General features: G+C 42.3%; 2 protein-coding genes across 11 annotated transcripts in view; one reads left to right on the forward strand and one right to left on the reverse strand.

The window, feature by feature from the left end:
• FYB2 (FYN binding protein 2) overlaps positions 1 to 14,984 on the reverse strand; it is a 106,626-nt gene extending 91,642 nt beyond the window's left edge. For all 10 annotated transcript variants that reach the window (XR_010341190.1, XR_010341191.1, XM_012442796.2 and 7 more), the window contains exon 1: positions 14,582 to 14,984. Coding sequence is in view for 7 of the 10 variants with exons in the window: in XM_012442794.2 (XP_012298217.2) it covers positions 14,582 to 14,590 (9 nt within the window). In the remaining 3 variants the exon portion in view is untranslated. The remainder of the gene's footprint in view (positions 1 to 14,581) is intronic.
• Positions 14,985 to 50,501: 35,517 nt separating this feature from the next.
• C8A (complement C8 alpha chain) lies at positions 50,502 to 113,957 on the forward strand. Its single transcript, XM_012442817.3, has 11 exons — positions 50,502 to 50,714; positions 63,692 to 63,785; positions 71,695 to 71,839; positions 72,809 to 72,956; positions 78,423 to 78,612; positions 80,538 to 80,738; positions 82,559 to 82,799; positions 102,438 to 102,572; positions 103,708 to 103,865; positions 108,129 to 108,351; positions 113,285 to 113,957. Exons 1-11 carry the CDS (start codon positions 50,638 to 50,640, stop codon positions 113,434 to 113,436), a joined length of 1,764 nt encoding a protein of 587 aa, XP_012298240.2. The 5' UTR covers positions 50,502 to 50,637; the 3' UTR covers positions 113,437 to 113,957.
• Positions 113,958 to 117,704: the final 3,747 nt, after the last annotated feature.

The raw sequence follows: 117,704 nt of genomic DNA on the forward strand, positions 1-117,704 counted from the left end.
GAAGCCCACCCAGAACCGCACATCCTCATGGAAATTGAACAACTTTCTCCTGAATGTTGACTGGATAAACACTGAAATGAAGGCAGAAATAAAGATGTTCTTCGAAACCAACGAGAATGAAGACACCACATACCAGAATCTCTGGGACACATTTAAAGCAGTCTCTAGAGGAAAATATATAGCAATAAGTGCCCACATGAGAAGAAAGGAGAGAACTAAAATTGACACCCTATCATCAAAATTGAAAGAGCTAGAGGAGCAAGATCAAAAAAACTCAAAACCTAGCAGAAGACGAGAAATAACTAAGATCAAAGCAGAAATGAAGGAGATAGAGACACGAAAAACCCTACAAAAAATCAATAAATCCAGGAGCTGGTTTTTTGAAAAGATCAACAAAATAGACAGACCACTAGCCAAACTAATAAAAAAGAAAAGAGAGAATAACCAAATAGATGCAATAAAAAATGATAAAGGGGATATCACCACAGATGCCACAGAAATTCAAACCATCATCAGAGATTATTACAAACAACTCTATGCACATAAATTAGAAAACCTGGAAGAAATGGATAAATTCCTGGACAGTAGTCTCCTCCCATGCCTAAACCAGGAAGAAGTCGAAACCCTGAATAGACCAATAACAAGGTCTGAAGTCGAGGCAGCAATTAAGAGCCTACCACCCAAAAAAAGCCCAGGCCCAGATGGTCTCACAGCCGAATTCTACCAAACATACAAAGAGGAACTGGTACCATTCCTACTGAAACTATTCCAAATAATCCAAAAAGAGGGAATCCTTCCCAAATCATTTTATGAGACCAACATCATCCTAATACCAAAACCCGGCAGAGACTCAACAAGAAAAGAAAACTACAGGCCAATATCCATGATGAACATAGATGCAAAAATCTTCAATAAAATACTGGCAAGCCGATTACAACAGCACATCAAAAAGCTTATCCACCATGATCAAGTAGGATTCATCCCGGGGATGCAAGGCTGGTTCAATATACGCAAGTCTATAAATGTAATTCACCACATAAACAGAACCAAAGACAAAAACCACATGATTATCTCAATTGATGCAGAGAAGGCCTTCGACAAAATTCAACAGCCCTTTATGCTAAAAACCCTCAATAAACTAGGTATCGATGGAACGTATCTCAAAATAATAAAAGCTATTTATGACAAACCGACAGCCAATATCATACTGAATGGGCAAAAACTGGAAGCATTCCCTTTGAAATCCGGCACTAGACAAGGATGCCCTCTCTCACCACTCCTATTCAATATAGTACTGGAAGTTCTAGCCAGAGCAATCAGGCAAGAAAAAGAAATAAAGGGTATTCAATTAGGAAAGGAGGAAGTCAAATTGTCTCTATTTGCAGACGACATGATTGTATATCTAGAAGACCCTATCACCTCAGCCCAAAATCTCCTGAAACTGATAAGCAACTTCAGCAAAGTCTCAGGATACAAAATCAATGTGCAAAAATCACAAGCATTCCTATACACCAATAACAGACTTAAAGAGAGCCAAATCAGGAACGAACTGCCATTCACAATTGCTACAAAGAGAATAAAATACCTAGGAATACAACTAACAAGGAACGTAAAGGACCTCTTCAAGGAGAACTACAAATCACTGCTCAACGAAATAAGAGAGGACACAAACAGATGGAGAAACATTCCATGTTCATGGTTAGGAAGAATTAATATCGTGAAAATGGCCATACTGCCCAAAGTAATTTACAGATTCAACGCTATCCCCATCAAGCTACCAATGACCTTCCTCACAGAACTGGAAAAAATCACCTTAAACTTCATATGGAACCAAAAGAGAGCCCGCATAGCCAAGTCAATTCTAAGCAAAAAGAACAAAGCAGGAGGCATCACACTACCGGACTTCAAACTCTACTACAAGGCTACAGTAATCAAAACAGCATGGTACTGGTACCAAAACAGAGATATAGACCAATGGAACAGAACAGAGACGTCGGAGGCGACACAACATATCTACAACCACCTGATCTTTGACAAACCTGAAAAAAACAATCAATGGGGAAAGGATTCCATGTTCAATAAGTGGTGTTGGGAAAACTGGCTAGCCATATGCAGAAAGCAGAAACTCGACCCCTTCCTGACACCTTACACTAAAATTGACTCCAGATGGATTAAAGACTTAAACATAAGACGTAACACCATAAAAACACTAGAAGGAAACCTAGGCAAAACCATTCAGGACATAGGCGTAGGCAAGGACTTTATGACCAAAACACCAAAAGCATTGGCAACAAAAGCCAAAATAGACAAATGGGACCTAATCAAACTCCACAGCTTTTGCACGGCAAAAGAAACAGTCAATAGAGTGAATCGGCAACCAACAGAATGGGAAAAAATTTTTGCAGCCTACCCGTCTGACAAAGGGCTGATATCCAGAATTTACAATGAACTAAAAAAGATTTACAAGAAAAAAACAAACAAGCCCATTCAAAAATGGGCGAAGGATATGAACAGATACTTTACAAAAGAAGACATACATGAGGCCAACAAACATATGAAAAAATGCTCATCATCACTGGTCATTAGAGAAATGCAAATCAAAACTACATTGAGATACCATCTCACGCCAGTTAGAATGGCGATGATTAAAAAATCTGGAGAAAACAGATGCTGGAGAGGATGTGGAGAAATAGGAACACTTTTACACTGTTGGTGGGAGTGTAAATTAGTTCAACCACTGTGGAAAACAGTGTGGCGATTCCTCAAGGACCTAGAAATAGAAATTCCATTTGACCCAGCAATCCCATTACTGGGCATATATCCAAAGGATTATAAATCGTTCTACTATAAGGACACATGCACACGAATGTTCATTGCAGCACAGTTTACAATAGCAAAGACCTGGAACCAGCCCAAATGCCCATCGATGATAGACTGGACAGGAAAAATGTGGCACATATACACCATGGAATATTATGCAGCCATTAAAAAGGAGGAGTTCACATCCTTCGTAGGGACATGGATGAACCTGGAAAACATCATTCTCAGCAAACTGACACAAGAACACAAAATCAAACACCACATGTTCTCACTCATAGGCGGGTGTTGAACAAGGAGAACACATGGACACAGGGAGGGGAGCACTATACACGGGGGTCTGTTGGGGGGAGGGGGGATAGTGGGGGGGGTGGGGAGTTGGGGAGGGATAGCATGGGGAGAAATGCCAGATATAGGTGAAGGGGAGGGAGGCAGCAAATCATACTGCCAGGTGTGCACCTGTGCAACAACCTTGCATGTTCTTCACATGTACCCCAAAACCTAAAATGCAATAAAAAAAAAAAAAAAAAAAAAAAAAGATTGTTTTCCTGTACCACACTGAGTTAGGCCCTTTTTATACATTATTTTGTTTACTCTGCCACTATACAGCATTAGAGAAATAATGAACTGCATTTTACAGATGAAGAAATTAAAGCTGGAGGGGTCAAGTCAAGTTACTTGCCTAAGACTGAAGAGCTAGTAAATAGCAGAACTAGACCTTCTGACCTCGGTCCCCTAGCTCTTTCTAGCATACTATCACAACCTCAATTCTTGGCTGCAAGCAGTCAAGAAATGCAACCGAAGGGTGTTTGAAAGACCCTTTATTTGGGACAAAATTTTTTCAGCCAAAATTGATGCCTAACAGTCTTTCTGCTTTCTAACTATGTATTCTGCTAATCCACTCAGTAAACCTCAGGATCTTCTTTACTCCAAGAACTTGCAAAGCCAGACCTTCTTATGAGAGAGGTTTACAGCAGCAATTAGTTACACAGCAATACCTGACAAAGACTCCTGGCACCAGCTCCCAATTTCCCTCACCTTGGGAGGTTGCCAGCTCTGAGGGGCCCGCAACACATTCTGCAGCCCAGCTGGTTTCTTAGGAAAGAAGCATCCTTGGCCCTTTGGAGGAAACCATGCACTGATGGCTTTAAAGAGAAACTGTGTGCTGTAATAGAAAAGCATTAACTAGGAGAGCCCTGAGTAGATCTGTATTCTAAGGCAGTCACGTTATATTTCATCTCCATCTGTGAAATGGATATGACGGTTTACAGCAGAGATTTCACTAATGATCCCTGCGTGGAGAAGAAGCTGAATGATGGTAATCTCTGTCTAGATTTCCTGCCTGCCTTCTTCATCATTAGCTTATTTAATCAATAACTGTTCATCCTCTATGTTAGATGTGAACCCAAGCTACCAAGTTGTACATCTATTATGTTGTTACACACACACACACACACACACACGTATATATAGTTCTAGCATGTAATAGTTCTACTTCGCCATTCACACTGGCTACCATATGAACAGCACCTACAGGAGTTGTGCAACTCAGTGGCCGCACTGCAGACTGCACACTTCAGTGGTGATAGTGATGAAAAAATGTTCTCTGCTCTCACAGAACTTCTAGGCAAATGGGTAGCTTTAAAGATCTACAGAGATCATTCATTCAATTACTAGTTCAGTGCCGACTATGTCCAAGGTAGTGTTCTAGACATGTGAAAATGCACTGTAAATTGTAAAACATAATACAAGTATATTATTAACAGCTATTTTCCTCTTATCTCTCCCTCTGAATCCTTTTTTCCTCTACCTCCAGTCTTACCTCTTCTAGTTAATCCACTTCACTAGATTCACTCTTTTTTCTTTTACTCCCCCTTGGGTTTCCTAACATAGTGACCAGAGCAGAGAAGACACTGTGAATATTTGCTGAAGGAACAAATGCCTGCATGCTTTTGCACACATTTCCCTCTCTTCCCAGGATGCTCTTACCCATGTTTATTGTCCAAAAAATATTTGTTTTACGTGACTCACCTCGGCTGCAAGTCCCCGAGGAAACCTTCCATCAGGGTACAGTGAGAAGTGGCCACTCTCCTGTGCTCCTCGAGCTCCCGTCCCTCCTCTACTGCCGTGTTTATTACACTCTCATTGTTTTTTACATTTTTACCCCTTCCTCCCTAGACTAGGAGCAACTTCAAGTGCAGCAACAGGGTTAAGAACACAGGCTTTGGATTTTAAGTTGAAATCCTTGAATCCTCTACGACTTCTGGCTCTGTCACCTTTACAAAGCGATTTCAGTCTGTTTTCCTACTTCCTGGTGAGTGAAATGGGGATACAGCTTTTCACATCCCAGGACTGCCATAGACATTAACCTTTGCCTGTTGCCTAACACAAAGCAAACCCACAATAATGATATTTTCATGAAGATAGTTGTGATGTGGATAAAGAGAGAGGAGAGAAAGGAGGAGGGGGAAAGGGAGAAGGAAGAGAAAGGGGAGGGGGAAGAAGGAGAAAGAGGAAGACAATGATAATCTTGATGATCATGGTGATTTTTAGTGATGAAATGACTGTGGCAAAGTATATATGTTCAGTAAATATGTTCAGAATTAATTGACCTGATGGTCTCAGATGGAAAAGTAGTATCAGTTCTGTTAGGTGGCATTTTAGTTTCCAGTAATAGAAATGCTCCAATTTTGCCTCCTTCTTCTGCACTCATGGACATAAACTCACTCCATGAAATTTTCTTGGAGTTTTCCCTCCAATCTGAACCCTTTGGCTCTAGTCATTCTGCGAAATTACCCAATGAAGTTACCCTCTCCCCCACTCCCCTCTGTTTTCCACCCAGGCTAGCTAACAGTGCTAGTTCAGAACAAGGGGCATGGGACCTGCTCTACAAACATTTAGTTCTGCTCTGTTTAGACTTAGACTCAATTCACACACCCATTTTCCACTCCCTCCCAGAGGCTACCTTTTTCTCTCAGCAAATCTGAAAAATATCAAAGAGGACTTTAGCAAGACTCTTTTTAAAAAAAGGCCCGAGGAAACTAAATGGAGATGGACTCGAGTTGGTAGTATGAACACTGGGTCAGACTGTGTTACTTAGCTGAGAGATGCCAGTTTGATGTAAACAGACAGAATAATTAAAGGGCAGAAATGTATCAGGCACTGCTGCCTGGAACGCACAGCTTAATGGAACATTAATAGAGATTTTTCTTTGGATTGATTAACAAGAGGAAATAATAAGACTTTAATGTCAGGTGACGCTGTATTTTTCCCATTTTTTGGAAGGGAGTCCTATTTGGATGTTTCCACGATCCTTAATATTCTATGTGTTTCTCTATCACTGTATTTACCATGTTTTATTATAAGTATCTATTTACTTTTCTGTTTCTCAGTAGATGGTGAACTCCTTCGGTGGATATCATCATCAGCAACAGCAGCAACAGCTAACACTCACCGCGCACATGTGTGCACCGGGCATGATTCTAAGTGTTCTCTATGTATTGACTCATAGCAGCTCTAGGGGAGGAACCGTGTCATCAGGCAGGTAGCCACTCCCAGGGAGAATCAGAGACATCAAATGACTTGCCAAAATTCACACAGCCAAAAAGTGGTAGCTCTGGGATTCAAACCCGGAAGCTGAAGGTTTAAAGCACACATTCTATAAGAGTTCCTCTCTTTCAGAAACTCTAGAATCAAGATATTGTAATCAAGTAGTTTGGCCTCAAAATACATTTTAAAACTTTTTTTTCCCCTTTCTTTAAAACTTTTTTTTCCCCTTTCTTTAAAACTTCCTTTCCCTCCCTTCCCACCTGACACTCCCTTGCACTGGCTGCCAGCTTATCTAATTATGTGCTTACTTAGAAATTCCAGGGGCTAATCTTGAAACAAACCAGCCATGGCGACCCAGCTGTGAAATTCCAGAGATTACCACCAGGCTGTTCGTCACAACCCAGCCTTTGTTGAGATGATGCCAGCCCTCCCTCCAGGTGGACCCTGGCTCAGGACAGCCACCAGAACAAGACAGAAGAACCTTGCACCAGCACCACGCTCTCACACCTCCCATTCCAAGTTCCTTTTTTTAAACTTCTTTCCTACCCTAAACTTTCCAATAGTCTTTTTGTTTGTTTGTTTTTTAGATGGAAACTGAGAGTCATCAAGGCAAAATAATTTGCCTAAGGGCACACAGGCATGCGTGGCAAAGACCAAAGTCACACAGAGGTCTTGAGACTCCTCATCCAGTGCTCTTTTGTGCATACCACAACTTGGAGAAAAGGTTCTTGTAATGGACCAGAAAAAAAGCGCTGTTGTTAAAACAAACAAATAAACAAACAACAACAAAAAAAAAAACCCAGCAGCAACATACACTTCTGGATGATTTTTTTAAAGGGTGTGGAAGGTGGCTCTTCCCTGTTGATCTTTTAAAAATTTAAGTGATAATGCTGCTTTGTTTCTCTGTATTGACTTTTCAGTTGTTAAAAACCTTTCCTAACCATTTTTTTTTCTTTTTCTCTTTCTTGACTAAGATCACACTCTTGTCTTTGAGGTAAGCCATTGGCTAGCTCATCAAAAGTGGAGGACAGAGGGCTCAGAAAGTGGTTTGTATTCAAATGTCAGCTCTGCTACAAATTTTCAATTGGAGAACTTTGATTATATCAACAACTATGAATATTGGTCTAGGATTTTATTCTTTTCATCGTACTTTCAAATACGTTATTCTATATATATTTTTATAAACAAAATTATCAAATAGTTATTATTAGACACACTTAGAGATAGGACATCTGAAACTCAGAAGATAAGTGATTTGCTCAAGGTCACATTCCAAGTAGACTCAAATTCAGGTTTCTGGTTTAAAGATTTTTTAAAAAAACTTCTGTCCTATATGCCGTTCGCTGTCAGCATGGTAAAAAAGAACGAAACTGGTGGTTAGGAATGGGGACTCTGGAGGTACGCACATTTGAATTTGAATACTGATTCTACTCTCTGTAAAATGGGGAAGATGATTAACAGTAAAAATACTCTTCATAGTGAAGGGTAATAAGTAAAACCTCCACTTTTTTCCAGTATTATGATACAAAATTACTTATTATTTCCGAAGCACATTATTTGTAACTTCTCTGTATTTAATATGTCCTAACAAAATGTTTCATTATTTTGATTAATCTTTAAAACTCTCCTCGGGTTTTAGAGATGTGAAAAAGCTAAAACCCAGAAGTCAGTGATCAGGGAAAAATACTGGCCATGGTTACAGGATCATTTCTGTCCATTTTCCATGCCGAGAGGTAATAAATACTTCTCAGATTTCTTCTCTGAAGAGCTAAGCACAGCTGTCGTTTTGGGAAAGGTCAAAATAGCAACATGATATAAAACACCTCCCAGGCTAATGGGGGAAGAGTAGTGCACACAGTTATTTACATAAATTCTCTTACTTTATTTGCTGATATGGTTCATGTATTAGTTGCTAGGGTTGTCACGGTAAGTCCCACAGACTATGTGGCTTAAACAAGAGAAATGTATTGCCTTACACTTCTCGAGGCAAAAGTCCAAGATCAAGATGCTAGCAGTGTCGGTTCTTTCCTGAGGGTTGTGGGGGAAGGATCTGAACCAGACCTCTGTCCTCGGCTTGTAGATGGCTGTGTTCATGTTCACATGGTGTCTTGCCTGTATTTTCACATTGTCTCACCCCTGTGCATCTCTCCACCTTCAAATTCCCCCATTTTATAAGGACACCAGTCATACTGGATTAGAGCCTACTCATGACCTCACTATAACTTGATGTATTAGTCTGTTCTTACACTGCTAATAAAGACATACCTGAGACTGGGTAATTTATAAAGAAAAAGAGGTTTAATGGACTCCCAGTTCCACATGGCTGGGCAGGCCTCACAATCATGGTAGAAGGCAAAGGAGGAGGAGCAAAGGCATGTCTTACATGGCAGCAGGCAAGAGAGTGTGTTCAGGGAAACTGCCTTTTATAAAACCATCAGATCTCATGAGACCTATTCACCATCATGAGAACAGCACCAGGAAAAACCCACCCCCATGATTCAATTACCTCCTGTCGGGTCCCTCCCAGGACACATGGGGATTATGGGAACTACAATTCAAGATGATATTTGGGTGGGGACCCAGCCAAAACATATCACTTGATCACCTCTATAAAGACTCTGTCTTCAAATAAGGTCACATTCTGAGGTGCTGAGGGTTAGGACTTCAACATGAGTTTGGGAGGGGTGGGGTACACAATTTGACCCCAGCAGTCCTCCTGTTATTACTGTAAGTTTTGTTTATAGAATTAACTGCCTTTGAGTTCACTGAGCTGTTCTAAGCTCTTTAAATGAATTAATTTATTCAAACCTTGGTTGAATGTAAAGATGTAGGTATCATTTTTCCTTTATAAATGAGATAATTGGGACACAGAGAAATTAAGTTACTTGCTCAACACTGAACAGCTAGTAAATAGTAGAGTCAGATATTTAAACCAGTCACACTGGCTCAGAGTCTGTGCTTTTAAGCACCAGGCTTTGCTGCCTCTGTTAGCAAGACAAAATCTTTGCTCCCTGGGATCTCATAGTCTAGACCTGTCTGATCAAAGGGCCTGGGGTCTTGCAAGACCAGGAAAGACCAACTGTGGCCAGAGGGTAGGGGAGGCTTCTCACAAAGGTGATGTCAGAGCTGACTCATAAATGAAGTGATGTCCAGCGTTCTGGAGAGGAGAATGAGCATGTAGATGCAGCAGGCTATGAAACTGGAGCACGAGGGATGTGGTGTGGGTGAGGAGGCTAGAGCTGGAGGACACAGGGCAGGCACAGAGCTTGGATTCTACTCCATGGACAGTGGGGAACAACTGGAGGGAATTTGGCAGCAGACTGACATGATCAGATTTTCCTTTTAGGACCATTTCTACCCAGGGGAAATGTGGGTGTGCAGTTTAGAGAAGGGAAGATTTGACTCAATGGGAAAGTAATGACAGGCTAAATGCTGAGGTCAGCACTGCTGCATAAGACTGGTTGGCAAGGATATCAACCCTCCAGTAGTACAGATCACTTAACGTGTCACTGTCAAGGACTAAACACCACAATTCAAGAGGGCTCTGCAGTGCTGCGTCTCAGGAAAGATGGACAGGATACACCTAGTCTTTTGGACTTGTGACTAATTGTGTGATTTTCCTTTTTCCCCTTCTCAGAAATTCTCCCAGAACTCATCAAAATCCTCACCTTAAATGATCTGAGCTTAACCCAGACCCAGTCTACTCTCCCAAGAACAAGCCTGTTAACAACAGACCATTCTTATGGTACAGATACTCTCAGCAGGTCCTCTTGGGTAGATGTTACCCTATCTTGTGATTTATTCCTCAAAAATGGAATTGTTTATAAATAACCCTCTAAAATTGCTCTTGAAGCCTAAGTGGTGTTTCACAGACATTAAGACCTGCATTCCGTCAAATATAAGCCATGCATGACCTTGGGAACATACTGCCATCCCAGAATGTCAGAACATGACAAGACCTCAGTGCTACTTAGTTGGACCTCCCATTTTAGAGGTGAAGCCCCTCGGTGGCTCTTTTGGCTTACAGGATAAAGTATATATGGCTTTGAAGGCTGTTCCATATCCAGCTCCTATTTACTTATTGGGATTCCACTCTGGATACTCTGTTTTTAAACTTTCTGCTCTAGTAGCACCTTGCTGCTGAGTATCCCCAGCTATCACCCTGCCATATTACCCAGCTCTGCTGCTCCACCTCTGCTGCCCCCTCTGCCTTCTCCCCTTCCTTCCCTCGAGTGTTCCCTGATGAAAGGCCACTTCCTCTTCCTCTGACATTTAGCTAAGACACCAGATTCTCTAAGGAGCCCAGGATGAACCCCACCCCTGGTCAAGCATCCATTCCCAGTGCTTCCATCAAAGCTTGTGCCTTTCTCCATCAATATACTTTTCATGAAACATGAAAATTGTCTGTTTTCTTGATACTCTTACCTGCAAAGTTGAACAACTAGATGGAATCTAAGATAGGGCCCTTCTCAGAAATTCTAAGATAGGCCTGAGAGTAGAGTCTACTGAGGAGATCTGACTTAGAGTTTACCCTGAAATTGAAGAAGAACATTCATGGAGCAGCCACTATAAATGAGGCTCACTGGATAAGTCGTTATGAAGCGTGTTGGCACTTTCTGCCTCTGGGACTCAACTTTCCCTGTAAAATGGGAGTTTGTAGTCTGGTTGGCATTTGAGAACTTTCTCACCTCCTATATTTTATAATTCCATGACTTGTGCGAATCACTTATAAGAGGCAAAAGTAAACTTAAGTACACTTCAACTATAACTCCAACGCTCATTCATCCAAAATTCAAGCACCATTTTGTAGGCTCCCTGACTGGCCAGCTCTTCTAGCTCAAAAATGCTACAATTCTCTCTTGCAAGGACTGTGTAACTAAGTGAAAATCTACTTGGCTGAGGGCATGCACTAGACTATACCTCTATCTTAGAAAAAGAAAAACTCATCAACCTGTTTGGGTGTCTAAAGTATAGAACACAAGAAAATTCTGAAGGGTTCATTTGAGCCTTATGTCTATGAGGAGAGAAAGACTTTTGAAGTAACTACACAGAATGAAGGATATATCTAATAGTCCTGGTATCTGTTAATGAAAACAAACCACCCCAAAACTGAGTGGCCTAAAACAAAAAATAATTTTATGGGATAGGAATTTGGACAAGGCTCAGCTGAGTTCTTCCTCTGTTCCACAGGGCATTGATAAGAGTCATATGGCTGCATCTCACCAGTGGCTGGTCTGGTCTGGAAGGTACTGATTTTAGTCTTGCAGGAATGGCTAGAAGGCTAGGCTTAGCTGGAACTGTCAACCAGAGCATCTGCATAACGTGTCGCAGCAAGAAAGTATTGGGGTATAGACTACTCTCATGGGGGCTCAGTGCTGCAAGAGTAAGTGTTCCCATAAATGAGGTAGACGGAGCATGATCTTTTATGACACAGTCTCTGAAAGCAAAGTGTCACATGTGTCACACTGTATTGGTCAAAGTAGTAATGATTTTGACCAAGGGATGGGAACATGGGCACCACCTCTTTATGGGAAGATGTCAGAGAATGTGAGGCCAAGTTGTAAAATCCCCCATGTAACATACACTAAACCTCCACTACACACCCAATGCTATTCTAAATAAATAGATATATTATCAAGATGATATTTCCTGCCTGGGCCACTTCCTTGAACTCTAAACCTGCCTACACAGCCCCCTAAACATATTGCATCTAAAACCAGCTCCTAATCTCCTTTCAAACCTGCTCTGTGTTAAGTCGTCTCAGTAAACCTTGATTCCACTCCTCCAGATGTTCCAAGTTTACAATTTGGAGTCATCAACAATTTTCATTCTGTTTTTTGTCGAATCCATCAGTAAATCCTGCTGACCCTACCTTTAATCTATTTCCAGAGTCTGACCATTTCTAGCCACTTCATTGCTGAGACTGTTCTGAGCCACCAACCTCTCTTGCTTGAATTACTACAATAGTGTCCTACCTGGTCAGCAAGCTTCTGCTCTTTCTGTCCCTAGTATCTATTTTCAAAACAATAGTTAGAGGATCCTTTCAAAAGGTAAGTTGGATTGAGTCACTGCCCTGTCCACGATGCCCAGGTGGCTCTCCATCTTGCTCAGAGGAAATGCTCAAGTTTCAGTAATGGCCTCCAGAGCCCTGTATCACCTGACCCCACTCTCTCCTTCACCTCCTCCAGCTCCAGTCGTTCCTTGAACACACCAGTGAGCTTCTGCCTCAGGGCCTTTACATCTGCTATTACTTCTCTGCAGAATGTTCTTCTCTAAGATACCCTCACAGCCCACTAATTCCCATACCTTTTTCAAGCTTCTGCTCAAACGCTGCCTTCCATTGACATCTTTCTTGAAACGATCTCATTGAAAGTAGCAGCCCCTCTTCCTACCTGGCCATCCTTCTACCCTTCCCTGCTTTGTGTATGTACCTTGCACTTCTTGCCATTTGACCCATATGTTTATTTGTTTGTCTTCTCTCACTAGAATATGAGTCTTAGGAAGCCAGGTATTTTCAACTGGTTCACTGCTGCATCTGCAGCACCTGACGCAGGACCTGACCACACAAATGTGTGCTTAATAAATATATATTGAATAAGTGATTATTTTGTTAACTAAAAATAAAACAAAACAAAATCCTTCTTTCAAGATGAGAAACCACTCATTTGTCTTTTGATTTTTTTCTCTCTGAGCAGTGAACGTTATATAGTCGTATTAGCTTATCCCGTAAAAAATGTGATTAGCTAACAAACAGTCTGCTTTGTACATTTTTATCTAATTTGCTAACATTCTTCCTGCTGGCCTATTGTAATCCTTGCTAGCGATGCCTGGCTTATACTTGGCACTCAGCAGTTGTTACCGACACACGTAAGCTCATGTGCCAGCTCTGCTGCCAGCTGCGTGATGCTGAGCAAGTGATAACATTGTCGGTTACCTCACCTATAATAAAAATGGGGCAGTGGCACAGACCTCACTGTCTTGTCATCAGATAAACTGAAATAATGGATGCCAGTGTGGATCCTGGCCCATCAGAAATGGCAAAAATGTTAGTCAGTTTCCTTTTTTACAAGCACGCTAGATCTACTCAGCCTGCACTTTCCCATCAAGGAGTTTCTCAAAAGTTGCTAAGTAGAGGCGGCGGTGGTGGGGAGAACTCAGAGGAGGGAGATGAAGTCGTATCAACATGCCCCTGCTTACCCCTTTCCAAAACTCAGCTATTTGGACTGATCTGCCACAGAGAGAAAGATGCCCTGTGCCCTGAGACAAAGGAGAGCTTTTCCTGACCAGCAAAAGCTGAAATAGATCCTCTGTCCTGATTTAAAATCAAACGTGGGTGAGAAGCCACATGATTCATGGGAGAAAATGACTTGACTCCACATGGATAATATGGAAGTATAGAAGCAACACACACATATACACACACACACCACACACACACACACATATCAAAAGAAACTGACTTACTGAAGACGAGAATAGAGGACAGTGGAGAACTGGACAAGGAAAAAGGAAGATGTGATCAGTCAGGCGCGACGTCTCCAACTATGCCAACAGCACTCTGCCATCCGAGGGGCTGGGAATGCTGGCATGGGGCAGAGGATTTCCCCATAGGTCATCTCTATTTATACAAGCACCTCTGATAGTCTCACAAACTAATTATTGCACTAGTAATTCTCTTTCATGAGTCAGGGACCGGGGGCTCAGGATAACCAACACACTTGCCCCAGACTACACAGTTAATAAGGAGCAGAGTCCAGTCTAGAGCCACAAGCCACAAAAAGGCACTGCACAGCCAGCTTCCCAGCACCAAGCATTGCTCTCTGACCAGAAGGCTCTCTAATCACTGGAGAGGCCAGATACAGTCCACAAGGGCAAGTAAACAGAGAGAAGCCAGCGAGCGCTTCCACGGTGGATCTGGGAATAGGTCAGGAGTCCCGCTGGCCGGGTAGAGCTAGGCCACATGCTGTCATTCCTCAGTACCTCCTGTCTCCTCACACTCCAGGTGGCACAGGACATGGCACACCCCTCTTCCCTCCCACCAGCCCTGAGCAAAGCCAGTGTGAGCAGAACTGCACTGACTGACACCCGACATGTTTATTCCTGCCCAGGAGGCAGGACGCACAGGCAGTTTTTCCCCAGGGCTCTCAAACGCGAGAAACTTGACCTGCAAGAAAAGACACATAGAAAGCCAGCAACAAAACCGAGACAGCCTTACCTCTTCCATTGCTTTCCTCCAAGGCAGAGTTGGGGAGACGAGCCCAGCCTCCCAGAGCGGGTCCCCAGGACAACAGTGTGCTTTCCTCTGCCTCTGCCAGTCAAGTAGCAATCACTTCCTACATGACACACCTGAGCCCAGGCTCCCCACCTGCACCACCTGGGCAGAGGCTCCTCCTTTGCCTGGGGCTGGGCCAGGGCCGGCCTCCATCCTCCCAGCTTGTCTTAGGCCAGCCTGCAGGGGCTGGGGAGAGTCCGCTGTCTGCAGTCCTGCCAAGCCCACCTGTTCTCAGCAAGCAGCTTTTCCCATTGCTCCCCTCAGGCTGATCTGACAGTCACTCACTCTTCAGGGCTTTTCCCTTAGTGCCCGGGAGGAGGGAGCTGCAGGAATGAGGATGGCAGGCTTCTGTTAGTACAGACTGAGTGGACTGGACAGTGTAATCTCTGTTAGTAACAGCCTCCGCCAGCTCCGCCCCTGCAGACGGCTACTTAATTTCACAAACACTTTCTCATGGTCAGGGAAACCAAAGCCCAATGGGAACGCGTGCCTAAGCCCACAGGGGCATTTAGTGGAGGCCAGAAAGGGAGCTAATATAAAGGAGCACCTGTTTTTGCCTGATATTTATAAAATGGATTCCTATTTTAAAAGGTGAAGAATGGCTGGGTGTGGTGGCTTACACCTGTAATTCCAGCACTTTGGGAGGCTGAAGCAGGTGGATTACTTGAGGTCAGGAGTTTGAGACCAGCCTGGCCAACATGGTGAAACCCCATCCCTACCAAATATATAAAATATTAGCCAGGTGTGGTGGCATGTGCCTGAAATCCCAGCTACCTGTGAGGCTGAGGCAGGAGAATTACTTGAACCCGGGAGGTGGAGGTTACAGTGAGTCAAGATGATCGTGCCACTGCATTCCAGCCTGGGTGACAGAGTGAGACTCCATCTCAAAAAAAAAAAAAAAAAAGTGAGGAAACGGAGGCTGAGTGAGATGATAACACCTGCCCATGGTCACAGGTAGAAAGTAGAAGAACTAGGGTAGGAACCCAGATCTGGCTGATGCTAAAGTATTTTATTTTGCTGGGGTTAGTTTTGTTTGTTTTTGTGACAGAGCTGGAGATGGAAACCCAAGCCTCAGTTCCCAGTTTTGGGGTTTGCAGCTTTCCTGGGGTTGGGGATGGGCTGAGCGGGTGACCTGTGCTCTGCTTTATGTGTAACCGGTGTGACTTTCTTGCCTAGTCAAGTCCTTAAAAATCTTCTCCTGTCCCGACCAGGAAGAAGAGGTGGAGGGCAGGTGAGGAGACCCCACCTGAGGCCCATCTCCTCTAACAGGTGATTCCTAAACCTGGCTGATCATCAGAGCAGCCCAGGAATCTATCAAAAAATACAGGATTCAAGGCTCAAACAAGACACTGCATCAGTGCTTCTGGCCCAGGGACTGGTAGTTTGGATTTTATAAAAGTCTTTTTTAGGTCACAGACCTAAATGAATGAAAGGCAGTAAAAGGATGTGCCTTTTACATCCGTCCTCAACACACATACACATAGGCTAACATAAAAACTTCTCAAAGCAGTACTCACTATGTGTAATCGTGCAGATATTTTCCGTTCTGTTCTGAGCCATGATATACCATTGAACTAAATAAATGGTGGCACTTTGTTGACTTCAAGACTCTCAGTTTGGCCAACACTGCTGTGTAGACTGCTCCCACTCAGTTGAGGGGCCCCTTCCTGAAGCTAAAGGGGACTCAGGCCAAAGGTCATCTGTAACATTTCCTCAGCACTCTGGTTCAAGCTCCCTTGTGTATACGTTTGTAAATAAAACAATGGAGAAAGCTCTCCGGAGAACTTGGAGCCCTCCCCACAGCCCCAGATGATGATTGGGCTGTCAAATTCCGTTTGCTCCTAGTGCAAGGGCTCCCCCTAGTGGCTTCAAGCCAGCCTACACTGGCAGAGGGGGTGGAGTCAGGCAGCAGAACTGTTATCTCCCCATTCCTGGAAGGGCTGGGAGGTCTGTGCATTTTGCTTTGGTTCAGGGCCAGTTACAGTGCCAGGTCCTAGGCACTAATCATTGGTAGCTGTTAGAGGTGGGCACTGTTTTGCCAGTAGGCTTATGAGCTATGACTCTTGGAATGGCAGAGGATCCCTTGCTGTCTTATGATCCTCTAGGTGCTAAACTCAGTTTCCCCACTAGCTGTTGGTCCTGGGAAAGTCCACTCTGAGATGTATGTTCCTCATCTTTAAAAGTAAATAAGAGCCTTGCAGCGTTGGCTGAAGAACTCATGGCCGTGGGAAAATCTCCTGATAGAGTGCTTAGTAATGAGTAAACATGGATAATGCCAGTTCCTCTCTTTCTTTCCCCTCTCCTCCTCAGTTGTCGGTGGCTGTGTCATTATCAAAGTGCACATGTAGCACTTGGATGTACAATGAGGCAGCATTGTTTTATTTCCCTGTAATCATCCCTGTTTTCTCATGGGCCCCCATCCCATGAATGGCAGATCCTTGAGTTAAGTTGCCGTAAGGAGAACTCACACATGCCCACATGGGAGGGTGTAGGCAGAAGAGGTGGGTACAAAGTGCAGACATTGCGGGGAGAATTTTGGATGGGAAATTTGAGGGTGGACCTAAGTCGCAACAGATATCACTATACCTTATGAATAACTATTTCAATTCAGTAAAAATGTATGAAATCCTACTATATGCAAGGTGAGCTCCTGCTGGCTTTAAGCCAGGGTGAATCTTCCTAGCCTAAAGCCAGGCAGATTCACTTAATCTTGGAAAAAGAAATGACTGACCAAGCACCTACTGCCTGGTGGGATTAGCACCCCAGACCTTGCAAGCATCACTTTATTTAGTCCTTATTATGATCCTAATTTTCCAGCTGAGGAAACTGAGGCACATACAAGTTAAGTTACCTCTTCAGGTAACACAAACAGTCAAAGATCAGAGACTTCAATCCAGGAAGCCTGGCTTCAGCGCCCACGCTCACAGGCACTCTGTTTGCTTCTATTTAAATCTTTGCGAAATACAGAATCGTAAACTCACAAAATCTGCGAGCTTGAAGGTTCGTTGAAGCAGTTTTTCCAAACTCAATTTTGAAAGTAGTCTGTGAGAAAGCTTAGCAGATACTTAGGCTGAAGTTTGGCTCAAAATCTTCTAGATATTTCTAGTCTTTCAAGCCCCTAGCTCCAGTTTGCTCTTCTGCATTGCAGGGATGTCGTGCCATACTCTCCAAAAAGTGCCCGTCCATTCTTCGGGGTACTGAGCAGCAGAAATCAGTATTTCTAGCACATTCTTAATGTTTCCAAACCTTACTTTCAATCTCAGATTCTGCTTGGAGCTTTGCAGTATTTCCTATCATATCTCAGTCTTTCATTTCTTAGCAAACATATTACTTACACTTTGTACCATAAGCAATGGTGTGAAACAGAATACCCTGATGTAAAAAAAAGGAACATTTAAAACAGATCTGAAAATGGGAAATCATATGCACTCACCTCTTTCTAGGGCAAACTTTGAGCACTATACGTTATATGATGACAAAGCCAGATTGTACAATTGATTGTCAGAGTTAGGCTGGTGCTGCTAGAGTAACCTATTATTAATATTAAAATTCTTATTGGTTAGATTAATCATTTCTGAGGATTTCCAGCACAACATGTAATTTATTTATGTATAATTTATATCCCGACTGCTTTCAAAAGGGAGAGAAGGAAAGATGAAAGAAGTTAAATTTATTGAGAGTCTGTTGTGTAGCAGGCTACGCAGTTGCATATATTTCCTTCTATTTCTCATGACAATATTGTGAGATAAGAGATGCTATCTCTGGTTGATGAATGAAGAAAATGAGGCTCAGAAAGATTAGGCAGATGTCCTGGCCATGCAGAGAGTCCAGGTCTGTTTCTCCATCTGAACTCTGCCCTGCCCTAATTCCATTGCTCTGTCCTCCATTCCATGCTGGCTCCAAAAGGAGTTGAGGAAGTGGACCATGAAAAAAAACAGGTAAAAAGGATGATTTAAAATGGAGATAATAGCCATGCAGAAGACAGGGCAGGTGGGAAGCTAGGAAGGATGGGTAATCAGGACAGAAACACGGGACAATTAGTATCATATATACAATTATTTAAAGATAAAATATTTAAGGAGAAAATACCTAGAATTATCTTGGAGGTGTGTGTGGGTTCGAGAAAGGTCTTGCTTCCATTTTACCAGTTTGTGAAAAATGTTTAATCCAGCTGGTTTCCCTTTTGCCTTGAAGGAAGCTCATATCTCAATTTTGTGCTCATCTAAGTAAACATCTTGATAAGTATGTAATAATTTAGTAAGAGCTTTCTTGAAGGATGCTAAGCAAACATGACCAAGACAAGTTGCTCTTCTTTTAATAGTCTTTTAATAAGAATCTCAGCAGTGCTTTGAGCCAGGTGCTGTGCTTGGAGCTAGGATGTAGCCACCCTTTTGGTTCTTATAAAGAAACTGTCTTCCCCCACTAATGCCAGTTACATTATGTATGCATCACTCAGATGAATTATTAAGATGTTTTCTGATATGCTTGTCTTGTTGAGATCAAAGGAACACCATTCCTCTGTGAGACGAAGATGGGGCTTGCTTGGAAATAAGAAATCTTTTCCAGCGTCGACGACTCCCATGTTCCATCATCCAGAAAAGTGAGTCTTTGTACAGAAGATGCAAGCTGGGAAGCCCCATCTCTCTTTGGGTTTGTTTTTCTTGGGTCTGGACTTCAAGGCATAGTGATACCACATGAATGCAATATTCAGAGGCTCAGAGTACTAGGATGTACGAGTGGTAGGTCTCTGCACAAAATCCACAGTCTTAGTCTGTTTGTGCTGCTGCAACCAAATACCTTAACTAGGTAATTTGCAAACAGTATAAATTTATTGCTCACAGTTGAGGAGGCGGGATCAAGATGACTGCAGTTTTTGTGTCTAGTGAGGGCTCCACATCTGGTGAAGTCTTCGACTCTGCTTCCAAGATGTTGCCTTGAACACTGCATCCTCTAGAGAACACAAACACTGTGTCCCTACCTGGTGGAAGGCAGGGACTAAAAGTGCTAAAAAGGGCCTATTTCTCTCTGGCTCTTTTATAAGGCATGACTCTCTTGAGCTTCACAATGAATTCTGGAGGAGGCACAAGCATTCAAACCATAGCAATTGGTATGTGACTTATGGCTGATAATTTAGGTAGTGATTTCACATATGTTGGAAGGCTCCATCAAAGTCTAAGAGTTTGAACTGTTTCTCCTTATGCGGAGCTGGGAGGTGGAGCTTCTCCCCCACACTCTTGCACACTCCCATGCATGGACTTAAGGCATGTGTGTGCACATCCCAGTGTTGGCAAAGACATGGCCCCTACTCTCAGGAGTTGCTGTTTCTGACCATTTATCATCCTGAAAGCAGCCCTAGGGATAGTACCTCCTTTTCTGCTTCAATGTCTATTTTTCCTCCTCATGTAGCTACATTGCAGAGTGGCCAGCAGCCCAGGCTCACACTGCCAAGAGCTGGTGCAACAGCTTGTAGGGAGGTGGGATGTGGCAGGCCCCCCCACCTTGGTCCCATGTGACAGATCTCAGTTGGCTAGTTCTGAATGAGGATGCTGGATGAGACAGGCCATTTGGCCCTTGTTCAGATTGCAAGGTAAGAGTCCTTTGTCATAAAAATGAAGGGCTCCTGGGAAGGGAGGTGGCCTGTGTCAATGAGATCCTGTCTCCCACTGTCTCCTAGAGCAGAAGATGCTACTCAAGCCATAGGGGAACAATCTGCATGCACATCAGCCAGGCAGAACTGAGCATGGAGGTCAGTGTACTCATTCAAAGGCATCTATCTCTGTGGCAGTTAATCACCTATATAAATATTTGTAGAAGTGAATGACCTCATTTGATGCTCACAGCCAGCTAATAAAGAAGGCAGGGCACACAATAAGTCCCCATTTTACAGATGAGAGAACAGCAGCTCAGAGAAAGGATTTGATCAGGGCAGGATTTGGGGATTGTGGCATGTGGAGGAGGAGGAGGGAGCTGGGAGGTCTAGAGAAGAGTGTTACAAAAGAACCTGGAAGCTCCCTGCTTGAGGTAGTCACTCTTCTCACCTGCTCCTTTCCTTTCTCTTGGCTCCCACCTGCATCCCGCCCATGCCCACATCCATGACTCTTCATTCATTTAGGAAATGCTTACCTAATTTCCACTATGGGCCGGGTTAGACGAAGACACACAGTGGGGAACATAATTCGCACTCTTCTCACCCTGCGAAACCTGTAGTCTCGTTAGGGTGTAAGGCACTAAACCAACAGCTGAATCGTATGAGTACTCATACTCTCAAGTGCTATGAAAAAAAGTAGGGAATAAAATAACAAGGGCCCCCACTTTGTCAAAGACAGTCATGAAGTCCGGTCATTCCTGAATGCACTTATTCATTCATCCAACACATATTTATTCAACACCTACTCAGTGTGTTGAGCTAGGCTCTGTTCTATGGGTTGAGGACTCACCATGACCCACATAACCAATTACCTGCTGCATTTCTCCCTTGGATGTTTCATAGATAACTCAAACTAAACAAGGCCATAATGTAACCAATGATCTGACCCCTGAACCTGCTCTGAGAAGCATCAAGCTCATCCCCTTTCCCAAGCAGAACGCTTGGACTTTCCTGGCTCCCACTGATGCTTCAGTTCTCAAGTGAAGTGGACTACGCCTCACTCAACAACAGTCAGCAAGCATGCCTGCTCGGCACGCATTCCCACAGTGGGTGCCCGATGATCACTGGCATGAAGTAGGCACAATCTCTGCATCAAGGGAATTAGAGTCTAGCTTCACCTCGGGGGATGACTAGATCTTAGAAACATCTCTTCGGTCAATTTGGTTCTCTCTTTCCCCTCTATGGGGGGTTGTAGGTTTAGTTCTGGGAGGGGTACCCCTGCCTCCAATCTCCCGCCTCACACCAAATGAATCTTCTTAGTGTTACCTAACTGACCTTCACAAGACAAATCTGACCATGACACTCCACCATGGAAAACATCCTCTGAGTCTTTAATGCCTACAGGAGTAAGTCCAAACTCCTTCCCAGGACATACAAGGATCCTTAGACTCAGCCTGTTGGAGCTTCTCCAGCCCTGGCTTCCATCGCTGGGCTCCCTACACCTGCTAGACTGAATTTCTTCATTCCTGGGCTCTCCATGCTGCATCTGGCCTCTGGATGTTGGCCTATCCCATTTCCTCTACCTGGAATGTTGTCCCTTGCATACCTGTTACCCACTTGTGCCATCCTCTCTCACCTTCCAGAGCTAGTGCCAGTGATGCTCCTGCATTGAGCCTTTTCTGATAACAGCGGATAGGTAATTGATTCGTTCTGTATTTCCACAGTTCCTTCATCATTCATCACGTAACTGGTCTTGCAACTACAAAACTGGTTCTGTTTCTATCCATATGGTAGCTTCTATGAGTCCTTCATAAACTCCCCACCTTCTCAGTTATTTCTGAGAATCTTCAAAGGTGACTTCCTAAGGGCCCCCAGGTCCGACTGTCAGCTGGACCCATAATGAGTGGTATTTACCATGGTCTTTCTTTCCAGTTCCAATCCAGGGCCCACAAAGCTGTTGGAGGAACTGCACTACTATCGCCAGAGCCCATCCATCATGACAACACCAGTGTTATTTTTTTTAAAAATTATACTTTGAGTTCTGGGGTATATGTGCAGAACGTGCAGGTCTGTTACACAGTTATACACATGTCATGGTGGTTTGCAGCATCCATCACTCCGTCATCTACATTAGGTATTTCTCCCAGTGCTATCCCTCCCCCAGTTCCTCACCCCTGACAGGCCCCAAACACTTGTGTGGGCTTGGATCAGACTAGATGTGAAGAACTTCTCATGTATAAACTCATTTTATTTTCACAACAACTGTGAGTAGCACTTACCCCCCATTTCACAAATAAGAAATCCGAGACCCAGGAAAATGAGGGTCACACAGGTCAGGTTACGAGGCTGGTCAGTGGGAGGGCTGGGATTTGCCTTTGGTCAGCCCCATCCAGAACATGTATTCTTACCTGCTGTGTGTGGGTCATACGCGGAGCCTCTGGACTCCAGCTCAGCTCACGGCCCTGCCCTTGTTCCTCTGCCCCTGTGCCTGTCTCTGCCAAGTAGGCAGTGGGGTCTTCACGGACAGAAATTGGTTCTTACTCATTCTCTACTCAGCTCAGTGCTAAGCCTACAATAAATGTTCTCTTAGTAAATATGTTACCTTTCTGGTGAGATTTCATTCGGTGGGATTACTTTCCTTTTCTCATTTTAGGTCTAAGCTTCTTCTCAATAGCAGGTCAGCCTCATTTACAGCCAAGCCTTTAGAAGGACCAAAGTGATTTGAGAGATGGGTGGGTCAGAAGAAGGTAGAACCATCCTCCACTGTAGTGGGAGCGTTAACCTCTGGCCGTTCCCAGGTCCCCTTTAAATGCCTGGTTTCTATTCATTTGGCCTCCAGACCAATATGGAAATATAACAATGCTCTGGGCAGCGTTGAGGAGACCATGCGGCCATGTGCTGACCTCACGCGCAGGCGAGCATTTCCGCAGTCAGCCTGTTATCCAAGTCTTCCACTTTGGCCATGAATGTGCATCTTTTCGTCATCTGCAAATTGCACTGGGATCTAGGAATAACTGTAAATTGGCCTCACTCTGGCTAAAGTCACATATCAGAGCTGAAGAGCAGAAGGATAATGGCTCCTTTGCCATGGTCCTAAGGGCCCCTGCCAACACTCTCAGTTTTTCTGGATTCTCTAACTCTTCTGATCGTGATGATCTCACTCCATACCCAGTATCTCACCATCTGTCAGTGATCCGCAGATGCCATGTAGGACGTGAGTGGGGGTTAACTTGAACAAGAGGATTGGAGTTGGGGAACCCAGTTAGTAAAAGTGGATAAGCTTTCCCAACCAGGAGAAAAGCTATCTGGGGCCACAGAAGGAAAGAGCCATGAAAGTGTCTTGGAAAGTATAAATATAAACATGATTTATGATAAGTAAACATGTTTGTCCATTCACCCATTCACTGGTTACGTGATTAAACCAACCATTTTCAGGAACTGCTGGATGGGGAGATGAGCTGATATATCTGCCAGGGTCCAATTAGGAAAACAGAAACTGTTCTACATATTGGGAGCAGGAAACGTAATATGGACAATTGGTTATGTAAGGCCGGTTGCCTCGCCGAGAGCTCAGACACACACCCCCCCCCCCTCGCTTTTGTCCGAAAGCTCGGACATGCTGGGGCATGTTCCCTTTTCCCCTTCTCACACAGCCTGGCTTTCCCTTAAAGAACCCAGTATGCAAGCAGGGTCTTGTGATTCTAGCCAATAGCAGCCAAGTCTTTCTAGCCAATAGCAGCCGAGTAATTCTAACCAATAGCAGCCAAGTCCTGTATGCAAACAAAGGCTTGTAACCTTACCCAATAGTAGTCCTGCTCTCCCACAACCAATCGAGCTCCTCCCCACGTCTGAGAGGAGTCCGTGCGACTTCTCCAACCCCTCCTGTCGGACCGCAGAACCTTGCCCGGGAGCCTGAATAAATCCTTCATATTGGATCTTCTTGTGTTGGCCTCAGTTTCTTCCTTTTAAACTCAGAAAGAACAAACCTTACAGGTTACATCAGGAGAGCTGCGAGGATACCCAGAGATTAGCAACAGCTGGAAGCCACGAAGCTACAGGGACAAATTGGAGGTGATGTCATCAGGGTCTAGGAGCTCGAATCGCTCAGAGGAAGCGTGAGAATCAGTAAGGGAGAGTAATGGCCTCCTCTATCTTCTGAGGCCTCTAGAGAGGAGAAGAAGTACCTGGCTTCTCCCTTCCTCTCATCGTTTGGTAGTCTCCTGTGAGTGCCTTCCATTGGCCAAGCCCAGGCAGAAGCCAGCTGATGCAGGAGCCTGAGACCTGCAGCCTGTAGGGGTCAGAGGTCCTGCCATATGGAGGAGAACAGGGCAGGGCTGAAGAATGCATCTGTGGGCAACCTCTCTCATGGCAGGCATGAGCGATACAAATACTACAAAAGAAAACAGTAAGGACCATAATTGACTTTTTTAAAGCCCCTGGATCAAAATAGAAAGAGCAATGAAGTCCTTTTTTGTGGAAGGAAAGGGTTCAGAAAGCTTTTTGGAGGAGATAGTATGAGCTGGGTCTCGATGAGGCGTGAGAGTTTGACATGAAAGCAGAGAGAAGCCGTTTCAGAAGGGGCAACGGCATGCTCGGGGCACAGCTTCTGGAATGGGTCTGGCATCCTCAGGGAGCAGAGAGAACTCTGGCAGAAGTGCAGGGTGTGTCAGGAAAGCCATCCCGGGGGAAAAGACGAGGATGTGTAGCAGCCGTGCTGGCTTTGAATTGTGTGCTGAGGACATCAGATTTAGCCTGTAGGCTGGGAGAATTCTGCTACAGGGTGGCTGAAAGAGGATGGTCCAGATCATCTTGGATGCAGAGGAAGAGCGTGACACCCTGCCACCTCCCTGTGTCCCCTTCTCCTCTCCACTCTTCCACTTCTTCTTCTGTTAAGCAAATGGAAAACTCGTGCACCCTCCTGAGTATTTGCTCTTCAACATTTATTCTAATGCCGAGATCCAAAATATTTTTGTAATTCTCCATGGATGATTGCCTTCAGATCCTAAGATATGTTATTTAAAAAGACAAATCTTTGCTTTAGATTTGCAAACATAGATTCAGTTGTGGGTTTTGTTTTCTTCTTTTTTTTCTTTTGAAACCTTACAGGGGATTGGGAATTAAATCAGATTCATAATGCAGTTGATAAAGCCACTATGATTTTTGTTAAAATTGAGGCATAATTAATACGAATTGAGCTATGGCTCAAATAGTCATCGGAATATGAAGTTCACCTCTCTAGGTGACTGCTCAGAAGAGCAGCAGTCATTCGAATATCTAAGTAGTCTGTTTAAAAATCAGTCTCATTATTTTATGATTAAGTATCATATGATTTACCTTAGTCATGAAGAGCAGAGGAGAAGAACAATACCTCTCATTTGTACAGCACCTTTCTAAAACATTTGCACAAAATCAAAGCAAAGTACAAAGAAATAAAGGGGGGGAAGCAGAAGAGCAAGGAAGTGAATTATTCTTATGAGACTTTTTTTTAAAAAACACTGCACTGTCAAGAGAGACAGAAAGTCAATATCTGAGCATATTTCAAGAAGTCAATATCTGAGGATATTTTAGGAACTCTTTGTCAGAGGTTAGGAAGTTGAAACTGACAATGTCCAGTTAACTTACAGATTTCTGAAAGGTTAAATGAACATTTTGAGCCATCAAAATAATATTCACCATCTACCCCTACAGCTTCTTTCTTACTTCAAGGGAAAAAGCATACCAATTGTAGCACACATTTTGGTAGCCTCGCTAGCATCCACTTATCCCTGCTCCCCTTTCCCTCAGCTTTAAAACATTATTTGTTAAAAAATGTGTGCTCTCACACTTTCCCCACTCCCACTTAAATCCCTCTGTGAGTAAAGGAAAACCTGGTTCCTCCCCCTCCACCACCCCTGCCCCTCCTCTGCCAATCAGATTCTATCAGCTCCAGGTGTTGGACCTGATTGGCAGTTCATCAGCACGTGTTTTCCATCTCAACAAAGTGTTGGGTTCAGTTGTGAGGATGTGATCTAAGCCAGTCCAATCAGAGGATTTTTTTCTTGAAATACTGGGATGGGCTTTTCTCTTGCCCTTAGAGCTCATTACGAACATGTAGTAGCAGGAGTTGCTGACTGCCATCTTTGACCATCAGGGGAGTCAGGTTAAGAATGAAGCTTTACCAAGAGAGTAGAGTGGTCCTTGAGTTGCTGGATGGATTAAACCAGGTCTAAGGCTTAATCTAGGTTTGAAGTTTCCAGCTCTGGAAACCAATAAATCCCCTTGCAGTTTGCCCATTTGAGATGGGTCTTCTTTTTCTTACAAATACAAACCTGGATGATAACCACAAAAGTACTCTTCTAGAGTGAAAATAGTGCTTATGTGAGACACAGTAACTTTTAAACCAGCATTTATTCAGCCCTGATAGTTACCAAATGTTTTCACATACGTTGTTTTGTTGGTTATGTATGTACCCTATCTTTAGATGAGGAAATGGTGGCCCAGGGGGGTTAAGTGACTTGCTTTAATAGTGAGGGTAATTGACCCTGGCTGCTATAGCAGTCTTTCTGTCTCAGCACTTTACCATATATATATTTTCTGCTCACATCACAATCTGATGAGAACTAGGTGGCTTTCCTGGGTGGGTGTCCTTTAGGTGATGACCCATGGATTTAGTTCACCTCCCTTACGTGATCTTGAGGTTTTGGAATATTTTGTGTCTGTTGGTGTGGATTTAGAGACAGAATATGTGAAAAATCTCCAGGGAAGCTACAGAGGTAAGGCCTGGAAGCGTGGCATCACTTTTGCCCACGTCCTGCTGTCCAGAACCCAGTTGCATGGCCAACTGCAAGGGAGGCTGAGAAATACAGTCTTCCTACGTGTCCAGAGGAAGAGGGCAAGCATCTCTCTGTCACCCCTGTGGAGGGCCATCCCAGGATCCCGCCTGGTGAAGCTTGTAAGTGGGCCAGGATTCTAAGCTAAGTGTCTCAGTCCACGGACTCCTTCTCTCTATTTCTCTCGCTCCTCTTTCTTTTTCTCCTCCACCTCCACCCCCCCATACACAGTTGTATTTGGTTAATCCCCTCCACAAGTGGTTACCCTGCTTATGTAAAGGCCAGCTGATATTTCTTCCCTCAGTATCTTCTTAAGGGAAGAAGAAACCCCCTAGCCTCCCTGACATTTGATAGAACCACAGAGGCTGTTGTTACTTTAGAAAAATGTTCACCACATAATAATGTATATGAGGAATTGATCATTTACTTACCCTCAAAGCAGATGGACTTTATAAGCAGAAGTGCTCTGTAATGCAGGCATGACTGGGAAGAATAAATCAAATTTCTCTGTGTACTTAGGGGAGAAAGAATTAATTCAAATGCAGGGGCTGCAGCTTCAGGTCCATTTACGGAAGCCGCAATCCTGCACTATGGCCACCAGGGGGAGCGCTAGGCCCATCCCTGCACAGATAGCTATTTTTAGCGCCTGCTTCTAGCCTCGAGGAAGAACCAAAGAAATAAGACTATGATACTTTTTTTAAAAAACCGGACCAACTTATAAATTATTTGTAAGTCCAATAAAAGGCAATTATCAACATTTCCTACTATTTCAAGAGTAATATATTCTATGTTAGAAAAAGATTCAATTTATTCCATGGCTATGATTCCGACAATGGGAAATGGGGAAACAACCACAACCAAAAAAAAAAAAAAAAATCGTTATCCTGTAGAAATCTCTGTCTTTCAAACCCGAATTAGAGCATGTGAATTCTGGCCCTAGCGGGCGCGAGATATTTGCCCTGAAGGCAGTGGGATTTGATGGGCTGGGGAAGGCGACTAGAAGGTCTGTGTGTGCAGTGACACTGTGTATAACTCTCATTCTCTCCACAGCACAAGGGAAGTGAATCAGAGCACTCTTGTCCAAACAACTGAATAGTGAGCAATAGCAAATTGTTTTAGGAAGTATAATTTCATTATTTCTAACCCTATAGGCATACAGTATAATAATGAAGCTCAGAAGATATTATCATATATGTATATATATGTAATATATATACACACACACAGATATATATATATATATATATATATATACACACACACAGAGAGACTGAGAGAGAGAGTGTGTGTGTATGTGTGTGTGTGTCTGTGTGTTTCTCTATGTTGCCCAGGCTGGCCCCAAACTCCTGGGCTCAAGCAAATGTGTTCTCTTGCCTCAACCTCCCAAAATGCTGAGATTACAGGCGTGAACCACTGCTTCCAGCCAGGAGAGATCCTCTTTTATTAAGCAAAATTGTTGTTTTCAAAGAGCCCTCCTGTTCTTCCCAAGCAATCGTGTGAGCATCACTCTCTTGCCAAGCAGCAGTGTCGTGTGATAGGACAAGCATGATTCCTTGACTCCAGAAAAACAGAGCCTGAACCTCACCTCTGTGAGTCAGTAAAACTGAGACTTTGGGCAAATAACTTAACCTCTTCTGTCTTTGGTTTCTATGATACAATACCTATCTTCCAGAACGAACATAAAGCTGGAACGAGACAGTATACATGAGTACTCAGCTCAATAAATATTAGCTTTGTACTTTGATAAGGTCTCTTGTTTCCCTAAAGATGGCAACAAATACATTTGAACTGAGTTGTTGGATTCTACGTTGTCACATATCTGAGCCTGCGGGCCCAGATTAATGAGGTTTTGCTTTGAGGCCATGGCAGGGATGAGGAGTGGGTGAGGGTGGACCCACTCGGGTGTGGAGGCGGGCTTACTGAATCCCTAGCCGTAAAGAGAAAGCATGTTGGCAGAGGTGTGTGTTCTCTAGAGAACTGGGGCCCTTCACTGAGCCTCAGCTCAGTGGGCCTTTTCTCAAGCACAGGGAACAAAGCCGCAGGCAGTGGGAATGTGAGCATGTAAACCAAGGCTCCCATCGGCTGCTGTAACTACTTGGAGACCTTTTCCTGACTGTGTGACAAGCAGAACAATAGGAGCTGATAAACCTGAGAGCCTCTGCTGGTGCAAATGACTGAATGTTTGTGTGCCCCCAAAATTCGTAAGTTGAATCCTAACCCCCAATATGAGGGGATTAGGAGGTGGGGCCTTTGGGTGGTGCTTAGGTTATGAGAGTGAAGCCCTTACAAATGGGATTAGTGCTCGTATAAAAGGGGCCCTGGGGAGCTCCTTCACTGCTTTCCACCATATGAGGTTACAATGAAAAGCCGGTGTCTGTGAATAAGGAAGTGGGTTTTCACTAGACACCGAATCTGCTGGTCCCTTGATCTTGGACTTCCCATCTCTAGCATTGTGAGAAATAAAATGCTTGTTGTTTACGCTACCAAGTCTATGATATTCTGGGGTTATCATAGCCCAGATGGACTAAGATAGCTAGTATCTGGGGAACTTGGAGATGCAAGGTATAGAGCTTGGAAGAAGGTGAGTTGCAGGGATTCTGCAGATCACCAGGACTCTGGGGGCCAGCTCAGTGCTCCGGAAACAAGAGAAAGATGATGCCCCTAGAGAAGAAGCCCATGTACCACAAGGTTTGCCATAAGGCAGTACAGTGAGCCCAGCACCTGCTCCCCATACACAGAACTGGTCTTGAACCACTCACTTCTACCCACCCATTCATCCTCCAGGCCTGATCCCTGTTTGAGCATTGGCCTAAGACCTCATACTCACCTCTGCTGTTTATTCTTAATACCCACTCCACGCCTGTCCTCCACCTTTCTCAGCCTTTGTCTGTGCCCTGTGGGACGGCACCACCTGGACTTCTTTGCTGCCTGTTCAGGTTAGGAAGCTCCAGCAGGAGTTCCCTAAGTGAGATAAGCAGAAAGTCAAGGTATTTCTTCCCTGCCCCTCTTCCTACTTGGGCATGAAACTCCACGGGCCCTGGTACCCTTCCAGCAACTGCAGCTCCCGCCACCCTCCTCACGGCCCCATCCCCATGGGCCTCTAGTGTTACCCTTTCCCCGCCCTGTTCCTGCTACCCTCTGTGTGGTAATGGCTTCCTGCTCTTGCTCCACTCTTTTTTGTCAATTCCCTTGATCCTATTTACACCTCCCTGAGACGTCTTGTCATTAAAATCTCTGCTTTTCAACCACCTGGGGCGAATTCTGTTTTCCACAAGGGCCCTGATCTATATATATATATAGTCTCTTTGTAAATATTTATTTACATATTATCTTATTTTAGAAAGGCGCTAAGAACTTACTTTAACTTTTGTGAAAAAATGTAAAATCACAAAAGTTAAAGTAAAATTTTAAAACATGGGGACAAAGCATAAATTGGAACCAAAGACAACACTAAGAAAACTGCACCATAACTTCCCCAGTTGCTTATCGGCCGGCCACAAATGTAGCCCCTTGTTTTCTAGATGCCCACAGAAAAAGTACAGCCTCTATTGAGTGCAGAGTCTACCCAATACCAATAAACCAAGTGCCCTGCACAGATAGAGCTATATGGGACTAGAGTTTTAGCAGCATTCTCTTAGCTGAACAGTACCAGAAAGGGGAGGACCAGGCGAAGGTGTTGCCGTAAAGATGCCCTTGGCAGTGAAAGAGAAGGGCATGTCCCAGATATCTGAGAACAGGAACCACAGCGTGGCCAGCCCTCCCAGTCAAGGCACCTCATCCAGGGCACCTGCAGCAATCTCAGCAGCGGGGCCTGCCGGCTCTGCAACCTCGTGGTCTGCCATTAGCACCGCTGAGCTTTTCCTAACGGTTGGCTTCACTCTGCTTCCTTTCTGCCAACAATTTGCTCCCTCAAATGTCTGTGATCGTTCTCAGAGTTCTGGTAACTCAGGTTTCCACACCGTTATATTTTTGTTTGCACGTAACACCAGTTTCTTCAGGATCTCTGTTCTATCTCGTAGCCTCTCTCTGGGCCTTCAACCAGCCTCACTTTCTGCTGCGGATTCTCCTTATATCTTTCAATTCAGGTTTTCCAGAGTGAAACTATGATTGGCCATATTCTCTTTGGGCAGAACTTTCCGTATTTGGTCACATCATAACTAGTACTTGGTCAGGTGTCCACCCTAGTGCATTTCGGGGGCTGCCAGGGTGGGTAGGGTCACATGCTAAACATGGCAGCTCGGGGTTGTGGTGTGGGCAGGGCAGTTTCCTTTGGAGGAAAAGATCAACTAATATAGACTGCCTCATCTGGACTCTGCTCGTTGATAAGGAAAACTGCGTCAGTCATTTTTCACTCTTCGTGAAGAAACTATGGATGATTTGTGAACATCTGCTGATTCTGGTCTGCCGGACTGCCCTAGGAGTCTCTATCGTGACTCAGTCCTCTGTAAAAAAAATTTCTACTTATCTACTCCAGCCCTGAAAGTAGAATGCAAACAGCAGAAGGAATATGGCCAGGGCAAAAACAGTAGATATTTGATTGTGGTGAGGTCATAGGTTCCTGGGGACACCAGTGTGAGCTGGGGGCTACAAAAAAATGCTGATCGTTCTTGCTAGTGAGGACAGAGAAGGTCTCTAGCTTGCAATGAACTGACTCAGGACATGAAAAAGATGAGCTGTGGATGATGTCTCTGAAGGCCTCCAGCTGAGCGTGGCTGGGAAAGGCAAGCAATGTCACACAGCCAGTCTGGAGAGTGTGTCCTTCTGCAGTGTGGACAGCCATCAGAGGAGAACTTTCCCCAGGGAGCTTAGCATTGGTGAGTGCTGGCAGAGCTGGAGTTCTAACCCTGCCACATATCAGCTATGTGACCTTGGACAAAATGCTTGATTCCTGAACCTGTGTCTGCATATATAAAATGCAGACAGTAATATCTACTTTGAGGAGCTGAAGCGAGAAATGCCTGATAGAGTGGTTATGAAGCACTTGGAGACTAAGCTTTCAAAAACTGATAGTAATTTTTATGATGATAATTCTTGGTGGAGCTGCTGACCTGTTTTCTAATATTTGCAATAGGACTTGGGTTCCCAATGACTTCAGAATAAAGGAATCTTTCAAATCAAAATGAGAAATTGTGCCACTTACGACGAGGCAGCCATAGCATTTTGGGTAGACAGGGTGGTGGTTTTAAGCAGAGACTGGGGCTAGGTGCTTCACACAGCTCATTTGGCTGTGGGTTGAATAATCTATTGCAAAACCCAGATTTGGAATTAAATTTTTTAAAAAGGCAGTGGTACAAGAAAAGATAACAGGTCTCCCCAGAGGCCTGTTAGAAAGCCTCTAACAGGTTAGAAAGCATTTTCTTGCATGGAGACACAAGAATGGCTCTGTCCGTTATAACATAACCCTGTGCCTGGAATCCTGGAGGTGGTGTGGGAAAGCGCAGGCAACCTCGACCTCATACTGGAGTTGCCATCTCTCACAACAGCTCTCTCCACCACTATCTGAGATCCTTAGTTCCAGTAAGAGTGTGAGCGCTAAGCCACTGGATTCTACCTACACCAGCTGAGGAGGGCTGCAGAAGGCCAGTGGCTTAGGACTTCTTTTTTTCCTGCCTCCTCAGGGAAAAACTGTTTCCCTTCAGCCAAAGGGGCCATTTCTGCAGTCAGAAGGGAAAGAGCCCTGCTCAATCTTGTTGCCAGGTGCAGGCTGAATTATCTTGCAAAAGCAACTGGAGTCTACATTGGCTGAAGTCAGTGAGGTTGTAAAATCACTTCCCTGAGGCACTCCAGCACCCAATTTGGAGATGAGTGGGGATTTACATGATTCAACGGAATGTTTCTTTCCAGTGTCAGAGTTCAGTCAGTCGTGAAGGAGGAATTTGTGAGCAAAGCTTACCGGCTGTGTTTGAGTTTCATTCTTGTCCTTGTCTGGAGGGACTGGAGGAGCGGTGGCAAAAAAAGAACAAAATCTTTTGGGACAAGTAAAAATAAATGATGCTCAGGAATGGGATGTATCTGCTCCATTGGGACCTTGTGAGGCTCTCTTTTTTGGGGATGGGGGGATGAACCAAGAAAACTTTTCTAAGTCTAAATCCTCAATAAAAGGGACACTCAATTGCTGAATATTTACTATGGGTTAGGTGCTATGTTAAGTCATTTACATAACATTTTCTCATTAGATTCTTACAAAAGCTCTGTGAAGTCCTCGTCTTACAAATGAGGAAACTGAGGCTGAGAGAAATTAAGTAATGAGCCCAAGGAGACGCAGTCATAAAGGTGCTCAGCTGACTCAGTATTATCCTACCCCAGGGAGACACTCCCTGGAGTTGTGGCTGGAATTCACACCTGAACGTGTTTATTTCCAAATACGTATCATGCAATCTAAGAACAAAACGAGCCAGTATGCTTGCTTTGTACTTAGAGGCCCTATGTGATCTCCCTAAAAACAGGTTAACAGGTAGCTGGAAGTTGGGGAGAAGTAGAGTCTGTATCACTGCCCTGTGGTTTAGTGGATAAAGCTGGAGATTGGAGTCCTCAGCCAGGCAGAATTCAGATTCATGCTGATCCACTTACTGGGTATGAAATTTCAAGAAATTCACTTATCCTATCTGAGCCTCAGTTTCTTCATCTGTTTACATGGATTACTAATGGAACTCAGAGTGGCTGTCAATATAATGGCCTTGCTGTATGGTATAGGCTCCACAAATGTTAGATTTTCCTCTCTTGTGGCTATCTATTGTGGTATAACTAACCATTTCAAAACCTAGAGGCTTAAAGTAAAACAATTTCTCATTTTGCTCATGAAGCTGCAATTAGGTTAAGTCTCAGTGGGGACACCTTGTTCCTTCTCTATGCAACATTGGCTGGGTGGCTCATCTGGGAACCCTCTTTCAAGATGGCTCATTTGCATGGCTAGCAAACTTCTTGTCAGTTCCTTTTGAGATGGGATATTTCCCCTGACCTCTTTGTGTGACTTGTGAAGGAGTGGCTCATTTACTCAGCCTGCAGCTCTGAACCCCTCACGGGAGGGGGAGTTCACAGGTGAGTGGGTGCAGGAGCCCAAGAAAACGAATGCTGGAACAGGTCAGTTGCTCCTCTCTGGTGGGATCAGGCTCTGTGCAGCCCCACAACAGGGTTCAAGTGCATTAGAATGTTCTTTTAGCTCTGCTACCCAGAAAGGGGTGTCTGGACCCCTGGAGCCCCAGAGGGTGTATGTTACAATCAGTAACTCTTTTAACATTTGCTGTCCATGAATGGCTAAGTGTTTATCATCTCAGTGGAGAGTCAAGGTGACAGCCTTTTATGTCCTGTCCTCTTGGTACCCCAGTTCTTGTCTGGTGTCCAGGAGGAATCAGGTCATGCGAACGAATTGAAGGGTGGTGAATGCAAAGGGTTTTACTGAGTGGTGGACATGGCTCTCAGTGGGAAAGGGAGCTGGAAGGGGGATGGAGTGGGAATATAATCTTTTCTTGGAGTTCAGCTGTCCCTGCCTGAACTCTTTTGTGAAGTCCCCCAGTCAGGCTGTCCCTCTAAAGTCAAGCTGCTTTTCTTCTACATCTGGCTGCTGCTTCTCTTCTCTCTACTCTGCTCTTTCACCCGTGGAGCTTGGGATTTTTATGGGTACAGGGCAGGGGGCTGGGGGATCAGTGTGGTTTTGAAAAAGGCAACATTCAGGCAGGAAAACGAGGATGTGAATTTCTCATTTAGGGTCATGGGTCCAGGCTTGAGGGGGGAACCCTCGCCAGGGACCCATCCTCTTCTACCCAGTATTTCTCTGCCTCCTGTCCATATCACTTTCCACACTGGTCTGTTCACAGAGCAACTTGTGCTTCCTCACAGTATAGTTGCTGGATTAGAAGAGCAAGTGTCATGAGAGACATAAATAGAAGCTGTCCATTTATTAAAGTCTGGACCTGGAAACTGGCACAGTACTACTTCTGCCACAATTGGCCAAGAAGTCCCAGAGCCTAAATTCAAGGGCAGGGGACATTAAGGGGAGGAATATCAATTAGTTTTAGGATCTTTTGTTTTGTTTTGGTTTTGTTTTTCTTTTTTTGAGATGGAGCCATTCTATCGCCAGGCTTGAGTGCAGTGGTGCGTTCTTGGCTCACTGCAACCTTCGACTCCCTGGTTCAAGTGATTCTCCTGCCTCAGTCTCCCGAGTAGCTGGGATTACAGGTACACGCCACCAAGCCCAGCTAATTTTTGTATTTTTAGTAGAGATGGGGTCTCACCACGTTGGCCAGGAGGGTCTCGATCTTCTGACCTTGTGATCTGCCCACCTCGGCCTCCCAAAGTGCTGGGATTACAGGCGTGAGTCACTGTGCCTGTCCAGGATCCTGTTTTAAAACTACCATGCCACAGTGCCCTCTGGCTTCAAATTAATTACATTTATTCTACATGCCAACTATTTCCACTGCGTCCTAATACCCCCCAAAAGCCTCATCCCATTATGGTGTTAGGTTCAGGCTCCAGGTCCAGAATCTTGCCATTTAGTCAGGTTGAGATGCCAGTGAGGCTCCTGGGGTGCAGTTCCTCAGATAAAGCTCTTCTGATCAGAAGTCCTGTGCACTAAAGGGACAAGTCCTCTGCTTCCACTTACAATGGTGGGACAGACGCACTTAAACTATCAGAGCAGCGGTGTTTAGTAGAAGCTGAGCTCCTAAGTCAGTCTGATGGGCAGGGGTCTTGTAGCAGCCTCCAGCCATGGACTGAGCACAGGCTTTACCGCTAGATGTTCTGGCTTCCAATGTAGACTCTGCCACTGATTTTGTGGGTGGCATGAGTATGTCTTTACATTACTCAGAACCTTACTTCCCTTTTCCTTAAAATGGGAATAATAGTCTGCACTTCACAGGTCTTTGTGGGATTTAAATAATTTACCATATTTGAAATTGCCTGGCAAAATGCTTGGCATATCCTGGGTCATCAATATGAGAATACATTTGGCATATGATATTTATTTCACAGCATGAATGCCAGACTCGAAGTAAATGAAAGAGATTTGTAAACTGTACAAGTTTTGTGAAAGTATAATGTGTGTTTATTTCTTTTGTTAACATCTGTTGGCTGCTTCCCAATACAGGCCCCAGCATCAGCAGTGAGGGGTACCCTCTGCCCCAGGGCTAGTGACAGCTCGGTCTCTGAGGCAAAAGCTGGGAAAGGGAGCTGCTTGCTGCGCATTAACCAAAAGTCATGAGACTTTCCCTTTCCTTTTGTGCTTACCTTTGCTCTGAAGCCACAGATTTCACCCACATGGGATTACACCAACATGTAGCAATCCAGCTTTTGGAGCTAGAGAAAATTTCTATAGAGGATAATTAGATGAATCTACATTGTAGCCAAAAGAGCATCAGGGGTGGGTAGCCATGCGGTTTCTGTTTCTGAGAGTCAAAGATGAAATAGAAGTAATATGGGCTTAGAAGTAGGCAGACCAGGCCGGGCACGGTGGCTGATGCCTGTAATCCAGCACTTTGGGAGGCAAGGTGGGCAGATTGCCTGAGCTCAGGAATTCGAGACCAGCCTGGGCAACACAGTGAAACCCCCCGTCTCTACCAAAATACAAAAAATTAGCCAGCTGTGGTGGTGTGCACCTGTGGTCCCAACTACTCAAGAGGCTGAGGCAGGAGAATTGCTTGAACCTGGGAGGCAGAGGTTGCAGTGAGCTGAGATCATGCCACTGCACTCCAGCCTGGGCAACAGAGTGAGACTCTATCTCAAAAAAAAAAAAACGTAGGCAGACGAGGGTTCAAATCCAGACACTCTCTTCTTGACTATGTGGTTTTGGGAATGTCCTCTCACCCACAGGATCCTCAGCTTTCTCACCCTGATAAGTAGGAAAATAATCATCCCAGCTGATGCACTTGTTGTAGAAAGCACCGAGGCAATGCACGTACAGAGCTTGCTTCATTGCCTGATGCAGAGGCAGTGCCAGGCAGATGCTACTTTATTATTATTGGGACAGTAAGGGATAATAGTATCCACCTCATGGGCTTGTATAACGATTGGATAATTTATATTCAGAGCATTTCCACAGAGTTAGACATGTAGGAAGTGCTCAGGAAATGGTAGCTGCTGCCATTAATAATTTTAATTTTAGCAACAACAGTGTTAATCACACTTAACTAACAATCTTTGGAAGTTTCTATAAGCTTGGAGATGAGAAGGTCTGAATTATGTATACAAATGCCCTGTGAAAGATTTCTTCTGCAAGAGCCTGGTGTATAAACAATTTATTTGCACAAAACAAGGAAATAAAAAATATAAACAGAAAAGGAGCCATATTGAGACCAGTGCGCACAATTTTATTGATGGTTCACATGAAAGAGTGCACAATAAAATCTCCACTTTGAAGATGGCACTGAATGTTTTAGGCAAAGAGAAATAGTAAGTGGAACAGGCTTACTGAACAGTTTAAACTGGGGCCACAAACCAGATATGATTTTATTTATTTTCCAGTCACTGTCTTCAGCTAAGCTCTGTCTAAATCCACTTTCCCATATCTTATTGGTAAGTCCACAGCTTTTTGGTCACTTTCAGCAATGTGGATAAACTCACTCTAGTATTTTAACCTCCTTGTCCTAACCATAGCACTCCATGGTCCCTACTTAACCCTCCTTGTGTGGGCTACTCCATCAAGTGTCCTGCCTTCAGAAACCAAAGAGAAGTAGGCACCAGTTTCTGTGTTTTTATAAGTTCCCAAACTCCAAGAGACCTCTTTTAAGAACTTTCTTACAAGGAGGCTGAGGCAGGAGAATTGCCTGAACCCAGGAGGCGGAGGTTGCGGTGAGCCGAGATCGCGCCATTGCACTCCAGCCTGGGTAACAAGAGCGAAACTCCGTCTCAAAAAAAAAAAAAAAAGAACTTTCTTACAATGTTCCCCTCCATGTCAAGGTGGTCCTGGGCTGAGACCTCACATTCTGCAGCTCAGTGGACAGCAGACTGGGGAATATAATGCCGCATGGGTGAGCTATTGATGCAGTAAGGCTGTCAAACACTTATTCCGGCACCCAGGGGTTTAGACCACACTCTTTTGCAGATCTATGGCTGGCTGAGCAGCCTGTTTTCAGGCTATTGCAGGTGGAGGTTCAGCTGATTGAGTCTGGATTTGACCGAGCAATGCTAATTCAGGCTGAAGGTATGCAGGTTTGCTGGGCCCTTCTGTTCCATGTGTCTTTTTCCTCTGGGATAGAGGGATACCTGAGGCATGTTACTGTTATGATGATAACAGAGACGTAAAAGGGCACCTCCAAGTTTCATGACCTCACATGACTATGTTCAAAAACATGAAGGGAAATGAGGATTCTCCCTGTACATCTCTTTGTTTCCACCAGAGTGGTGGCTTTCCACAGAACTTCCCCGACAGATTTTCCTCTGTATCTCATGCACCAGGACTGAGTCCCATGTTCATCTTCAAATGGATCTCTGGAAAAGGGAAAGAGATGACCATGATGGGCTCAGAAAAATGCTTGTTGAGTGAATTGAGTTTTGTGGAAACAAGCAATCCTCCTTTAGGTTCCAGCGCCACTTCTGAGAACAAGCAAAACACATGCCCAGGTTAATATAACTAAGTAAAAGGAAATGAGGAGGGAAGAGGAGGAGGAAGGATCCAACTTTATGTTTGTTGCCAACTCATCTACTGAAACACAACTGTAGTTTCAGTAACACAGAGTGATAATATGCGCAGAGTTTGAGGGCTACACCAGAGCTTCCCAAGCCTGGGGGGTCCTTATTTCATATTCAATAAAATAAAAGCAGTGGCAGTAAGGAAGTTAATAACTTTAATAACAATATGCTATAATTAGCTATTAATAATAATTAGCTATTTCTAATACTTAGGCATTACCAATTAAGTGCAGGCACTTTCTTAAGAGCTTCATAAATATGAATTCATTTTTATGTATTGCTCATGAAGACTGAAGTGGCCAATTGGCCTCAACGAACCACACTTCCTGATATTCACACCCTTGGATGGCCCCCTCCCACACTGATCCTGGGGTTGGCCTGCAAGTTGCTTTCACCAGTGGGACATTGACAAGTGTGATAGAAGCAGAATAATTCTCTTCTGGGAGTCAGCTGCTATGCTGTAAATAAGCTTCAGCTAGACTACTGAATGATGACAGGCCACATGGCGAGAAACTCTGCCTGATGAGAGGCCGTCTTTCATGTCCCAGCCCCAGTTTAGCTCTCAGCTGAACAACCTTCCACAGAATCCTGAGAAATAACAAGCCAATGTTGTTTCCAGCCACTGAGTTTTTAGATGGTTTGTTATACCACGGTAGAAATAGAAACAATTGGTACAACAAATGTGTGCAAATTCCTTGGACAATTTATGTGAACAACTTTCTTTTCCTTTCTCACTATTTGTGATCAGCCAGAAAAAGCTAAGGGGATGATTATGAGCCTCACAGGGCTTATTTATTCATTCATTCAACACGTATTGATTGCGTGCCTGCTCTGTGCCAGGCAGTGTGCTTGGTGCTGGGGGACCGCCGTGAGTAAACAGCCCCTGCCTTCATGATGCATATAATTTATGACACGAATCCGTCCTCCCTGAGGCCACTCTGAAAAGATGAGTAGTGCCCCCCAACAAATATATCATTTGTTTTCTTCATAACCTATTATGCATCTGTCTCTCATCTAAATCTGGCATTTATCTGCTTGTAATGTCAAAGACAGGAGACTAGGCAGACTTGGGGGTCGGGTTAACTTGGCATCAAATCCTTTCTCCTTCCTGCCTCCTTTTGGTCTCAGTGTCCTCTTTTTCGGATTGGGCATAAGAATTCCCACCTAAAGCTACTGTAGGGAAGGCAGGAAAAGCACACATGCTCAATAAATGTTAATTCTTCTTTCTCTTCTTTTATGGATTGAATAACTACATTCAATTTCAGGGCAATTTTCAACATAGGGCAGTTCATAGGCATCTGGTCTGGACCTCTCCTGTTTGCTACAATGCTTATGCTGACAAGAATTTTGCACCAAGCTCTCCTGATGCACTATACTTGCCCTGACTCCCTGATCCTGTGCGGTGGATGGCTGAGCCTGTGACCCTTGATGCGGGGCCACTTGTCAACAGAGTGTTACCAAAGACTCTCATGTACATTATTTCAATTACTCTTTCCAGCAGGCCCACGAGGCAGGTGTGCTTAGCCTCATTTTCTAGTCGAGATACCCAAGGCTCAGAGAGCTAAAGTGACTTTTGCAAGGTTACAAAGACAATTAGTGGCTGAGCTTGCCTTGAAACCCAGGTGCCCCACCTCCTGCCTTAAGGTCTTTCTAGTCTCTTTGCACCGCTTCCCTGCCATGCCACCCCCCACTGCCTAGTGCTACATTACAAAGACCTTTGAAAAGTGAGACCCAGAGCATTCTCAAGAAATAGAGGCAAAAATGCAGTTATTGTTTTTCTTGCAACTGTGTACATGGGGGGCGTTAACATTCACTTAGGAGCTGCTGAAATCCACTCAACCAGAACGAGGCTGGTGAGGAGAGAACTGACCAAATTTGTTTACAGTGGGCTAATCCGGCTCTGTCTCTTACTCCACACAGCCTGGGAGAAAGTCTAATTACAGCCTGGCAACCCAGAGTGTCTCATGGGAAGACGAATCTTGAATAAACGTATGAAAACAGACTTGAATGGTGTGTGTGTGTGTGTGTGTGTGTGTGTGTGTATGTATGTATGTAAATTTGCTTCCTGGTCCTGCAGTTCTAAGAAGGATTTCTGAGATAAGGATTATATAAGCCTAAGCTTGCACACTGGAGGAGGCAGTAGAGATGGGCTAGCCCTCGGGTGTGGATACTGAAGTCCAGAGAAGTCAAACTGTTCCAAGTTCACGCAATGTGGTCTTGATATAAGTTGGCATGAGAATCCAGGTGCCTGACTCTGGAGGTTCTGAGTTCCCTCTGGGGAACCCCTAAGGGCTTCCCCTTACATGACAGGTGCATGGTGTTCCAGGTCCTAGGAGTTAGTCTCCAAGCTGGTTTCTCTGCCTCCAATCCTAACTCCCCGATCCCTGCCCCTTAGTGCATCCTCCAAGATGACCCCAGAGTGCAAAGTACAAGTCTGATCAGGATGCTCCAGAGCTTCAATTCATTCAGTTGTGCCTCTGTGTCCTTAGGGATGACATATGTATCTGAGTCTTAACAAAAAAACAAAAACAAAAACAAAAAAAACCCACAAAACCCGAAGTTGCTGGATGTGGCTTTACCTGTCCTTCTGCCAGTCTTTCCCATGGTATACTTGGTTCTAGCCCTTCAGATAACTGGTTGAGCCCCAAGATGGCCATGCTCTTTGGTACCTTCCTGGATTTGCTCATTCTGTTCCCAGTGTCTGGGATGCTTGCTCTTTCTTCCTGTCTCTGTTTAAAGCAACTTCTGCATCAACCAAGCTCCTATCGCCTTCCTCCTGCTTCCTTCAAGCCTAAGCCTCACATCAGCAGCCATTGGTGGTTGCTCCCAGCTTGGCCCTTGCAGCTCTCCATGACACACTCACCCCTAGGCATGGCATGGTGTTGGGCAGGGGCTGTGTTCTCTTCATCTCTGAGTGTTCAATACCCATCACAGTGCCTAACCCTAAGCCTCAATGGAATGAAGGCAATAACTGATTGCCATGTGCATTATATCACTGACTATAACATAATAGCAAAAAACTTGTCAGCTCTCCTACAGCTCAGGTTCTGACTGATCACTCCATGGGGTCACTACTGGTCTGAGACTTAAAGGCTACAGTTTCTTTAAGGGTCTCATTTAAACTGTAAATACTCATGGGCTGACAATATAAAGATGCTTAAAATACATAGAAAAATGGTGCAAACACAGTGGTCTACTATATCAGTTTCTCAGTGACCCTCATCCCATTACTGATTCTTGAGATGGCATCTTGGACACTGGCTGAGAGTAAGCCCAAACACAGTAGCCATAGGTTGGTATTTCTGGAACAGTGAATCATTAAAGAAAGGATGATGTATTAGCCCATTTCACACTGCTGTTAAACATACCCAAGACTGGGAAGAAAAAGAGGTTTAATTGGACTTATAGTTCCACATGTCTAGGGAGACTTCAAAATCATGGTGGGAGGCAAAAGGCACTTTTTACATGGTGGCAGCAAGAGAAAATGAGGAAGATGCAAAAGCAGAAACCCTTGATAAACCATCAGATCTTGTGAGACTTATTCATTACCACAATAACTGCATGGGGGAACCACCCTCATCATTCCAATCATCTCCCACCATGTCCTTCTCACAACATGTGGGAATGGTAAAAGTACAATTCAAGATGAAACTTGGATGGGGACATGGAGTCAAACCATATCATTCCACCCCTGGCCCCTCTAAATCTCATGTTCTCACATTTCAAAATCCCAGCAGTCCCCCAAAGTCTTAATTCATTTCAGCATTAACCCAAAAGTCCACCGTCCAGTCTCATCTGAGACAAGGCAAGTCCCTTTCCACCTATGAGCCTGTAAAATCAAAAGTAAGCTAGTTACTTCCTAGATACAATGAGGGTACAGGTATTGAGTAAATATGGCCATTCCAAATGGGAGAAATTGCCAAAACAAAGTGGTTACAGGGCCCATGCAAGTCCAAAATGCAGCAGAGCAGTCAAATCTCAAAGTTCCAAAATGATCTCCTTTGACCCCAGGTCTCACATCCAGGTCACACTGATGCAAGAAGTGGGTTCCCATGGTCTTGGGCAGCTCTGCCCCTGTGGCTTTGCAGGGTACAGCCTCCCTCCTGGCTGCTTTCACAGGCTGGCATTGAGTGTCTGCAGCTTTTCCAGGCAAATGGTGCAAGCTGTTGGTTGATCTACTGTTCTAGGGTCTGGAGGATGGTGACCCTCTTCTCACAGCTCCACTAGGCAGTGCCCCAGTAGGGACTCTGGGAGCTCGGGCCCCACATTTCTCTTCTGCACTGCCCTAGCAGAGGTTCTCCATGAGGGCCCTGCCCCTGCAGCAAACTTCTGCCTTGGCATCCAGGTGTTTCCATACATGTTCTAAAATTTAGGTGGAGGTTGTTTCAAACCCCAGTTTGACTTCCATGCCACTCTCAGGCTCAACACCATGTGGAAGCTGCCAAGGCTTGAGGCTTTCACCCTCTGAAGCCATGGCCTGAGCTGTACATTGGACCCTTTCAGCCATGGCTGGAGAGGCTGGGACACAGGGGACCAAGTCTGTAGGCTACACCCAGCATGGAGACCCTGGGCCCAGCCCACAAAACCATTTTCTCCTAGGTTTTCAGGACTGTGATGGGAGGGGCTGCCAAGAAGACCTCTGACATGCCCTGGAGACATTTTCCTCATTGTCTTAGGGATCAACATTCAGGTCCTCCTTACTTATGCAAATGTCTGCAGCTGTCTTGAATTTCTCCCTAGAAAATGGGTTTTTCTTTTCTATCACATTATCAGGCTGCAAATTTTCTGAACTTTTATGCACTGTTTCCCTTATAAAACTGAATGCCTTTAACAGCACCCAAGTCACATCTTCAATGCTTTGCTGCTTAGAAATTCATTCTGCTAGATACCCTAAATCATCTCTCTCAAGTTTAAAGTTCCATAAATCCCTAGGGTAGGGGCCAAATGCTTCCAGTCTTTTTGCTAAAATATAACAAGAGTCACCTTTGCTCCAGTTCTCAACGAGTTTCTCACCTCCATCTGAGACCACCTTAGCCTGGACCTTATTGTCCACATTGCTATCAGGCTTTTTGTGAAAGCCATTCAACAAGTCTCTAGGAAATTCCAAACTTTCCCACATTTTCCTGTTTCTTTCTGGGCCCTCCAAACTGTTCCAACCTCTGACTGTTACCCAGTTCCAAAGTCATTTCCACATTTTCAGGTATCTTTTCAGCAATACCCCACTCCACTGGTACCATTTACTGCATTAGTCTGTTTCCACACTGCTGATAAAGACATACCTGAGACTGGGAAGAAAAAGAGGTTTAACAGAATTTACAGTTCCACATGGCTTGGGAGGCCTCAGAGTCATGGTGGGAGGTGAAAGGCACTTCTTACATGGTGGCAGCAAGGGAAAAATGAGGAAGACGCAAAAGCAGAAACCCCTGATAAAACCATCAGATCTCATGAGACTTATTCATTGTCACGAGAACAGTATGGGGGAGACTGCCTCTACGATTCAAATTATCTTCCACCATGTCCCTCCCACAACATGTGGGAATTATGGGAGTTCAATTCAAGATGAGATTTGGGTGGGGACATGGAGCTAACCCATATCAGGTGGGAAGTGAGAAGTTTACAAAGAAAAACGACATTCATTATGATTTTGCCTAGACATGCTTGCTCATTCAGGTCAACTCACTAAACATTAATTAGGTACTGCATGTGCATATATGATATATATCTGTATGCATATACACACATATATATATTTATAAACCCAATAATCATGAAACCCACCAGATGGGGGAGCGATGAAGGCATAGTGGTAAAACAACTTGCCCAAAGTTGCAAGACTGGTTTGTGGCTGTGTTGAGATTTCAATCCAGTTATGTTTGGACTTAAAAGCTGAAATCTTCCTATAACTGCATAAAACATGCACCTACTATGTGTCAGCAGTGGAAATACAGAGATGATTTAAATCATGGTCTTTACCCTCAAAAAGCTCACGGGGTAGCAGAAGAACAGAAAGTAACAGGCATCTCAGTGTGGTGCTGGGAAGGAATGGAAGGCTGGAAACTGGGAAAAGGTGACGTGACCAAGGACATTGTTTAGAATTACCTGCTCATGGTGACCACACAAAGCCAACTGTCTTCTACTGGGCTTTAGGATTGTGCTTAATGTCTCTGCATGCAGCGTTCTCCCTTATTGCTTGCACCAGGGGCAGATGAAGCTAGCCTGGCTATGGAGAGCTAGTTTCACTCACTGACTCTCACGTATCTGGTTCACAAAGACTCTGGGCCAGGCACAGTCCTGCCTTCCGGAAGTTCACAGAAATCACAAGCAGGATGAAGGATGAACCATCAAGTCAGTGGTGTTTTAAAGTGAATGGTATGGCCCGGCACTGTGGGAACAGAGAGTACTATGCTGCACCAAGTTTTGAGCGAAGGCATCGCAGAGAAAGAGACAATTGACGGGTGGATGAGGCCTGGAGAATTTGCTCAGGTTCAAAATTAACTCTGTTTTTATTGCAGCCAAATTACAACACAGATTTTTCAAAGGACCACCCAGATTTGTCCAGAGCTGCTTACAATGCTGAATGCCTATTTGAGAAAAGGTCTTTAATTTCAAGTCTAATGAGCCAGACACTGACTCCCTCTCATCCAACTCCCTTAAATGCAAATACAATGCTTCAGTATAAAGTGGGGAGCAGCAGGCATGCATTAGCCCATTCATTGTTAAGCCTCTGATTGAGACCAATTACTTAAACCAGCCCCACTTCATTTCTAGCTGAAAATCCACTGCTAACATCTGTTGGTTGCTACCAGGGGCTGATGAGGCAATCAGGAGAAAAACAGATATAATAGACACGTAATCTTACAAAAGGTGAAGAAGGGAGGATGGGGAAGGCAGTGGACAAGAGATGCTCATTTGCTAATTGCAGACTTTTTACCCGGTACTGTGCTGAATATTTTGCAGGCTTCTCCAGTAAGGGAGTAGAATATCATCACCCAATATACCCACCCACCCACACATATACACATACATACACAGCCCCCAGAGAGATGTCTTAAGCAAACCCACAAAACTGCATGTTCAGCCATCCATGTTGACTACCAATCAGTCAGCTGCAGAGAAACTTTATGTCTTCTATGACCATAGTGAGATTGGCCACGTTCACATTGAAGTTGCTACTTTGAGTTGGTCTCAAAGTTTTCAACCCTTGAGGTACCATAATGGTACTGGAACCTGAGTAGAAGGGGCCTTTGTACCATGTTGCCACCTGGGATCTATAGCTGGAGTCATTCCATCAGTTTCTGCTGGTTGCATCATCCTGCCAGAGGGGTTCGTAATCAGTCCAAGGAACCAGGACACAGATTTCTCACATCCTCCCTCCAATGGTCTCTTTGCCAGATCCCTCCTTTCTTCCACTTTCTCCTTTCTTGGTACTTAAATGAAAGCTTTCATGCTATGAATGGAGAAAAATAGATTGTGAGAAGAGGTATCATTGTTTGAATAAAGCAGCAACAGCTGCTCAAAATGCCCAGTTGTGAATAGATTTCTTCATGTAGTGTTTAACTATCTTCATTTTAGATACTTAAATATCTTTAGATGAAATACCCTCATTTAATGCTTAATCCTATCCTGTTAGGTATTATTTTATCCATTTTGCAGATGATGAAACCAAGGCTAGGAGACAATAACTGGTTAGTGGCACTTTCTGATCTAAAACTGTGTTTTTTCCACTCCACCACAGTGCCTCCATTTGTACTAGATTTGCAGAATTTAGCTCTCCTATTTGGATTGGGCAAACACGGACCAGCACAGACTGAATGTGGTGCAGAGCTTCTAAAAGCTTTGCAGAGAGCACAGATCTGGATGTCACCCTGTGGGAGCAGTCTGAGCCAACACAGGACATGTTCCATTCTGAGGTCATAACTCACAGGCTGACTTAAATAGTGAAAAGTATTTCCCTAAGACAGGCAATGTGTTTTCAGAATGAATTGCCATCTCACTGTCTGTTCTGCATGGTATTTTATAACTATCTATCTTTGATAACAAAATGCTACAATTAAGGTGGAATCCACATATGCAAACCTAACAATTTTGTGGCATTTCCCATTCATCTTAGAACATTTGGGCTGAAAGAAGATAGACGCCCCTCCCCCATCCCACTGCCTGCATGCACACATGCACACACACACTCACACATACTCATAAAGGCACTGAACACTCCCATTTCTTATTAGCTTTCCTCTTTTGATTTCATCCCGTGATGATTTTGCTTTCTTTGTCCCCTAGAAGTTATATTCATTCTCTGCTCTGGCATAATAGATAATTAGACTTGGAGCTAGAAGACCCAGGTCTTGGTCCTGATATACCACTTAGCAGTTGCACCAGACCAAAAAGATCTGAAGTTTTGCAGTTGGACAGATTATAAATCCATGACTCCAAGATTCACTTGCTGTGTGACTGCAGGCAAATTGCTTAACCACTCTGAATTTCAATATCCTCATTTTCAAAACTGCATTACTATTACTAGCCTTGCACAATTGCTATGAAGATTGAATAGACACATAAAGTGGCAGGCACTGGGCCTGGGATTCCAAATATCTTAGTTTCATTTTCCCCTTTAATCACTATCTCTCTGACTCTCAAGATTCTCTTCAGGATAATGATTTATATATATATATATATATATAATATATTATATATATATTTTGAGGTAGGGTCTGGCTCTGTCACTCAGGCAGGAGTGCAGTGGTGTGATCTCAGCTCACTACAACCTCTGCCTCCGGAGCTCTGTTGACCCTCCCACCTCAGCCTCCAAAATACTGAGGATTACAAGTGCACACCACCATGCCTGGCTAATTTTTGTATTTTTTATGGTGATGGGGTTTCACCATGTTGCCCAGGATAGGATATTGATTTTTATCTCACAAGATTATTTTGAGAATTAAATGAGAAAATATACCTGAAAGTATTCTGAAATAGTAATCTATTTTTTTTTTTTTCTTTTTTGCAACAGAGTGTTGCCTGTTGCCAGGCTGGAGTGCAATGGCTTGATCTTGGCTCATTGTAATCTCTGCCTCCCAGGTTCAAGCGAGTCTCCTGCTCAGCCTCCCAAGTAGCTGGGACTACAGGCATGCACCACCACACCTGGCTAATTTTTGTATTTTTAGTAGAGACCATGTTTCACCATGTTGTCTAGGATGGTCTTCATCTCCTGATCTCGTAATCTGCCCGTTTCAACCTCCCAAAGTGCTGGGATTACAGGCATGAGCCACCGTGCCAGGACGTAATCTATTTTTAATTGCTTATTTGCTTATTCACTCAATCAACAACTGTTTCCTGTTAAAGATTTATTGTTAAGTGATACAGATGAGCATAAAGAAGAATCGGACACAGAACTTACACTAAAGAAATGTTCATTCTCCAGTTACGCCCTGCTCCCCTAGAAGAATGAAGCAAAAATTAGAAGTGCTGCTAGAACATTTACAAGGTTTAGCTTCCAAGGAGATACCTTTTAAATGGAACCACCAGCGAAAGATCCATGATGGATCTGACATTTGAGAGTATGCTTGGCAGAAAGGGAGGAGATGATGGGTGAAGGTAGTTGAGGTGGAAGGCCCAGAATGAGCGGAGCCACAGCAGCAGCAAAGCATGAGGAAGGTCAGGGGAACCTAGACCATGCTGTTGGGGACCATTGCAGAGCTGTGGTTGATAATGCTGCAAAAATGGGCTGAGATCCATTTATGAAGGAATTTGAACTTTTACTTTTATAGACAATAGGGGAGCCACTGCAGCTTTCTGAGCAGGACGGTGATGTTGTCAGAGACTGTTTTCATGATGATGAATCCAGCAGTACTATAGAGGGAGGGTTGAAGTGAGGAGAAGTGGACTTAACCCACTAGGAGTGGGTTATGAGAGCTTCAGAGAGATGAAGGCCTGACATGGATCAAAGACAGTGAGGATGAAGGAGAGAAGCTTGGAGGGAAAATATGACAGCAGAATATGGTGGAATGTAAGAGACCATGTTGGGATTGGGGTGGGAGAGGTGATAAAGGTTAAGGAGTCCCAAAGCCATTGAGGGCTGGGATAAGGAGAAAAGGTATCAGAGACATTTCAAGAAGGAGCTGCTTTAGGAAGGAAGACCCAATAGCCTATATTTCAGGGATCAGGGGAAGGCAGACTAGCTTTTCTATGGGGCAGTGTTTCCCAGCCTAGGTATTATTGATATTTTGGGCCAGACAGTTTCCTGTTGTAGGAGCTGTCTTGGGCATTGCAGGGTGTGTGGCAGCATCCCTGACCTTCACCCATTAGATGCCAGTAGCAAAAGCCCTTAAGTTGTGAACCATAAATATCTCTGAACATTGCCAAATATCCCCTGAGGGCAAAACCACCCCCAGTGGAGACCACTGTTGTAGGGAGATCGTCTCCTCATGAGAAAAACTGTGGGAGGAGTGGGGAACCTGAGCTCCATTTCCCGGGGGGCTCTGTGGATCTGCGTCAGGAACTTTGACTATGGGTGGGAAAGGACGGGAAGTCGGTAGAAACAGGTGGCTTCCAGATATGCCATCATGAGCTGGCCCTGGGTGTCCAGGTAGAACACCCCCCATCGTCCTCCATATCTTCAGTGAAAGCGTTATGACATGCCAGTCATGCTGGACTATTGTGGAGCAAGGAGAAAGTGTGGTTTTCCAAGTAGGATAGAACTGAGGCCAAAAGGACCCAAGAGTCAAAATGAAAAGAGGTAGGAGAAAGAGAGACACAGAAATCACAGACTCCAGGGGCTTCCCAGGACCCAGAATCCACACTTACTTCTGTCAAGTTTACTAAAATCTCTGAGAAAAGGAAGATGATAACAATTTGGCAACTTTTAAAAAATCTGCGCATTTAAATCAGAAACACATTTTCTTAAGCATACAAGTCATTCATTAAAATTTCCCCTAATTTTGAGATCAGTCATATACTACTGGACAGTCCTGCTAATGAGAGAATTTAAATATTCCCAAGGATATTGAGACAGCTGTACAACCTTGGGCAACTTATTTACTTTCTCTGGGCCTCCGTTTCTTCACCTGCAAAATGGAATTAATAATTTCCATCTCATATCCCTGCTATGAAAATTAAATAAGACATATGAAATGCCTGCCACGTAGTAGGCATTCAATTATTGTCTGTGTATCTATCCATCATCTATATATCTGCCTATGTATCTATTCATCCATCTCTATTAATTTAATTTAATTTATGTCTGGTAGAGTAAGAGATTATATGCAGGTATGACACCATCAGTCCAGATGTGTGGCTTTATTGACATTATAATTCTAGAGAATGCTTCTGGAGATGTCTATTTAAGACATCTGGCCCCCTCAAGAAACAGTTATGCTGGATCTTAAAGATACACAGTGTCTGTATGAAAAGCGGAAAGTCCATTGAATTACACATATTTTTCAGGCTCCAGCTGCTTGGCAATAGATAGTAGAACCTTCATGTAACTGTTAACATTTCCTCCATTTTTCTGACTGCTTTATGTCCGAGTTGACATACCTATATTAGCCCTGTTTCAGTCTTGCAAAATAGATTGATCTGACCTCAGAAGTTCCAAGAGACACTGAAAAAGACTAGGAATTCTAGAACTGCATCTTGGTTTGGCTTTTGTCTCCTTTTGAAAATAAGACCTCTTTGCTAAGCCAGTATGGTTGAATATCTTCCTTTTTTTAACCACATGGATATTGTTTTTGAAAAGGTCTAAAGGGCAGTGGCCTTTGGTGTCTGGAACATTTTTAGAGTATTTAGGTAATCAATACCCTGGTTACTATTTAGCCACATTTGAAAGAGAATCGGGTGAGTTCTGTGCGAATCTGTGTGTAACTGGGTGAGTTTCTAATATCAGATAGATATTACAGGTCTCAGCCTGTAGACATCTTTTACTCCAATTTCCTGAATAGATAGTTTTACTCCTTCAAGGTAATATAGCGTGGTGGCTTCTGGCTGAGATGTTTGCTGTTGTTTTCTTCATCTTGTCTTTGATGACTTGTCAGCCTGGGGTAACTGCACAGGAGAAGGTGAACCAGTAAGTGGGCCATCTGTCTCTGCAAAACTTGCACATAGGAATCACCTGCTGGGGAACTAAGACACTTTTATGTTTGTAGCAGAGGCCGTGTTAGAATGGAAAATAACCTCTTTTCATGTTATTATTACTCCTGTGGAGGATGATGGGACAGTGAAAAGACCAGGAACTTAGAGTTAAGTCGGCCTATGTGTAAATCACAGCTCTAATGCTTAGAAGCTGAGTAATTCAGGGTAAACCATTTAATCGGTTTGATCCTCAGTTTCCCTAGCTGTAAAATGAGAATAATAATACGTCTTCTATAAAAGTTAATGTAGATAAAATAAGATCCTGAATATAAAATGTACTCGGCTTACAGTAGGCACTTAATAAATGATAGTTCTCCTGAGTGGTGCTGAACAGTTAACTTAACCCCCACTTACCTGTAAAAGAGCATCATAAGAATACCTGTCTCATAGTTTTGGGGGAGGATAACATTAGATAATGTGTTCAAAATCACTTTGAGGAAGACGAAGGACTCTAGAGATGCTGGGTCATTTGATTCTAAAAATGACTTTACCTTTTGCTATGGGATAACAGAGGAAGGCGATATTTTCATATATACATTGCATTTTACTCATTCTATTTTCTTGAAATTTCCAACTTAGCTTCATGTTTTATTTTTATTTTTTGTATCTTAATATCAAGTATTTTGTGGTGCCTAAGCAGTCCTTTATTTCACCTCTAGTATAGCTCTAAAGCAATCCCTGTCTCGCAAACATTAAAGATTTTGAATAGAATTATTTAATTCTAATTCTTAATAGATGATGCAATTTTGAATTATTAGTGCTTTTAAATGCTAGAGCAAGTGAGAGTTCCTTCAAGTAACAGTTCAGAAGGGAAGAAAGCATTTTTATAAGCAGTTAATTTGTAACTTGTATTTAAAGGAAATACAATTTTGAAATCAGAAAAGTCATCTCTAATAATTAGAAGATAAAGGCAAGAGAACTGTGGTAAAGGAAATCTCTGGCGAGATATTCTTAATTATAAAAGCTTATCATTGTAATCCTTTTTGAAAATGAACAAAGAGTCTTGATGTTTGATGAACTTATCAAACAAGACAGACCAGTGAAGAGGCAAATTAGTCAAGGCAAAATAGAACCAATTAAATACTTTACAAAGTGCTGAAGAAGGAAATCATGAGGTCTTTGTATCTAATGCCAGTGTGTCTGACACTGACTTTGAAAGTGAAAAACTGCGTGTTGAAATGGTTTTATTAGGTTCAGATTCCGGCACTGGCATTTACTAGCTGTCTGATCTCAAGCAAGTTATTTAATTTTTCCAAGCTTCATTTTCCTTACCTGTAAAATGGGAGGAAAGTAAGAACAAAAATTAAGTGCATGGAAGTCCTTAGATCAATACCTATTACCTAGTAAGTATTCAGTGAAAGCTGTCACTACTGCTGTTGTGTAATTTTTTTTTTTTTTTGAGATGGAGTCTTGGTCTGTCACCCAGGTTGGAATGCAGTGGTGCAATCTCAGCTCACTGCAACCTCCATCTTCCAGGTTCAAGTTATTATCTTGCCTCAGCCTTCTGAGTAGCTGGGACCACAGGCGTGTGCCACTACGCCTGGCTAATTCTTTGTAGGTTTAGTAGAGACAGGGTTTCACTGCGTTAGGCAGGGTGGTCTTGATCTCCTGACCTCATGATCTGCCCACCTCGGCCTCCCAATGTTGTGTGATTCTTACTGTTATTTTTTGGTGTTTCTGTTCCCTTGATGGTTGACAATAATCAGAACAAATTTATAACATGCCAGTTGGCATGGATCTCTCTGATCAGAGATTTTAAGCTTTCCTTTTAAGCAATAGCACTCTTTTCCCCCCAAAAATAAAATTTCACATGAACTCTAACATTGAAAACAGATTATATAAATTTACATTTTAATGGTACACATTTATTTTATAAGTTCATGTTTAATATTTGCTTATTATAAAATCTTAATTAAAATGTGTTATTTGAGAAAAACATTTTAAAACAATGGTGATGGAAGGAATTTATAATCTTTAGCCTCAAAATCAATGGATCTCTATTGCATATTTTATACAAATAATACTTTTCAGTGTGTGTGTTGCTTAAAAGTTTTAATTTCAAGTTCCTGATTTGCTTAGAAGTTTTAATTGCAATTCTTTTAACGTATTATGATTTGTTTTTTTTACTAAGAGTATGGTCTACCTTAGTGAATATTCCATGTGAAGTGCATTCTTCTGTTGTTCAGTGTAGTTCCAAGTCAATTAAGTCAAGTTGGTTGTTAATGTCACTCAAGGATTCATCTTATTCTATTGATTACTGAGGAAGGAATGTTGCAATCTCCAACTGTATTTGTGGATTTGCCTACTTTTAGTTCTATCAGTTTTTGCTCCATGTATTTTAAAACTCTGTTATTAAATACACGCACACACACACACACACAAACACACATCTAGAATTATTCTGACTTCTTGATAATTTACCCCCTTATTATTATGAAAAGCTTCCATTATCCCTGGCAATGGTCCTTGTTCTGCAACCTATTTTGTCTATTATTAATACATACGGTTATCCTTGCTTTCTTATGATCTGTGTGTGCATGGCAAATCTTTTTCTATTATTTTATTTAAACTTATATGACTATATTTAAAAATATACTTCATGTGAACATACATAGGTGAGGCTGGCTTTAGCTAGTCTAACAACCTCTGTCTTTTAATCATAGTAATTAGAACATTTACATCAAATATAATTACTGATATGCATGAGTTTGAGTTCACCATTTTACTGTTTGTTTTCTATTTGTCCTATGTCTTCTTTGTTTCTATTTTCTCCTTTTTGGGGACCATCTTTTAGATTTATATTTTTCTAATTCCAAGGTGGTATGGTTCTGTGGGTTTATAGTTTTTATCAAATTTGAAAATTTTTGCCATAATTCATTCATATACGTTTTCTGCCCCATATATTCTAATCTCTCTTTCTGATAGTCCAGTTACAGAGATGCTAGCCTGCTTGATAAAGTCCCACAGGTCATGGAGGCTCTTTCTTTCTTTGTTGTTGACAGTTTATTTTCTGTTTCATTTTGGTTCCTATCACCATATATTTATTCATTTTTTGTTCTGCAATGTTTAATCTGCTGTTAAGCCTATCCAGTGAATTTTAAATTTCAGTTAAATATAATTTTCAGCTTTAAACGTCTCATTTGATACCTTTTAATATCTTCTGCTACCCTTCTCATTATCTTCTTTATTCTCCTCAAATAATAGAGCATATTTACAATAACTCTTTTGAAGTTCTTGTATGCTAATTACTTTATTTCTATTTCGTAGATCTTTAGAATTAGGAAAGATTTAGCATCTAGCTTAGTCCACTCATGTTACAGAGCAAGAAACTGAACCCTAGAGAGAGAAGGGGAGTATTCAATAACAAGATAATTCTGACAGGCATTTATGAATACTGGCCAATATAACCTTTATTACATTCTTCCAAGGGTGTTGTTTTTATTATCCATCAATTGAAGGGCAACATTTTCAACCCAACATTTTCACTGATGAAAAGCAGAATTCCTTAGGGGAATTTAAGAAATGTTAATTAGGACCCCAAACATAGAGGTCAACTATCTAAGCAGCCAAAGCTTTCTTTTTTTTTTATTTCTTTTTTTTTTTTTTTGTAGGTCTATAAGCAGTTGACCCTAAAGAAGTTTCAAACATGATGTCCCTTTTTATTTTATTGCTTTTATGGACATCAGAGTATGTTTACCAAACCATCTTGGGCCAAGTCCATGTGAATATTATTAATAATAGTCCAGAACTGAAAATTGATATGTATTCAGGAAACATGTAATTTTAATTAATAAAAACAATTGGAGTAGTGGATGTGACTCAAAAGTGAATCATGTAATTTGAGGACTTTTATTCAGGATAATTCATCTTGAGCTGTACTTTAGGTGGCATTGGGTCTGGGCTATGAAGTATAATCAACCTGGGATTGAGTCCTGGCATCACCACTTAGTGGCCATAGAACTTGGGCCAGTTGCTTAAACTTCCTAAGCTATAACTTTTTTTTCATCTAGGAAATGAAGATAATACATATTTCATAGAGTTCTGGTCAGGAGTTGAGTAAGTTTATATAAAGTACTTATAACAGAACCTGGTACATGGTAAGCCTTTAGAAAATCATTTTTATTAGCCTATTTCTCTTTTGTCAGAAATTCTTCAGAGTACATCTCAGAATGCTTAAAAATACATAGGCTTTGGAGTCTTTATTGGTTTTTAATTCTGGAGCAGGTTATTTCATCTTCTTATGAATCTGTTTTACTCATCTATAAGATGGGTATAGTACTTCCTACCCTCATAGGGTTCTTGTGAAATTTTAATGAAATAACTTAAGATTATATGAGATAATATATTGCAGGTACTGTGCTCAGCACTAGGGTACAATAGTGAGCAATACAGTTGTGATCTCTGTCTTCCAAAGCTTGCAGTCTAGGAGTAGGAATCAAGTGTTAGAAGTGCTATGTATATGGCACTATGTTAGCATAGGATAGGCAGGCTAAGGAAAGCTATCTGGAGAAAATGAACTGAAGTGGAAAGGTTTGGTCAGATGAATGAGGTATGATTAGCATTCTGTGGAGGAAATAGCATTATGCAAATACTGCAGGAAAGCCCAGCCCATGCTTGGAACTTAAAGTTCTGTATGGAATTCTATGTGTATCCAGCACACAGTGGACACTTTTTAAAATTTGTCTGTTCATTCATTCAATAAATAAATGTTGTAGTTATGCTAGGTGTTAGGTAATGAACTGAACAGATAATGTTTCCACACTCATGGAATTTACAGTATAGTGATGTAGTCAGTCAATAAATATGTAAACCAAAAAAATATCTTAAATATTATGGCTGCAGTGGCTCACACCTGTAATCCTAGCACTTTGGGAGGACGAGGCAGGCGATCACTTGAGCTCAGGAGGTCGAGACCAGCCTGGGTAACATAGCAAAGCCCCGTTTCTACTGAAAATATAAAAAATTAGCTGGGCATGGTGGCACTCACCTATTGTCCCAGCTACTCAGGAGACTGAGGCACAAGAGTCACTTGAACCCAGGAGGCAGAGGTTGCAATGAGCTGAGATAGTGCCACTGCATTCCAGTCTGAGTGACAGAGTGAGACTCTATCTCAAATTAATTAATTAGTTAAATAAAATTTAAATTTTGATAAATACTATGAAGGAAATAAATGGGGCCCTTTGTTAGAGGATATCAGAGCAATCTAAAGACAGGCTGATTGAGGGAATTTTCTGTGGAGGTGGCATTTAAACCGAGATGTGAAGGGCGGTAGGGAGAAGCCAGGTGAAGAGAAGGGTAAAGCGGAGTGATCACATGTGCTAAGACCCTGTGGTGGGAAGTGGCTTGTCATGTTTGGGAACTGAAGGATGGGAGCAGCGTGAAAGTAGAGAAATGTGCCATGAGAAGATGTCAAAAAACTGGACAGAGGCCAGATCCCAGAGGACCTTAGGCACCACAATGAAAAATTTGGATTTGAGTCCATGTGTAGTAAAACACACAAAAAAACAAACACACTGAGGGTCTTATAAAACAAGGATATTACCTGATGTCTCATTTGAAAAAATTGTCCTGATTGCTGTGCAGAGAATGGATTGGAGAAAGGTAAAGTAGAAGAAGGTCTTGGCCCACAGGAAGACAAAACAAGGAGCTGGTTGAAAGGGAAAATTAATAGTTTAGATGTGGAACCATTAAGTTTGCCATGTCTAAGAGGCATTTAATAGACATACCAAATGGGGAAGTTGAATAAACAAAACAGGATTACAGAGGACGAGTCTAGGTTGAAGGTCTAAATATAGGAACATTTGCACAGATGATTTATGAAGACAAGGACATGGATCTTACCTTTATAAGGGTGAGAAAAGCAGAAAGAGGAAAAAAAGAAAGACCAGATTGCACCTTGAGGAATTCCAGTTTTTGGAGAAGAACTGGCCAGAGGTAGGAAGAGAGTGAAAAGGAATTGTGCTGAAGAAGTCCAAGAGATGAAAGTTCTCATGAAGAAAAAAGTGGTTAACAGATTGTGTCTTAGTGAGTTTTGTGTTGTTATAAATACCTGAGGCTGTGTAGTTTATGAAGGAAAGAGGGCTGTTTGGCTCATGGTTGTGCAGGCTGTACAAGAAGCATGGTGCCAGCATCTGCTTGGCTTCTGGTGAGAGCTTTTTTTTTTTTCTTTTTAATTGACATATCCATGCTTACTGTGTTTTATTGAGCACCTATTATATGCCAGGCACTGTTCTGGGCCCTGGGGATATAAACAAGAAAGACAAAGTCTTTGCTCTCAGCTCTTATGAAGCTTCTGTTCTAGAAAAGTATATGCAAACATCTTATATACTTTAAGTTCTATAAAGAAAATAGGAACATCCTGGTGAGGACTTTTGTGCTGCATCAAAACATGGCAGAGAAGGTCAAAATGGAAGTGGGCACATTCAAAGAGGGACAAAACAGGGGAGGAAACTAGCTTTATACAACTCATTTCCATGGGAACCAGCGAGAATGAGTCTGTCTAGCCAGGAGAACCTACTCACAACTGCAAGAGCAGCACCGAGCCTTTCCTGAGGGATCTGCCCCATGCCCCAGACACCTCCCACCAGGCCCAACACTGCCACATTGGGAATCAAGTTTCAACATGAGTTTTGTTTTTTCCTCCTACTTATTACACTCATGCAATCAACTGAGTGGGGACAAAAACATCATAGCAGAGGGCAAGTAAACAAAACTAGATGACTTTCCACTAGATTTAGCAACATGGAGTTTGCTGAAGACTGAGCATTTTCAAAGTCAAATTCAAAATACCTCTATTGTATAATGGAATCTTCATGTAACTAGATGGGACTGGCTCAAGATTATACAATTAGTGATAATCAGATTTTAATATAAGCTGAGCCAATTTATTAGGATAACCCCCTGGTAATCACCAGGGTTAGGCTTTCTGATCTTCTAGCCTAGGATTGGTAGCTAATTATTTTATTTTCTAAATTGCTGAAGTGGCCACATTCTGGGTCAAGGATTTGACTTGCATGTTGCTTATTTAACTCTAGGTTTTAGGTCCTTTGCCCAATATACTGCCCTATTTTAAAATGCAGATGGGAAGCATCTCACTTGTCTGCAGCCCTATCTGGGGCCATTCAATATATTTTTGATGAAGACAGAGAGGTTTGATGAGCTTGTGTGAGATTGACAAGGTTAGAAAAAAGTTAACATGTATGCCAGACTTGTGCTCGAGACTTTACATACATGATCTCACCCCATGTTCAAAATAATCTTGCAAACTATCTTTCCTGTTTTATAGCTATAAGAAAATTGAAGTTCAGTGAGTAGCAGAAATCAGATTCAAATGCATATTTGCTGGACTCTAAACCTATTTCTCTTACATCGATGTTTCAACTGTGTTACATAGTCTTACAAATGATGCATAAAAAAAGAAACGGCCTGTGTTTCCCCACAAAATTTGGGAAATTCCGGGTTAAGCAAATTAAAATGCAGAAAATCTCTGAGTCTTGTTATTGAGCATTTTAAATCTCCAAGAATGGTATGGTGTATGCAGTTCATCCAAATGTATTTGACCATGGACCTTTTCTCCTCTTCCTCCCCAGTCCCAGTGCATATCTCAGGAACTGGTACTCTGCAGGGTACACCTTGAGAAACTCTGTAATAGCACCATATAGACTTGTGCTCATTTTACAGGTTAAAAAACTAAAAATCAGTTAAAGCAACTTGTTCATAGTAGCCCAGCAAGTTCAAGGCAAACTAGATTAGAAGCAAAGACTCCTGAGTTTCCGTGCTGTATTAAATGTCTTACTGATTGAGTAGATTTTCGCCAGCTGAGAGATGCCTTAAATATATTTTCCAAGATTTATTAGACCACAGAATTATGAATGGCTCCTTATACAGTTCTTTTGAAAAGCCATTTTGCAATATGTGCCATAAGCTCTAAAATCCCTTCAATGCAGTCATTCCACTCTACAGGATATATCTTCAATAAGTAACTTGGAATACAGAAAAACTTGAGACTCAATAATCTAATTGTTTCATATAAGGGGAGTGGAACAATGTGTATTACCATAAATAGTTTGTGTTTCTGCTCTAGTATTAAGTGGAAGAATCAGGATATAAAATGTAATACTCAGTATGACCTCAATATGTTATGAAAATAAACAGTAGAAGAAAATATAACTAAATATTAATGATGGTAAAATTTGGGGCATTTTTTTCATTTATAATCTTTCCCATGTTCCCTGTAATGATAATGAATTACTTTTATAATCATCAAAAAATGAACTACATTGAAAAATGTATTGGAATGATAAAATGTTGGTCACATTGATGTTGGCTAAAAGGTTGGAGTCCTAAATGACCTTAACGAATGGTCCTGGTGTACTTTCTGTACTCTGGCCTCAGTGGTAGCATTAGTGTGTGTGCCTCTGTCTAGACATCATGTCACAAAGCTTTTAAAACTACAGCAATACACTACCGTTCTGTCTAGGCTTTCACTTCCATCCATTAGTACTGTTTCCCTCCAGCCTGACACATAATGCAGCCTCTATGGGCTTACAATGACATTATCTTGACAGTTCCGTAGTGAGATTCAGTACTAACGCTGGAGTCCTTTCAAATTCCCAAATCTTCTCTCTATACCTTTTCTCTCTCCTTCCAAATTCCATGTTCCCACACTTCAAACTTTTATTATTAGAGCAGTCTATTAGAAAAATGACATGTGGAAGAAACCCTGAACCATTTGAATTTGTCTAGATACCAGGATCTAATTTAATTTAGATTATAAGAATCAGGGTCAAATAAATATCTCAACAATGTCACTGTCTATATTCCAATAATTGGTTTTCTTTTCCTTCTCTCCCTCTCTCTCTCCTTTCTCTCCCTCCCTCCCTTCCTTCCTTCTTTTCCTCCCTCTTTCCCTTTCTTCTTTTCTTTTCTTTCATACATATGTACTGAGCACTTTCCATGGGTCTGGCCCATAATAAGTACTGGGAGCTCAGTAGCAAATATAGACAGTGTCTGCATTCATAGAGATAGAGTCTGGTGGAGAAGAAATAAATTACACAAATATTGCAAGTTTGATAATTAAGTATTGAGATGTGCAGAGATTGACCAAATCATATGAAGGAGGCTTTCAACCAGTCTGGGTATCAGGAAATATTTCCCTAAGGAATTGATGTTTATGGTGAGAATGAAAGATATATAGGAATTAACCTAAGTAAAGAGGTAGATAATTGGATTCATTCATTGGATAATTGAGATTTACAGTTAGGTGTGATTGAGGGGACAGTGGGGTCTAGGTGTTTATAATATAGGTAAGATTGTAAAGTAATGAATCATGGAATCAATACTGGTCATAAAGATAAATAAAGATGAGAGAGGGTCTTATTGAAAGGGAGGAAGCTTAGATGTTGAGATATTGGAGATCCCAAAGAGGTTCAAGAAAAAGTGCAGTGGAATCCCCTTAAGCATATAAGATAGAACAACAAGAGGCTGTGGAGCCCACAAGTAATTGTTCACAGGTGATTCATAATTAATGACTTGGAAAAGTTGTTTTAGAGAGTGAGAAATTTCAGAATATGAAGTGACGATAGTAGAGTGAAGAAAAGATTATTATAGAGAAGGAAGAGAAGCAATTGAGAGACCAGAGAGTTGGATGACTCATTTATAGGGATGAGGAGCTCTCAGTATGATGACAGGAATTGAGGGATGGGGAAGATTGTGAGCCGGGCACTGAAGTTTTCTTTGAAGGGATGGGAGAGCTGGTTCACGCTAGCACCATGTTACATATCAGAGTTTCCCAAAATGTGCTCTGCAGACCCCAGGAAGTCCCCAGTATCTTCTCAGGGGACCTGTAAGTTCAAAACAGTTTTCATAATAACAGTAAGACATTATTTTCCCCCTTTACTGTGTTTATAGTTGCACTAGTGGTACGGAAGCACCAGCGGATAAAACTGCTGGGGCCTTGGTCAAAATCAAGGCGGTCGCACTAGACTTGTAGGAAAAAAAACCACACACACACCTAAGTTTTACTTAAGACAGTCCTTCTATCCAGGAGCACTGGCTCACGCCTGTAATCCCAGCACTTTGTGGGGGCCGAGGCGGGTGGATCATTTGAAGTCAGGAGTTCGAGACCAGCCTGGCCAACATGGTGAAACCCTGTCTCTACTAAAAATACAAAAATTAGCCAGGAGGTAGTGGCACGTGTCTGTAACCCCAGCTACTTGGGAGGCTGAGTCAGGAGAATCACTCAATCCTGGGAAGCAGAAGTTGCAGTAAGCCAAGAGCAAGCCATTGCACTCCAGTCTGGGTGACAGAGTGAGACCCTGTCTCAAAAAAAAAGAAAAAGAAAAAAAAAGAAAGAAAGTCCTAGAAGCAGTAAGAATTGTTAATTTTATTAAACCTCAATCCTTGAATATATGTGACTTAAATAGTCTATGTAACAAAATGGGAAGAATGAATAAAGAAATCACTAAGTATGATGGTTGTCTTGAGGAAAAGCAGTTGTTTGAGCTGTAAGTTAAGGTAGCCACTTGTCTTAGTTTGGACTACTGTAACAAATTACCATAGACTGGATGGCTTAAGCAGCAAACATTTATTCTTCACAGTTCTGGAAAATGGGAAGTCCAAGATCAAGGCGCTGGCACATTCAGTGTCTGGTGAAGGCCTACTTCTTCAGTTAACAGGTGGTCATCTTCTAGCTGTGTCCTCGTGTGGTGGAAGGGATGTGGGAGGTCCCTGTGGTCTCTTTAATGAGGACACTAATTCCATTCATGAAGCCTTCACCCTCACAACCTAGTCACCTTCCAAAAGCCCCACCTCCTAATATCATCAGATTGGGGATTAGGTTTCAAAATTAGGATAAATTTTAAGGGGAAATAAACATCAGTCCATAAGACCACTTTTTTCCTGGAACACCATTTTTTCTTGATGAAAAAACTGCCAAACTATGATAATTTGGGTTTAGATATTTGGCATGCATTGTATAAAAAAATGCAGAGACCCTATCCTTTCAAGGAAAATGAATAACATTACTTGCTACTAACGACAAGATTTGAGCTTCTATGAGAAAATTAAAATTTTGGGAAACATATCTACCACCATGAACTTGATGAGATCACTGGTGACATTAACAAGTTTGATGTTTAGATTTTATACAGTGAAATGCATTAATATTTGTAAGGCACATACTCAGTGAACCATTATTTTCCCAATTTCAAGTGCCTGATGTTATAAAATTTTTATATGAGCACAAGTTCCATTCAAAGTGCATAGAGACCAGTGGATTTTAATGTGACAGAGAACAAAAATTTCATTGATATGCTTTCAGGTTTCACATGCAACTTACATGTAAGAAATTGCCACTTGTCAAGTTTTCATGTAATACCAAAGGAGAATATCCACAGTTATTGGAAAAGGCTGTTAAAACACTTCTCCCTTTTTCAACTACATAGCCGTGTAAGACTGAATTTTCTTCATAGATTTCAACCAAAATAATATATAGCAATAGATTGGATGAAGAAGCATAAATGAGATTCTAGCTACTTTTTACTAAACCAGACATTAAAGGGATTTGCAAAAATGTGCATTTATGATAACATGTAATAAGTTATTGTAATTTTAAATAAGTTATTAAACAAATATTTTTAAAATTTCTCAGTTTTAATTTTGAATTCGGTGAATATTGGTAGATCTAGCCTACTTATCAGCTCTTTGGGGTCTTTAGTAATTTGCTGAAATGTAAAGGTGTCCTGAGACCAAAAATTTGAGAACCAGAGTTAAAGGTAGACAAAATTTTCTGGACTCTTCCATGGCTCCTTGTGCAGAGTTTCAACTTAGGTGTCATTATTCATCAAACTCATTACATAATTAGCATGAGATTTGAAACACTTTCTTTTCCTACACTAGGGAGATAATCATGTCATTTATCACAGCAGAGGTTGCCTGGCTTTCAGAGGCTGTGGTAATTCTAGTATTAACAGACAATGTTCCCACTTTTCCCAGTGGGCCAACCTGGCTTTGAAGTTGTAGCAGTGGTGCTATGGGAAGAGGATAACGTGGAAGCCAGGCAAGCGTGTGGCTTGTCCCCCTTTCCCTGAGTAGGCTTTTTAATTGGTGAGGAGGAAGCATGGGGTAAAAGAAGGATCATGGCCTTGGAGATGATACACTCTCTCACGTCTGTTGGCAGATTCATAAAATGAGGCAGTAGCCTAATGAGGAGCAGGAAATGGGCTTTGCCATCAAACCAAGTAGTTTCGATTTTCCCTCCCTCGTTCCTGGGATGACTTCGAGGCTATTTAGCTTTTAGAAATCCCAGCTTTCTTACACTGTACATAAAATAGATCTAATAATATTTATCTCTAAGGATTGTTATAGGGATTAAATAATTCACATAATGTCCCAGCATGTAGTAATGAAAGTCATCTTGTAGTAACCCTTTCATAAGCATTTCAATACACTTTCAATGACCCTTTTAGGTATTGTTATTTTTAACGTAGTTTTGCAGATGGAAAAGCTGTAGTTCAGAGACATTAAGTAATTTACTCAAGTTTTCAAAGTCAGCAAGTGGTTAAGATTCAAACCCAATCCTCTTACCCCAGACTCCACATTCTTAACCACTGAGCATTCTGCTACTTTAACTCTTCAAAAATTGTTAGGCCTCTTTCATATTCTTCTCTCTAAAATTATAATAATTTGATGCATGGGAGAATGATATAGTATTAAAGGGATAATTTATATAACCCTCTAGCACCATACACTCTCTCATTTCTGTTGGCATTTCTACATAAAGTAGGAGTACAATAAATGTTCATTCTTCATTTCATCCAAACTATGTTTTACTGGAAGGAAAATGTACACAGCTTTCTGGTTTGCTTATATTTTACATCTCAAAATTGATGCAGGGATAATTCCTTTCTTTAGGAGAGTAAGACGGGCAGCTACACCCTCAGCAGTTACCTGCCAACTGAGCAGCTGGTCAGAGTGGACAGATTGCTTTCCATGCCAGGACAAAAAGGTAAGACACTTACAGCCAGTTTTGGGGCATTTCACATTTGATATGTGTATTAGGCATTCAAATGGAGATTAAGCTGTTGGGGCTCTATGTCTAGGGATCGGGGAGAAATTGGATCTAGAAATCGTTCTTTGAAAGCCATTGTACATGGATGTGAAACTTGTTTCTGCGTCTCCCAATTTTGTTTGTAAGGTACTGTTGGGTGAGGCTGCAACAGTTGTGTGTTATGGCTCATAGGCAGAAAAGTCACATCTGTGCATGGGCACATTTATCCCTCTCTGGGTCCTGGCCAATCTATTGCTCACTAATGAGGGTCATCTGGAAGGACTAATGGTTTAGAAACAAAATACCAAGCTGCCCATGAGAAGATGAGATAATCCAGGGGATGTCCTAGAGTGTGTTCTTGAGAATTCCACTTTCATTTATTGAAAAGACTAACACACCCAATGAACAGAGGTGTATCTACTTTGCCTATCTAAATGGTTTTGAATAGTTCAAAATGATCCCTAATACCACTGACATATAAAGGGAAGAGGGATGTTGGGAGCCCTCCACTCAGGCAGAGGGGAGTATCAAAATTCTGACTTTGTTCCGAATCACTGGCTCATAGTAATAATTAAACACGGTCAGCCAGGTGTGATGGCTCACACCTGTAATCCCAGCATTTTGGGAGGCTGAGGCAGGAGGATTACTTGAGCCCAGTAGTTCAAGACTGGCCTGAGCAACATAACAAGACTTGACCTCTACAAAAAATACACACACACACAAAATTAGCTGGGCATGGCAGTGCATACTCATAGTCCCAGCTACTCAGGAGGCTGAAGCAGGAGGATCACTTGAGCCCAGGTGTTTGCGGCTGCAGTGAGCTTGGATTGTGCCACTGCACTCTAGCTTAGGTGACAGAGTCAGACCTTGTCTCATAAATAAATACGTATATAATAAAACACAGTGTATATTCTAGTCTGTTTTATTATTGTTTTAAAATTCCCTTCAGACACACATGCCTATATTAGATACTCCCTTCCCACTCGGCATACCACTCACTGCCTGAACTTTGTCTATTAGCACATTACTGCCAAGTTTAAATGTTAAGATTCAGTTCCGCAGTTTAGATCTGGCTTTGCCTCTTATCTGCTTTATTACTTCGGGAACATTTTTAATCATCTCTGTGCCTCAGTTTCCTTATGTGTAAATTGGAGTAGTAGGGTACCTACCTTCTAGAGTTATTGTGAGCAATACATGAGTAATGCACACAAAGGCCTTCTCATGCATCTGGCTTAGAATATGTGTTTAAGGAATGCCAGCTGTTTTTCTTTCCTTCTTTTATTTTTTATTTTTATTTCAATAGCTTTTGGGGAACATGCGGGTTTTGGTTACATGGTTAAGTTCTTTAGTGGTGATTTCTGAGATTTTGGTGCATCCATCACCCAAACAGTGTACACTATACCCAATGTGTAGTCTTTTATCCCTTATCTGCCTCCCACCCTTCCCCCTGAGCCCCCAAAGTCCATTATATTATTCCTATGCCTCTGCATCCTCATAGCTTAGCTCTCACTTCTAAGTGAGAAGATATGATATTTGGTTTTCAATTTCTGAGTTATTTCACTTACAATAATGGCCTCCAAGTCCATCCAAGTTGCTGCAAAGGCCATTAATTTCATTCCATTTTAAGGTTGAGTAGTATTCCATGGTGTATATATACCACACTTTCTTTATCCACTCATTGGCTTATGGGCATTTAGGTTTGTTCTATATTTTTGCAATTGTGAATTGTGCTGCTATAAACATGCAGCACGGTCTCTTTTGCATATAATGACATTTTTTTCCATTAGGTAGATAAGCAGTAGTGAGATTGCTGGACCAAATGGTAGTTCTACTTTTGGAATGCCAGCTGTTTTTCTAATAACTATCTGTGCCTTCCTCTTCATCCCCCTGTCCCATTACCTTGAATTAATCCCTGCTTTTCTCTCACCGGGGTTCTTGCAGTGTTTGCAAATGGTCATCCTGCCTCCAGACCCACCCCTTGTTAGACAGAGAGGTGCTCAGTGAATGTTTCTGATGAGTTACTCAAAATTGAAGAGCTAGTAAGTGGTGGAAACACATACAATTTGGACCTAGCTCATTCAACATCAAAGCCTGAAATTTGTTATTCTGCCTCTCTAATCTGAGAAATGCTGAAGAATCTTAGACTACTCCTGTTTAAAAGTCTCTGATCCCTACATGCTCATTTTGCTCTGACATCCTGTATTGGTTTCTAGAGTCAACTGGAACAAATTGTCACAAACTTGGTGGCTTAAAACAACAGAAATGTATTCTCTTACAGTTCTGGAGGCCAGAAGTCTGAAATCAAGGTATCAGCAGACCCATGCTCCCTCTTAGAGGTGATAGAAGGGACTCTGTTATTAGGCTGGTGCAAAAGTAACTACAGTTTTTGCGTTAAGTAACAGTAAAAACCGCAATTACTTTTGCAGCAACCTGATATTTGCCTCTTCCAGCTTCTGGTGGTGTTGACAATCCTTACCTTGTGGCTGTATCACTGCAATCTCTGCCCCCCGGTCACACTGCTGCCTCCTCTTCTGTGCGTCTTCTCCTCTGTGTGTCTGCCTGTAATCTCTCTCTGCCTTCTTCTTACAAAGACACTATGATGGTACTTAGTGCAATCCAGGCAATCCAGGGTAATATCTTCATCTCAAAAACTTTAATAATGTCTGCAATGGCCAGTTTTCCAAATAAGATAACTTTTACAGGTTCCATGAATTAGGACTTGCTATCTTTGTGTGGCCATTATTCAACCTGTTATACATCCTAAGTTAAATTTTCCATATTGATTTTAGTTTAGATAGCAGGTAGCACAAGAGAATGACTTGCAGTTTAAATCAGAATAGAATTATTTCCTTAGTGACTCAGAAAGACATATGTCTTTAAAGTAATTCTTAAAATAATTAATTCTGTTATTAAGTGAAATACCACCCTAGCTTTTTTTTAATTAATATATTTCTTCTCAAAATCATACAAACAAAGATGTACATTCTTGGAAGGAAACATTATCTACCAGCTAGAAAAGAAAATTACATCTTAATAATCCCAACCATGGGCAATGGCATGGAGATGTCCCTAAGGGAATATTGGCACCAACCTTCCTGCGACACAAAAATCTTCATTATTTGGCCAGGCGCGGTGGCTCATGCCTGTAATCCCAGCACTTTGGGAGGCCGAGGCGGGTGGATCATGAGGTCAAGAGATCGAGACCATCCTGGTCAACATGGTGAAACCCTGTCTCTACTAAAAATACAAAAAATTAGCTGGGCATGGTGGCGCGTGCCTGTAATCCCAGCTACTCAGGAGGCTGAGGCAGAAGAATTGCCTGAACCCAGGAGGCGGAGGTTGCAGTGAGCCGAGATCGCGCCATTGCACTCCAGCCTGGGTAACAAGAGCAAAACTCCGTCTAAAAAAAAAAAAAAATCTTCATTATTTGATAGCAACCTAGAAAAGAGTGAATCAATGGGGATGAACCTTATGGCTTGCACCATCATTCCCAGTATAGATACTATAAGAAGGATGACAATGGCAATAGACACTATTTATTAAGTAATATATATGTACCAGACAATTGTGTAAATGCCTTAAATAAATTATCTTGTTTGACTTTCACAGCCAACTGTAGATGACAGACATCATCATCCACTTTGTTTAGGTCATCCATTAAGAACATGACAGAGCTTTGATTTAAAACTTGGTCAGTCTGACTCCAAAAAGCTTCAGTGGCTGACCACTCTACACTACTGCCTCCCACTGAACCATCCCGGAGAATAATGAGTGACACAAGTGGTCACTTACTCCAGTTCCTTCTGAAGTAGCCCAACAGCTGGATACAAGAATGATGATGGCATTGATAACTACTACTGTTGAGTGTATAGCAGGAACCAGGCAAAGTGGTGATTTCTTTACACGTATTATTACAAATCTTTGCAATACTCTCAGATATGTTTCATTTTACAAATGAGAAAACAGGATCAGAGATGTGAAGTAGTTTACCCAGTGATGCATGTACAGTAGGTGGCAGAACAGGAATTCTAACCCAGCTCAAAATGGGATTCCCATAATATACTTAACTTCATAAATGTGTGAAGACCCAGCACTTTGGGAGGCCGAGGCGGGTGGATCACGAGGTCAAGAGATTGAGACCACCTGGTCAACATGGTGAAACCCCGTCTCTACTAAAAATACAAAAATTAGCTGGGCACGGTGGCGCATGCCTGTAATCCCAGCTACTCAGGAGGCTGAGGCAGGAGAATTGCCTGAACCCAGGAGGCGGAGATTGCAGTGAGCCGAGATCGCGCCATTGCACTCCAGCCTGGGTAATGAGAGCGAAACTCCGTCTCAAAAAAAAAAAGAAATGTAAAGTATTTGGTCAATTGTAGGCACTCAATCGTAACCACCATCACCGTTATCAAGTTGGTAGCTACAGGTTTTAAAAATCTAATGTAATTTTTACAGTAAGAAAGAAAATCTGCTGCTAATTCAAAGGAGTCCTTGGGAACAAGTACATACCATGTCCGATTTCAAATAACGTTGTGTGTTATTTGTTTGGAGAAGTTTATGCCCTTACTAAGCTATATCAAAACTGTCCCTGTAAGTCAACCATGAAAGCGCTGCAGAACAGTGGCATGTGCCAGATCCCTGTTGCTTATTTAACTGTGAACTCCTCACCCCACAGCATGTACAACTGATATGCTAAGGTATCCTCGCACCAATTCTCAGGCTTAAATTTTTGTGAAAGAAGCAAAAATATAATTTAGAATGACCTAACTGGAATATTCCAAGCAACAGTATTTTCTTTCTTTGGACTTTGGATAAATGTCTCTACAATTCGCTCCCAACCTCACTCTCAATGAAGTGGAATTATAAGCACAATATATTTATAATAAAAAGCTGTAATAAAAATAGATGTCGTGTAATGGCAAATAGTCCTCTGAGTTGGAGGGCACTATTCTGAACATAATGTCCTTGTTAGACATTCCAGTCTCATGACATTGGATATCTACTCAGTGGTGGCCATGTTAAAAAGTCTGAGACACGGCTGGGCGCGGTGGCTCACACCTGTAATCCCAGCACTTTGGGAGGCTGAGGCAGGCAGATCATGAGGTCAGGAGATCGAGACCATCCTGGCCAACATGGTGAAACCCTGTCTCTACTAAAAAATACAAAAATTAGCTGGGCATGGTGGTGCGCGCCTGTAGTCCCAGCTACTTGGGAGGCTGAGGCAGGAGAATTGCTTGAACCCGAGAGGCGGAGATTGCAGTGAGCCGAGAACGCGCCACTGCACTCCAGCCTGGCTGGCAACAAAGTGAGACTCTGTCTCAATTAAAAAAAAAAAAAAAAAAAAAAAGTCTGACATGCTTTTCCTCAAATAACATGTAAGATTAGTTGTTGATAAAGGAAAAATACAGAAAAAAATTTAAGATAGTATGTCTTAAGTTTCAAGTAGAAAATGGAGGCAATAAGATCTATAAGAGTTCATAAGAAAGTCAAACCTTTGGGGTACGAATTGTAAGAAAGAGGGTGAACAATCCTGAAAGACTTCCTGGGGGAAAACAGGCTTTAAGCTATATTTTAAAGGAAGGAAAGATTTGAAAGTGACATGCGAAGTCATTCTAAGAAGAAAAACCATGAACAAGATTCTACAGCCAGGAATAAACATAGTATGTCTAGGAACAATGAACAAGATATATTTGGCTGAAGTTACAGCTTCATGTAAGGAAATTATAAGAAATGTATTTAATGTGGATAGCAGTTACACTTTAAAGAGTGGGAATGACTAAATATTTCTGAACAGAGGAAGTAGCAGATAAACCAGTGTTCTTGGAAGGCACATCTAGAAATAAACTGACGTGAAGAAAGGATAAAAAAGAAAGAAAGAAAATTGACTCTATGTTTGTATGCTGATCACTCCTTTCTTTTCTGTGCTGAGGGGCAAGAGTGTGGGTGGAAAATTAAAATATCCTGATATTCCCCAACTGGTCATTCATTTTAATCTCTCCCCACAGAGTTTACAAATCTCTTACTGCTGTTATAACTGAAAGGCAGGACAGGTCTATGGACAGGTTTGACCTTCACCTCTCCTTGCTACCTTTGCCACTTTGCTGATGAGCAGCTAAGGAGACAGAGGTGGACAAGAAGAGGGGTGAACTGCATTGCTCCACAGCTCCCCCATGGAATCACCTGGAAAGACTGCACCGATAACAGTAACAACGTGAAAACCACCTCTGCTTATTGAGCACCAATAATATACCAGAAACAAGGCTGGGGGCTTCTTCACACATTCTCTTATTCAGAGGTCACACAGTCCTTTCAAGGGAAAGTGCCATTACACCCATTTCACACAGTAGAAGACAGAAGTTCAGAGAAGGGAAGTGGCTGGCTCATGGTCAGTAGGTAAGCAAATTTGGGACTTGAACCCAAGTCTATCTAATCCCCAATGTCCATGCTCTGTCAACTGCAGGACACAGGTGGAAAGATATTAGTCATTATAATCAGGCAAGTCATTTAGCTCACCCACCTCATTTCACAGATTTAGAAATGAATCAAAAAAGTACCAGCCACTGATACTTCACACAGCAAGTAAGAAATTGATTCAGGCAGGAAACTCACTTCTCTTGCTGCTCGAATCATTGCTTTCTTATCCACATACCAATATTCTTAAAGGAAGGGCCCGTGGGCTGAGCAAGGGAGAGAGGCACCAGGAAATACAGGGCTGCACGTCCTCTTATCGGCCACTGTGTGGTTGCTATCCATACTGCGTGTTTTGTATTAATTCACATTTTATGGCCTCAACTAGACTTTAAGCTTCTTGAAAGTAGGAATAGTTCTTCATGTTCCTCTGAATATCCTAGTGTTCAGTTCTCTCCTTCTACACTGTACACTATATAGAAAGCATGATTATGAAACCCTAAAGTCCCAAGATTGGTGTGCATTGAAATTCCTTCCTTTACCTGCAGTCAAAGGTGGACCCAGGGACTCAAATGATGTCTTCAGAGCTCTCTTTGTCTCTCTATCTCTTGGACAGGTACGTTCTACATAATAGGCAAGGCATCTACAACTTGATGGCCACAGCTTCCAACAATTCCAGGAAAAAGAAGCTGTTTTTTTTCTAAAATAAAATCCCCAGAGAGAACTATAATTGGATGGGGTTGAGTCATGTGCCAATCCCTGAAGCAATGATTACAACTAGGCAGATGTGATGCTTTGGTGAACCAGGCCTGGTTCATACCCAGACATCCCTGTGACTGAGGAGGTGAGGTCATTCTCACCTGAACCGTAGGAGATATATCCCAAGGGAAGAGGGGAATTCCAGGGCCAGAAGAAATGTGGCAAAGAAAAAGCCACAGATGTCTTCTAAACGTGCCTCTTGAGTACCTGACCTTGGATCAAGTGCCAATTGTATGAGGCCAAATAAGACATGATCCTCTCTTCTCTACCTCCATATGCAAATTGCTCACAGACTGGTGGGAGAGATGGAGAACTACATGGATGCTCAATTGCGACCTCATATGGCAAGTGTTAGTAGAGAGGGAAGCAAGCAACCTGCAGAATGTTACCGAACGATGAATAGGAATTTAACTGCTTCAAGAAGAGGGAACAGAGGTTCTTCCTAGCAAGTAGGAAGACCCTAGAAATACCTTGTCCAAGCCTTTCATTTGATGCTTGGAGGCCTTATTTAACATTCCAGTTGGTGATTGTGCCACTTCTGGTGACACATCACTGATTATACACATCCCTCAAAAGACAGCTTTGCAGGCAGCTGTCAATCATTAGATAGTTATTTCTTGTTGAGCTGAGACCTGGATGCACAAATCTTGGTTGATTGAATGATTAATTGACAAGAATGTGTCTTGTTCAAAATCTGATTTAGTATCGATACCGGAGCCTCTTGCAGCCAAACAAGTTTGGGGGAACCATCTGCAGTGGTGATGTCTGGGATCAAGCCAGCTGCTCCAGTCTTACAACTTGTGTAAGGCAAGAACAGTGTGGGCAGGATTTCCAATGTAAAGAGACAGGTGAGTAGCATTCCAGCAGGATTACAGCTGTGCCTGTCAAAAGTGACATGTGAAACACTTCCCCAGGGGGATTATTAAAATGCATACCCCTGAGCCCTTACTCTAGAGATCGCCATTCTGTAAGTTTGGGATGGGTCCTAGGAATCTGCATTTTAAGCCAAGCCAGCAGTCCAAGTAATTTTGCTTCAACTTTGTCGGAACATCTGTTGATTCATTTAGAAAAGGGACACCATCCATTCATTTATCCACTCATTGAACAAATATTATTTGCTACATATTATGTGCCAGAGGGTATGTTACCTGCCGTTAACATAGACATGAAAAAAATAGTGCACCTTACCTTGATATACCCCTAGTCTAGAGACCTAGAAGGACTTAATTACGATACGGTGTGATAGCCATGGGCACACACATGTGCATGGTTTAGTGGAACTTTCTAGCAGGAGGTTCCCAAATCTGCTTTGGGCAGTCTGGGTGGGCTTCAAAACTGTACTTGAGTAGAGACTTGGGAAACAAAATGGAACTTTCTAGGAGAAAGAACATGCAAAACATGGGGATCAGAGACTCCCAATCAGTCCAGAATGTTTGCAGCATCAAGGCTTTGGGAAGAGAGATAGGTGATGGGCAGGAAGGTAACCAGTGCCCAGACTGTGGCATTTGGAAGAAGAGGAATGGGGAGCCACTGGAGGATACTGAGCAAGAGGATTACATGGGCAGACTGGCCTTTTAGAAAGATCACTGGGGCTGCCATGTGGAGAATTACAGAGAGAGAGAAAATCAGGCAATGCTCAAGTTGGGGGGCTGCAGGTGGGAGCTCATGAGGCTGGAAGGAAGGCTGAGGCAGTGAGAACAGAAAGAGCATGAGGCAGATGGGAGTTTTATTTCAGAGGCAGAAGGACTTATTGATTGTGAGTGTGGGTCTGAAGGGAGAGAGGAATCCAGGGAGCAGCCACAGTCTCTCCTCTCCAGGTCGCTGTCTGAAACGCCACCTCCTGTGCAATGGAGACCTGGACTGCCTTGATGGCTCTGATGAGGACAATTGTGAAGACGTCAGGGCCATGGATGAAGACTGCACCCAGTACGAACCAATTCCAGGATCACAGAAGGCAGCCTTGGGGTGAGGCCCTGCCTGCTAGCTATTTAGGAGCAGGGAATGATTTGTCTTTAATAGTGAGCATTAGTTTTAGAGACAGAAGGGGGCCATTTTGGAGGGTTCCCCTGGACTGCATGCTGTGAGCTGCTCTCATTGTCCCCAGAGATGGCTTGCCCAGTCCTGCCTGTGGCACTGCCCATGCTATCCCCCCATGTCACTGCCTAAGAGTCCTATCTCTTTTAGTCCCCTTATCCTACTGCTCATCTCCCCTCACCCCAATGCCATTTTTAAGGCCCATTTTAGAAACTGCAGCTTCCATGAAGCCTTCCTGATGTCTCAGAAAGATAACTCTTCTCTGACCCAAGCCCTTTCCTTTCCAATAGCTCTGTTCACAATCTGCTTTGCACTGTAGATGCTTGCAATAACCAGGGCTAACAGTGAGACACAGTGCAGAGAAAATGGGCATGGGGTAAGACAGAGAGGGGCTTTAACCCCACTTTCCCATTGCTTACTTAAACCTCCCAACAGTTTATCTGTTGAGATGAAATCAGCCTTGATTCTAACTTCTCTTCATTCACCTTATGTTCAGGTTCAGTTCCTTGAATGTGTCACACTCTTTCCTTCTGAGCCTTAATCAGTTTGGTTTCTTCTTTCTGGAATATTCTTTCCCAAATTCCTACCTGGGTAACTCCTTAACTAATGTTATGCTCTGAATTGTGTCTCCCCCTACCCCCACATTTATGTGTCGAAGGCAGTGAGAACAGAAAGAGTATGGGGCAGATGGGAGGTTTATTTCAGAATCAATTTCATCTAAGCCCAGAACTGAAATGTCTTCCCTGCATCCAGACTTCCAAGGCCACTCTTCATCATTTGGAGCTCATGCTCTTTACCAAGTTTAGAGTCCCCAGCATGACGTTCAAGGTGTTCATTTCCAGTTTGACTAGTTGCTGCTGGTTGACTTTCACCTTCATGTAGTAACTGAACAATTTCAGTAGCACCTGACAAGAAAAGCCAGTCAAAACCCATGAGACTCCTAATGGGACTGAATTAGGAAATCGGGATTTTAGAGAGGTAATTAAGGTTAAATGAGGTCATAGGGTGGGACCCTATTTCAAGAGGATTGTTGGTTTTATAAGAAGAGAAAGATACACCAGTGATCTCTCTCTTTCCACACAAGCATTGTAAATGAGCCATGTGAGGACCCAGCGAAAAGGTGGCTGTCTTCAAGCCAGGAAGAGAGCCTGCAGCAGAAATCAACCCTGACAAGACCTTGATCTTGGACTCCTAGGCTCCAGAACCATGAGAAAATAAATGTCTGTTGTGTAGGGCACCTAGTCTGTGGTATTTTGTTGTGGCAGCCCATGCAGACTGGTACATTGAGGTACCATATCCTCTAGGTAGTCTTTGTGACAGCCCCCTCCCCTGCTCTTGACTTTGACTAGGCTGACTTAGTCCCCTCCTGTTGCTTCCAGAGCCTCCTGTGAGTCTTATTCTCCCAGCTCTTACCCAACAGGGCTGGTGACATCTGTTGGGGTGTCCATCTGCCCAGGCTAGAGGCTCCTTGTCGTCTCTGCTTCTCCAGTACCAGAACAGGGCTTAGCCCATAGTGACATCCTAGTATTGTTAGTCCTCTGCCACTCTGTCTTTGCTTAGGATCTTGTCTCCTAACTTGGAAATAAACTATTTGAGGGCAGAGGCTGCTTCTGACCCAGCTTTTTCATCTCCTCGGCCCCTGTGTCCGAGCTTGTCCTGTAATAGCCTCTCACTGAGTATTGGTTGAATTAAAACAAATCAATATGATCAGCTGGATCTTTACAGATAAGGAAATGAGGAGATGTAGTAACTGTCACAGAGTGACCCAGCTCTGTTGCAGCCCACTCAAGGACAAGTGGGAGTTCCATGAAATGCAGCCTTCATTCATTATGGTTAATTGCTCTAAGATCACAGCCCACCTACTTGATGGTATTGAACTCTGTAAGAGCATGTAGATACACGCATATAAAAAAATGAGAAAATTCTGTTTTCTTTCATACCAGTTGTATTGGTTTGCTGGGACTGCCATAACGAAACACCACAACCTAAGTGGCTTAAACAGCAACAATTTACTTTCTCACAATTCTGGAGACTAGAAGTCTGAGGTCAAGGTGTCAGCAGAGTGGTTTCTTCTGAGGCCTCTCTCTTTGGTTTGCCAATGGCTGCCTTCTCCCTGTGTCTGCACCTGTTCTTCCCTCTGTACATATCTGTGTGCTAATTTTCCCTTCTTACAAGAACACCACTCACATTGGATAAGAACCCACCCTAATGACCTCATTGTACCTTAATTACCCCTTTAAGGACTCCATCTCTAAATATAGTTGCAATCTGAGGTTTTAGGAGTTAGAACTTCAACACATGAATGTTGGGGAGACATAATCCAGCCCATGACAACATCCATAAAAGGAGTTTCTTGTTGATTTCAAAAGTGGTTGTAGAATAAACAAAAGTATGAAATATTGACATGTTGAAATGAAAAATAATCCCCTCCTTATTGGCAGACCATGGATCTCTCCCACGTGATTCAACTAGAAACATGTCAAGCACACTTTCTGAACAGTGTGCTTCACCCACACTGAATACTGAAACCAGAAAAATGGTCCTGCTCCACTCCAACCACTGACGTTTTGATGGTTCTTCTATTTATCTCTGATCTTAGAGGCCTTGCTTGATCTGATTTTCTGATTTAAGCATTTCCCAGATTAAAATTTTATTTATTGTTAGAGAAGTACTACATGTTTGAAATAAAAATTGAGAGTTTTCTTCCATCTTCTCTTACCTGCACTCCATCCAATAGCCCTCTCTTTCTTCCCTTCTTAGAGCTGACCCCTGTTTACAGTTTTGTGAAGATACTTCCAGATTATGTTAAAAAAATGCATTGACAATATGTATTATACAGAAAATATACCTGTGTGTACTGGGTATTGTAGACACAGGTATATTTTACATAAATGTGACCATGCTATACATATTGTCTGTAACTTGCATGATTTTACTTTGTAGTACAGTTTTAAGTTTTCCCCCAAATTTTTACCTCTTTTTAATAAGCAGCATAGTCTTCTATAACATAGTCAGCAAACTATGGCCTGAGGGCCAAATTCAGCCTGCTGTTCTTACAAATAAAGTTTTATTGGAACACAGCTTTCACCCTGCTATGACAGAGTTGGGTAGTTGCAACACAGTCCTGTGATCTGCGAAGCTTAAAGCATTTACTATCTGGCCCTTTATCAAAAAAAAATTCCAACTCTTCAATAATATAATTACATAATAATTTATTTGACTACTTCCTATTGAAAGATAATTAGATTCTTTCTCATATTTTCCTCTTACACACAATGCTGCAATGAACATTCTTGTACACATAGTTTTGTACACATGTGGATATTTCCACGTAGTAGATTTCCAAAGGGTAGAACTTCTTTGACTACTCCTTTCCCTTTTCTCTGGGGCTTTCACAACCATCTTTTCCAAATATATGTAGGCTTTATGCTTAGAGGTTATAGTACACTCTTAGGGATTACTGTTTCTTTGAGTTTTGTTTGGTCTGTTAAGAGGCTGTATTTATAAGCTACAGGTAGAAATGCGTTTAATGGTCAGGAAGACAGAAACTTCAGGGGAAGTAGAGGGAAGGAACCCAGATTTTACTATCAACAAAGTATAGGAAAAAATGTAGCTATGACTGGAGGCAAGTTATTTAATTTTTCTGAGCTTCAATTTCTGCATCTGCAAAATTGTCATGAGGTTGAAAGCTAATATATGCTAAACATCTAGTAGAGTATGTATTCAATTTATTGTAGTTATTACATCACTTCCACTCATATGAAGAAAGAGATAGAGAAAGAAAGAGAAAAAGGAAGTTAACATACATTGAATTTCTACAACCTGCCAGGTGCTCTATAATTATCCACTTATTCCTTTGAGGTGGGTTTTATTTGCAATTTATCTACTGCTCCTTTCCTGCCTTGTGTCTTTTCACAGAAGGCACAAACAATCCTGATGACTGCTATGCCACAGGTAGTCACTGCATGCCTTGGGAACACAGGGGAAAAAACAGCAGTCTGTCCAGAGCATGCAAAGAAGGCTGTTGATAGAAGGTGACATTTGAGTTGGCTCCTCAAGGTTAAATAGGAGTTTGAGAGACAAAAACAAGCAATAACAATATTATCTGTAGCATAAGAGGCTTTGTCAGGTCTTAGAACTCTTAGCCAACTCTGTTAACTTTCCCTTTTTAGAAAATTAAAGCTGTATTTCACCTGCTTGACATTATTTTATCTGAATGTGGTAAAACCGTCCATATAATAAAACATGGAGCCTGGGGAGATGATTTTTAAATAGTCTAGAAAGGGAAGTATGGAGAAATATTTCTGGAAGAGTATCAGGCTAGGGAAAAGTAAGTGTAATTTGTTGAATGCCTAGTATGTACTTTACTGCTGGTTTAGCTTCATATTCTCAGCCTTCAGAAAACCATGAGAGGTAGGTATTATTATGTCTATTCTTCAAATGAGGAAAATAAAATGCAGAGCACTTCTAGAGTTCAAAGTCACACAACCAGTAAGTAGCAGAGCTGGAAATTAAACAGGAGTCTCCCTGACTTTTAAACTGTGCACCCTCCACATCCCATGCTGCCTCAAAGACAATGGCCTTACTGAGGATTAAATTCTCGACCTTAGCACTATGAATTGAATCCAATATTTCAGTTATTTTTTTTAGCAGCAGAGCCCTTATACTAACGATTATACTTAATACTAACAAGTACCACCACAATGACTTTTATTCAGTCCTTAATGTATGCTGAAATCAGTTATGATTTCTTTACATGCTTCAACCCATTTATGAGGGCAGTAGTATTTAAGAAGTGCTTTACACATGACTAAACTGAGGCACAGAGAGGTTAAATGATATGGCTGAGGTCACACAGCTAGATGTGGCATAGATGGGAAATGGGCCCAGACTGGCTGCTGCCCTTGGATTCATGATATTTGTGCATATTCTCTAACTTATTCAACAAATATTTAGGGGTGCTTCCTATGTGGGAGTACAATTCTAGATGCTAAATGGGGCTGTCTAGATGATCTGGTTAAAGGAAAACTGAAGGCTCAGGCCAGCCCATTTAGTCTCCCAGTGTAACCTTAAGTGGCCCATAAGCTACTTGACGGAACTCCAGGGCTCCACAGAACATAGAGTGAGAAACTATTACTTGAATCAGCTACAACATCTTTCAGAAGACAAAATTTTATGCTACCTTTGCCTTTTCAATTCTCTCTCCTAAAAGCTGCTTTTTCTTTTTCTTTTAAATTTCCAACTTTTATTTTAGATTCAGGGGTACATGTGCAGGATGTGCAGGTTTGTTACATAGGTAAACGTGTACCATGGTGATTTGCGGCACAGATCATTCCATCACCCAGGTATTAAGCCCAGCATCCACTAGCTATTTAGAAGTTGCTTTTTTCAATGTAGGTACAATATCCTGACCCGGGAAGATGCTCAGAGTGTGTATGATGCCAGGTATTTCGGGGGCCAGTGTGAGACAGTATACAACGGGGAATGGAGGGAGCTTCGATACGACCCCACCTGTGAACGTCTCTACTATGGAGATGATGAGAAGTACTTTCGGAAACCCTACAACTTCCTGACATACCACTTTGAAGTAAGTCTGAACAGGGAGGCTCTCAGGGCTTTGTGGTGTGGTTGGCAGAGAGGGAGAGGCCTATTGGTGGAGATGCCTTGCTCTGGAAGCTTTTGTTTTCTATAAAGTTTGCAGGTGGCTGACGTCCCCTTCATACCCATTCCCACAGGTGCTTAGAGTTAAAGGGTGCTGAGAGGCAGATCATAAATGTGGCTACCCACCTGTTAAATCTTGGCTCCATTCCAAATCAATAAAATAGATCTGAGGCCCTATTCCCTGGGCTGCCAATCAGAAGACCTATTTCCAAGTTGTGGCTCTGTTAGATTATATACAAGACTGTTAACAGCTAACCCACTGGGCCCAGTTCTCTCATCTGTAGAGGGGAGGGCAGGACAGGGCATAGATGAGCAGGATTCTGAGACCTATGCTTTTGTTTCACCAAAGGCAGCTCACACTGATCATTTTCATCTCTTGGCTCTTTGTATGTGATTTTGTATGAAGCAAGGTTTCTTCTGTACAAAAGTGCTTGCCAATTGCTTTCCATCACTAAGACTCTCTCCATCCCTAAGATTCAGTGGTCTCTTGGTCACTTGGAGCTCATGATCAAGAGCCTACTCATGACCATTAATTTCCTTTCACCCCTCATCCTTTGGGTGAAACCTCCATACAGCAAACATCATTGAATGCTTAACATGTGTCAGACCTTCTACTTTCACACAAATTCTCCCATTTAATCCTCACAACACAATGGGGTAGATATTATCATTGCCCCGTTTTAGACATTAAGAAAAAGAAACATAAGGAGATAAAGTTTCAGGATCCAACTCTACTGCAGTTGGTGGTGGGGACAAGATCCAAGCCTAGATCTGTAGGAACTAAGTCCAGGCTACAGAACATTTAGAAAAGGAGATAGATTATACACTTTCCAGAGAGAGAGAGAGTAGGATCCTAGGATTCTGAACAATTATCTAGTCACATTCTCACTTCCCCAAATTTCTCTAAAGAGACAGAAAATAAGGCCAAGCTTATAAAGTCTGTTTTTAAGAAGTTTGCTCCCCCAACCCCACTTCCACCTCTACCCTCTATCAGACCAGTGGTAAACCAAAGTGGAAAACATAACACCATGTTCCTAATCTCAGGGAAGGTCTTGGGCCTATGTAACAGGCAAGATGAACTAAGTGCTGTAGGAACAAAGAATTCTCAAATCTCAGCAGCTGAGAGCAACAATGCCTTGCTTATGTTACTTGTCCATCCTAAGGTAGAAAGGAAACTGACCATCACAGACACTTAGGGACTCAAGGTAATGGAGGCTTCATTTCAACACATGCTCTCATGATTAGAGAGCAAACTATTCGCAGGCTCCTAAGGCTTACTTCATTGGCTCAAGCAAGGCCCAAGACCAAGCCTCAGTTCAAGTCAGCAGAGAAATGCAATCCTATTATGTGTCTGGAATGAAATAGCCAAACGTTTGTGGGCAGGACTAAAGTATACCACTGCCTAAGACAATCATAATCTGCAGGTTTCCTTTGCTTCTTTCCTCCCAGGCTCACGCCCAGATGTGGCTTTCTGTATCCCACTGTTGCAAACACAAGCAGCCAGCCTTCTTTCCCGGAGGGATAAGCCAGCCAGAAAGAAATCCATGCTCTGAGCAATATAGCATTTGATCAGAATCATCTGTGTGTGTGTGCACATGTGCATGCCTGTGTGTGTGTGCAAGCACATGTGGTGTATAAATAAATATTTTATCAGTACCACTAAACACTAACAATGCTGTGTTTTCTATATTTTAATTAGTATCAGTTTAATGCCTAGATTAGCCTTATAAAAGGATTACTTACCATAATCTGAAATTTTAGATATTTTACAAAGCAAAGATTTAAGTATTAAATATGAGTTGGGAAATGGCTCTATGTGAACAAAGCTAACATCTATTCATTTCCTTTCAGGCCCTGGCAGATACTGGAATCGCCTCAGAGTTGTATGATAATGCAAATGACCTTTTTTCTAAAGTAAAAAAAGACAAGTTTGACTCACTTGGAGTGACCGTTGGAGTAGGCCTAGCTGGCAGCCCTGTTACGGTGGATGTAGGTGTATCCGAGTCAAAAGATGCTTCACTCTTGAATGAGTTAAACAAGTATAATGAGAAGGTATTAAAACATAATGTCTGTCTCACAGTATTCCATAATATACACTGAACACGTATTACCTTAATTGCATTAAAAAGTACAGTAGTAATTGAACCTTAATTTGCTTGTGTAATTGGAAATGTCTGATCAGTGATAATCAGGTTTGTTTTTCTTATTACACTTTTGCACACGGAATCATCACAAAGGGAATAAAATCGAATGATAAGACTAGGGCTCTTATCACTTTGCCCCCCTCCCACCATCCTTTTTCATGGTTACCTGGAGCATATAGGGAAATGTGTAGAATGGTAATGTGGAAAGAGAAACAGCCAGGCCCTCTAAATTTCACTTGGAAGAGTCGTAAAGCAAGCCTTTCTTTACCAAAAAGATAGGAGGGCTGGTATGCTACAAAAAATATTTTATTTTTCCAGCAAACATTCACTATTAAGTGTCTATTATCCTGAGGGGTCAAGAAATGCTTCCTTGAGGAAAAAACATTCATCTAAGCTTAGATCTAAAGATTAGTGCAAATTTTCCTGACAAAGGGAGACAGAAGTTGGCAGAAGGATGCTCAAGGCCTGGAAATCAGCACGTGCAAGGATCTGGAGATGAGAAAGCCACACAAAAACCTGGGATTGAAAGTACTTCAGCCAGCTGAAGACCAGGGTGGGAAAGAAAAAGAGAGAGTGATGAGGCTGGAGAGGTAATCAGATGGCCAGAGGAATATTTATTGAATTAATTAGAAGCTTACTAAAAATTCTCAATAGCATTAATACCAAGACGATGGATCCAGGTGGAGTTCAAAAATTATCTTTCATGATGAAAATATAGTTATAAAAACTAACTTACACAACAAACATAAATTGAGTTCTAGAGCTTTGCCAAAGAATTAGCTATTGAGCTGAAGGCAAAGTCCTCTATTGTTCTAAGGGTTGTCTGTAGCATGTTAATATGGACTTTTCTAAAAGCATCTGGGCTTCTCAAACTTTCATCATCACTTTGACTCAAGGCTTCTATTGCCTGCAAGTAAAGCCCATAGATGGCCATCTTTCAGTAAAACCAATCCAAAATTATTCTAGTGCGATCTTATTTTTTTTATATGAGGATCCCACTTTTCTCTGTTACTTAGTTCAAGGTTGCTACTGGAATGTAAACTCCATGGGGGTAGGAGCCCATCTAATTCAAGATTATGTTCTCTGCACCTAGTGTAATGCATGCTACTATAGGCATTATAGATCTTTGCTCAATAACTTCAATTAATTGACATTTCAGCATTTCATTAAAGATATCTTAAACACAATTTTTAACGGATATGTAGTATTAGCAAAGGAGGTTTCACAATGCAGTGCTTTGATTAGCACTGGGAGAAGTGTGGAGGTGGGAATGGATTGGGAACAGAACAGAAGGGTGAAGCGCAATGAAGAAAACATTGTAGTAGCTCACCTAGGTGAGAGCTGGTGAGAACTTGACCTGGGCAGGGGCAGTGGGAACAGATACGGAGGTGTGGGGGAAGTCTGGCACACATTGATGCCTAATATATGCTTGTGAAATATAGCAGTACTCCATTACATGTATGAGCTTTCATATGTATATGTATTTAAATATTTTTATATTTATAAATACATGTTTATATATCTATATATTTATATATTAAATATATGTCTATATATTTGTATATATTAATTATAAATTTATATATCTGTATATTTATATATTATATATACATACTTAGATATATATATTTCTCACAGCTACTAAAAGCTGACCTTTTGCATTATTTCTAATGGTAAAATATATGCTCCCTTTCTTCTTTTGCTTTGTTCAATGGTGGTTGTTGGCAGAAATATATTTTCATGAGAATCTTCACAAAGGTGCAGACGGCCCATTTTAAGATGAGGAGGGACAACATTATGCTGGATGAAGGAATGCTGCAATCATTAATGGAGCTTCCAGAACAGTACAATTATGGCATGTATGCCAAGTTCATCAATGACTATGGCACCCATTACATCACATCTGGATCCATGGGTGGCACTTATGAATATATCCTGGTGCTTGACAAAGACAAAATGGAATCCCTTCGTAAGTAGAGCAGAAGCTCTATGCACACAGCAGTCAACACAGACACCAGGTCATGGTTTGAAGTTTTCTAAGCACTGACTATGAGCTGTGGGTGATCTCATTTAGTTTTTAGGACAACTCTATAGGATAGCATAAGTATTGTTATTCCCAGGGAACTGAGATGTAGAGGAGTGAGACTTGCTAATAAATACCACAAAGAGGATTTGAGCTCAGACTTGTCTAGCTCCCTAAAACTATGTGCTTCCTATTGCATCATAGTTTACTTTAAAAAAAATAAATAATGGGCAGGTTGTTATTTAAAATGTGAAAACTTGTTTTAAATGTAGTATTATTGGTTAATGGAATTGCCATGCAGTCAGTCAGTGAAGCTAGAAACTTAGATTCATCTCAGACTCCTCCTTTTCCTTCACTCCGGTAGATTTCTAAGGTGCTTCAGTTCTCTCATTCTTCCCCTCTCCTCCATCTCTACTCCTATGGAGGTAGGCTGGGGTCTCATTTCTCACTTATTACTGCATCAGCTCCTAAATGGTCTCTGGAGGCGGGCTCACCCCTTCCAACCTATTCTCGACAGTTGCCACCAGATGGATCTTTCTACTTCACAGATCTGATTATATCACTTCCTTGCTTAATATTCTGAATGGCTAAAAATAAAGACTGTTAGCGTCAATCACATTAATGACGTTACTCCAACCTAGGAGAACGGTGGTTCTCAAAGTGTGGGCCCCAATTGTCAGCATAGCATCACCTGGAACTAGTTAGACATGTAAATTCTCAGTCTCCATCCCAAATCTAACTAAATCAAAAACTAGGAATGGGCCAGCTGTCTGTGTTTTAACAAGTTTTCCAGATGATTCTGATGCTACTACAGTTTGAGAACCACTGACCTGTTTAATGAGTGAGAGGAAGGATGAGAGATCTATCCATATTGCAAAGCCAAGTTCAAATTCCCAGCTTTAAGAAGTTTCCTTGACTGCACCAGCCCAGGCTGCCTGCTCTTCTTCTCCAGCACACACATAAAATTCCACACTAGTTATTCTTTAAAAAAAACAATTTTCCAAATGCTAGTATTATCCTCCTTATCCAGATAGCAAGATATTTGAAAGCAACTATCATGCCTGCCACTTTTCTCTTTAGCACTCAACACAGGGGTTAATACATAGTGAGTGTTCAAAACAAGACAGGAAGTTTGAGATGAAGCATTCATTCAGGTTCTTGGCTAGAGTCATTAGTTCATCCATCTACATATTCATTTAAAAAATAATTCAAATGCTCTATTGAGTATCCATCATGTGTTTTTGCTAAGGATATGATGGTGAACAAATCTAAATATGGTTCCTGCCCTCTTGCATTACAGTATTTTTCAAGCTACATGTTGCAGGTCTGTCGTAGTTCTCAAAATCAATGTATGGATCACAAGAAAAGTTTTGGATCACAAGAAAATTTTGAACCACAACAAAGGACAGAACAGAAAATATCATAGTGGATTGTAGGCACTAAAGATAAATTACTACTTCAAGAAACCTTTTCCAGTTAAGTAAAACGTGTATGTGTATTGTATCATAATGCAAAATAAGTACCTTACAATGGATGTAAAAATGTAAAATGTAAAAGAAGCATTTAAAACACTTTACTCAAGTGGTTCTTTTTAGAACCATTCAAAAGCATGAGAAAGGAAAAGAAGAGTTAACATTTGTTGAGCACCTACTAGGTTTCAGGTGCTATTGAACATATTCTCATTTAATTTTCTTGACACCACTTAGAAATTGGTGTTATCCAAGTTTTAGCTACATCAGTGCTGTGGCTCATCAGAGAGGCTAATTACTTATCCCAGGCCCGCCAGAATCTGGGGTCAGAGCCCTGGACCTCTAGTCTTCCACCATGTTGTGGTATAGCCTTTCATTTGGGCTTCCATCTTTGGTGCTGGATTACTAATTAATTGCCTGGGGGATCTGGTGGCCCCTCCTCTTTAAAATCTGTGAGACTGAAATGGGCTTCCAATGTGGTTAATATTCAAAAGGAGCCCACCGACAAATTGTCCCAGGGATAATTACCTCAGCTCTGTTTATAGAAAACCATATGTCGATAATAGCACAATTTGCTATTTGTGAAGAGCTGATTTTCTATAAATCCGGAAAGTTAGTGTTGCTTTTCTATAAATATGGAAATGTGCTAATCATCACCTCATCTGCTGGAGACCGCTAATAAATCAGAATGTCATTTACATATTAACCTACAAAGAACAAAAATATCTACCTTCTATCCCTTTGACAAACAGAATCACACACCCCTTTCTCCATTTTGATGTTTGCTATTTTGGGCTGGTGCAAAAGTAACAGAAGTTTTTGCCATTAAAAAGCACAACTTTTGCACCAACCTAATAGTTTTCTCTCTGTCTTATTCTCTTTCCCTCTGTCTCATTCCCTTTCCTTCTAGGTACCTTTCTCTCTGTCTCTCTCGCCCCCTTTTCTCTTTCCTCTTTGTCACTGTCTTTTTCTCTCTCTGTAGCTTTGATCTATATGCTGTTAATTTATATTCTATTAAGTGCTTGTTTCTAAGAGACATCCTGTGTGGTGAACATTCATGTCTGCAAAGGGCTGAGCTTGGCGTGGAATGATTTAAGTGAACACACTCACTGGTTTGCTCTGGGGGTATCTTTTGTCCTTGGGTTTGCTCAGATCCTCTCTGGATTCATCCCAGAGGATGCACGAGGCTGTTTTCTTCTAATGTCCCCTTTAGATGAAAAGCTTCTCCCCAAAAGACAGCATGAAACCATGCATCAAAAATCAAGGGAAGTCTTGGATGTTAGGGAGGTGATGTTAGACTTCAATGAGATCCTAACATTTCCTCAAGGGCTGTGACTGACAGCTTTCTACCTTCTGCAGGTATCAGTACGATTTGAGGCTTGAATTTCTGGATTTAGATCTTTTTCCCCTCCTTCATTCCTTCTTTGGAACTCTCATTATTTGTCTTTGTTTTAAGATATACAAAAGAGAAACAGTGTATTCCCTATTCTGACTTCTCGGGTTACAGAGCTACCAATATATGTTGGACAGGTTGAGTACTTCAGTGCCCTTGTTCTGTTCAGTTGGATGTTTCTGGCCTCCTTTGCACATGCTGTTCTCTCATCCCCCAATGCTCTTCCCTGTCTTGCCAACCCGACAAACTTCATCTCATCCTTATGAACCTTACAGGGTCATCCCCACCTCTGTGAAACCTGCTCTGATATTGCTCCACTCCTTCTCCCATAGTTTCATTTGTTTATACATTCATTCATTCAACCATGTCCATTGAGTTTGTAACGTGTGAAAAGAACAAAATCAGTATGATACCTGTTCTTGCAAAGCTCTCCATCCAGTGGAGGAAACAAAATAAACAGCTGAAGTCCAGATGTCATCCTTGGTCCTCTTTTACTTCCTGCCCCCATCAGTGAGCTATGTTGACTTTACTTCTAACGCATATGCGTCACCTGTTCTCTCTCTATTTCTGTGTCACTTGTCCAAGTCACTGTTATCTCTCACCTGGATACTACAAGAGTATGGTGGGCTCTTCTTTTCTTTCTTTCTTTGTTGTTGTTTCATGGTCGTCGTCATTGTTGTTCCCTTAACTCTCTGACATTCCAATCTTACTTGAGTCTAGAGTCATCGTATTAGCTGTCTTCTTTGCCAGAACCACCCTTTCCTCTGATGTTTGTAGAGCAGTATTCTTATCATTTGGATCTCTACTTAAGTGTCACCTTTTCAGAGAGAACTTTCCTGATCATGTAGTCAAGTTTCTCTTTGTTATATCACCCTATTTTAATTCTCAGCAAATCAGTAGCCACCATGCTCATATACTTATTTGTTTATTGTCAGTCTCCTCTTTCTAGAATGTTCATTCCAATCATTTTTGTTCATTGCTGCATATTCATTTCCTAGAATAGAGTAGGGACTTAGTAACTTGTGAATTAATTGATCAGTGTGTAATTGCAAATTGCAATAAGAGCCATGTAGAAAATGAACAGGTTGTAGAAAAAGAGACTAACTGCAGGGGATTAGGGAAGATAGTCACTTAGTTTGGGATGATCTGGGAAAGTCTCTTTGAGGAAGCGAAATCCAAACTGAGATGAGATCCAAAGGATAAGGAGATACAAAAGACAAGGGTGAAGCTGTTCTGGGTGAGTGAACAGCTTATACTAAGGCCCTCTCTGAAGAAGGAGCATGGCGATTTTGTGAAGGGAAAGAAGGCATGTGTGGCAGAAGCCTTGGGATAAGGGAATAATAACAGAAACTGAGGTTGGAAGAAGCCAAGAGGCCTCAGAGGGTCTTGCTGGTCATAGTAAGAAGTATGGACTATATCTGCAGTGGCAGAGAAACCACTGCAGAGTCATCAACAAGGCAGTGCTTGGTCTAATCAGTGGGTCAGCAGATCATTCTACTGCCATGTAGATCACAGATTAGAGGAGCAGGAGTGGACTCAGGAAGAACAGTTAGCGGCATTGCTGATGTCCAAGCAAGGAATAAAGAATGGACATGTAAGAATATGATAGATTTGGGATGTATTTTGAAAGTAGAATTTAAGGAATTTATAGATAGACTGGGTGTGGATTGTGAGGTGTCAATTACTCCTTTCTCTAAATTGTATTTTTATCATAGACACATAAGTGTATATGCATGTACATATACACACATTGAGTTGAGAAGGACAGGATATGCTTGCCTGAAGGTGCCAGCTTTGTGGTAAGGACACCCCTTAGACATTTGGAAATATGGTAGGGATTCTGGGGGCAAAGAAAGGACTCTAAATATACATACCTGTTTAAATGCATATTATAATAATTGCAATTGTATATTTGTCTCTTCTGCAGACTATGAACTTTAATGTACAAGTCCTAGGCCTGTTGCCCCTGGGGTACTTTTTGTATCTAGCACAAGGCTGGGCCCACAGTAGGTGCACCATGAATACGCATTAAGCTACATTTCCCTTGCTTCTTCCACTTCTCCAACTTGTATCATCGTGTGAGTGACCTTCACATTTCCATTTAGAGTCCTCTTTCTTCTCCAGATTCCCTGCCCATATTTTCATAGGTCTGTGGAGCATCTCCACCAGGAAGCTGGCACCTCCAAGCAGTAGCATTCATGTCATTCTCACCCCAAACCCTTCAAGCATTTCTTCCTGAATTCTTTCTCTATTATAGAGACACCACCATCCTCCCAGTTTATTTGACATAGAGAGTGGAAAATAGTTGACTGTTTATTATGTGCTAAGCTCCATATCAAGTCTCCTCACCTAATATTGACAATGATCCTGTGAGGTAGGCATCGTTTTCTCATTTTTACAGATGAAGGAAACAAGGCAAAAAAGTCATATCACTAGTAAGTGAAAAATATGCAAAGTAAGTTAAAATCCAGGGTTCTTTCTTTTTCAGCTCAGTTGCCTTTATTGGAACTCACAACCTGGGAAAAATTCTGTCTCTCCCTTCTCTCCCCCTACATATCTCATTAGTCATCTCCTCAGTATCCACAATCCATCCCTTTCTCTCCATTCCTAATATTACTGATGACCATGCTATGCCATTTCTCTGCAGGTTCCCTCCAGCCCAGCAGACATGCACAGTGACAAATGTATCAGAGGTTAGATGGATATTTCATAAATGCCTTTGGAACCAAGTTGGTGGTGGTCTGCTCCAGACCCCTTCTGTGGCTCATGTGGATAGGACTTGACACATTTGCTTCAGCTTCTGAGCCCTGGGTCCCTCAAACAGCAACATGAGGTATAATGCTTCCTATCAGTTAGAGAATCTCAAGGAGTCTGATCAGACCTCCTCTATCAGGGATGCTGTAATGGAAATCCTGCATTGAATAGCAAGTTAAACTTCTAGGATTCTTGGCCTTATTGAAAGGGCTTTGCAAAGACCTCACAGGAAATGACTTAAGTTGATGCTTTGCTCAAAAAAAAAAACAGCAGTAGCATTCTGCAGCCCTGTCAAAGACAGCAGGCCACATCAAAGATGACAGACAGTGTGATAGTGGAAAACATTCTTTTCCCTGAGATTTTTTTTCTAATCTAGGCTCTGCCATTCAGAAGCTGGTATGTCACATCTCTGAGTCTCAGCTTTTTCATAACTAAGGTAGAGGTCGTCATAACTACTTTAAAAGACTATTGTGAGAATTAACCAAGATGGTCATGAAAAGCACTGTGATACCTTAAATACTGTCCAAGCAGCAGTTACTATTATCGATTATAATTTCAGGTGGGGTCAGTAGGTACTAAAGCCATTTTGATCAAGCTCTGTGAAATTAAGAAACATGGCGGTGACATGGTAGCAAGGAGTCCACACTTTGAAACCAGAAACATTTGGGTGGGGATCTTTGTTCTATCATTTAGTAACTGTATGACTTTGATTGAGGAACAACACTTAATTTCTCTGAGCCTCAGCTTCCTCAAGATCCAAATAAGAATGATAACAAGGGTTTGTTTGGTTGAGAATAATTCTAAGTACATGTTGCATGGTAAGTGTTTAATAGGTATTTTTTCCCTTTAATGAAGGATATGAATATAGTGTAGTGGTTGGAAACGTGGACTCTGCCAGTTACTAACTGTGTAATCATGGGCAGATAATCTAATCATCTTGACTTTCAGTTTCCTCACCTGCAAATTGGAAATACTGTCATCTACCTCACAGAGTGGTTGGTTGTGAGGAATCAGTGAATTTATTTAGGACCCACACGCTGTTAAGCACTCAATAAATTTCAATTGCTGAAGTAGGTTCTGAGTCAGATTGCCTGACTCAAGTCCTATTTCCACCCTTTATCAGCCATGTGACCCACAGGCAAATTAGTTAACCTCGCTGTGCCTCAGTTTCCTCTTCTAAATGAGGCAATGACAGTACATACTTCATAGGGTTGTTGTAAACATGAGGTGAAACAATCTATGTGAGCATGTGGCTTAGTGCCTGACACAGAGTAAGAGTTCAAAAATGTTACCTATTATTGCTGTACTATGTACAATATAAGCATATTGTCATATGTTTATTATTCCCAAATTTACAGTTATCAACTCTGGAACATTAACTGTTCTCTCATCTGTAAAGTGGGGCTAAGAAGGTCTGTCTCCCAGGGTTCTGCAATCACTCAGCTGTGAAACATTGCTGAACTGGGAGGGAAATTATTATCATGATGTCCAGCCTGCAGTGGCTGGTACATTTGCTATGAACTTGGAGCCTCAGCAATCATGCCTCCTCCTCCACCTGCCCATTTCTTTGATCGAGGTCATTCATTTCTGTCTCCAGAGCTTCATCCAGTTTTGGAGGGACCACTCTTCCCATTTATCAAGGTCACTTTGAATTCTCATCACTATCTTTCAAAGTGTTAACAACTCTGCTCAAATCAGTGCCTGCTTTCCATCATCCCTGGCCCTGATGGATGCCGGATAACAGTGACCCTGGGAAAGACCCTTCCAGCAAGAGTGCAATACATTCAACCCATTATTGATCATCTCTTTCCAGTCAGGGCCTGTGGACCAGCCAGTCTACCACCTAACACAAGATGTCTAAAAAGCTACAGGGACAGAATTTAAAACCTCACTAAAGTTAATGCCAATTATAGCTCTACATCCTCTTCCTCCTTCCTCCCTGCCTTCTTGTATTTCATTCATTCCTTCAGCCTTTCCTTTGACAAACATTTACAAAGTACACATAACATGGGAAACTGTCTAGATACCAAGATGATTAATACATCAGGGGGCTCATAGAAAGTAATGGGGTTTCTCTTTGTCAAAATCATCTGATTACGGTCAGGGATAATTTTCTCTGTGGACAGCCAAATTAGTTCCACCCAAAGTGAACTAGCAATTTATTTTCTTATTCACTATTTGGTTTTAGCAAAATGTATTTACATATAATAACATCTACTATTTGTAGAGCATAACACATTCACATCTGGCATTCAAACCAATCCTCATAATAACATTATGAGGAATTATATTATTATTTCCCCTAGTTTTATAGAAAGAAAGTTGAAATCCAAAGAGCTTAAGTAAATGGCTCAGTGTGACTCAGTTAGTATTGAACCTAGGTCTTCTGATTTAGATTTGTGAATCTTCCAAGTACTCATGCCTTTTTCCATACATCCTGTCATTCATTTTATACTATATGTGAAAGGCTTAGACTCTAGCAGTGGTGGTAAGACAGCCAAGATTTACTGAGTATTTACTGTGTGGTAGACACTGGGGTAAGCAATTTAAATGCACTATCTCATTTAATTCTCAGGAGAGAGCTGTGAAAAGGATACTATTATATATAATCTCCAATTCACAAAAGAAGGACTGAGGCTCAGTTATTCTCTGTTAAATAACTTGCCCAAGGTCACATAGCTATTAACTGGTGAAGTCAAACTCAAGAATCTGTAAGCTAAGCAACCTGCAATAATGTCTCAAGGATGTCTTAACCTAGGATTTTTCAAAGTGCAGACCATAACCCATTAGTAGATTGTAAAAGAAATTTAGTGGGTCATGATCAGCATTTAAAAAATGAAATATAATAGAATGCAAGGTACCAGAGTATATCACACGAAGTGTAGTTAAGTATTGAAACTTCTTTTAAGCCAAGCACAGTGGCTCCCTCCTGCAATCCTAGCATTTTTGGAGGTCAAGCTGGTTGAACTCAGGAGTTTGAGACCAGCATGGGCAACATAGAAAGACCACATTTCTATAAAAATTAAACAAACAAAAAACTAGCCAGGCATGGTGCAGTGCCTGTAGTCCTGGCTACTTGAGAGGCTGAGATGGGAGGATCACTTGAGCCTGGGAGGTTGAGGTTGCAGTGAGTCAAGATGACACCACTGCACTCCAGCCTGGATGACAGAGTGAGACCCTGTCTCAAAAAAGAAAAAAATCTTTTTTAAAATGAATGCATGTAGACTGGATCAGGATGTAAAAGGTATTTCTTACTTTGAGAGTGGTCAAGAAAGTATTAAAAACACAGTCTTAACTCAGTGTGCTCCACTAACTATAAAAAATGTATTTAATTACTTTAAATAAAGGAAAAATCATCAATAGACCTAAGGGAGGCATTGGGAAGTATATTAGTCAGGTTCTCCAGATAAACAGAACTAATAGAATACCTGTATCTCTATTATTTATCTCTATATAAAATGTATATATAGTATAAAGAGATTTATTGCAATGAATTGGTTCATGTGATTATGGAGTCTGACAAGTCCCAATATCTACAGTCAGCAAGCTGGACACCCAGGAGGGTTGATGGTTTCATTTCAGTCCAAGTCTGAAGGCCTGAGAACCTGGAGAGCCAGTGATGTATTTCCAGTCTGAAGGCCAGCAGGCTTGAGACCCTGGAAGAGCTGACATTTCCATTCAAGTCCAAGGGCAGGAAAAAAAAAAAGTCAATGTTCCAGGTTGAACCATCTTCTCTTATTCAGAGGAGGGTCAGTCTTTTTGTTCTCATCAGGCCTTCAACTGATCACATAAGGCCCATGTGCATTAGAAAGGGCGGTTTACTTTGTTAAGTCTAGCACTTTAAATGTTATTTTCACCCAGAAACACCCAGAATTATGTTTGATCAATTATCTCAGCACTCCGTGGCCCAGTCAAGTTGACACATGAAATTAACCATCACAGGAAGATAGACAGGTGGGAAAGCTGGAAGCAGATGTTAGTAACAACTGTGGAGCTAGGTCTGGAAAGTCTCATGTAATCAAGTGGTTCCAAGAGTGTATCTCAGTGGTAATAGAGAAATAAGCATCATTGGGTTCGTAGCAGGTTGCATGCGGAGCCCTTACATGCACATTATCTCCTCCAAGCCTCATGGCAACACTTCCAGCTCTGTTTTGTGGCTGTCTTCATCTGTAAGATGAGGACAACCAGGCACTGAAAGGCAAGATAACATGTCCAAGGTGACACAGCTGGTCAGAGGCAGGGTGAGGTTTGAAACCAGGTTTCTAATTCCAAGTGCAATGTTTCTTGCAGTATACCTAGATGTTTTATTTTATTTCATTTATTTTCCTTTCTAAGACATCAAACTGTTGTGATAGCTTTAAAAGTGAGTAAATTGGGTTTTAAAAATAATTAAGGGAATATTATTTTTTATATCCATTTCTAAATGTAATGTTGGGTCAATTTGACCCATTGATTGGGGATTGTAACTGGGAGAATTGTTAATGTTTAAACTGACAAGCACGTGATTGTTCTGAAACTTAAGTACAGCCACAGAGCCAGGAACAAGCATAGTGTGCTGGCTGGTGACACTCAAAGAGGTGAACCCCAGAGAGTTGCAGGCAGGAAGAAGTGTCTAACCCAGGTATGACAAGTGGTCTTAAAAGCAAATGCTACCTAGACTGCTGAGTTGAATATTGGAACACCAGACATGGGCTCAGTCAGAAAGTGCTGAGATCGATTAGTGATGTCTGCCAGAGGCAAGGGACTGAGGGCAACAGGGCTCTTAGGCTGTGTATTTACTAGACCATTATTAAAATAAGGCAAAGGCAGCCCAGATGATTAAGCCATATAATTTAAGTCCCTTAAATTACCATCACATTTATGTATTGTGGCTGTTGTTTGATTATAACTCCCTTTCAGGATGATTCTGAGTAGAACATTTACCCTTATTACACAAAGTTGGAAACAGGAAACAATCTCAGTGGGAAATTGTACTCATAATCTAATCTCCACCCATCCACTCATCCACTCATTCAGTAAATGCTCACTGAGCACCCATGATTTCTGGGAACATAGGGGTGAAACACACAAAGCCCTTCCCTGGAGAAATGTGCAGTCAGCTGGGGGCCAAGAATAACATAATGTGATAAATCTTTAAATAGAAACAAATACAGTAGAAGCAAAAAGGAGAGAGCAGCAACCTTTTCTTCTCCTCCCACTTGCTAAACTCTAAAGAGACTCAAGCCTCATCTTCTACTAGGAGTAGACATTTGCTTTGAAGTGAAGGGAATTGCATGGAAATGGCTGGGGCAGCTAGTAGATAAGGATGAGTAAAAGGAAATGAATGTACAGATTCACCCGAAGGTGGACTTGGTTATGGAAGGGCTTGCTGCTGAGGCCAAGGCCTAAATGAGAACAATCTTGACTGGATTATGCCGGAAGTTGTGATGATAACAATGGCCAGAGTCAGTGCTGGCCTCTCAGAAACCACAGAGAGGATGGCAAGCTGCAGTCATCATGCAAGGTGAACACTGAAAGCAAGAGAGTCTCTGCAATGGAAAGGAAGGCCAGTATTTCAGTGAGCATGCACAGACCTCCAGCTACACTATACTGAGCAATGTACTGGTCCCTGGACTTACCATACTCTTTCTCCTTGATTTGCATGTGCTGTTTCTTCTACCTGGAATTTTGCACCTCTCCCTTCTACCTGGAATTTTGCACCTCACCTGGTTTATGCTTATTCATCCTCAGTTCTCTGCTTAGCTCAAATAGGACTCTTCCAGGCAGTCTTTCTGTCTCCCCAGGTTTGGGTTGGGAGCCTGTTTTAGATGCTTTACTGTACTCAAGACTTAGCTCTGAGTGTCACACTATTGCAGCTGCCTGTGTCCAGCGTGCATCCTGTTCATGTTGTGTCCCAGAGTCTTGCCCATCGACTGAGCCAGGCCCACTGCAGAGACTCGGCGTTTTTCTAGCTTGGGTGGTTCCAAATCCAAGCCCACGTATGCTGGGCAGCCTCCAGAGCTTTCCTAACACTCTGCAGAGTCAGGGGTGGTATCCTAAACGTTCTAAGCTGAAATTGGACAATGAGGAGGGTGAGGTGGGCAGGAACCTTGTTGTGAAAGGTCCTATGTTTGTGGCTAGGGACTCTGGGATGGCCCAGCAGGTCTTTGTGTGTGTGTGTGTGTGTGCCTGCTAACCAACCAGTCACCCAAACAGACAGTTACTGGATTCTAACAAGCTCCAGGCTTTATCCCCAGTTACCATGACAACCAGGCTTCACGGTGATGGATGGTATTGATTGACTGACAGACTCCTAGTTTCTTGGCTCTGTCCCTACTCCCCTTAAGTCATCTGCATACACATGGAACTGAGACTTTCAGCACCATCCTTCTGATTTTGTCTTGATTTTGAATTTCCAGCTCTAATATCACTGAAAACAGCTTCATACTTAAAGGAGAAAGGCTGAGATGGTGTCAACATTCTTCCCAGGGCCATCCTTAACCTCTGTCACATAGGCAGTATGATATGGCATACAGAACATGGGCTTTGGACGCAGGCTTTGGTTCAGTCCCAATTCTGTTATTTTCTTAGTGTATAACTTTGGGCAAGTGACAAGCTATCTAAGTTAAGTTTAAACTATCCCAACCTACTCCTTTCTAAAATGGGACTGATTATTCCTATTGTGGCATTATGTGTGAACACTGAGTAAGCTAACACATGGAATATCCCTACCCAGCACATAATAGTGTTTATGAAGTCACCACGTGCTCTTGTCATCACCAACCATTCTAGTGCTAACCACTTATACTGCAGAAGTGTCCATTAAGAAATCCTGGTTTTTACAAACTCCTCAGCCTTCCTCTTTTTCCAGGCACTGTCCTGAGCACATTACATGGCATGGATCACTCATTGAACATTCACAACAACCCTAGGAGGTACACAGTATTAAAATCCCCATCTTACAGATGAGAAAACTGAGGCAAACGAGATTAAACAATTTTCCCACATAGTCTTTGGGCAAGGGTGGAATTCCAGCTCAGGCAGTCTCTATTTCAGAGTTTGGCCTTCAGCTAGGCTGCCTTTTGTCATGGCTGAAATCATCTAGAAGAACCAGAGCCTCTGAAGAGCCCTTTTCAAGTAGGAGGAAGACATGGGACTGCAGTCTCAGCATTGCCTCCTTCTTCTGCCTATCTTCCTTTCTCTGAGCTTCTTTGCAGAATGAGGTAGTCAGGGAATGAGGGTTTGGAAGGCTCCTTTCAGGACTACCATTGCCACTCACCATGTACGATGAATGTTCCTCTGCAGAATAACAGTAGCCTGATGAAATGGACCATCCACTCACTGTGTTTGAGTAGGGCATATCTTGCTTCAAGACCTGATTCTTGGGCCTGTTAATCTTAGGTGACTTTGGCAAGTTACCTAACAATAACAGCTAATCTTTATTGAACACCTAATTGTACTAGACAATTTTTAGGGATTCACTTATAGAAACTATTATCATTTCCATGTTAAAGATTGGGAATATGAGGCACAAAGCCATTAAGTGAGTTACTCAGGTCACTACCACAGAAGGTGAATGGTAGGCCTCTGAACTCAGAGGTTATACTCTTAGCCACCACAATTCCTGCTTTTTCCAATCCTAGTGAGTCTGTAAGATGGGTAAATCCTCCTTGTCCCAGAATATTGTTGAGGATCTCCAATGAGATAATGCAGCTGAAAGTACTTTATAAAATATAGCATGAGATATTAATCTAGCATGAGATATTACAAAGCTGTGATTTGCATCTTCAATTAAAGAAAGACCTGTGACTCCTAAAACATTTTAGAGGCATTGTCTAGATAGGCTGGAGTCAGCTTGTCCCCAAGCCCTCCTGTGGGGCTTGGCACATGCCAGGCTCTGTGTAGAGATTTGCACACCCAAGAGTTGACTTAGAAGCCTGTAGTCTTATAGGAAGACCAGACCAAGAAATTGACAGTTACTAGAGTGAGCTAAAGGGTTAGAAGCACAGGGATACACTGGGGCATAGATATAGGGCCCTTGGGGAATGAGGAAAGTTTGTCTGGAACTGAGTGGGAGAAGCTCAATTAAAGAGATAAAGGGACTTTCTAGCACCTGCAAAGGCACCGAGGTATTTATTTTATTCTCAGGTGGTTGGGAAGAAATGTGAGTTTTAATGGATAAAAAGAAACACAAAGAGGACAGGTGAGTTAGTTAACACCTCCCAACTAGCCCAGCCACAGACTCTAATCATCTTTTCCAATGTGATGGCAGAAAATAGACTACTAGATTCTCTTTCCGCTTCTGAGGCTGTCTTTGAGGGCAACAAATATAGCAAAGCAATGTAGCAGATAAATTGTAGCAACATGAATGGCATTTGTTTGTTGCAAAGAAATAAATAATGCACTACACCTGCTGTTTTCCACCTAATGCTTTTAATCTGAGGAATGACAGGCTTGCGGTGTTCTGGCACCTTGGAAATCAAGCTGCCTGGTTCTGCCTGAGAGCCATAGAGATGCAGAAGCTCCATGGAGGTGTGAGGTCACTACCAGAGAAGGTGAATGGTAGGCCGCTGAACCATTCTCCCACCTGTACCACCACCAAGACCAAGTGGGAAACAAGTAGAAGACGTGGTGGCCAGACATATATCCTTTGGGCTCCTAGCCTGTCAGGTAGCCACAAAAACAGCTCACCTTGAGACCAGACTAGAATGAGAAGCAATCCAGCCTCCCAGAGAGGTTAACTAATTTGCTCACATAGTCACTGGGCAAGGGTGGAATTCTAGCTCAGGAAGTCTCTGTTGCAGAGTTTGGCCTTCAACTGTGCTCTCTCTTGTCATGGCTGAAATCATCTAGAACCAGATCCTCTGAAGAGGATCAAGTAGGAGGAAGACAGGGGACTGCAGTCTCAACATTGTCTCCTTCTTCTGCCTAGCTTCTTTTCTCTGAACTTCTTTGCAGAATGTCAGGGAATGAGGGGTTTGGAAGGCTGCTTTCAGGACTACCGTTGCCACTCACCATGCGTAATGAATGTTCCTCTGCAGAATAACTGTACTTCCTTAGGGATCTCAGCTGAGTTGCATCTCCCTCTTTTCCACTCTGGAGTTTAAGTCACATTGACTTTTTTGAGCAGCATCTTGCTGCCGTCTCCATTACACTCCTGGCTTTGCCTGGCTTGTCCCTACTTGTTCTACTTGTCTCTGACTCCTTCTCCTGACCCCCAAGGATGCTTTCCCTGACCTTGCTTCCCTGTGTCAGAGTCCTCCTCACACACAGCAGTAATTGTCTGTTTCCTTGTCCATTTCCCCACACTTGAATCTCAGCTCATTGAGGTCAAGCACTCTCCTTAGTCCTCCTTATTTCTCAGCTACCTCTAACACAGTAAAACATCATTAGGTACTTACCGACGTTGTCTCAAATGTTCTTAAAGTATTCTGATGTGTTCTTAAAGTCTCAGGATCACTGCTCTTTTCTACCCTTCAAACCCTCCTGTACCCTCACAGGCAAACAGACAGCCTCAACTTGGTCCCCTGCAATGGTGAGAGCTCACTGTCTGCTGAAACACCTCATCTCTGCTTGGTTTCTGTGATGATGATCTACTTATGCTAAGCCTAAACTTGCCTTCCTGTAGCTTCTGTCCTTTGGGTCCTAGTTCTTGCCCTTGCAACTACACAAATAAGCCTAATTCTTCTTCCTCCAAACAACTCTCTGGAGAGTTATAATCCAGTTCTACTGGTCTCTCTTAAAGAGAAATCTTTTTTCCTTTCTTCAAGTAAACTTCCTTAGTCCCCTCTAATATTTTCAAAAGGATGTGACTTTGAAGGTCTTCACCCTCATGCTTATTCTTCTCTATTCTCTATTTTTAAATTTTACTATGGTAAGAATATTTAACATGAATTCTACGCTCTTGGCCAATTTTAATAGTACAATACAGTGTTAGTAACTATAGGGACGTGTTGCTCTCAGACCTTATCTTGTATAATTGAGACTTTATGCTCATTGACTAGCAACTCCACCTTTCCTCTTGCCCCCAGCCCCTGGCAACCACCATGCTACCCTTTGATTCTATATATCTGACTATTCATATATCTAATATAAGTGGAATCAGGCAGTCTTTATCCTTCTGTGACTGGCTTATTTCACACAGCATTACGTCCTCAAGGTTCAGCCGTATTGTCACATACATCAGGATTTCCTTTGTAAAGCCTGGATAATGTTAATTGAAGAAAATTATATTTTCTTATTTCTGTTTTAAAGTGTTTTTGCACACAGCTCTGAGTTTCTTTCATCTGTGGAGAGGAGAGTGAGATTATTTCCTCCTTCATTTTACTAATTATAATTTGTACCTGGTTTCATTACCCTAAACTCCAGGGCCTTTTCTTTTGTTCTCCTGCTAAGTTGTGTCTATTTCTCAGTGTGCTTGTGCATTTGGTATTTTGTCTGTAGGGTAGGATAAGGTTTTCCCAATTCAGTCTCATTTTGCTATGCTTGGTGATATGGTTTGGCTGTATCCCCACCCAAATCTCATCTTGAATTGCAGTTCCCATAATCCCCACGTGTGATGGGAGGGACCTGGTGGGAGGTAATTTAATCATGGGGGTGGTTACCCTCATGTTGTTCTCATGATAGTGGATTTGCGCTCATGAGATCTGATGGTTTTATAAGGGGCTTTCCCCACCTTGCTTGGCACTTCTTCTTGCTGCCATGTGAAGGAGGACATGTTTGCTTTCCCCTCTGCCATGACTGCGAGTTTCCTGAGGCCTCCCCAGCCATTCTGCACTCTCAGTCAATTAAACTTCTTTCCATTATAAAATTACCCAGGCTCAGGTATGTCTTCATTAGCAGTGTGAGAACAGACTAATATCTTGAATACTAATATCCATGAATCCTTTTGAGGCCTTTTGGATCCTGATTCTTTAAGTGAATTATCCTTGGCTTTTTCTAGTTCTTATTCTAAGTGGATATGATGGAACTGGCTACTAGGTCCATATCCAAGGCATTGACAAAGGCACCAGCTGAGACAGGATGCCAGAGCCCTGTGGTAAGCCACCAGAGATACTCTGTAGGACCACCATACTCAACATCTGATCCAAGATCCAATGAAGTGGAATCATCGGGATACTTGTCTGAAAAACAGATTTCTGATTTCATAGAAATATACAATCAGAACTGATAGAGGTTGGGCCTCGTTACCTGTACTTTTCAAACGCACCCAGATGACCTCAATGTATAGCCTGGGTTGGGACTGATCAACTCCAGAGCTTACTGAATTCGAAAGCCCAAAACAAACTGCAGTTTAATCTGGTCCAAAGTTAAACCTAAGGAGTCCAGCCTGATGGGATAGGGGTGGAGCAATGGCAGAGGATCACCTGGTTCCATGAATATAGTCAGTCTATTCACACTACATGCCCATCTGGGCAAGTTCTCTACAATAGCTCCACACCTTTCTCTGTTCCTTTCACCCCAAACCCCCACCCCCAGCTCTTTGTGTTTATCTCTCTGGTACTGAGTCCTGCCTTCCAATGCCATTTTCAACTCCTGGATTTTGGTACCAGGTTTTACTTCCCCTGCCCCAACCCTAAGTTATTCGTCTCATTTTCCCACAGGCTCACTGTAGAGAGCTCTAAATTTGGCATCTCTTAAAGCCTCTGATGAGAGACTCCTTTCTAGCCCTGGTATATTGAAACAAGCAGCTGTCAGGATACAGACTGGTCTTCATTTAAGACATTGCTCCTGGCCTGCTAACTTCTCCAGGGCAGGATCTTACCTTTGCAGATTTGCATCATATTCACGTTAGTTATATTCTCAAGGTGTCTACATTGCCCAATATGTGATATGCTGGGGATGGTACACAGTAGGTGCTTACTAAATTTTTCTATCAGATGGTAGAATTTAGTCTGAGGTAATAACTGAGATTATAAAAATACCGCAGGCTTCTAAACATGACAGACTTCAGCTTGAATCTGTTTCACCATTTTTTAACTGTATGGCCTTAGGCAATATAATTAACCTTCATGAATCTCAGGCATCTCAGCTTTAAATGAAAAGTATGAGCTAGGTGTCTAAGAGTGCTTCAGCTCTCAGATTCTATGATTCTTTGTAAGTCACAGACTCCCCTTGCTGGCTGGTACCCACTTTGGGGTCCTCAGATGGCAATTCTCTACAGTCAAGTCGTGCTGCTCAAGTCAGGCTGGAATTCTCTTCTCCCAGCAGCACGTGGCAGGCTGTCGGCAGATCCTTCATGAGCATAATCACACCACAGGCATCTTCCAGTCCCCATTAATCAGCCCATCCTGTCGCTTTAATTCAGCAGCACTCCACCACTCACCTAAGTAATCACTCTGGCTTCTGCCTGTAAATTCTTTTCATCCACTTTTGTTTATCACTGTTGAAGCATTTTTTAATCAAAACAATTAAATATGCTACTTCCCCCAATTAGTAATGCATTAAAAATTAAAAGTGTTTGAATGGAAATGGCAGAAGAAGCCCTTTGCTCGGTGCTGAGTGCCAGTGCTCAGAGCATCACTTCCCCCAGGCACTTTCAGCTCAAGAGTGACTCAGAAACTGATATCCAAAGAGTCACAGAGGGCTGCGGCTGAAAGGGGTCTTAGAGATAACAACCTCTTCTTTCCATAAATGGGAAACTGAGATCCCGTGGGATCATGGACCTTTTTTAGGATCACACAAGGTGTTGGTGACTGGAATTTGAATTTAGGACTTATGACTTCTAAGTTTCCTTCTATCAGAAACCCTTACCAAAAGACTCAGGGCGTTCATTTATTTACTGTTTTTTTCATTCATCAATCATTTATTCTGAAAATACTTACTGAACATGGCACACACTACATTGCTATGCTGACAAGACAAAGGTGAATTAGATAGAAATCCTTGACCTCGTAGAGTTTGCAGTTTAATGGGGACACAGGCAAATAAACTTTGATGCTCAATGCTCCCTTGAAAATAGTGAATCTAATCTTTAGCTCAATTGAATGACAGGTCTACATTATTTTTCCTTTATGGTTGACAGAATAACACTATGACTGGAAATAATTATTTTGTATAGTTGTAGTTTAAAGAAATGATGTCTCAAATACAAATTTCAGTTTAAAACTTTCGGAAGACCCCTTTAGCTACCAAAAAGGTTGAACTCTGTAGCATGGTCAATATTCCTCCAGTCTATTTATCTAGTTTTATTTTGTCAGTCAGACCTAGGGTTGGAAATCCAGGTCTGTTTACTTATGTAGCAATATGGCTTTATTGCCTTGAGAATTATTTTCTTCATCTGCAAAATTCAGGTTCCTCAGTGGGTCCTCAGATGTAGACAAATACAGAGATGGCTAATGTGGGCCTGGCAGTCTTTATGGAATCTGAAGGGCCGGTAAACTTTCCATGGTGATCCATTCATCTTCTAGCAAGACTCTGGCCTCTCTGGGGTGCAATGAGGACCTGGACAAAAAGAATTATGATGAAGATGATCATTCAGACACAGAGAAATTTAGTAGCTCTGAAGAAAGAGGGAATTATTCAGATCCAAAAGTACTTCATGGAGTAAATGATATTTGAATGGAAGCCTTTGGAATGATGATGGAAAGGGAGGAGGAGAGGTATTTATAGTAGGGGTAAATATGTGCAAAAGTTAAGAGTAATGGTACCCATCATGGGCCAGACACTGAGGTAGGCATGGGGGCAAATGCAGATGGATGAGATAGAATTATTGCCTCAAAATCGTTCAATAAAATTGGCCAAAGAAAAGAGTGCTAGTGTTTTTTACCAACTAGTATGTGCACTACCTATCTCTTTTCATTTCAAGAATTATTTTGATTGGAACCATGCAGAAGAGAAAACTGAAATTGGATTAAAGAACCAGGCTTTCAATCCACCCCTTTTGGACTCCAAAGCTGAAGCTAGCTTTTACTACTGTGACACAGTTGTACCATGTCAAGTGACTTTTATTAACTCAGCATTTTGTGTTTCTCTGTCTCCCTGTTGCAGGTGTTACAAGCACAGATGTCATGAAATGTTTTGGAGGTTCCTTGGGTATTGACTATGCATTCTATGAAGGCAGCCTAAATGTTGGTGGAAGTTTATCAGCAGAACATTGTAAAAGATTTGGAGATGGCAAAACTGGCAAGTGTTTAGCAATAGATGCCCCTAAAAGAGAAACCAGGCTTTCCTCTGGACACACACTGAGACATGGAAGCTATTTTTTTCCCCAATTGATTTCATTTTAGTAAATGATCAGACTGCGTAAATGCTAAATACCCCCTAACAAATGACCTGTAGTGGCTCTATTTTGAATCTACCATGGGTTGAAAATCACCTTAGAAATATTTACCTTTGTACAGGGAATGCTCCTAGATTTCAAGTGTTCCAAGTAAGAACTAGAATGGAAGGAATCTGGAAAATGGGCTGTTTGAGTGAAGGCCCATCATGTTACAGTTCAGAGGGAGGAAATAAGGCTGTTGAGAGAGGAGAATATGGTTACCGAGTCCAAGCTCAAAGAATAATTATTAGAGAGGGATTGCATAGGAACATTTTACGGCATTTCCTGAACAAGTCAGTTGGGGTGTTCATGTGTTCATTTACTCATTCATTCATCAAACAGGTATTGAGTTTTTTTTTTTTCAAGTGGGAGACACAGAGGATACAGGGATAATGAAGAAGTTTATAGTGCAGTGGGTGAAATAGGTATTAAACAGGTTCAAGCTATTCCCATTGCATTAGGTTACCTGTACCTCAGGGCCTTAAGTCAAATTGTTTCCTCTCTCTTTTTATCCTCTCTTTATTCACTTGGCAAATGCTCACTTAGCTTTGTAGACAACTTACCTTTCTTCTTGACTGTCTCCCACCCCTCCTACTGTATATCTGACTAGTTTCTTTCACTGTGCCCACTGAGTCCTACAGTAACAGCTATAGCACCTATAATATTTGATTGAACCTATTTGGCATATAGTAGACACTGAGAAGACATTTGACATATGAATGAATGAGTGTATGAATGAACGACCACCCATTTCCTGTCCTCCCCATCCTTTTTGTGGGCTGGGCTGTCCTCCCAATAGACTCCAGAGGATGGGTCTATTTCTGAGTCTAGGTCCTTCCCTTCTCCCTTTTCCTGCTAGCTAACCCAGAAGAGTAGTCGAATGGCAAATATCTAAGGAAAACATGTCAATTTTCTTCTGAATCTCATTAGTGGGGTTTGTCAACCAGTCCTTGGGCTTTTGGGGAAATGAGCTAATGCAGTTTATCCTCTTGATGGCAGAAAAGGACAGGAAGGCCATGGCTGTGGAAAACGTCATTTCTCGGGTGCAAGGTGGCAATTCTGGCTGGAGCGGTGCCTTGACACACAACAGTAGCACCATTACATACCGTTCCTGGGGGAGGTCATTAAAGTATAATCCTGTTGTTATCGATTTTGAGGTAAGTCTTTTCGCAGTTGAAGAAACTCTACGTCCATGAGGAATGAAAGTGAAGCAGACCAGATCATTTCATATTTCTTATTATGAGCCCATCAAAGAACAAGATTAAATGTAACAGCACACTGAACTGGTGGCCTTGCTTGTGCCTGGCTTCAGACCCAGGCCACTAGGGAGCTGGGGTCAGAAACTGATGATCTGGTCAGTGCCCAGTTTAACACTGGCCGTCTCAGAAGTTCCTCGGCATTAGGCCACATTCGGCAAATCATGATTTTCATGTATACATAAAAGACTTTAAAGATCACATAGGCTAAATTAGGGGGTGGCAAACTTTTTCTGTAAAAGGTCAAACAGTAAATATTTTAGGCTTTGTTGGCCACATACAAGCTGTGATACACAAAGCAGTACTGCAAGTAGTAGTAGTTATTCTTCTTCTTTCTCTTCTTCATCAAAACTCTTTAAAAATATAAAGGTCATTCTTAGCTCATAGGTCATATAAGAACAAGCTGTGGGTTGGACTTGGACCCAGGCTGCAATTGGCTGCTGCACTCCAAAATTATCTCATCTCCCCATTACAGGAACCTCTGGCGTAAATACAATTCCCTCCCATTAAAGATTAGGAAACAGGCTCTGAAAAATCAAGTGAAAATGTTTGAGGTCACAGAGCTCAGAGGTGGCAATGCTCGGATTTCAGACCTTTGGACTTTGTATCCAGTTCTCACTTTTCTCTTTTCTAGCACCTCCCTTAAAGCAGTGGCTCTCAACTACTAGGGGCAATTTTGCTCCACAGAGAAAATTTAGCAATATCTGGAGATATTTTTTATATTCTTTTCACGACCCACAGTGGGGCAAAGGAGGTGTTACTGGCATCCAGGAGTCAGAGGCCAGGGATGCTGCTAAACATCCTTCTATGCACAGACCAGCCCCTACAGCAAAGAAATATCTGGTCTCAAGTGTCAATAATGCTGAAGTTGAGAAACTCTGCCTTAAGTGCTTAACCTCTCAAAGTATGGAAAACTGTATTCTAACCACAAAGGAAATAATTGTTCTAGCAGTTGCCAAACTATTTCTGTCAATATGCAGTGTAGTCCATTAAAAAAAGACTGCATTTCAGACTTTGAAGCAAAACATCATTTTCTCATCCATTTTCTCTCCACTCTTGCCTAATTTTCTACATAAATTTAAAATCCAGGTATGGATACAGTCCTCCTCTTAAAACATATGCCTACAGTTAAACCAAGAAGTCTATTCTAACGCCCTGCTTTCTGTGAAGAAAGAGGTCAGATGGATTAACCTTGATTTCATTTCTTCTTCAATAAGAGACCATTTTCACGCAACCGTAATTCACATGGGGTTTGAAAATTGCTATCATCAAGCTATTAGTGATTTGAGCAAAAACTGTAAAATTGATATCAGGAGTAATATATAAACTTTCACAGGCAATAGATGAACTTGGTATTTGCCTTGAGAAAAACTCTGGGAAGACTGAGGGTCATCATTCAGAGAAGATCAATACAGTCTTTTGGAAAAAAAGAACCCAGACTTTGGCAGGATTGGGTGGGAGGGAAAGGAAAGACAAAATTTAGGTCACAGCTCAGTCACCTTTTCAATGTGTGACCTTTGACAAGTTACTTCCCTCACTGAGCCTCAGTTTCCTGCTCTGTCGCATAGAGATATTTCACAAGACTTGGGAAATCAGAGGTTACTTAGTAAATGCCAGTTGAAGAAACAGGTTCAGCACAAGATCTCAAAGCTAGCAAATGATGAAGTCCAACTCAAGTCATGTTTGACTGACACTAACATCCTCAATCTCTTCACAATTCATGTTGACCCCTGAGAAGTCGTACCCAATGCATTAAGCCACAGGCAGGCTTTAGAACAGGGAGGTAACACAGCTAGCACTGTGCTTTATAAGGAGAATGCTCACAGGCAATAAAGGGTGATTTGAGGAAGAGAGAGATTACAGACAAGCGGAACAGGTAGGGGTTATTTGGAGCCTGATGTTCAGAGTGGAAACAGAATCTTATTCACTTGCATATCCCCCAGAGTTCAGCAGTGCTTATTTATAACCAGTACTTAGAGTTAGTGGATGTAGGAGTCCTGTTATGTTATGTTTGTGTTATGTTATTTTGCTGTGTTGTGTTGTGTGATGTGTCATTATTTGTTATCTTCTGTTACTACATTGTATCATTTGACCTCTGAGTCTTTTTCCTCATCTGCAAAATGGGAACAAGATCATTGCCAATATCTTTTCAAGCTCTAACATCCTAAGATCCCTTTTCTCCGCCTCTCTTTCCTCCTTCAACTCCACCAGCCCTCCCTATGGAGCGCTTCCTCTCTTCCTGTGGTGGTTCCTGGGAGGGAGAGATCTGAGGTGGGGAACTGGGTGCTGAGCCCCACTGGAAGGTCAAAGAGAAATTGCCCAATGGTCCTGGCCTTCCCTGGAACTAGCAGTCATCTTTGACCAGGCCAACAGGGCAGCCTAATATACACTGACTTCCTAACAATGGGACTGAATTCCCCGAACTTCCAGTAAGTGGTTTTCTCCCCTCGGCTGGGGGCCCTATCAGTCCTGATATTACCTGCCTGCTGACCTCAGCTGCAGCCCCTGACCACAGGCCAAAGTCTGTTTGCCACAGGTCTTTCTGCACACATTTCCAGGAACCCAGTCAAAGCTATTGCCAGTGCCCTCAGTTGACTTCTGTTTCCAGGAAAGTGAGACTGCCTTAATGTGGCTCAGTCCCACTGCTGCCTTGCTCTGTGACCTTGGCAAATCACTTCCCCTTTGGGGGCCTCAGATTCCTCTCCTTTAAAATGAGAGATCTAGAGAAGATCCTTCCTTTTCTGAATGTTTTAAAATGTGTAACATTATAAGCATGCTGAAGATAAGTACCATATGTGCATGCAGTTTGAAAAACACAGGATTTTGGGGTTTTTTTCCTATTATCACACGCATCTAACAAAAATGGTGCTTATTTTATGTCATTCTTCCCTTGTACAGTAGTATCTCACATTCAGTACTTCTTTAGATCCTCATAAGAAATGTGGGAATTAAGTATTATTCCCATTTTCTAGATAATGAGGATCAGGCTTAGACAGGGGAGTTGAGTCCCAGGTCATATAGTTAGAAAGTGAGCCACATTTACTTGGCTTTTACCATGTGACAGGTCTTTCCCCTATATCACCTCCCTTAATCCTCACAGTAACCCCGGAGGGTGCGATGACTGTTCTCCCTTTACAGATGAGGAAGGAGGCTCTGCGTGTCATGTACCAAAGATCACACAGCTGGAAGCAGGGTAGTTGGGGTTTGAAGCCAGGTTTTCTGGCTTCAGATTCAATGCTGCTTGTGCTTCATCTACTGCTTCTCAGTAGAGACAATTCTTCCCCCTGAAAAATATTTGGCAATGTCAGGAGAGTTTTAGTTTTCACAATTGGAAAGGGGCTGCTGGCACCTAGTGGATAGAGGCCAGGGACTCTGCTAAACAGCCTATAATGCATAGGACAGCCCACTCCTGCCAATAAAGAATTATCCAACTTGATAGGCAATAGTGCCGAGGTTGAGAAACCCTGAACTATGGTCATGCTTGGAATGAGTTGCATCAATGTAAACAAACCCCCACCAGCCACACCTAGCTGCCACGGTTACACCATTAGGAGAATCGCTCAGCAATGACAACAACTCTACCTATCAAGGATGTTATTAATTCCTGCATTGAAGGTTGACAATCAAAACACACACTTTTCCTGCTTCTTAAACGTGGTGGAGGGGGCATATGATTTGGCACAAATAACTTCTAAGCTCACCTGTTACTCTGGGATTAGGAGTGCACAGGTTTCAAGTTAAGTAGGTGATTCTTGTGTGGATTGCACACGCTGCTCCAGAATTATTGTGAGGATCAAGGGAAATGATAAAGGGGAAAGGCCTGTCACATGGTAAAAGCTAGGTAAATGTGGTTCACGTCCCAGCTGTGTGGCCTGGGACTCTTAACAACCTGTCTCTAAATCTGATCCTCATTATTATTTCTTAATAAGTGTGTGATTCTGAGCCAGTCACTTAAACACTTTACGCCTGAATGTATTCTGCTGGGAGGAATTTAATACCTATGTCACAGAGTGGTGTGAGGATCCAAGGTGGTGGGAGAGGTTGGGTGTCTGTGTCTGTGCCTAACATGTTGCAGGCCTTCTAGAAGCTTGGTAGCCAGTTCTTGGGCTCTGGGAAGGTACACAGAGCCCAGAGAGGAGCCCTGTGGTCTTTCTGTGCCCACAGGTGCAGCCTATCCATGAGCTGCTGAGGCACACAAGCCTGGGGCCTCTAGAGGTCAAACGCCAGAACCTGCGCCGCGCCTTGGACCAGTATCTGATGGAATTCAACAGCTGCCGCTGTGGGCCCTGCTTCAATAATGGGGTGCCCATCCTCAAGGGCACCAGCTGCAAGTGCCAGTGCCACGTGGGTCGCCGGGGCCCTGCCTGTGAGCAAACACAGATAGAAGGTAAGGCCCATGCATCCCCACCCAGTTCCAGCCTGGCCCAGCTCAAAGGGGCCAGTGCAGAAAGGACTTTTGGGTTCCCAGTCCCTCTTTTCTGAGCCCTCCTAGCCTCTACCCAGGAGCCCCTCTTGAGAGTTCTATTACTCACCCATCACACTCAGTGGTTCTTGTGCTTTTTTCCTGCCATCAAGACCTTTTCTCAGAGGAGAATTGTTTTTCACCAAGTTGTATATGGACAACAGGATTCATTCCTGGAGGAATGAACTGGTTTCCTAGGACTACCATAATAAATCATTACAAATTGGGTGGCTTACACCAACAGAAGTATATTGTTTCAGACTTCTGGAAGCTACAAGTCCAAAGTCAAGTGTGTTGGCTAGGTTGGTTTCTGCCAGAGACCAAGGGAGTATGTGGTCCATGCCCCTCTCCTATCTTTTGGTGGTTGTCAGCAATCCTTGGCATTTCTTGGCTTATAGATGCATGACTCCAATCTCTGCCTCTGCCTTCATATGGCATTCTTCCTTTTGTAACTCTGTTTCTCTTCTTATAAGAACCACCAGTCAGTGGGTTAGGGCCTACCCTATTCCAGCATGACCTCATTTTAATGTGATTTCATATGCAAAGATTCTATTTCCAAATAAGCTCATGTTCACAGGTAATGAGGGTTTGCCTTGAACATATCTTTTGGGGAAACACAATTCAACTCACTAAAAGAGACAGGTAGTTATCATTATAGTGTAAGGAGTTATGACTTAAAAACAAGGCTTGGGCAAGGAAGGTTTGAATGCAGATAGCTGCAACATGAACCAACTGGTACCAGGGAAGAAAGTTATCAAACAAGCATTAAAAAGTCCATCCCTTAAAAACAAAGAAGTCTGGGGATATGGATGTGAATCGCAGCATTTTGCTAAGTCACTGTGGGACACTGATTATTTACATCTTTCTGGGGTTTAGCTTTCTCATCTAACTTTCCTTTTAGCCTCAAGAATCTCTATGCATGTTCCAATTCCTAAGCTCCCAATTTTTCAAGCATATGAAACTGCTTGTATGGTACATACATTGATGACAAAGCATATGGGCTACCTAATCAATGTATGTATTAACCTAAATTGGCTACTTCAATGAAGAAAACACAAAAGGAAAAACAAAGAAGTCTGGATAGGCAAATCCAAGGTATTACAATTGACCCCCGAAAACAAAATTGTAATCCAAGGTATTACAATTGACCCACTTGAGCACAGGGTGAATGGTGCTGAAGCCATGTGGCCCAATGGCCATGTGAAAGAAACAGTCCAAGCACTCATCCCAGTTCACTCAATGGGAGCCTGATTCAGATGCCCCCAGAGTGAAAGATGGGGTAACAGAAGTCAAGAGCCCGGGATAAGATTCTTCTCTGGCATACCAGGATCTTTGTTCTTGGTGCCACACTTCACCAGATACTGATAAAGGAAAGCAGGCCACCCAGTGACGTGGGAAGGCTGAAAGCTATGTACTAAGAAGAAGATCTGGAAAGACTGGGACTTTTGACATGGAGAAGAAAGACTCAGGAAGGACAAATCCCACATAAACTACCATTTGAGAGGGCATGAAACTTGTATTCTATGGCCACTGAGATTAAGTTGTGGGACTAAAGGAGAGAAACTACAGCAAACGGATTAGGGCTTAATGAGGGAGAAGTTTCTGCTGCATGTACTGTGGCAGGAGTGAGGGAGGGGGATAGATGAGCACTTTTCAGGGAGTTGTAATGGAAGAGATTTATTCTTCTAAGGAATGGTTGGGCAAGACAGCCTCAAGATCCTTCCTACTCCCAGGATTTCTGTGTCTCTGACCTAAACAAAGGATAGCAGCATGGTGAGCAGTTGGTAGTTTGAAGCTTAATATCTTTAAATGCAAAATTGAATTTGAGTATTTTAAACTTCAAACTACAAATACCAATTTCTTTAGGATTCAAGGGGATCCTCATGTAGTAGACCTGGTTTAAAAATGAGATGATGGTGAGTTGTTATTTCCTCACCGGAGAGTTGTTCCAAATAGGAGGAAGGATAGCATAGCTCAGGTAGCAAACAGATCTTTAGGTTTTTATTTATTTATTTATTTGAGATGAAGTCTCACTCTGTCACCCAGGCTGGAGTGCAATGGCACGATCTCGGCTCACTGCAACCTCTGCCTCCTGGTTCAAGCGATTCTCCCACCTCAGCCCCCCACATAGCTGGGACTACAGTCATGAGCCACTGCACCTGGCTAATTTTTATATTTTTAGTAGTGATGAGGTTTCGCCATGTTGGCCAGGCTGGTCTCAAATTCCTGGCTTCAAGTGATCCACCCGCCTTAGCCTCCCAAAATGCTGAGATTACAGGCCTGAGCCACTGCATCTGACCCAGATATTTAATTTCTAATGCTGCCAATTCCCATCTGGGCATACCCTGTAAAATGAGATTATATTGGAAACTTCCTCAGAGGTAGTGTTGAGGATTAAACTAGTTAACACCTGTGGTAGGCTCTATTATAATAAACAAAAGAAGAGACAGCTTCATGTGAGATGTTTCATTGGTAGAGGACTGTTCTGGGTTGTTATCTGTTCAGATACTTCCTTTGCGAGCAAAAGGGGATAGAATCTGGGTCCCAGTGAACTGCCTGTGTCCTGTGGGAGGGACACTGAAAGAGGTAAGCCAAGAGGGTGAGTGAAAGCCAAAGACTTCATGAAGGAGCATGCAGAGAATACAAACCAAGGAGACCAACTCTCAGGGCCAAGCCTGGCACACAGTTTCCTTATGTGAATTGGAAAAAGGCACTACCTGGTAGGTGGGTGAATTGAGAGAGAAAAAGAAAACCACTCTGGACTAATACAGCCCAGCTCCAGGGCCCAGGGCTTTCCTGACTTCTAAAGCAGGATATGGACTGGGTTGCAGCTGCCATTTTCCCATTGGCCAGGCAGCATTCCCAAGAGGAACAAAGATCAATGAACAAAAGAAATAACTAAGCCTCATTAGTAACGGCCATTATAGTAGCATGTATATGAACTCATTTATTTCCCCAAGAACCTTATGACATAAATGCTATTATTAGTCCCAATTTACAGATGAGGAAACCAGAGCAGAAGGAAGGTTGAATGATTTGCTCAAGGTCACCTAGCTAGGGAATGAAAGAGCCAGGATTTGGACCCAGGATCCAATCTCTGAATCAGTACACCCTACTGAGTCACATCCTAAGAGTGAGGAAGTTTGGGAAATGAGAGTAGAGGGTCTCAGACAACTTTAGTAACTATCAGTTTAGGGATTGGAAAGTAGGGTATGTACCAGTTCATGGTTATCAACCTGGCTTGGCTTAAAGGAACAGATGTGAGCTTTGCCAGAATAATTTAATTGTAGCACTCCAAGGGCCCTTAGAACCAGTGACTTTCTTGGATTCCTGTCCGCACAGCATAGAGGCAGAGAGAAGAGGGAGTATGGGTTACCCAGACTTGCCTCTTCATAGTCCAGGGCCAGACTCAGTGGCAGGCATGCTGAGACACCTGCACACATGGTGGGCATCAGAGAAGGAATGGGCATTACATAATGATCTGCAGAAAGGGAGGAGACAGAGGGCTGCTCCCAAGGTCCCATTCCTCCTGCATTCAGTTGCAGGCAGTGCACTCAGTTCATTGCAGGCAACTCATGGTGTTCCATCAACCTGGCTCCAAGCAAGGTATGGACATCAGGTGGCCTTGGGGCTATCATACTGAACTTTCAGCCTGATGGATACTGGGCTGGCAAGGAAGTCAGGTAGGGCAGTCAAATTCCTTGGAGGCCCATTACAGTCCCTGGGAATTTTCCCAGCAAGCCTTTGCCTATGGGGACTGAGGCATGGAGGTAGGAGAAAGAGACAGAGAGCCCTGCTGTGGCTGCCCCATCAGGGAGTATAATTACAGAGCTGGAGGGAACTTGGAGATAATCCAATCCAATGATATTCACACTGTGATCTGAGGAGCCTTGGGATCTCAGAACCAACCCAGCAGAGGAGGGTGAGCCTGACAGATATCCAGCTTCAAATAGAGCAGCTCCACTTTCATCTGACTTACAGGTTGGGGTCCATGTAAGATTTCTTTTAGGAAAAATGAAATTGTGATTAAAAAAATAATGATAGAGAAAGAACCCATTGGATTAGTCTATCCTTCTCATATGCTAGCGTCCAAAACTCAGGCTGAGCCCCAGGCTAGGGTGGTTCTCTGAGCTAGATTTCCAGATACTCCCTGGTCAGTGCATGTGTTCGGATGCTCCGCGCAGAGTCTGTTACCCTCCGTGACTCCGTTGCCAGAGTCTGAGGGATTTTGATTTGCAGATCCTTAAAAGTTTAGCAATCCTCTCCAGAGAGGTGTCTGGCTAAACCTTTTCCCTGACTCCTCGGCAGGCTAGCTCTCCCTGCTCTTCACAGCTCCAGTGACTCTGTGTCATTCTTCCGAAAGAGCACACCTCCTGCCTCCCTCCGCTATCCATCTTCTATGGAACTGCAGATTCCAATTTCATGAGATGAGCTCCCAGTGGCCTCTTCCCACTCCATGCGGAGTTTCAAATTAAGTGCAAGGCAGTGAGCACAGAGGTCTTGGTTGGCTACCGGAAGGTATTTCCCCAAGGAGGGATTGCAGACCACTCTCAGGCAACAGATGGCCCTCCCTCCTCAATAGCAGCTCTGCAACTCCCTGGACAGAGCCCCCTGGGGCAGTTAAAAGTCTCACTGCCATTGTCTCTGCAGTGGAACTGCCCTTGCTACCGCTGGACTAACAAAAGAGCAAAGACCCTACATGCCTTATTCACACCTCCAACAAGCTGCAGTCGACCCAAGAAAAGGAGGCCAGTCCGTCTCCCAAGGGTTCAACCCACCCCTCCCTGTTGGTCACTAAACAGGCCCTCCCTTCTTAGCTATATGCTAACCTCCTTCTCTTGGGAAATTTCCTCTGCAGGAGCCAAAACAGATGGGAGCTGGAGTTGCTGGAGCTCCTGGTCTGTGTGCAGAGCAGGCACCCAGGAAAGGAGGAGAGAGTGTGACAATCCTGCACCTCAGAATGGAGGGGCCTCGTGTCCAGGTCGGAAAGTACAGACGCAAGCTTGCTAAGGGCCTCTGGGCATGGGCTGGGCCAGATGCTGTGGATGTTGCCTCCTGCACTGACTATTGGATACAGACTTCTTTCAGCCGAGACAAGATGCAAATCAGCACACTTTTTTCTTTGTTCTGCCGGCTTCCAGGCCTAAGACTGGAGAGATCTTGCCATCTATAGCCAACTATTCTATTACCTACAAAACTCAATCATTTATTCAGCAACTGGGTGTTGACCGTTAACTAGAAACTCTGTCCTGCTCACAGCACTTTGGATCATCAAAAAATAAAATAAAATAAAATAAAATAAAATAGAAAACAGAATAACTCAATCCATGACCAGGGATTACTTATAGGGTATTGGAGACAAAGCAAGTAGACACCTGAAACAATCAATGCCCAATAAAACAAAGTAGGATGAGAATTCTCTTAGTTCTTTGATAACAGTATTTGTTCATTCATAGAAACATTATTAATTGTTAGGATAAGTAGACACTCTGAAATAATGAGAAAAATATTAAAAATTGACTTGAATTATTTCAATTTTCCTTCATTTGAACTCACTTATTAATTCAATTAATCTCTCTAGTTCGCTTAAATTCTTTCCACAAAATGTCACATTTCTCCTAATTATTTTCTCATAGAACACTTCTTTTCCTTCATTGCAGTTTTCACGAGTAATTGTATTTTCTCAGTCCATCTGTGCTGCTATAACAAAATGCCATAAATCAGGTGGCTTATAAACAACAGAAATTTATTTCTCACAAATCTAGAGGCTGGGAAGTCCAAGATCAAGGCAGATTCAGTGTCTGGTGAAGGCCCACTTCTTAGTTTTTACAGGACTGTCTTATTGCGGTGTCCTTACATGGCAGAAGGGGCTAGACAGTCTCTTAGGTCCCTCCTTTAAGGGCACGAATTCCATTCATGAGGGCTCCATTCTCATGACCTAGTCACTTCCCGAATTTCCCACCTCCTCATGCCATCACCTTGGGGTTAGAATTTCAACGTATGAATTTTGAAGCAACACAAACATTTAGATCATAGAATATATATTCAGTCCCACATCTTCTGTGACAATTTAAGATCTATCTCTTCCTGAGAGATAATAATCTTCAGGGCAGGAGTCAGGTTTATTTTGTTTATCACTGTAGTCCCTGAGGCCAGGCTCGTGCCTTAAATATTACAGGGACTTAGTAAATAGATGTGATTAAATAAGTGAATGAATTGAAGAATAAGTTCATAGACGAGGTGCACATTGGTCAACCTCCCAGAGTGGAGAGTGGATTTGAAGAGGCCAAAATCCACCTTCTCTGACCCATCCCTGGGAGAGCCAATCACACCAGCCAGCCTCAGAATCCCACAGCACTCCAATCATGCCTCAAATAGAGTTAGGTAGCACTGAATTTTCTGTTTATCCATCAGTTTCCCCTGTTAGATTGTGAGCTCCTTGAAGGTCAAATCTACAATCCTAGGGTTTAGTAAGTACTCAAGAAATGTCTGGTGACTGACATATGTATTGATGCTTCAAGTCCTTCCGGAGTCCTCAACCTCCTTAGAGTGACAATAAGACTTATGAATAGGAAACAACTAGACGAAATTTTAGGGAAATTAATTGTTGAGTTAATGCCAAAATATGTAGCACACAAAATAAGTGCTGAAGGAGGCCAGGTAGGAGACAGATTTACCTTTCCATGAGTGTGTATGTTGTGAATGGCATGGGGCTTGCCTCAGGCCCTGAAGTTCTTTTCAACTAGGCAAACAGGGAAGAGATCTCTCAGACAGAAATTCAGCATGAGACAAAGTCTGAAAGTGAGAAAGAAAATTGGGTGGGGGGTGTTCAGCTGCATATATGTTGGGAATGGGGAGTGGGAATATAATGCATGTAAATAAAATGAGGCACATGAAACACTTGGCACCATGCCTGTCACACAGGATATTATTAGCATCACCCTTATCATCATTATTATTAAGACTATTATTAATTAAAGCATGTGATTTAGAAGTTCATTTCTAAACTCTTTAGATCTTCTATCTGAAAGAAGAAAAAAGACTGTCTTATTGCTTTTCATCCTGTCATTAATTTGCTTTTTACTTTTTAACTTAATAATTAACCTACATTCATTATTTACTGAGTAGTGGCAGTTACATGCTAGAAAGTGACCAGGGGCCAAATTGGCCAGGCCACGTGGGCACTTTACAGAGAACATTTGTTCTTGACCTAAAAATGCCTTGGTTGCATGTTAGAATCACCTGAGGAGTTTTTAAAACACTGATGTCTATAGGCTGCACCTCAAGCCAATTAAATCTGAATTCCTGGGGGTAAGGACCAGACATTTGTAGTTTTTGTTTGTTTGTTTTGTTTGCTTTTTGAGACAAAGTCTTGCTCTGTTGCCCAGGCTGGAGTGCAGTGGCGTGACCTCAGCTCACTGCAACCTCTGCCTCCCAGGTTCAAGCAATTCTCCTGCCTTAGCCTCCTGAGTAGCCGTGGCTACAGGCACATGCCACCACACCCAGCTATTTTTCATATTTGTAGTAGAGATGAGGTTTTACCTTATTGGTCAGGCTGGTCTCGAACTCCTGACCTACGGTGAGGTGATCCACCCTCCTCGTCCTCTCAAAGTGCTGGGATTACAGACATGAGCCACCGTGCCTGGCCTGACATCCTTAGTTTTAGAAGTTCCCCAAGTGCAGCCCAGGTTGAGACTCTTGAGAGTAGAGGAATCGTTATATGTGCATGGGTAACAGGGACAAAACAAAAAGGAAGGGACAGCAAAGTTATTTGTGCTATTTTCACTAGTCTTACGCAAGATCTCTTAAGGTTTGTTTTCTAACTCCTATTGTGCAGCTAAGGAAACTGAATCTCAGCGAGGTTGAGCCTCACGGGTCGCAGAGCACAGAGCAGGCCAGGTCACAGAGCATCCTTTGCTCTTGTCTGCAGGTGGAGGGATTTGGAGGATAGTGTGTGGGGCACAGGGGAGAGGAAGAAACCAGAGGCAGGGAGGCTCATCAGGAGGTAAGTGTAGTAATCTGGGCACAAGATGAGAACTTCGAGATTATGTAATTGCCTGGATCATTTGTGAGCGAAAACCACCGGCCGAGCGATGCCATCTTCTTATCTTCTGAGCCAGAGAACTCAAGCCAGTGTCTGTCCCACTCCTTTGAGGATGCTACGTCCCCAGAACCTTTAGAAATTGAAATACAGTGGCAGTTTCAAACATAGCAACCCTTTACTACATCAGCAGCTTTCCCTCTTCAAGAATGACTGGCTCTCACAAAGCAAAAAGCATAAAATTCAGCCGATGCATTTTCCCTTAGGTCTTTTAAGATCCATGGTTTTATAGGTAGTGGGTGTAAATACATGGTTTAAAGACATAATCTTCAGCTTGACAAGGTGTCTTTTGAAAAGTAAATTAATGATAGAATAAAAAGCAATAAGGAGAGCCTTTTTTCTTTTTTTTTCTTTTTTGAGAGAAAGGAAGATCTAAAGAGTTCATCATTCAATGAATCTCTTCTGAACTATATGCCTTTAGGGTGAAGAAAATGGACAGAGAGAAAGGGTAGGCTTCAAAAGCCACATTGCAGAAATGAGAGATGGCAAAGTGAAGCTACTGAGTGCCATGAGAGGAAGGGGGTGTGATACGGATTAGCAGAATGGCATGAAGAAAATTTACAGTGCTGTTCCTTCACTTCAGAAATGGGCAAAACACTCTCCGGAGATCTCTTGTGCAGGCCACATGCTGGGTGCTGTAGGTTCAGATATGGATCAGACGTGGTCCCATCCCTGAAAGAACTCAGGGATGGAACCATGCAAGAGTCCATCAAATCAAGTTAAAAAAAATTCCTCCAGCTGGGCGCGGTGGCTCACGCCTGTAATCCCAGCACTTTGGGAGGCCAAGGCGGGTGGATCACGAGGTCAAGAGATGGAAACCATCCTGGTCAACATAGTGAAATCCCATCTCTACTAAAAATACAAAAAATTAGCTGGGCAAAATGGCGTGTGCCTATAATCCTAGCTACTCAGGAGGCTGAGGTAGGAGAATTGCCTGAACCCAGGAGGCGGAGGTTGCGGTGAGCCGAGATTGCGCCATTGCACTCCAGCCTGGGTAACAAGAGCGAAACTCTGTCTCAAAAAAGAAAAAAAAAAAAAAAAATTCCTCACTGATGGCAGTCTGGTAAGGGAGATCTGTGAACAATGGCAATAGGTCCCAGGCAGCAGGAAGCCCAGGGGCCTGTGGGAGATAACCAGCTGTGGGAGCAGGGCAGGCAGCCAGGACATGGCCAGCAGA

The sequence above is a fragment of the Aotus nancymaae genome, unplaced genomic scaffold, assembly GCF_030222135.1.
Source record: "Aotus nancymaae isolate 86718 unplaced genomic scaffold, 86718_ANA_hifiasm-v0.15.2.pri h1tg000007l, whole genome shotgun sequence".
In the NCBI taxonomy this organism is placed as follows: Eukaryota; Metazoa; Chordata; class Mammalia; order Primates; family Aotidae; genus Aotus; species Aotus nancymaae.

Excerpts from the sequence above, each read along its gene's own strand:
- C8A (XM_012442817.3), top strand. The coding sequence starts at position 50,638 with ATGTTTGCTGTTGTTTTCTTCATCTTGTCTTTGATGACTTGTCAGCCT. Across the intron at positions 50,715-63,691 it reads GCACAGGAGAAGGTGAACCA|GAGAGTAAGACGGGCAGCTA; the intron begins GTAAGTGGGCCA and ends TCCTTTCTTTAG. Across the intron at positions 102,573-103,707 it reads ATTTGGAGATGGCAAAACTG|AAAAGGACAGGAAGGCCATG; the intron begins GCAAGTGTTTAG and ends TCTTGATGGCAG.